Source organism: Panicum virgatum, chromosome 7N, assembly GCF_016808335.1.
Source record: "Panicum virgatum strain AP13 chromosome 7N, P.virgatum_v5, whole genome shotgun sequence".
Lineage (NCBI taxonomy): Eukaryota > Viridiplantae > Streptophyta > Magnoliopsida > Poales > Poaceae > Panicum > Panicum virgatum.
The window spans coordinates 44,250,544-44,352,402 of NC_053151.1; the positions used below are offsets into that span (position 1 = coordinate 44,250,544).

The 101,859-nt window shown below is 45.4% G+C and overlaps 13 protein-coding genes and 1 pseudogene across 34 annotated transcripts; 7 read left to right on the plus strand and 7 right to left on the minus strand.

Moving 5' to 3' along the window:
* Window positions 1-7,174: 7,174 nt before the first annotated feature.
* Window positions 7,175-8,541, minus strand: LOC120682965. Its single transcript, XM_039964974.1, has 4 exons — window positions 8,411-8,541; window positions 8,158-8,293; window positions 7,991-8,063; window positions 7,175-7,666 (listed from the first exon to the last, which is right to left on the minus strand). The coding sequence occupies exons 1-4, from the start codon at window positions 8,448-8,450 to the stop codon at window positions 7,397-7,399; spliced, it is 519 nt and encodes a 172-aa protein (XP_039820908.1). The 5' UTR covers window positions 8,451-8,541; the 3' UTR covers window positions 7,175-7,396.
* A 1,065-nt stretch (window positions 8,542-9,606) lies between these two features.
* LOC120680791 lies at window positions 9,607-12,477 on the minus strand. 2 transcript variants are annotated; one of them, XM_039962336.1, is made up of 6 exons: window positions 12,321-12,477; window positions 12,026-12,135; window positions 10,872-11,941; window positions 10,664-10,775; window positions 10,453-10,525; window positions 9,607-10,235 (listed from the first exon to the last, which is right to left on the minus strand). In XM_039962336.1, exons 3-6 carry the CDS (start codon window positions 10,921-10,923, stop codon window positions 9,957-9,959), a joined length of 516 nt encoding a protein of 171 aa, XP_039818270.1. In that variant the 5' UTR covers window positions 10,924-11,941; window positions 12,026-12,135; window positions 12,321-12,477; the 3' UTR covers window positions 9,607-9,956. The 2 variants fall into 2 exon arrangements, with proteins under 2 accessions (XP_039818270.1, XP_039818271.1); XM_039962337.1 differs by having other exon boundaries at window positions 10,872-11,952.
* Window positions 10,076-23,771, plus strand: LOC120680789. 15 transcript variants are annotated; one of them, XM_039962334.1, is made up of 14 exons: window positions 12,134-14,740; window positions 14,844-14,916; window positions 15,076-15,127; window positions 16,267-16,374; window positions 16,522-16,610; window positions 16,902-16,979; window positions 17,093-20,010; window positions 20,105-20,188; window positions 20,442-20,538; window positions 20,674-21,090; window positions 21,488-21,584; window positions 22,182-22,416; window positions 23,021-23,171; window positions 23,300-23,771. In XM_039962334.1, exons 4-7 carry the CDS (start codon window positions 16,332-16,334, stop codon window positions 19,379-19,381), a joined length of 2,499 nt encoding a protein of 832 aa, XP_039818268.1. In that variant the 5' UTR covers window positions 12,134-14,740; window positions 14,844-14,916; window positions 15,076-15,127; window positions 16,267-16,331; the 3' UTR covers window positions 19,382-20,010; window positions 20,105-20,188; window positions 20,442-20,538; window positions 20,674-21,090; window positions 21,488-21,584; window positions 22,182-22,416; window positions 23,021-23,171; window positions 23,300-23,771. The 15 variants fall into 15 exon arrangements, with proteins under 15 accessions (XP_039818266.1, XP_039818256.1, XP_039818268.1 ...); XM_039962330.1 differs by having other exon boundaries at window positions 17,093-20,188; window positions 22,158-22,416; XM_039962325.1 differs by lacking the exon at window positions 20,674-21,090 and having other exon boundaries at window positions 22,158-22,416.
* Window positions 23,772-26,382: 2,611 nt separating this feature from the next.
* Window positions 26,383-27,875, minus strand: LOC120683635 (V-type proton ATPase subunit G-like). 4 transcript variants are annotated; one of them, XM_039965722.1, is made up of 3 exons: window positions 27,698-27,875; window positions 27,376-27,473; window positions 26,383-26,807 (listed from the first exon to the last, which is right to left on the minus strand). In XM_039965722.1, the coding sequence occupies exons 2-3, from the start codon at window positions 27,461-27,463 to the stop codon at window positions 26,677-26,679; spliced, it is 219 nt and encodes a 72-aa protein (XP_039821656.1). In that variant the 5' UTR covers window positions 27,464-27,473; window positions 27,698-27,875; the 3' UTR covers window positions 26,383-26,676. The 4 variants fall into 4 exon arrangements, with proteins under 4 accessions (XP_039821656.1, XP_039821657.1, XP_039821658.1 ...); XM_039965723.1 differs by having other exon boundaries at window positions 27,376-27,470; window positions 27,698-27,871; XM_039965724.1 differs by lacking the exon at window positions 27,698-27,875 and adding an exon at window positions 27,538-27,688.
* A 192-nt stretch (window positions 27,876-28,067) lies between these two features.
* Window positions 28,068-30,219, plus strand: LOC120682478 (multiple organellar RNA editing factor 2, chloroplastic-like). The gene is made up of 4 exons (XM_039964411.1): window positions 28,068-28,505; window positions 28,612-28,709; window positions 29,073-29,138; window positions 29,758-30,219. The coding sequence occupies exons 1-4, from the start codon at window positions 28,177-28,179 to the stop codon at window positions 29,907-29,909; spliced, it is 645 nt and encodes a 214-aa protein (XP_039820345.1). The 5' UTR covers window positions 28,068-28,176; the 3' UTR covers window positions 29,910-30,219.
* A 536-nt stretch (window positions 30,220-30,755) lies between these two features.
* Window positions 30,756-33,395, plus strand: LOC120681934 (thylakoid lumenal 29 kDa protein, chloroplastic-like). Its single transcript, XM_039963623.1, has 11 exons — window positions 30,756-30,971; window positions 31,057-31,173; window positions 31,365-31,449; window positions 31,549-31,583; window positions 31,675-31,740; window positions 31,848-31,887; window positions 31,993-32,118; window positions 32,236-32,342; window positions 32,481-32,618; window positions 32,719-32,853; window positions 32,956-33,395. Exons 1-11 carry the CDS (start codon window positions 30,864-30,866, stop codon window positions 33,064-33,066), a joined length of 1,068 nt encoding a protein of 355 aa, XP_039819557.1. The 5' UTR covers window positions 30,756-30,863; the 3' UTR covers window positions 33,067-33,395.
* Window positions 33,385-39,910, minus strand: LOC120681937. Its single transcript, XM_039963627.1, has 8 exons — window positions 39,274-39,910; window positions 37,050-37,591; window positions 36,069-36,354; window positions 35,663-35,911; window positions 35,016-35,150; window positions 34,393-34,575; window positions 34,103-34,264; window positions 33,385-34,012 (listed from the first exon to the last, which is right to left on the minus strand). The coding sequence occupies exons 1-8, from the start codon at window positions 39,511-39,513 to the stop codon at window positions 33,608-33,610; spliced, it is 2,202 nt and encodes a 733-aa protein (XP_039819561.1). The 5' UTR covers window positions 39,514-39,910; the 3' UTR covers window positions 33,385-33,607.
* A 172-nt stretch (window positions 39,911-40,082) lies between these two features.
* LOC120681935 (maltose excess protein 1-like, chloroplastic) lies at window positions 40,083-43,837 on the minus strand. The gene is made up of 9 exons (XM_039963625.1): window positions 43,520-43,837; window positions 43,278-43,433; window positions 42,901-43,191; window positions 42,678-42,767; window positions 41,961-42,062; window positions 41,751-41,869; window positions 41,000-41,062; window positions 40,844-40,905; window positions 40,083-40,607 (listed from the first exon to the last, which is right to left on the minus strand). Exons 1-9 carry the CDS (start codon window positions 43,775-43,777, stop codon window positions 40,525-40,527), a joined length of 1,224 nt encoding a protein of 407 aa, XP_039819559.1. The 5' UTR covers window positions 43,778-43,837; the 3' UTR covers window positions 40,083-40,524.
* Window positions 43,838-45,359: 1,522 nt separating this feature from the next.
* On the plus strand, window positions 45,360-49,360 carry LOC120681936 (pectin acetylesterase 7-like). Its single transcript, XM_039963626.1, has 12 exons — window positions 45,360-45,827; window positions 45,915-45,997; window positions 46,089-46,215; window positions 47,024-47,103; window positions 47,180-47,269; window positions 47,555-47,679; window positions 47,863-47,923; window positions 48,133-48,186; window positions 48,264-48,341; window positions 48,444-48,549; window positions 48,662-48,807; window positions 48,979-49,360. Exons 1-12 carry the CDS (start codon window positions 45,695-45,697, stop codon window positions 49,084-49,086), a joined length of 1,191 nt encoding a protein of 396 aa, XP_039819560.1. The 5' UTR covers window positions 45,360-45,694; the 3' UTR covers window positions 49,087-49,360.
* Window positions 49,361-49,654: 294 nt separating this feature from the next.
* On the plus strand, window positions 49,655-52,617 carry LOC120681933 (pentatricopeptide repeat-containing protein At3g22150, chloroplastic-like). Its single transcript, XM_039963622.1, has one exon. It carries the CDS (start codon window positions 49,769-49,771, stop codon window positions 52,163-52,165), a length of 2,397 nt encoding a protein of 798 aa, XP_039819556.1. The 5' UTR covers window positions 49,655-49,768; the 3' UTR covers window positions 52,166-52,617.
* A 168-nt stretch (window positions 52,618-52,785) lies between these two features.
* Window positions 52,786-55,377, minus strand: LOC120680462 (annotated as a pseudogene).
* Window positions 55,378-70,794: 15,417 nt separating this feature from the next.
* On the minus strand, window positions 70,795-77,495 carry LOC120680461 (dual specificity protein kinase YAK1 homolog). Its single transcript, XM_039961956.1, has 18 exons — window positions 76,695-77,495; window positions 75,870-76,069; window positions 75,631-75,784; window positions 75,445-75,554; window positions 75,288-75,357; window positions 75,132-75,214; window positions 74,963-75,044; window positions 74,818-74,858; window positions 74,529-74,651; window positions 74,230-74,374; window positions 74,047-74,146; window positions 73,590-73,678; window positions 73,279-73,353; window positions 72,619-72,693; window positions 71,750-72,513; window positions 71,513-71,671; window positions 71,146-71,390; window positions 70,795-71,065 (listed from the first exon to the last, which is right to left on the minus strand). The coding sequence occupies exons 1-18, from the start codon at window positions 76,875-76,877 to the stop codon at window positions 70,986-70,988; spliced, it is 2,778 nt and encodes a 925-aa protein (XP_039817890.1). The 5' UTR covers window positions 76,878-77,495; the 3' UTR covers window positions 70,795-70,985.
* Window positions 77,496-79,850: 2,355 nt separating this feature from the next.
* On the plus strand, window positions 79,851-83,054 carry LOC120682740 (probable protein-S-isoprenylcysteine O-methyltransferase). The gene is made up of 5 exons (XM_039964741.1): window positions 79,851-80,263; window positions 81,253-81,496; window positions 81,625-81,753; window positions 81,935-82,043; window positions 82,720-83,054. The coding sequence occupies exons 1-4, from the start codon at window positions 80,044-80,046 to the stop codon at window positions 82,023-82,025; spliced, it is 684 nt and encodes a 227-aa protein (XP_039820675.1). The 5' UTR covers window positions 79,851-80,043; the 3' UTR covers window positions 82,026-82,043; window positions 82,720-83,054.
* Window positions 83,055-83,606: 552 nt separating this feature from the next.
* Window positions 83,607-98,157, plus strand: LOC120683920 (putative glucose-6-phosphate 1-epimerase). Of its 4 annotated transcripts, XR_005678986.1 has the most exons (7): window positions 83,607-83,796; window positions 86,253-86,365; window positions 86,727-86,783; window positions 86,869-87,029; window positions 96,325-96,852; window positions 97,138-97,391; window positions 97,869-98,157. XR_005678986.1 is itself a non-coding variant. In XM_039966014.1 (4 exons), the coding sequence occupies exons 1-4, from the start codon at window positions 83,671-83,673 to the stop codon at window positions 86,947-86,949; spliced, it is 339 nt and encodes a 112-aa protein (XP_039821948.1). In that variant the 5' UTR covers window positions 83,607-83,670; the 3' UTR covers window positions 86,950-87,148. The 4 variants fall into 4 exon arrangements, 1 of the variants encoding a protein (XP_039821948.1); XR_005678984.1 differs by lacking the exon at window positions 83,607-83,796 and having other exon boundaries at window positions 83,810-86,327; XR_005678985.1 differs by lacking the exons at window positions 83,607-83,796; window positions 96,325-96,852 and having other exon boundaries at window positions 83,810-86,327.
* Window positions 98,158-101,859: the final 3,702 nt, after the last annotated feature.

Below are 101,859 nucleotides of genomic sequence, written 5' to 3' on the forward strand. Positions count from 1 at the left end.
AACCTCTCGTGAGGCGGCACGGTGCGTGGCAGCACGGCGCATGTGCGTGGCCAATGATGCTGGAGTAGTGGAGTGGATGCATGTTAAAGTAGCGTCCAAGCGAGCCTGCCTCTTGTCTCTCTGAGCCATGCATGGCTGTACGAGAAGAACGCTCACGGCTGTGTTTAGTTTCAAAATTTCTCACTCCAAACTTCATTATTTATCTATCACATCAAATCTTTTACCTCATACATTACACGGCGAGACGAATTTTTTGAGACTAGTTAGATCATGATATGACAATAATTACCATAAATAAACAAAAAGTGTTACAGTGTCCTAAGTGTCAGATGTGATTTTTTACCACCATTTTACAGATACACAGACCACATGTCGAGAGAGCGGCACGCACAGTGCACAGCGGACGCTAATAACAGGTTGGGAATTGGGATCGGTGGCGTGCGGCAGTACGACCTCGAATCCATCATTCGATGATGCGTGACGCGTCCACTGGGCGCCAAACATAGTATTAGAACGAAGGTGGGCCCGCCATGGGCCCAGTGCTTAGTCAGTGCGATGTGAGCCCAACAAGTCTCCCCTAGCACCTAACCGGTTCGGCCCAGGCCCATCACTTTGCGACCATACCCCACGTGACGGCGCACTGTGCATATCACTGGGCACTGGCATGGCGATGTTTACTGACGTGTGGACCGAATCCGTCAGAGGCGATCTCCTGCGTTTTGCCAAAAAAAATTCCGTTAGAGGCAGCATGTAGCAGATTTGATGCGGTAGATGCGCGCAGGTGTTGCTGTGGCAGCGTAGCTCAACTGCTGAAGCAAGGATAAATTTTTTATTGGAGATTAGAAGGTCATCCAATTATCCAGTGGCCCGAACATTCATTTTGATTGACTCGAAACAGTGATGGATCAGATCATCAGAGGCCAGTTTCCATACTGATGGGGAAAGAAATGTCTCTGAATAAGAAAGCACGCTGAGTGGTGTCTGCAATTCGGGAAGCAAGAAGAGTAGCAGCACCAACAACCAACGTACACAGATGGTCAGATGCATCATCAGTCATCAGTGCCAGCCTGCTAGACATGTGGAGCAAACCCAAGTTAAGCCATGAGGCGTTGAGGAATGAGGATGGACAGCGATCAGCTCTGGCTAGATTTGCCCTTTCGAATCCCCCCCCCCCCCATTCGCTTACTGCTAGTGAAATCGAAGCAACCACCAGACCCAACATGACTCCCGACCCTTTGTCTTAACTGAAAAGCAAGGCCTTGTTTAGATATGTAAACTTTTGAATGTAAGATACTGTAGCACTTTCGTTTATATTTGGATAACTATTGTCCCGCCATGAGTTAACTAGGTTGAAAGGATTCGTCTCGCAAATTATAAACAAACTATATAATTAGTTATTTTATTTAACTATATTTAATATTTTATACATGTATTCAAAAATTCGATGTGACGAGAAATCTTATAAAGTTTTGAAATTTTGAAGACATTGTTCAAGGAAGTCTCACGCGGAGTGATCCTGAACCCAAGTCTACGGCGCGTCCCGTCAAAATGATCAGGGATGGCTCCGCAAGTCCCGTCAAATGATGGTGAAATGGGCGCCGTCAGCGCGGGGGCCACTCACGTGGATCAAACCGGAGGAGCCCGACGGCCACCATCACTTGCTGATCGGACATCGGAGTCGGAGGCGCAGCAGCGCGGCAGTTTACGCTGCCGCCGATGCGCCGACATGCCCCACTGACGCCCGGCCGGCCGGCGGCCTATCCCGCGGTAAGCTTCCACATGGCCGCATCTTCGATCACTCCGCGGTGGCTTCATGGCCCGCGTTCTCCGAGCTTCCCGATCTCGATCGCCGTTTTCCAGCTTCAACGGTTTGCTGTCAAAGAAGCTCCAAAAAATGAACTGAAGCCAAGCCAAGGAACATGGGGACAACATGGTTTGACGCCTTCCCTTCTTCTGTCTGTCTAATGATTCTTCTTCCTCAGCTGAATGGGACGGGCCGCAAGAGAAACGCAAGCAGGGGCGGAACACGAGTTAGGCTGGGCCCGAGTGGGTGGCTAAGTCAAATCTGTTTCCTGCTTGCAATCTCAACCGAGCCGAACTCACCGGCGTCCTAGAACTAGAACCCTGTTCTTCTGAGTTCCTAGTAGTTGTCTAACACAAATGTTGGTCCACAATGCGAAAATCTGACAGTTTAATAAGGAAGTGCGTGCGGCAGCGTGCGATCTTACAAACCACCAAGCGTGTGTGCTTTGCAAGGCTTCACCTTGTACCAAGGCACTTGCACATTCTCCTTCGAATCCAAATGCGAATCGTTCATGATGGACGAAAGTATGCACTGCACACTGCTTCCTCTGCCGCCTCCCGCCATGAATCTCCCCGACAGCTTCTCGTCGTCTCCACGTGAACAACGCTCCCGGATCCAGGAATCCACCACATTTCCGCTCCTTATCCAGCACCACCGCCTTCGACTTACCCTGTTCTCCATCCAAGTAGCTTCGAGCACGGCGCGACCGACGCAGACGCCGCCGCTGCATCGCGCGTCGCGCCGCATTCCGGCGTGCGTCGCGCGCTGCTGTGAGCTCACGCCGTCCGCTTCCGCCGCAGTCTCCCGGTTCCGTGGCTGGTGGGCGGTGGCGATGGACGCGGGCACTGTGGCAAGGGGTGGACGCTATTTGGTTTACCGTCCGGGGTGTGGAGGAAAAAAATTGGGTACAGCAGGGCTGTACAGTTCCATCCGTGCAGCCCTGCCCCGATAGCTGCCACGTGGAGACTGAATCATCGGATGGCACGAGTCGTGAGGGAGCGCTCGCTCGCGCCGGTGCACGCGCTCCGCTCGGCTCGTCGCTCGGCTCGTCGCTGGGCCGGCCCGTTACAAACTCTCGCCATCGTCGTCTGCTACAACTCGCCGCCGCTGCGAGTCGCCGCCGCCGGCTGCCGCAACAAGTTGCCGCGCCAACGCCGGACGCCGACGCCGCCAGTCCGTTCCGTCGATCTGGACGACGACGCACGCACCAATAAGGGCATCGGATGAGACAAGGTCACCGTGGCGGACTCATCTTCGTGCGGTCCTGCCATGGTGCGTGCGTCGTCCAGATCGACGGATTGGAGTGGCGGCGGCCAGCGGCAGCGACTCGCAACGGCGGCGAGTTGTAGCGGACGACGGACGGCAGCCTGATACTGCCGGCCCTAATATATGTGCGTGCGTCGATGGCGAGAGTTTGTAACGGGCCGGCCCAGCGACGAGCGGAGCGACGACGAGCCGAGCGGAGCGCGTGCACCGGCGCGAGCGAGCGCTCCCTCACGACCCGTTCCTTCCGATGATTCAGTCTCCACGTGGCAGCTATCGGGGCAGGGCTGCCCGGATGGAACTGTACAGCCCTGCTGTATCCAATTTTTTTCTAGGTGTGGACGGTATTTCATCTACCGTCCAACCCAAGGTATTTTGGGCCGTCCAATCCACAACACTCGGTCACGATTCGAAGCATGCCAGCCCGCCAGAGCCAGACCATTTACAGAGGAGACGAACCGTCCGTACTGCCGCGCCATGGCCGTGCACCCCCGCGCCGCCGCAGACATCGCCGAAGGAGGAGCCACAGCAGCTGGGATCGGAAGCACGGGAAACCGGCTGGCAGGCCGGTCGCGCCGTGCCATGGCATGGAAGGGTGGAACCGCCGGGCGCTGATGTAGCCGAGGGGGATGGACTCCACGCCGCCGCTGATGTCGCCGACGGAGAAGGCATTCGCCATCGCTACAGGCCCTCCCGGCCTCGCCGGAGGAACAGAGGCTCCCAGATGAGAGCTATGAATCAGGATTTGTAGGTGTCACTCCTGCGCGAGTACACCGGCAGGCGGCAGGTGCTGGGAGCCTGGGACATCGCTGACGTCGTGCTTGCCAGCCTCGCCAGGCTGCTTGCTGGTCCTGCACGAGGGCTCCTTCGTTGGCATGATGAACGAGGGCGTCTCCATGACATACACCAGGTTCGTTCAACTACTATCCGCGCTGTCCCAAGCCGGACCTCGTTGTCGTCGTCCTGAAGCCCAGCTCCGACGCCGCGATGACCACCGTCGTCCTCATCGAGGACGCCGTCAGCGGGCTCCTGGTGCAGAAGCCGAACGGCAGCGCTAGCGTCTGGTACGACGTGTCCATCGTTCCCAACACATTGCTCAACATTGGGGACGCGACAGAGGAAACTGCAGGTTACTATCGTGGTCATCCCTGTGCAACCGTGTTCTGCTCGCTTGAAGGGGCAAGCAAAAAGGGTCCAGAAAAGGGAGCAATGGATTCTTCACTAGCCCTGTGCACCGGGTGTCACTGACGATATTCAACACGCAGGACCCGGAGAAGAGGCCAATGCAGCACGGGAAACGACGACCAAGGACTACCTAGAGGGGGATGGTTGATGAAATATGATAAAAAAAGAGAGGATGGTTGATGAATGATGATGATCGATTCACTCTGCAGGGAAGCTTCTTCCATCAGTCTATTTATCAGCAAGCTTTGTGAATCAGTGGCTTCCTGAATCAGTGCTCTGCTTACCATGTATGTGTATGTCTTCTCGTTGTCTAGCCTTTGTATCATAAAAGTCTGTTCGTTTTTTTAAAGAAAAGGCTGTTGGTTAGTGCTTTTGTGTTCGAACTGTTTTTTTTACAGGTTGAAATGTGTTTGCTGTAATCAGCACCATTGTTTACTCTTTTTTCTTTTTCCCTGTGAAAATGCGACAGCACCGATAACTAGAAAGAATTCTATTGAACACAGTTGGTTGCTGCAAAAATAGAAAATCAATTTCAAACGACAGTCAAACGAAGAAATAGTGGAGTCGAAACTTGCTGGAATTAAGTTACAAATACGAAAAGGTAAAATTAACGTCCAACTTCAGATGCCAAATCCAGATCTTGAGTTGAGGTGTGAAAATCTTACTTTGGAGGATAAGGTTTTCAGGCATTGCTCACACACTGCACATGAGCAATAGCATGAGACTTTTGGTCAACTGAAACTTTTTTCCTCGAGCCACTGCATCTCTTCCCCTTCTCTCATGAAAATGGCCTGCCCTTCGTACCTAATGATCAGGCTAAACCACATTTTTCATGAATTTTACATGAGCCGATGTGAATGTTTCTCACTCACTATATAAGCTGTTAGTTTAACAGAAATTGGCCTGTGTTAGCTCCAGCCTCCAGTTCCTTTTGTGTACGTTTTACCTTGCCACCTTCAATCACCACATGTGAGAATATGAAACGTTGCACCCAGTCAACCATCTTGACCTACAATTTCACGAACAAAATTATTCATCCAATGTGACAGTTGAGATATTAGAAGAAACTGATGATAGATACTGCCAATTCCGAGGACCAAGAACAACAAAATTATCCATCAGACATTTCAGGTTCAGCCCCCTCTGATTAGCATTATCAAGCTTTCTTCAAAGCTTCTTTCTTTACGGTGTTGGTAGCATGCAGTGTGCCGCATAGGCGCATTGGTGCTCTTGTCGTCCGATGAAATCCTTATACATGGAGTTCTGCCATGTAAGATCAGAGAAGGAATTGCATGTCTGTGTTATACAAATCCATGGGTGGTAACTGGTTGGTGAATTCCTTGCTTTTATTTCTAAGTGCGGCATGTCGGTACAGCGTGCAATTTCTAAGTGGCAAAGCTCACTTTTCTTCCATAGTTTGTTGGATAGTTGAATGCCCATGCGTTGCTACGGGAGTCTATTTTTTCTTTTAACGCGAACAAAAAGGGTATATGAGACAAATCGTGATGCAAATCAAACAACCAAGCGAATATCCACATTAAAGTATTCAATGAAAATGCAACATAAGAGATTGCTATCGACATAGACATTTAGATTTGTGCTAGGCTTGCTAGGCGTTCTTGATAAACGACATGTTTGCCATGACAGACAATGATGCATCTTTCTTCAAATGACTTCCTCACTGCCTCCCACCATGTAGCACGACTGTTGAGGGAGGACATTGTACTTTCCATCCAAAAGACCTAACACAACACAAAATCCTTCGGTAGAAAAAAAAAGAAAAGAAAAAAGACACAACTTAAACAAGTTTTACATGACTGAAGCAACAAGTAAAGCAATGGTGATTTCCTGCAAACTTGAAAATAAGATCTAAAAATAACAAGTATGGTTAAGCTCAAGATAAGCAAGCACAGTTTCCAAATTGCAATTCTCATAAACAATTATGGTTTTTCTTACAAGGAAACTCTTAGTGCTCTCATTAAGCTACACATAATTACCAGGAGCACAACATTCCATAGTGTGAGATATCCACGCAAAATTGATTAATTAATTTAATGACTCAAGGGTACAAGTATGTATAGGCATAGCCAAGCAAAGCTTTATCTTATTAGATTTATGGAACAACTTAAGTGAGATCACCACAACCTGATCGCTTTATCCATAGGTGTATGTCCGTGCGTTGCTACAGAAGTTTAAAAAAAATATATACTCGTAATACTACTATTTATATAAAGTACAATGTTCGAAGCTTGCAATATCGAGATAATATTGTGGAGATCGATTAGGATTTCACCATGATAAACTTGCACGATCCGTATTCTCAACATGACGTGCCCTAATTTGCACAATTTTATCTCAATCCGGTAATGTTTAATCAAATCTCGTGTATCCAGTATCCATAGACCATAACAACCAACATATAATACACAGTATGCATCCTTTTGACAGTGCACATAGCCAATAATACATGGGGCAGCTTAAGCAGCTCCATCTCAATTGCGTCTATCAGATACACAACCCCTAGTAAGACAAAAAAAGCACATGACTGGAAGTCATGCTGTGCAAAAAGCCATATTGGAAGCAAAAGGCACACCGAATTCTGAAGCTAGGAACTGCTATCTTAGACAATGAAATCCTTACTGTCCAGCCTTACAACCATCGGACCACCAAAATTGAAAAAAAAACTGCTCAGATACACCATGGAGGAGTACAAATAGAACAAATAAAAGCTGCTAAAGAAATAGAAATACTGAACTTTCTGCTGGTTGCATTTCTGAGAATTGCAAAACCGCCGGGCGCATTCAGCTGGCCCAGTTGAACTCGGAGAACAAAGAAGGGCAGGCTCATGATTCATGAACTTCATGAAAAGAATAATCTAAAAAAAAACTTCATCAAAAGAATGACAAAAGCAGACTCACAACAAAAAAGCATAACAAGGAGTACAGCTTTATTGTTCACTTCCTAAATTGTTCATGACAAGACAATTCACAGGATCGGCACCCAGACCATAATAAATCACATCAGATGTTTGTTTGATCACAGCATCGCTCGAACAAGTCGAAAGCAGCATCTATCCTAGATACCCTGCTGCAGCTCCAGCCTATGGCAGGCACATAACGGCGCGCTGCTGCTCCGATTGGCGAGTCACTCGACGCCCTCGGAGGATTTCTGCACCAGCACGACGCCCAGGGTGATGGCCGACGCGTAGAGCGCGTTGGGCATCTTGCGCACCACCTTGCCCACGCCGGGGACGCCCTCGGTCGCCCGCTTGGTCGCCATCGCCAGCGCCGGCGCGGCCACCAGCGTGATCACGAGCTTCAGGCTGATGGAGCACAGCGAGTCCGCCGTCAGCTTCCGGATGAACTCCGCGAACTCCTCGCGGTCCAGGAGGCCGTCCAGGTTGACGTCGTACTCCTGCACATTTCAGAAACCAAGCCTGTAATAAGACTGATAACACACTCAAAACTCAAAAGCTGCCTGTAGCAACTGAAGCGATGCGGAATTTGTGCGGAAAAATTTTAAGCTTCAACTGCGAACCACTGACTTACTGGAAATTGGAAGCACTGTTGTATTATTTCTCAATTCTACGGTGTCCTAGGCTTCCTAGCAAAGCTGATGGCACTAGAATTAAGGTGACTAAAGTATACTAAACACAGGAACCAAGAACACTTTGCTTTCAGTGCAAGGAACAGCTGGAAGAAGAACACAAGGGAGGGAAGAGGAGGGGACTGTGATTACATCCATCATTGCCTTGAGCTTCTCCTTGGACGGGGGATCGTGGTGCGGCCCCGGCAAGTACTTGTTGATATCACTGCCCAACAAGAACAAAACCAATCAGAAATGGGGAAAAGCTGCATAGTACTTGTAGACGCAGAGGACCGCGATGATTCGATCGGCTGCTGTACTTGTAGACGCAGAGGACCGCGATGTAGACCTCCTCCAAGGTGAGGGCCTCCTTCTCGCGCTTCTGGGCGTCCTCCGTCAGGCGGTCGAACACCTTGTCGGTGATCTTCCGCACCTGCCGCTCCTTCCACCGCCGCCCTGCACCAATTCGATTCGTCCTTCATCTCCAAGAACTCGAGCTCACGAGTCCGGACCGATTGCTGCGATCGAATAAGATACAAACCGATCGATAGGAGGTAGAAGGGGAGAGGGTACCTTGCAGTTTATCTTGGAGAGAGCCCCAGGCTTGCCCCATGGCCGACGGCGGAGGACTTGATGGGGCTTTGGAAAAGGGGAACGGAAATAAAAGTATCTTGCTGGAGTGTGTGTGATTTTGGTTTAACAGATCCCTAATTACAAGATTTTGCTACGAGTACCCGATATTTGTACCCAGAGACATAGCCTCTGTTCACAATACTTGCACAATTTTCTTGGCAATATTGACAAATAAAGGGCGTATAATTTTTTTTCTCAACCAAGTGTTGTATTGATTTTTTTTACAATTGGTGCAGGTGCACCTATTTTTTTGAAGGTGAAAATCCAATTTTCACCCTCGAGCTATCGCAAAAGTTTGATTTTCAACCTTCAACTACAAAATCAGACAACATAGGCCATCCAATTGTCAAAATCGGGAAATTTTGGCCCTTGGGGTGGTTTTGCATTTTCTAAAAAATAAATAAATCTAATTAAATTTAAAAAATCAAAACTAATTTACTTTAAATCAGAAAAATATGAAACTAGTACTAAAATTTTTCTAAAAATATAACCTATCTATTATTGCTCCATTTGAATCTTAATTATTAAAAATAATAGGCATAGCTGCAAGTATCCAAATATTATGAACATATAAAAAATTTGATACCAATTTCATAATTTTTTGACTTAAAATGAATTACTTATAATTTTTTAGTGTAACATTGAATATTTTTAATTCTCGTAAAATGGAAAACCACCTTTAAAACCACCCTAGGGGGCCAAATTTGCTTGGTTTTGACAGTTGGATGGCCTATGTTGTCCGGTTTCGTAGTTGAAGGTTTAAAATATGACTTTTGCGATAATTGGAGGGTGTAAACCGGACTTTTTCCTTTTTTAAAATACAATATAGACGTTCGTCCCAATGGAAACACACGCACACCCTACGAAAATGGTTATCCACCTTCAAGAGACTAAGGTAGTGTATATGTGTCGCCAAAATGTGACTCATTATATTACTCCAACTGAACATACTTGATATTTTCATCAAAGATGTACTCGGATTTTAGAAATTTATCCTGTCAATAGCTTCAAATATTTAATTACAGAAACGTGAAAATCATTTGTGTTGAAAAGGACTTCCACATTTCCACACATTCGTTAGATACTCATTTGAGAAGAAATTAGTAGTCAAACGATGCTCATTAAACAAAAACACAAAATGTCAAGTACTTTTAATCTTTTAGAAGAAAAGAAAACCACATATTCGCCAGCCTTTAGTAAATCAACATGTACACTAGTATTAATTAAGAATGAACGTCACAATTATTACAGTGCTTCCCTTCCATAATTTTTGCATACGTGCCATCCAGACGCCAATTGCCGGTGAAGGCTGCAGCTTAAGTAGCAGCACATTTTGTTATCGATCAGAGACTTCCAGGTTCCAGCCTACCATCACGCACCAGCAAAGCAATGGGATGGGACCATGTCCCGTGAGGTGAGCCAGTGCCTGAAAGCGAAAGCCTTCCAGCGCTTCGTATCGATAAGCCCATCCGTCCGATTGACCTGTTCACTCCCTCTGCCTGCCCACCCGGACGTCCACGTCCTGCAGGAGCAGGAGCCCCACGGAGAAGACGGCGGCGACCAGCGGCGTCGGCACCTTGTCGACGGCGTCGCCGACCCTCGGCACCCGCCTGCCGGCGTTCTTGGCCGTCACGGCGAGCAGCGGCGCGCCCAGCACCGCGACGGCGGCCTTGTTCGCGAGCACCAGCCGCAGGTCCTTCTCCACCCACCTGAGGATCAGGTCCTTGAACTCCGTAAGAGCAATCCCTTTCTTCGCGCGGTACTCCTGCCGTTGCGTTATCAGAGCGAACAAGCAACAGGTGTTTAGTTTTTTTTTTCTTTTTTGGAGGGGAAGGTTTTCAGTTTTTGGGCTTGCGAACATTATGTATGGGCTATCTATCATGGGATTTCTTCCACCAGCAGGCCGCACCTTGGTGGGCGCCCGACAACATGCTTTTTTTTTGGGGTAAAATATGAAAAGTACTTGAGCTTCAACCGGGTACCTCCATTTTTTCAGTGACGATCTTCAAGCAGGGAGGGTCCTTGTGAGGGCCGACTAACTGCTTGTTGATTGAACTGACGAAACGCGGAACCAATCAAAACGGGGAGGCGCAGTCAGCATGGACAGATTGAAAAATTTAGCATCCAGCATCGGAACCGTTAGTGATGGGACACAGGATGAACTGGTGAAGGAAAAAGCAATGGCATCCTCACTTGTAAACCATCAGGGTGGCGACGTGGAGGGAGTTGATGTCCAGGAGCTCCGTGTCCTTGTCCGCCAGGTCGTCGAAGACCTTCTTGCAGATCCTCTCCACATCCGACTTGCCTGCAAGCAGCAGGTCAGGATCAGGATCTACCATTGGCATTCACATTCTCAGCATTAGGATTCTCGTATGCTGGGCGGGGAACCGTTGTTGTTTACCGCGAGCTCTGTTCCAGGCGCGGTTGAAGAAGTTGGACTTGGACGACGACATCGTTTGCCCTCTCCTCTGAATCGATGGCCGAAGGAGAGCGACCACACGACGAGTAGAGAAGAGAGGAGGAGATGGCGGTTTGGGTAGCCTGTCTATGTGGCATTGTGGTGGAATACCTTTTCTGGTTGCGGATGAAGAAGTTGCTTGTAGGGAAGGTCAGAATCAGCGGCAGGCTGTGATCTGGCGAACGGCAAGCGCTACGTTCCTTGCTCCTCCAGGCATTAAAAAAAAAATCTGGATTCCTTTTTATTTGAACGGGAGAAAAAACTGGATTCCTGCTTCAGGCGCAAACCTGAACCTCGTGAGCTCGTCCGTGAAGCAATCATCCTAATGACCTGGCCCATACATATTTTTGACTTCACTAGAATTAGTTTTTTTGGGCCCATGTAAGGAAGGCCTCTGGACCCTGTTAAACGGTGAACCAACTGCTGCCTACATTCATATCGGTCCAACGTATATATGCCCCTCCCCGAAACGGCCTGTCCCTTCGTACAAGACTAGTTGAATGCCAGTAAGTTGCTACGGGAGTCGAAATTTTTTAACGTGAACAAAAAAGTATTCGAGGACAAATCTTGATGCAAATCAAACAACAAAAATATATAATTTATAATTGCAAACAACAACGATCTCTCAATCTAGTAACAAAAGGAGTATATAACTCTGTTGTCCTCAACAGTAGAAATACGTTGTATCCATAAACAAGCAATCCGAAAATCTGAAATCCACCTGACACTTCACACAGACAACAAACATAATTAATGACCATGTGAAATACCATGACTCCATGAGGCAATAATGAACATGCTATATTATTACTGTGTAATAATTGTAAGAAAGAATTAGCGATTTTTGAAATTGAACAGACAGTGAGCAATGAGTTGCTGCTTTGGCTTCTACTTGGCTTGCAGGCTTGCAGCTAAGTGTACAAAAATAGAAACTTGGGCCTGCTTATTTGTGCCTGCTCACATCCAGAAAGCCCATCAGCTCCATTAATGACTCATGCCAATTTAAGTCACACCTGAGATCAATCTGGACTCAGACATGGTAGAATAAACCACTCATCAGGGCATGAATAAAAGAAGAGCAAGTAGTAGAACACTACCCCAGCCTGAATTAGGCGTAGGAAGGCTTAATGCGTGGAACCATAGTTCGAGCCCCGGTCAGCTGTAGTGCACTGAGTCCGCGCTAGCTGAGCTTAGCTTCCATCAAGAGCTGAATACAACCATCCCAAAAACAAATTGAATATTGGACACAAATAGATCGAAAATAAATGTTTCTTGATCATGAACCAGTTGTTTTTTTTAAGAACCATCATGAACCAGTTGTAAAATTGACTATTCATAGTTGACGTATTAACATATATGTAGAAATATTTCACAATACAAAACAATGGTTACCTTAGAAACTGGTATTCCTGTTTATTGATCAAATTTGAAACTTTAATTTTTGCTCCAAATCTCATAACATGTCAGAGTGCAGAGGGAATGCTTTGACGCCAACATCAGTACCCCATGATTCAAGGCACCGTCCTATGTTTGGTGGTCAAAACCAACCCAGCCCCTGCATCCACAATTACAAAATAACACCACTGATGCAGTCAGTTCCTAAGTAAGTCAGTAAATCATACAAATAAATAAATACTACAAAAGAAAAGTGGTGATTACAAAAGACAGCATCTCTTGTTTGTGAGGAAATCACACTTTCATTATGGTCCTGAACGTCTTTTACTTTTTTAAATCTGGAACTTTGCTTTCAACCTCATTTGGGATAACATAAATCATAATTGATGCTCAGCATCAACAAACACCCATGCAAGAAAAGTTGCAATTGTATTACAGCAAACAGGATGCAAAAAGGGGACACCAGTCATTTGGTTGTGATGTGATGGATCAGTCCTTGCCAAGAGCTGCAAATACCATACACCAGTTATTTCCATGGAAAACTAACATATTGTGGCATAATCAGTTCAAAGTGCCTAATAATATCAAATGCAAGGATTCGGAAAAGAACTCAGATGTGAATAAAAGAACTCGGCACAAACAACATGCGAATGGAGAAGAAAATAAACTGAGCGATATCAACAAAATACTCGAATACAGAATTGTTTGGTTATTTAAAAGAAGGTAATCCTTCCAAGTTATGCAGAATGAATATGCCGGCAAAGTTAACAGTTACTAACCTACATCTGAAAGAGATGCTACATGATGCATACCGAATTACATTTCAACGACTGAATGATGTTAACCATTAAAAGGATTTAGACAGGCAACACAGTTTCAATCAACAACAACAACACATTTTCAATGATTAAACCAAATATATTTAGAAAGTATGTACAAAAAAAATAAATTTGAATTAGCGAAGGAAGAGATATGGAATAAAATAAATCATTTAGCTTTGAACAATAATGGAAGATACTCCTACTGCTAAGAAGGAAATATCTTTGCAGACTCGTGCTTGTATAGAGCTTGTTCTGCAAAAGAACACAATGATATTATCCTCAGCAAATCAGCAAATGCATGGTGGTTGCCTAACGGCAGCAGCCCAAGAATAAATTGAGAAGTATTCTTAACACCTCCATTGTTAGACATGCACACTATTTGTTAAACATGCTTAACACCTGGAGAGTAAAGAGGGTTTTTTCTATTATTTTTTTTGGGTGCACATTTGAAGATACTGGCAACTTATGCAGTTCTGCTTCTGCTGTGATATATTCAGATTTGCATGGTAGATAACAATTGTCGTCTGAAATATCTCCCATCCCCTAAAAGCTCGCCTATACTAATGGCCATTATATTCATTTTTTCAGTGGTTATGATGTTGTTCAACCAATTTTCTACTGTAAACGAAGAACCAAATCTACCATCATAAATCAGTAATCAGTAAGGAGGGCAAGTTAGGTGAACCAAATCTACCATCATAAATAAATCAGTAATCAGTATGGTGAACCAAATTTAAGTAATCACTTGTCATCGAATCAGCAAGCTCGAACAAGGAACTGGGAAGGAGGGCAAATGTTCCTACCTGGAGTCATTTGGCGGCGACTGCGAGGGCGGAGGAGAGGCTGACGACGACCTGGAAGAATTCGAAACCGGAACTGCCAGGTGGGGGACAAATCGGCAAATCAGGGGAATGAGCGAAGCAAACGGCAAGAGGAAGACTCACCAAAAGGAACGGGCGACGGACGAGCAGCAACCGGGCGAAATCTCTCTCTCGGTTGAGGGCGAGGGCGAGGGCGCAGGGCGGCGGGGAGGAAGGCGTTCAGCCGAGCAGAGTCAGCGGCGTGCGGCGTCGCGCCGTCGAGCGCTCGAGCCGGTCCGGGCACCGGGCGAAGGGGAGGGAGGTGTCCGGCGTCGAGGACGCGGGCGGCGCAGCGCGAACGGAAGGGAGGCGCCCTGCCCCGGCGGCGGCGGCACGCCCTCGTCGGGAACGGAGGGAAGAGAACGAAGCGAAGGGAAGGGAAGCGCCGGCGGTTCGAGCGCGTTGCCGTGAAGGAGGTGGAGGCGGCGCAAGTGTGCGCCGGCCGGAGGTAGTGGTGGTGGGGGGGAGTCGTGGTGGTTGTTGACGGGCGGGCAACGGACGTCGGATACACCGGTTGGCAGAGACAACTTTCACATCCCCCAGTTTAAGTAGCAGTAGAAGGAAGAACCGCCATTGTTCCTGCGACAGCCCTCCTCTCCGCCTCGCGCCACCACACCACCGCCGCCGTCCGCCTCGCGCCGCCACCGCCGCTGCGCGGGCCGACTCCTCCACGCGGCCGTGTCGATTCCTCGCCGCACCTCCTCCACGCCGCCGTCCGCCTCGCGCCGCCTCCAAGGTCCAAGCCGCCGTCTCAAGTCCTCGCCGCAACGCAACTCCTCCACGCTGCCGTCCGTCTCGCGCTTCTGTAACCTGTTCTTAATCCAGTACTTGTCCAACAGGCAAGACGGGCGCTCTTCTCTCCGCCGCGTGAGCACCTGCACCACAGTGGGACGTATCTGCTTATGTGAGAAGGTGGGCACAGTGCCCTCTACATGTTTTTTTTTTTTTTTGCTTCTCAGGTTAGAACGATAGTAGCATCCCTATAGATTGCTGGGATTCTGTGGGTTAGCATGCCTATCTGTTAACGGAATATCTGAATCTTGATTTCATTCTTTTGCTTGCACTCACCAGGTTTAGGTTGCTTAGGAGAAGAGAAGAACACCAGCCAAGAAGCTGATCAACGGTCTGTTCTATTTCCATAGCCCTCACTTATTGCCCTTGGTTATGAAAACTTCTGGTAGTTTTCTTCTTTGTGCAATTGAGTTGTGCTCTTATGTAAATGTAATTTTCTAATACTAATCGCCTGAAATGAAATTGTTTCAATTTTCCAGCATAACAGAGCAACCAAAACGCAAGTGGATGCATATTCAGTAATCTGTGAAATTCTAGATCATGTGACCTCACAGGCGTGCTTAATTGGGGCAAACTTAAATGGTGATTGTAGAATGTGATGGTTTTTGTATGACAACACAAGTTACTCTGGGTCCCATCCTTGATTAAATGTTAGTGAATAGGAATGGACAGAAAATGTTAGTGAATAGGAACAGAGAATCATCTGCCTTGAAATAATAGATAACCAGCAACAGCAAACATAATAATGAGCAGGCATAGGATGTTGACAGATTAAGAACGCTGGATACTGATCTCCATACATTCCAGTGATTCAATTATGTTATTCAGTGTTATGTTGTGGCTGTCCTGAAATCGATTGATTAAATCCATATATTGAGAAATTGCTTGAATGTTGAGAGATTTATATTGTAATAAAGAACACATATTCTCTGTGCACAGTTAGTAGATAATGAAACCTCGAACAGATAATATTTGTCCTTTTATCTGGCCTGAGATAAGGAAATAAAATAATGGATGGGTGTTTGGGTGTTATCTGTTTTGTTGAAAGTTTTCCTATGCTTACATATATCCTTGATCCAAACTTAAATGGTTGTAAGGCTGCGCAGAATGGAATTTGTTTGATTCCAGCTGATGTCTTCTTTTCCTTACATATACAAATTTTGCTTGGATTGTTTATACTGAAAATAACAGTGCAAGCAACGGATAATAATTTTGTTGGAGGTGATGTCATCCCAAATTATTTTAGAATCATATTTTTTTGCCAAAGAATCATATCTTAGTACTTTCTGATTGTCTTTTTGTGAATGAGTGCTTAGTTTTACGTTGCCTGCATTTGTTCGTGTTTTTATCTTCGGCAAGGCATCGATTGCTTGCATGTTTATATTCATCTACTTGCACTTTGCGGGTATGCATGACTTTCTCTTATTGTGCTGAAAATTTTTGCTTTCTTATTGTGCTGAAAAATTTCAGCACCCTTGGGCACAAACCTAGTCTCTTTAGATTCCTCGATCTTGGTTTGGTGCTCCCCCAAGAAGATGGATCAAGCAACGACATCGGTTTCCTCACCTCGCAATGGCGGTTAGTCTGTGATCGGATCTTTGTTCTCTGTCGACCTTTGAGCTTTGACATCCCTACAATTTGTTTTTTTCCTCGAAAAGAGATACATGTGCGTGTTGATGGGCCTCTCTTTTCGTTTCTTATTGTAATTTTGAAACGGAATGCCAGATGAAACGGAATTGGAGCAACTTTCGTCTGATCTACAGGCGCTCAAGAGGCTGTATGGGCTGCTTCACAAGGGTCCCGCAAATGAAAATGTAAGTAACTTTTTTATGGCTTCACTGGTCACTGCTATTTCTTGTGAGACCAAGTCAAAGACAGCCTTCGTTTTCTAGTAGAAAATCGTGTTCAGATACATTTGAAAGAGAGAAGGATTGAGGAATAGGCATGATAAACCAAAGCAATCGTTCTGATTTCAAAATCTGGCTGCAGGGATGTGAGAAACCGAAGCATTTTTTATGTCAAAGTTACATTTTCTGCAGTAGCAAAATATGCTGGCAAATCTGACATATACAATCACAAGTTTAATTTGTTCTTACATTGTGCAGTTAGATGAGGCATCCAGGGCTCTGCTGATGAAGATGCTAGATGATGCTACCCAGCAGACTCTCCTGAAGCAGGCAAAGGTAATTTATTTTCATGCCAGTATGTAATTGTGAAAAGACATCATTTGCACTTCACTTTCTCATTCCTTGTGTTCTCGGCAAGTGTTGATCAGAAGTTAATCATCTGTTTTCAGATACTATCGGGTTCTCTGATGTCTCCTGCACTGGAGAAGCTCTCCATCCGATCAGATCGCCAGACACGCGATGCCGAGACACCCATGAGCCTGAGGCCACCGGCATCGCCCAGCCCCCCCAGCCTCCTGGCCGGTGAGCGACCCAGCCGGCTTAACCCGCAGTATTCAACCGTGTCAAGCCGAGCCGGCGGCCACGTCCCTGGCGGTCCCCTTGCAGCGGAAGAGCCTGCCCTTGCCCGCCTCGCCTCCTACCGCTCGTCGAGGACTACTGCATGTGCATTGCCGCCACGACACCGTCCAAGTGGAAAGCAGCAGAATTCCGGCCTCAGGCTCTACCGCTTGCCCGTAGCTGCGACGTCGCGACAGGGCACGGTGACGGGACGCATTCAGAACACCGACCAACGGGACACGTCCTGTCGCACCTCCAGGCGTGATAACCAAACGTCGCTTGAGGCCAGCAGCAGCCATGGCTCGGAGCGAGCCGGACCCGGCGTGGCTGCGACGTTGCGACATGGCACATTGACTGGAGATATGATGCGTCGCACCTTTGACTGTGGTGACCAGTTATCGCCGGAGGGCAACCGCAGCCGTCGCTCTGTTTCGCCGGAGATGTCTCTGGGTCGGGCAGGGCTGCGCGACCGCAGCACGGTTCTGCTCGTTGTGGAAGGTTTCTCCTCGGTGCGTCGTTTGGGAAGACTGGACTCCAGGCTATCCCTGGGGATGGTGTCGCGCCGTGGCTCAGAACGAGCCAGACGTGGCGTGGCAGCGACGTTGCAGCATGGCATGGTGATCGGAAGCAATCTACAAGCCGAGCAACATGACAGGACGCACCACACTTCCGGCCGTGATGACCAGTCGTCAATGGAGGGTAGCAGTAGCCATCGCTCCGTGTCGCGGGAGACGTCTCTTGGTCGGAAACGACTACAAGGCTGCAGCACAGGTCGGCGCGTGGGAGCCGAGAGCTCCTCCTCCACGCGTCCTCTCGGAAGACTGGACTCCAGGCTGTCCCTGGGCATGGTGTCGCGCCATGGCTCGGAGCGAGTTGGACGCGGCATGGCTGCAACGTCGCAGCATGGCACGGTGATTGGAAGCAATCCGCAAGCCGAGCAACGGGACAGGACGTGTTGCACCTCCGGTCGTGGTGACCAGTCGTCGCTGGAGGGCAGCAACAGGCGCTGCTCGGTGTTGCGGGAGATGTCTCTGGGTCAGAAACAGCTGCAAGGCTGCGGCACAGGTCGGCGCATGGGAGCGGAGAGCTCCTCCTCGACGCGTCGATTGGGAAGACTGGACTCCAGGCTGTCCCTGGGCACGGTGTTGCGCCGTGGCTCGGAGCGAGCCGGGCGTGGCGTGGCTACGCCGGAACAATCTTCCTCGAGTAACACGATGGTCACCATACACAGTCGCATCAGGCGGAATCGGGACCCCAAGGAGCACCGCCTGCGCCGAGCTGAAGATGATGATGAAGAGAGTACTCCTTGGCGACGGAGCACGGACGCCTCCGCTTCCAGCGCGAGCTTGTCAAGTTGCAAACCACGGCGAACACCGAAACGCGTCGACTCCGGCAGCATGTACATCAGCAGCCACAACAGTAACAGCTCATCAGGCGTCGCCATCTCGTACCATTCCACGAGCCCTACGGTGTTGCCGGAGTCGAGCGCTTCTGCTTCTTACTCACCTCCGCCAGTGTCGCGGCCGGGTATTGCACCGCCTCTGTCGTGGCGGGGTATTGCCCCGCCGATGCCGTGGCGAGGGATCGCGCCGCCGGCGCCGTGGCGAGGGATCGCGCCGCCGATGTATGCGCCTCAGGTGACGAGATCGATGAGGAGGCGCCGCCGCCAGGAAGTCCTGGCAAAGCGGGTGGAGCGGCTACGGATGCTTAAGAACAAGATCGCCACGGTGTTCCACCACCACCACCACTACGGGCACGACCAGGAGGGCCCGTCATGCCGCCGCATTCCCGGCGAACAACACCACATGTCGCCATGGAAGTATCTCGGGGGAATGCTCCACCGCGCGAAAGGCCAGGATAAGAAGTCCACAAGCTGGGCGGTGGTGAGCACGCCGGGAAAGAGGCCCGGCGGCGGGAACATGCACGCATTATTCGTCGCGTTGCGACAGCACTTGCGGGCCAAGCGGAAGGCACCGGCAAGCGTCAATATGTGGAGGAAGATTGCCAACCGGAGCCGAGTGCAGGCTAAGAAGATGCATTGGTGGCAGCAGCTCAAGCCACGGCGTGGCAAGGGAGGGGTGCTGGCAGGCAGTAAACTAAGGTGCCGTATAGGACGTTGAATGACAGTGTAGCTCTAGGGTTTATTTTCCAGTTGCCATTATGCAGGCACTACCCGTGCTGTTCGGGTGCCCATTTTCGTGATCTTGGATTAAGCTCATGTACCACATGTCCATATATGTTCAGCTTAATCAACTAATCACAGCAATATTCGGTCTTCATTTTAACCGAACAACAAAAACCAAAAGTAGCTTGTGAGTGTGTCATTGTTAGCGTGGGAGAAGGTTCAAACAAAACCTTTCAGAAAAAAAATCAACAATATTAGGTTGCAAAATGAAGCAAGCACAAGAATGACGGCCTTTGCCATTATTCTTCTCTTTTACCCCATTTCCTGACAAACTATTTCTATTGCCTCTGCATTCGATCCGTTTTGGTTTGATTTTCAAAAGATGGATCAAGCAAACTACACCGATGCCCTTGTCTTTCTGATGAACGGCTCTTCAGATTTCACCTTCTTTGCAGTTTCTTGCCTTTTTTTCCTTTGGAGGAAGGGAGAGATCTTTAACGGAAGATTTTGCTGCATCTATCATGATATTTCCATATGCCATACATTTCTGTAACTAGTTTTAGGCAAACATGTGACATGGGATGTTGTGGACATGAACAGGCCTTAAGCCGCTAAAGGATGAAGGTTAGTAGATCACTGTTTAACAAAAAGAGAGTTGATTGCCTGTATACGTTCTAAGTTTTTGTGCACTGAAGTATAACTTGTTTATTCCCATCAGCTCCAAAAGATCTCTCACAAATCTGCTTTTGTGCCTAAATTGTTGGAACGTATACTTGTTCAAGTCTTCGCTGCGCTACTCCAGGTATGTCCCCAGTCCTGTTCCTGGCCCATCAATAGAAAAGATTCGAATGCTTGTACTCACAAAGGACTGAAAGCTATGTTTGAGGATACTTTACACCTTTTGTTCTGTCCCTGCAATTAATCTCTTATTGTGCTAAGTCAGTGAAAGTCTTAGAAGTCAGCATGGCATTGGTGGTCATATTAGTTTTTTTTCGTGGTAGTGGAACTTATTCTGGTTTAACATGTTCTGCTTCATAACCTGGAAACTTATACAGGAGATCGTGTCTATCTACCCTTCACTTTCACCTCCAACACTATCACCTGGTGGCTGGTGCATCAAACCGAGTTTGCAATGCTCTTGCACTTCTGCAGGTAAGCTTTTCCAACTAAGGGGATTGTAGCTCAATTTTTTTGGTTGCTGGTTGCTGATACTGTAGAGGGAGCACATTAAAATTATGGAATACCTTTGTTGTTTAACAATTTTTCAACTTTGTTTGACTATTGCAGTGTGTCGCATCGCACGCTGAGACCAGGATCCTTTTCTTAAATGGACTGATATTGTTGTTTGAATGAACTGATAAATGATAATAATGTTGATTATTAGTCCTATCCTCTGTCTCCATATTGACAAAAATACATTCATTTCAGCTCTTATTCCGTTGTACCTAGGGATGCAAGTGGGTACCCATTGGTGTTTTTGGGTTTATCATTTTAGTTCATTTTCTCTCCCAAACTAATTACGTAGTATGTCATTCTAGTTCATTTTATCAAGTTTTGGGTCGACCCAATGACCCAAAAAAGATGAAACTTGCATCCCTAGTTGTACCTGTACCCGTTTCTGAATACTACCAGTAAAACAAGACCTTTTGAGTACTTAAGGCTTACTGGCCTGGGTGTCATTGGTGCAATGGTGTTCTTGTCAAGGTAATTTGTGCTTGGAAGTTTACCTGAACTAGCGAATCCATTATAATGCCTCTGCCTCCAGCATTAGATAGGTGCATGCTATATGATAAACAGATCTCATCAGTGAAGATTCATGTTGTTCTCTTAAGCTGTTATGTAATTAGCACACTATAATGCACAGTTTAACTTCAGGACTAACCTGAGACGAATCACAAGTACTGGCAGCTTTGTTATTTGTTGCATTGACCATTTAGGTGTTTTTGTATTGTCATCTTGTGATATATAAAACCTATATATTAGTACGTATCGGGATGTTCTCTTCATTTTGCTCAAATACATAGTTATATAGTAAATCCTTGCTTGCTCTAAAAGTAACCAATTCGTTAATGAGAATGTTCTTTTTTTTGTGATATTGCAGGTTGATGATACTGAAGTCATTAGTTTTTTTGCTGCAAACTGAAATAATTCCTCTGTGCTTACGAACCATGGAGATGGGCAGTGAGCTGTCAAAAACTGTATGTAGCTACCCAACTCATATTTTTGCACAGGACAAGGTCCAGCCCATTTTTTTTTCCACAGGGGTACCGAGCAATTTAATTGCCCCAGTAAACATTCATATACTAATATGCCTTTTTTTAAGGAGCGTGTTTGGGACATATGAAGTGAAAAAGACAGGAACCATATATCACGTTCATGTTCATTACAATATCATGACACTTTGATTCATCTTGCTTCGAAAAGATTGTAGTAATCCTCCCACCTGGATTTTAACCTTTTCAGTTTTGAACCTGGATATCATGTTTATTAAAATGTTTTGGACTGCATTTTCTTCTATTTGTTAGTGTCAGCCTCATCATCATTCTAGATTTATGATCATGTAAAAAAAACTAGTTTATGTAAAATCTGTACTCAGCTCATATCCATTTTAAAAAAATAAATTAATCAAACAGTTACTACTCAATGCAACAGAAACGGCACCACTCCTCATGCATCCATCCGCGTGGCGTGGGCCGGCCGCGTCTTTTTTATTTTTATATTTTTCAAAAATATTTTTTACAGAAATATATTTTCAATTTTACAATTTACAGTTTTATACCTCTGCTGCCCGGCAGGGGGCGACAGGGACTTATATGTAAATAAAAATAATTTTTATTTGCGCGGAGGCCCTTGGCGGGAGCCTGCCGCCCCCCTGCCGGGCGGCAGGCTCCCCCGCACTGTATAAAAGGCTTCTCCCCCCCTCCCCCTCATTTGCTTCCCACGACATCCAGAGAGGGGGAGGGAGAGAGGAGGGGTGAGGGAGGGAGTTGTAACGGCGAAGCCTTGCCGGATTTTGGATCCGAACCGCAGGTAATAAATATTTGTCAACTTTTTTAATCTAAATTTTTTGTATGTTTAATTCTATAATTAGTGTATGCAGTAGTAATGATATTTTAGCGATTTAGGTAATGTTTTTAATATAATTTAGGTAGAATTAAGATTAGTTTTTAGAAAAACCAATTAGGTTTACCAACCAATTTTGTGGTATTGATTACCAACATTCAGATAAATTGTAGCAAATGCAGAAAAATTTAGAAAATGTTAGAAAAATATATTTATAAAAATATATTGTACAAAAATTGTAGGAAATGCTAGAAAATGTTAGAAAAGTTTATGAAAATTTAAGATAAATTGTAGAAAATGCATAAAAATTGTAGAAAATGTTAGAAAAATATATTTAGAAAAATGTATTGTACAAAAATTGTAGGAAATGCTAGAAAATGCTAGAAAAGTTTATGAAAATTTCAGATAAATTGTAGAAAATACAGAAAAATTGTAGAAAATGTTAGAAAAATACATTTATAAAAATTAATTATACAAAAATTGTAGGAAATGCATGAAAATGCTAGAAAAATTATATAAAAATTTCAGTTAAATTGTAGAAAATACAGAAAACTTATATTTTTTTTGTTAGGTATGGCCGAAGATACGCCAGCTTTACTTGACGGATTCATAGACTCGTCGCACCGGTCCTTCCTTTTAGTGGTTCAGCGCGTGAAACTTAACGTGCTGCGTCCACGTCCACCAGCGGAGTTTATTCCTGTTGACCCACGATGGGTGCCCAGGTGATATGTCATCGGATTATGTTTCTAAGAATACGTTTGTTTCGTATACGTTACGTACATAATGTACTTACGTTTTGTACAAGGAAGAATCAAAGCATCTCTTGATCAGTTAATTGTGACGCTTGCAGGATTCATATCTGTTGTTGACAGGCCCATCTCGTGCAGTTGTATTTATTGATCCAGTAGCATTTGAAGTTCAACTAAAAGTGAAGGGACAAACCGAGTGTGAGGATAAAATTTTGTGCTTAGAAGTATTTCAATACTCCACAGTTTATTCCTTTGCCTGGGGCCCTTTCATGATTCGGAAATGTTTCTATAGCAAGCGTTGCACTCTTGAGGTCAAATTTGCACCACTTTCAGTATTTCAAATGTTGTTGTAAAAGATATGGCTCTATTCACACCTCTCAAGGCCAGCTTTAGCCACGGTACATGTGATCTTGGCTTCTGTAAGGTGGAAATTACTGTTGCCTGGTCTCTTCTTGCAACTTTGGCGGACATGCACTCTCTATCCATTTTTAGATCTGGCTCATGATACTTCTCCAAATGTATCTTTAATATATTTGGCTTGATATGTTCCAGCTGGTGATGTTCTCTCGGCAACCTTTGTTATCTGTTCTTTTATTGCGCACTGAAAATAACGCAATGTATCAATGCTTTTTGTCAGGTTAGCCCTACCATCGTCCTGTTTGATAGATGCTAGCTAATTGTCTCGGCAACGGTGTTATCCTGATTGTGTCCTGCACTGTATGTTGCGGAATTCCCGAAGGGTGTTGAACAAAATTATGTGTGTGCATCGTGGTGAACGACCAAACAAAACATATAGAATGACACCAAGCTGAAGATAGCAGCAACCTTTTACAGCTGGTGCATTAAAACTGCACAAAGGATACAATGTTCATTTCTTTAGATAAGGGAAGAGGGTACTGTGTCCATGGATTCCTGCGATATGAAAAGTTAAGCACGTTCGGCGTCCACGTTCACAGCATAAAGATTAAAACGAGTTAGTATCTTTAATCGCTGTCATAGCACATGGCATCAGACATGGCTCCTCTCTCCTAAGCGATGCAGTCCTTTGTCGCCTGCTTACCTCGCCTACTGTCTCCTTTTTCCAGACACCACGTACTAGTTACTTAGAATTAGTTTAGTCCAAACTAAGTTTATGCCCGTGCCTTATCATGGGAATCGAAAAAATTTCAGTGCAGTGCTTGGAACATGGAAAAACATTTGCATAAGTACCAAGGTAGTACCACCAAGCAACTTGAAGGCGGTGCGCCGCGCCTTGACTTTTCTCTCGCGGTGCTCGAAGATGCATTGGTGGCAGGAAAGGGGTGCCGGTGGGCAGTAAACTACGGCGCCGCCTAGGACGTTGAATGTAGCTGTAGGGTTACTGTAGGGCTTACTTTCCAGTTGCCACTATGCAGGCACAACCCGTGTTGTATGTCCATATATGTTCAGCTTAACTAAGTAACCAGTTTGTCTTCATTTTAACCGAACAACAATACCAAGAGTAGCTAGTGTGTCATTGTTAGCGCGGGAGAAATTACAAAATCAACAATAACCTTTGTCTTCTATTTGATTTTCAAAAGATGGATCAAGCAAACTACGCCGATGCCCTTGTCTTTCTGGCTCTTCATTCAGATTTCACCGTCTTCGCAGTTTCTGCCTTTTTGCTTTGGAGGAAGGGAGAGACCTTTAGCGGAATGATTTTTGCTTCATTTATCATTATATAATTTATTTTTAAGTGGATATGAACTTACGGATTTTACATATTCATAAATGTAAAGACTCGAACAGGTATATGTTCCAACATTTTAGGCACAAAAGCTGAGTTGTGAGAGATCTTTACAATTGTTACACAGTGATCTACTACCGTTCATTCGATGCGGCTTAAGAGCATTGCAGCTACTGCATGCAGAGGACGAAATTCAGAGTAAACAAAACATTGTAGGTGAAAAGTTCATGAGATCGCCAGTTAAAAACACCCGCTACACCACATTCACGTTTTACGGACGGGGAGAAAGCTACTCTGCCTATTGTGTCACTACGTCATCTCAAAACATTGAAAACTTTGCTCTGTGCTAAAATTATTAATACAGCTTTTGGTCTCTACAAATTTGCCAATGTGTATCCTTTTGATCTCTACGAAATCTATTAATGTTTGTTTGACAATGAATGAACTACGATATATTGATGTCCAGAGCCCAGCATGAGCTTGCAAAGAATTTAATCTTCTTTGCTTAACTCTGGAGTGTACTGGACTAGTGGAACAACAATGTATTGATGTCTTTTACCGAGACAGTACGCGCCCTACGGCAGCTATGACAACTGAATAGTATCCGGACATGATCAAGCTAAATTAGAAGACGTATGCATGGATTAAAAGTCAGTAAGGATAAGAATTTAATCCAAAATCTACAAAAAAATGTCCATGGACAAATCTGAAATAACATAAAAAATGGAAAGACGGCACACGTTGAAATACTCTTTGACCACATGAGCGATTGTATCTATAAAAAAAGAACAAATGCAGTTGGGTGGAAATGTAACTTTTCATTTTTCATAGAGAGAATAGGAAGATCTGGAGGACAAAAAGTTGGAAAAAAATAATTGCAACACGGAGATCGGAAGGCAGGACCGCAGGACTACAAGAGTCATGCTACTGCTACTAACCGGTAGGAACAATGGCATGCCAGTCGAATTGTCGCAAATTCTAAAGCCCAGACTTGAATCATACTAGGAAAGTTATTGTGTGGAAATAAGAATGGAGATGATAAACAATCAGAATTAGCCTATGTGCATCATAAGGAAGCAAACTATGTAATTAACAATTTGTTAAAAGGTACATGTAGAAAAATCAGCATGGATCAAGGCATTGTGAAGTTGGTTTTAATGGAGAGAACAGCAAAGGAAGCTCAACAAAAAAATACATAAAACAATGAGCAAGGGTAGGGAATGGAGCAGGAGCATGGAGATGGAGGCAGGGCATACCAATGGAAATCTGGAGGCAATTAATATAAGGTACTGCAGCGATCATACAGGGACAGCACAAACAATATAACAGCACAAGATTGATTAGTTTCTTCAGAAAGACACGAAAATAACATCTCCTCAAAGAAACCAGAAAACACAATATTTACTGATACCAAATGATGCACAAACAATATAACAGCACAAGATTGATTAGTTTCTTCAGAAAGACACGAAAATAACATCTCCTCAAAGAAACCAGAAAACACAATATTTACTGATACCAAATGATCACCAAGTTCTGATAGTACAAGGCAGGTTTGCTGCTAAACTGCAGCAGCTTATTCTGTGATCAATAACATGGAATTACAGCTATAAGTGACAAATCCTTTATTACCCCTCTGATATAAAGAAATTGAGAGATACAAAAGGTTGCAATCATATATTCACCGCACAGCAACGTTCAGTGGCGGATCTAGCCAAGAGACGTAAGGGGGGCTGATGTCTTCTTCTACCTCTTCCCCACCCTCTCCTCTCTCTATTTTCTTCTTCTCCCATCTTCTTCTTCCTCTGCAACCTTTCTCTGGAATTCAGCCTCCATTTGGGAACGGTATTCAGCTATTTCCCTCTCAGCTTCTTCCTTGGCTTGCCTAAGCCTTGCCGATTTGGCTGTTGAAAACAAAAAACTTTCATGTTTACATGTGGTCCATCAAAATCAGATAGTTTTGCTTTTAGTCTTGTCTTATAAAAATCGTAATTGCAGTTTTATCCATAGAAGCTCAACAGAGTTGGGTTAATCAGTCAAAGAAAAGTAATGTTTTGTATCTTTTGTTCCCCGACTTGGACTATGCAAATTTGTACAGCTAGTCAACATGAGTTTGGAGTGCTATGGTATGGCCTGACAAGTAAAAGAGCCACTAGAATAAAGCAAAATATATGCAGTATACCAAAGGCAAAACAAACTAGATGCTTTTCTCATGCTCGGAAATGAACATGCCTCTACCCACAATATGAAATATGTGCATAAAGATTAATTGATGGTTCGAAATACAATGAGGAATACTCTTGAATACTGTGCTTGATTTGTAATAATCTTTGCCAAAAATAAGATAGTACTTCCTTCATTCCAAATTGTATGTTGTTTTGGCAAATCTAGATACGTAGATGCATGGCAAAATCCATGTATCTAGATTTGCCAAAACGACCTACAATTTGGAACGGAGGGAGTGCGTATTACCTGCCCTAGCTGCATTTACAATCCGCTGAGCCTCTTGCTCTGCAGCCAACAACTGCTGAATTCCACTCTGGCGTCTGTTCGCATCCATCTTTCAGCTGCTGCATGAAGAGGACGAAATTCAGAATCAACAAAACATTGTAGGTGAAACGGTCATGAGATCACCAGTTAAAAACACCCGCTATGGCACAACTTCACGTTGAACGCCATCGTAACCAATCGAGGATGGATCTCCAACCCGCGCAAGTCCAGACTCCAGAGAGTGATGAGAACGATGAGTACGTATACGGGAGAAGGAAGAGGTGAAGCTGCTGCGGAACGATACCTGGATCTGGATCGAGGCGTGGAGGTGCTGGAGATCCTGCAAGCTGCAAGGCAGGGGGAGGAACGATGCAAAAGGAATTCGTGCTAGGAACTGCCCAGAGAAACCAAACGGGGCCCAGATGTCCTCCGAACTCTTTTCAAGATGGCTTTCAAGATCTGGATATCCGAATCATTGGATCAAGTTATTAATTTTTGAAAGCAATAGGAAAAAATAAAAAAGGTTGGGAAACAAAATCAACGGGCCGGGAGTTTTCTTTGGGCTGTTCTTGTGGGCCTCCAGTCTGAGAGCACGCCGGCTAACGGACGGCCCATCGCCCCATTGGAGTCTCAATCCGCAGCAAATATCTCATCGTCCCCTTCCCTCATGAAAACCCCATCCAATTCCAAACCCCCTCGCCTCGCCATTTCACCTTCACCTCCGCTTCCCTCCGCCCCTTCCCTTCGCGGCCAACCAACCAACCGCCTCATCCCTCGCCGGACATGGCCACCGCAGCGCGCGCCGTCGCCGCCGCCCGCCCTGCGCGGTCTCTCCTCCCGTCTCGGCGCCTCCCGTCCTTTTCCTCCGCCCGCGCCCCGCTTCAGCGCGGCGGCGTCGGGTCCGTCCGCTGCATGGCGCGGCGGCCGGACTCCTACTCGCCGCTGCGGTCGGGTCAGGGCGGTGACCGAGCGCCGATGGAGATGGCGCCGCTGTTCCCCGGGTGCGACTACGAGCACTGGCTCATCGTCATGGACAAGCCCGGTGGGGAGGGCGCCACCAAGCAGCAGATGATCGATTGCTACATCCAGACCCTGGCCCAGGTCGTGGGGAGGTAATTTTCACTCCTATGGTTCGATCAAATATCTACATAGGCTTGGAATTTGGGTGCTTCGTGGGACGAGAATTGATTTTGGATAATTTGCTGTCTGGTGCTGCAGTGAGGAGGAGGCGAAGAAGAGGATATACAACGTGTCGTGCGAGCGTTATTTCGGATTCGGATGCGAGATTGATGAGGAAACATCCAACAAGCTCGAAGGTATCTTGTTTGTTTCCTTGCTCAAGGCATGCGTTGTGATAGCATCTTTGTCACTTTGTGCTACACAGATTGGTAGTTGCTTAGCGTGATAACATGGAAAATTAAGATATCTGTTCGCGAAGAATGCCAAGTTGTAATTACGTCTGTAGTCTGTAACACATCGCATTGTCTGATCTTAGGCACTATTCTATTGTGTTCATTGGTTTATAGCAGGAAAAATGATGTGTTGATATCTAGAAACATACTATGTGTAGGTGTGGTTCTATAAAAGCATTTGGGATATAAATCTGCTGAAATTTCAGTATCCTACATGCATGGCTAGTTTAGTGGCACTAACTGTGGTTTGTTTTTTCCATAAAACAGGCCTTCCAGGTGTTCTTTTTGTGCTTCCTGACTCTTATGTTGATGCTGAGAACAAGGATTATGGTGGTAAGTTTATTGCTTGAGTGTCCTGTATGTTTTTGTCAAGTACGGTTCATTTCATGCTAGCTGTTAATAGATCTTTGAATCAAAACTGTCATGGAAGAAAAGCTCACTTTGTGATGTATGGTTTACAGTTATTTATTGTTTTTCCACAACAGTTCATTCCCAGTTAGTTTGTCGAAGTTGTGCTTTCTGGATTCCTTCTAGTTTTAGTCTAGAAATTATGTTGAGCCGCGTTGCTCGTTGTTCTAACAGTAGAAATGTTGTTCCAAAGAAATTTAAACCATTGCGAATAATGTTTAGCTTTTCTGAAATTTCCTTATAGTAGTTTTTTCTACCTTGCTGTGTGACATGAAATTTCACTTGTACAAAGAGCCAATTGGTCTTTCATTTTCTTCCACTTGTGTTGGAAGCCTAACATTGAACTTGTTTTATTTATGGACTACAGTTTATTGCTTTTCTGTCCAATGTCTTGTCTCCTCTCAAATGCAAAAGTGTGCTGACTGCTGAAATTTACATTTAACCCCTTCGGGTTCAGACTGTTGTTGAAATTTCTTTTCGTTCACAATATTTTCTTTCTTAATCCAAGAATATCTGAGGTTTTCATGAAGCTGTCTCTTTTCAGCGGAGTTATTTGTGAATGGGGAAATTGTTCGGCGATCACCAGAAAGGCAGAGGAGGGTGGAGCCAGTACCTCAGAGAGCCCAAGATAGGCCCCGGTACAGTGACCGGACTCGCTATGTTAAGCGCAGGGAGAACCAGTCTTACCAGCGATGATGTTGCCATCTTTGGAGATAGAAGATGTCGTCATTTCCACAAAGTGTCTAAATGCAATATTGAAGGAACCGCAGTCGCTCCCACAAGGCCACAACCCACATGACAATTTACAATCTCTCCATTGTATTGGCTGGGCCTGTAACCTCGCGTGCTTATGCATTTGGACCTGTATCCGTAGTCTTCATGAAGAACTTGTGAATGTTTTAACCTCTGTCTCTGCCTCCTAGTCACCCTCCCTTTTGTGTACTTGTACCCCTAGTCTGTATGGCAAGTTTGGTAATGATCAGACATTTAGATGACATGCTTTCGACACTGAGCTCAAACAAACACATGCCGTGACATCATCAGGTTTCACAAACTGCTCCACCCGTTTATTTCTGTTCTGCAGGAGCTCCCCATTAGGGGTGGAATCGAGCCGAGCCTCGACTTTTTTCGAGCTTTCTTCGAAATTAATATATTCGTATTTATTATAGTCTCCCGTGTTGTTTGATATGCAACTTCAAATCGAGCGTAACGAGCCGAGCCTGCCAAAATTGATTTTTGTTCCAAATCAACTAATTTTTATTTTAAAAAAAAACGAACGTAATCAGAGCAATTTTGAAACGAGCCCCCGAGCCAGCTTAACAAGCTTTTTTTTTCCAACCCTACTCCCCATGATCAATTGATGATGCCACATTGCCACTGACAGTCAGATGCATCCTCGCGTCACCATCGAATGCTTCTAGGCAGGTCCAGCGTGGAAGCAGCCGGACAGCGTGGAAGCAATCGGGACGCGGAGGATGCAGCCGCGATATGCGACGTGTGGCGCAGGCAGGTAACCTACGATTTCGCTGCCTTATCCTCGCGCGCCACTGCGACACCCACCGCCACACCAGCCAGCCGCCCGACAGAGCGCTGAACCAGCCGAAGCATCACTGCATCAGCCGCGCGCGAAGGGGCGAGCAGCTGAAAAAAATGGCGGGGGCGACCTTCCTCCCGACCGTGCAGGCTCCCGCGCTGCTCGGCGCCCGCGGCGTCGCTGCCTCGCCGTCCGTCTCGTCTCCGGCGCGGAGGCACCCGCACGTGCGCTCCTGAACTCGGCCAAATTTTTGCTGATACAAGCTGAGCGTCCGCGTGGTTCTTAGTTTGTTTTCCCCTTTGTACTTAGATTCAAGTCTGCTGCAAGGGCAATGTTGAGGGCATTGAGGCTGCTGGTCATGAAGAGCGTCTGCGATTCCGGAGAAGGGACTTCATCGGCGGCTGCGTCGGGACGGCCATTGGTTTGGTACGTGCTCGAGCTACCTGCTTGGTTTGTCAGTGATCAATGCAGCTCGGCGTTAGCGCAACAGAAGTGATCAAATGTAGCATAATAATGGGAAAGCTCAAGTTGATGCCGCAGCATACTTTTATATCGTTATTGCAGTTAGTTTTGTTAGGTAATATACTGAACTTGGTTTTATTTATGCCTTGGATTAGGAATTGATTGAGGGCTCCACAAAATTCACAGGAGTGGCTACTGCTGCTGATCTCATTGAGCGTAGACAACGCTCTGAGTTTCAATGTACGTCACCTAACATTGCTCTTTTCCTTCAAACAATATGCTATGCTATGCTTCTTTAAAACCTGGAAAAAAATTTGAAGTATTTGAGTCTCTCTTCAGCAAGCATCAAGGATACCCTCTATACAGCTATAAAGGTGAGACTTCTTAGCTCGTTATACTGGTATTTCTGATTCACCTATCAATCATTCCTGTTGGCTGAAATAGTGAAACTGAAAATCCTCGAAGGCTAAGCCAGAGCTCGTTCCATCTTTGTTGACCTTGGTCCTGAATGATGCAATCACATATGATAAGGTCTTGTCTCTGAATGGCTCTGTCATTAGCATTTGGCCCCTCTGTACGTGGCACACTTGGAAAAGTTGGAAATAACCTGTGCCACCTGGCTGTTTAATTCTCTGCAGGCCACAAAAACTGGAGGTGCAAATGGATCTATCAGGCTAGGTAGCATTTCTTCCTTGTCACTCTTCTTCTGTTCATCTTTTTTTTTTTGGTTTCTCGACCTTGTTACTCCATCATTTGATACTTAATTTTTCAAATAAAGCCCAGAAATAAGCAGACATGAAAACAGTGGGCTCTCTGCTGCGTTGGATCTGCTGATTGAAGCCAAAAAGGAGATAGATTCCAAATCCAAGGGAGGTCCAATTTCATTTGCAGATCTGATCCAGTTTGCAGGTCTGAAAATTTCCAGTGTAACTCTACTAGTGTTACTGAACTTGTTGACCTTTACAGGCGAGCTCTGCTGTAGTTCTGCTAGTGTTAAACTAAGAATTGTGTTTTTATTTGAAACAGCACAATCAGCACTGAAGAGATCATTTCTGGATGCGGCCATTGCCAAATGTGGTGGAAATGAAGAGAAGGGAAGAACCCTATACTCCGCATATGGTTCAAACGGGCAGGTATTCGCTTCACCACATTGCTCCTCATGCCACATGATACTACATATGTTCAGTCTATCCTCTGTACAACCGCTCCTACTTTAATGCATCAATTTCTACTTATTTCTCATTATGTGTTGTAACTATTTACCACTGCAGTGGGGTCTGTTCGACAAAACATTCGGGAGAACAGATGCACAAGAAGCTGACCCAGAGGGAAGGGTACCTGATTGGAGCAAAGCTTCTGTTCATGAGATGAAGGATAGGTTCGTTGCTGTTGGGTTGGGTCCTCGCCAGGTCACCACTAACTCCTTCACAGAGATCACATTTTTCCTTGAAAGATTGCAAAAACTTCCCTCCAGTGTCATGTTTAACAGATAAGTCCCTTTTTTTGCAGCTTGCTGTGATGTCAGCCTTCCTTGGACCTGACCAGGCTGCTACGGAGGAACAACTGATTGCTGATGCAGATTGCCGTCCATGGGTCGAGAAGTACCAGCGGAGTCGTGAGACAGTCTCCCGGACAGACTATGAAGTAAGATATTGCTTTCCCGTTTTTGCACGAACTGCCAATGTCTCAGGGTTGAAGTCACTTTCTGATTGATGCTAACTAGTGCCTCTGTGTTCTGCACGACAGGTTGACCTGATAACCACACTCACAAAGCTGAGCTCCCTTGGCCAGAAGATAAATTACGAAGCCTACACATACCCTAAGCCAAAGATTGACCTGGGCAAATTGAAACTGTGAGAGATGCTGCCGGGCATCTACATCGGCCATGTTCAGGAACCAGAAGCTTGTGTACTAGTGGGCTCCGGCTGCTCAGGAGTGATTTGATTCGGTGACGTTCATGTAATGGCTGCTCATCGGCTGTCAGACTTTTTTTTTCCATGGCAATTAGGATGGTACGTATAGATATTAGATTTCATTGTCTGGTTTCGTTTTTCGTGAACTTGAAAGTGCCAGACATGATTGGAAGAGGCGAGGTGTTCTGTAAATTCTCTTCTTGTGCACTCTACTTGTGATTATGTGACCACCGAATCACAAATTGAAATAAAGTGCAAGGTATATCTGAAGCACTGAACGTTTCTGATCAGAAGCAGGGCATAAGGCGCCCTTCAGCCTGCCGTTCCTGGCTCGGCATCAGTTTGTTCGGCACAATCTCGATATAAGAGCTATAACGCCCGCCTCTCAGACGACTGCTCAGCGTCAATGACCCAACACAAAATTTGACAACGACAAACGCTACAACAGGGGAAAAAACAACTTGGCCAAGTTCAGTACACGCGCTCTAAAATCTTGATTTCAGGTCCAATACACTTGATATCTTTTGCAACACAGTCCCGAACAGACCAGGCCGTGGTCTCTGCATCCTCGACACCAGCCACTGGTAATCCTCCAGCGCCTTGCCGGACAGGGGTTCCAAGAACTCGCATTTCTCGAGGATCTCAGGCGGAGGCACTCCCCTGACGAGGTTCGTGTCCAGCTTTGGCTTCCTCTTGTTCTTATCTTGAGGGACCTCCGGCACAGGGTTCTCCAGGTGCAGTGGTGACGCTCCTGGGATGACATCTCGCCGGAAGGGTAGGCTCCTAGCGCTTTGTAGGCAGAAGTCGAACCATTGGTGGATGAGTGGGGATGGGCCTCTGGTTCTGCCGCCGATTTGGTCGGTCTGAAATCTTGTTGCACATGGTATCACCTACAATGCAAAAAACAACACAACCAGTGAGACAGACAGTTTGGTAGTACAAATTCACAAAGCATTGTTCATGAGGCAACCATATCATACCCATAGATCAGCCCATAGGCTGCTGCCTGACTTGGGAACAACCACCGCAACATTAGACATTCGCTTTGCAGCAGGAACCACATCACTGCTCCAGCCCACTGCAACCCATACATCTCCAACACTAAATGACTTCAGATAGTTCATGCTGTCAAATAGTTGGACCTGCCAAAGGGAACCAAAATCAAATCAAGCTCAACAAATAATAATTCGGAATTTCGGATGGTCAACTACCAATCTACCATATATACACAAGAAACAGCCAAAGGGGGTGAGTGACATCTGGGGCATACCTGCTTTTGTAGTTGTGTAAAGCTTTCCAAGACTGCTTCTCTACCACCACTGACATCTGTTTCCATGTCAACTGTGTTATATGATGACCCCAGATGCTTCAGAACTGCACCAATAACCTCTCTCGGAGAATCAACCATTGAAATCTTCCCGGCAAGTTCAGGCCTCCACAAATCCTCCCAATCCTACAGGTAATAACAAATCTATATATTCAACACCTACTAGGTTCATCAGTGATATGTATTAACACAGTACGCCACAGCACAAGAAAAAGGCACGTTCAGTACTATAAAAAAAGAGCGTACCCAGTGCCATAGGCGCCCCGCACTGCGCGGGGTCTGGGGAAGGGTTATTTTAAGCACTAACTTCCCGCACAAATATGTAGAGGCTGGGGCTCAAACTCGGGACCTTCCGGTCACAGACGGTAGGCTCTACCGCTGCACCAGGCCCGCCCTTCACACATTCAGTACTATGCTTTCACATTTTTATTTCGCACAAGAAAAGGGGAGTCTTATGTTCCCAACATAATTCAATTTACGAGTCTTATGTTCCCAACATAATTCAATTTACAGATACTTGTAACTTTAGGGTAACATTGCACATTTACTCAAGAAAAAATGTTCACCTGTATTGGTTTCAAATTATGCCTTTTGAACTTGTTTTTCTTGTACGCGATGACCATGGTACCCCATCTGTATGGAACTCCCCATACTGAGCCATTAGGATCTGCCTCTCCATTCTGGTTCCTGCACAAATGAACCTGATAGACTATAATGAAAATGCAAACTACATAGCGGGACATCTTCACAGCCAAGTTACAAAATATCTTAAGAAATTGGATGCTGTCTACTGCCTAACTGAGTAACTGGTGACTACTAACCATGCCGAAAACCAAAAGTGGAAATTCTATCATGTAGTCCTACGCCTAGCTAACTTCTCAATGTTTGTATGCTAACAACTCAATAGATAACTTTGCTATTGACTGCATTTAAGAACAGAAGGCTAAATGTCGGGGGAACGGTCAAGATCATAATTCTCACAAACAATTCTAAAATGACATAAACAAAATTGGGGCTATTTAGAAGAACAGAAAAGCATCAAGTAGAGAATAAAAACCTACAAAGATCTTTAGTTTGACATGGTATAATGTTCTTTTTCAAATATAACCTAATCTAATTCAACAATCAAATTATTTTCCAAGGCAATGCAACATTATGAGCACCCGTCAATAGTCAGTCATCATCAGGAGAAACTAAAGGTTTCACTTCTCACCTTCCATCTATCACTCAGGCTATGAAACCAATCCTGCTCTTCAGCGTTCTTAACAGGTTCTAACAATCCCTTACGTATGACATAGCCGAGCCAAGAGTCCCCGATTGACACAATATCAGCTGCCATTGCGGACTTTGGCTGAATCTGACCCTTGTCCATACACTGGGACATATCAGAGAAGATCCCATCAAAATTAGCACGGAGCTCGGGGCTGAATTTGAGCCTCTTCCCCTGAGATTCAACGAAATCCTACAAGCACCAAGGAATACATCAGAAAATCTGATCCATACACCATACCATGCTTCCTTGCTCCCATAAACGTATGTAATCAAGCTACGCTATATTTTTCTAATGCGGCAACTGGGATGGTTTTTTTTTTTTTGGTGGTGGATGAGGAAGACCGGACCTTAATCCACAAGGGAGGGAAGGAGCCGCGGAGCGCGACGATCCTGAGGGGCACCGAGAGCGCGTACGTCTTGGTCTTCCACTTCTGCAGCGCAGCCTCCCACTCCTGGTCCTCCTCCTCCTGCGCTGCCTCAATGGCCGCGGCGGCGCCGGCAGGGGGCGGGAGCGCGAGAGCTCGGGCGCGAGAAGGGAAGAGAAACAGGAGCGAGCACACGGCCAGCTGGAGCACCAGCGCCGCCGCGGCGTTCGCACACTCCAAGCCGGCGCGGCCGGGCGCGTCGGCCTGGCTGCCGTGTGGACGCCGCGAAGGCACCGCGGCGAGCCGCGAAGGCCTGCGACCGCGGACGCGGACTCGGAGGCGGGGGCTGGGCAGGCAGTAGGTAGGGTGATCGGGGAGGAGCCCGGGGAGGCGAGGGTGGTGGGGTTGGGCGAGGACAAGGTGGAGCGGCTGCACCTCCATCGCCGCTGCTCGGTTCCCTCTTCGCTCTGGCTCCCTTATCCAGTTCTCGCGCAAGCCCCGGCTGCTAGTTGAAAGCACTTGAGCCGAAACACAGGATTGATCTCTAGACATATTCGCTTACAGATTACATGATCATTTTTCTTTCTTTTTAAAGACCACAGATTACATGAAACTATTTTTGAAGAAACAGATTACATGAATTTTGTCCATTGCTGACTGGGAGCCAATTATCTCTCGAGCATATTAGCATTGATCTGGAGACCTACCTGACAACATGTCAATAAGGTACTGTACTTACATCAACAATTATACATAAATAACATTACTGCACTAAACAACTGGGAAAGAACCCTAGGAACCTAATAAAAATGCTACAAAGAACAAATTTTCTTTTGAACATGTCAACATGTGCAGTAACTACAAAGAATCCATGAGACATGGTGAGAGAACAATGCCCCCTCCTGTTGAAAACCAGCTTCCCTAGTTTCCTGCTACAAGTCTTCTTGGAGGAGTTTGTTCAACAGCCTGGTCAGGAGAGCGTCCCTTTTCTCAGCTCGTGCTTCTTCTCTCATCCTTCTTTGTTCCTCACGTTGCATCCACGAGTGTTCCAGCATCAACCTTTCCTGCTCCAGGTTCTGCATCGTCTGCCTCCATTCTTGTTCAAAAACAATCCGCTCCTGGGCACGCCTTTCCACTGTCTCCTGCCATTGGATGTCAATACGCTGCTGCTGTGCCAGGAAATCCTGCAGCAGTTCATGGATGCTTGAAACGCCTGTTCTTGACTTCTCTGGCATTCTTTGGGATTGCTGCTTCTTGTCATCAGCTTTCCTCTTTCTGCTGTGCATCGGTTCCTCATCTTGGCTTTCTACACCACCATCCTCACCGTCAGACTCCCCAGATGACCGGTCACCACTAGGTCGCTTCAGTTTCCTTTTAACAGAAGCTCCAGGTTCAGACTCAAGGAGTTGGCGCTGCATATTTCTAGCACGTTCTGTGAAGACCGCGTGCAGCTCCGGGAAGAAGGGACACTGTCTGCCATTTTCTGGATCAGAAGTTTCTTTCCCCTGTTGAAATTATGTGAAAGTTATGAGCCTGTGCCGCATAAACTAAAAAATGAAGGTACTACCTAACATTGTTGAAGTATGAAAGTAAACTTATAACAAAGGTGCACAAACCAGGTGGACCGACCACACAACAAAGATAGACAGTCCAGACAATAAACAATGAGCCACTGCCTCGTAAATTGGAAGTGCATTTTCTTAAGCATAGAGAAAAGCTTCTAACAGAAAGTTTGAAATTGGGCCCACCACCCAACAAACCCAACAATAGAGTCAATCTCAACCTAACATGAAACTTCCAATTTTTCAACCCCTGGTGGAAAAAAAAAACATAATTGGTCTGCTTCGGTGCTTCCTGACATGGCAACATGATCAGAAAATACAAAATCCTTCATAACTATTGCAGCCAGCAGGAGCATCACAAATAATACAGGTTTTGTGCTTCTCACCCTCAAAATCCAGAATTAATGCATTCATGTTCTCACATACCCAACTGATACTATCCTAATTTTACCCCCTTCCTTTGGCACCCATAATTCACTCTAATTAATTTCGATAGTCAAGCAGAGCAAATGTCACATCCTGAGCCAGTCAAAAGTGCAACTTCTCAGACAAAGGACCCAATGTGAAGGTAAAGAAAATGGTAGCATACATAAATCTGCTTAGTGCTCACAATGATTCTGTGCCCTAAAAAACGAGAACTGAAAGTCTGAAACTTTGATTGGGACTCCAATTTTGGATGATTTGACACTCAATTTCCCTAAGCCCTTGACATTCCACCACGACTTTTCATGCATCATTGTCAACAAAGATAATATCATATTTATTCCTCTTTCTATCACCAGTAACAATCCATTGTAGATACCACTATTTAGTTATCCTAGATTCCAAAAAGTAATTGTGGCATCCTTTAATCTTGTAATGCACTTTTGTTTAAGACAAATGTAATACACATTTTTGCTTGCTAAAATTAGAGAAAAATATAGTTCTCACTTCTATGTAATTCTGTGAAGAAGATTTGGAGACACAAAAAGCAATATCAGAGGGTTTCTTTACATTATGCCTACATGTAGGTCTGAGTATTACTATTGAGTAAAGACCGCCAACTACTTCGGAATTCACAATTGAAGGCATTACTTTCAAAATCATGTGTAGCAAAGCACGGCATAACATGGCAGTGGCGTAGGTGCAATAATCCATGTTAACTAAAATGAAGCCTGGGGCAAATACTACACAGCTTAGAATTATGAAATAGATGAACACTTGCTAAACAGTAACAATAGAAGACAACAGAATGTTGGGAAATAATTATCTCTTCTTTTTTGTAACGAAGGCATGAATTTGGTCACTCATAGAAAGAGAACGAATAAACTTCATTCCGTTCAACATGAAAGATTTCTCAGTGTCCTTACTTGATGGAAGCGCTAGTGCAAATGCAGTGACGGTGAACGTACGAACACATTTCTAACAATCCCAGATGAAGCTACGAGATAGAGGGCCAATTTGGGGATGCTGAGCCTGATGGTAGCATACTTGATATCAATGCACATCAATCAACAAAGGAACAGTACATGTACATAGAGACTCGTTGGCACTGGTCCAGCACAGAACGGTCAATCTAGCCGCGCCTTGGACTATACTAGAAAGTTCGCTGAAGAAGCCTGATGAGGGATTGTCGATCGTGTTACCTTGTAGCGGTTTACGAGGTTCTTCCACTTGCACTTGCACTGGTCGGCGGTGCGTCGGTACCCGCGCTCCCTGAGACGCGCGGCGACGGCCTCCCACATCGACTTGGCGCTGCGGCGCGCGGCGTTGGCCTCCCGCTCCACCTCCCCGCGCGCCACGATGAGCTCCCGCGTCTCCTGCGCGCCCCACGGCGGCACTCTCTCATCCCTCCCTCCCGCTCCCCCTCCGCCGGCCTCCATCATTCCGCCGCCGCCGCCTCCGAGGCGCGACGCGCCCGACGGCAGCAATCCCTAACGACAGGCGGTGACCCGCGGCGCGGCGCGACGGCGGCGTGGGGCTGCTGGACGCAGGCTCTGCCCTTCCCCCGCTTTCTTGCCTCGATTTGCTTGCTGGCCTCGCTTTTCTTCTTGCTTCTCGCCGCTGCCTGCCTCTCTGCCCATCGAGGCCCCCTGCCCCATTCACACTGCTCGGTCTCGGAGCGGGGGCCCTGCCTCGTTCACACTAGCTGTCTCCCTGCACCTCGTTTCCGTTTCTTCTTTTTCTATTCTTTTTTTTAGACATAATGGAAATTAATGTTACCAGTGGGCTTCAAGCTGGACTGGACCGGCCCGGACCGGGCCCGGTGCCGCCCACCCATTGTTTTTTTAGAGGATTCCACCGTTTGACCCAGAGCTTATAATATTATCCTTTTTTAAAATCATATATCAAAACAATAGTTCAGTGCTAATACCCTTATATCTTTCGAAAGGTGCTAATACGCCTACGAAGAAACAGCTGTGCACAAAATATGATGGTCCAGAACAGCAGTAGCTGTTGCAACAGAAAGGGTTGAAATCTTATTCATTTGAAGAAAAGGAACTGAAATCTTTTTGAAGACAAGAAGGGATGGACATTATAATCTTTTTCTTGGATCTACTAGTGCTAGCTTGCGACTGTACCCACCCTGCCGGATGTACAAGCTGGTCACTCGGTAGCTTCTGTAGAGGCACATGGCGCTTTCTGCAGGCTGGAGAAGTTGGGGCTCCATTTCAGTATTTCACAGCCGCCATTGCAATGTTTATAGCCTCAGCTGACCAGTGTTCTTCATGGTTTCACCTCAAAATGCCAAGACTGAACCACCGTCCTTTAGACCAAAGGAGGGTAACTGAACCAAGGTTCTTGACAGTCGCCCCATGAATTATTGCAAGAGAGCTTCCATCCCGGGAACAGTTAGCTGCTTCAAGGGCAAGATAAATGAAGTTGCTGACGCTTTATCACTTCCCGATAATCAGCTCCTTCAAAGAAGTCAAGGGTGAGTTGTTGCCATAGGCAATGGTATCTCTCCAGAAAGTGAATCCTGGCAAAGCAACAAAAAAAAAAGCGATGTGCATGGTCAGAAAGAAAATCCGGAAGGCTGACAGCGCAACAAACAATTCAGTTCTATATTAGTCTGAAATGTTGCTCTCTTCATATAAATTCTGAAACTTTGAAACGCATGTATTCCTCATAAAAATACCAAAAGTCTGGAAATGCTTCTGATAAAGACATTTATATTGGGAAAGAAACAAAGTAGATATTGGAAGGAGAGAACACCTAGCCATAGAAAGAGCCCAGAAGTTGTTGCAAAGAAAAATTCTCTGCTGATGCTATTGAAGCTGAATCAGACAATTCAAAGGGTTAACCATCTTGCATGAGCTATACAAGATAAATCCATGGAAGCAAGGGCTGTCACAGCTGAGAGATACATACCAGTACATGCATACCAAGTTACCCCAACCCTGTAGGACAGATGCCCAAATAGAACCTGTGAACCTAGATTGATGAAAATAATTATGATTACGGGCTGATACAGGAATTATAATACAGTAGACAAGAATGGCACTGGTTTGACTGTGTCAGAAAATATCAATAGATACAACTCTTATCATGCGACAAAAATAAATTCAAACTTCCATGAAAAATAAGATATTCGATCAGAAATAATTGGGCATCTTATTCTGTTTGTCATACCCTTTCATGATTAATATAATGAACATGGATACATGATATAGAAGGATGTTTTCTGTAAAAAGCTTTATGCACAGAAATACTTTTTTTTAAATAACTATGCACAGAAATACTAAGTGCAGTGATCTTGCCCTATGACCTCAGCTCATCTACACAAGGCATTTCCCATAGGAATTAGATACTCATATAGCATAATTTCAGAACTCTATGGCTTCCAAAGTAGCAACAAAAGATAATTACTAGAGATTGTTCCACTGAGGCAACCGTTAAGCATGTTTGCCATTCAACATCTGGTTAATTATAGGATGTGAGTCTTTTCATGTGTACTAACTCCTAAAACTTCATAAGTTATTGATATTTATGTTCCCAAATTAGAAAAGAATGTTGTATGCGTTAATCTTTCATACAAAAAGCACCTTCCTTTCTAATTTCTCAGAGAGTTGGTCTTGAATCACAAAAAAGAATAAGGCGAGATGGAATAAAACTACAATACCACATCAAATCACGGATGAATACAGCACGAGGAATCATAAGTCCATTTCCAAGCATTGCAAGCAACATGCTGAAAGCTGACAACCCTTTGATGTTACTTGGGTTGAGGTAATTTGTCCACTGCAGAACCAACAAAATAAGTTGAATGTTAGTGTATCAGCATTATGTGATCATAATTTTCCCAGTACTACAAGTGTGAAAGTTTGGATACCATCTGTGCCACTGGCATCCACATGAATAGAAGTGTGGCTGTCCAACCAGACAATGACCCAACAAACTTAGTCCCTGCGTCAGAAAGCTTGCCCATCCTTGCCTGAAACCAAAAGGGGAAAGGTAATTAAGAGCTAACATAAACTAGGAAGGAGGACATTAAAACAGGGCACCATGTGAATGCAACCTACTTTTAGCCCTAGATTGTTCAGTTCATTAAAACGCCACAAAATAGAAATATATGAGCACAGATGGAAAAGATAAAGTAGAGTAGACACATCTTGTGTTTTAATCCACAATATTTTTTAGCATAGCATGTTTTACTGTACAAGTTTCCTTTTGAAGCAACTAGAGCCGCTTATGATGTGGGAAAATCAACCAAACAGCTTGAAATACAAAATAAAGAATCATGCTACATAAAACTAAATCCAGCTGAACAACCGGGAAATGTGAGGTGGAGTACAGTCCATCTATTATTTTGTTTTCATTTCAGCTTCTTCAGTCTTTTTCCATTCCATTTTCAGTTCTTGTTGCAAAGCTCTGACTAATAGCCAGAGTTCCCTACTTGTACATAAACTCTCTTCTCTATAATGAAAAGGCAGGGTGCCTGCCATTTTATATAGAAATTAGAGCTACTCTTTCTAGTTTTCCAGTTTTACTGAAGGCATTCAGGAGGTATGAGACACTGCTTAATGCAAGAGAATAGAATGTGTCGTACCATTGTAACAGCTGTAAGAGCCAACGAACCAGAGATTATGCCAGGCAGTACGCTATTGGGGATGAAGGGAACAAATGTTGACCACATGACCTGCAATTTCAGTTCACCAATCAGAGAAGGCCAGAAGCACAATACACATCAACAGTCCTGTCAGTTGAACACTGGACAGCAGTACAGAATTAGGTGGATCCGTAAGATGGCACAGCAAGACAGTCATTGTCACCTGAGGGAGCACGGCAAGGCCACCGACTGTGATGAAATCCTCCCACAGCAGCCAGAGGGTTCCAGGGAGCCACCCTAAGTAATTGAGGAAGTTAAGGATGAGCCCTGCGGCCACGACGACTGAAGTGGCCACGAACTGCGGCACCGGCATGGACTCCGCCATGGCAAGCTGCACGAGGACCGCATAGGTGGAGATAACGCCCAGAGTCTGCACGATGGCAGCCTCCGTCTCCTTCTTCTTGGCGAAATATGAGAGCAGGGAGAGATTCCCGAGCAGACCAGTGAGCATCCCCTGAAGCGCGCAATATAAAATCGATCAACATGAGTGTCGCAAAAATAAAGGAGGTGAAATCCGAGGCCGCGGATTGGGAGGCGTACGAGCCACGGGACGGCGAAGAGGGCGGTCTTGTTGCCGGCGAGGAGGTTGCGGGCGTTGAGGACGATCTGCGGGAGCTGGAGCAGGAGGAAGGGGACGTTGGCCGCGCCGGCGAACTTGGCGGTGACGGAGTCCCACTCCTGGTACTTCTTCGGGTCCTGTGCGGCAACCCATTCCGAGGCAATCGATCGATCAATCACCCGACATTCGGCGCCAATGCAGGGGACAGACGAGGGGAGCGTACCTTGAGGACCGGCTTGAAGGTGGCGGTCGCGGCGATCGCTGGCGGCCCATGCCGGCGCTGCTGGTGGAGGAGGAGCGCGGGCTGGCGGCGGTACGGCGCCGCGGCGAGGGGTTTAAGGAGCAGCGCGGCGCGTGGCGACGGCGAGGGCGCGACGGAGGAGCCCGCCGCCGCCGCCGAGGTGGGTGCGCGAGCGCGGGGGAGAGGCGCCGGGCGGAGCGGGAGGCGGATGCAGGGCGACGGCGACGGCGACGGCGACATGGCCGGTGTCTGTCGGAGGGCGGAGGCGCGGGGGGGGGGGGGGAATGGGGGTGGGTGGTGGATCGTGTCGGGGCGGCGAGACGCTTCACGAGGGAGCGCAGTGAAGTAGCGGGTGGATGTGAGGACGGGAGGGGCGCAGGGGGCGCGCCACCTGCGGTGGGGGCACGCGCGCGCTCGGGATCCGATGGACCCGGGACACGCCCCCCCCCCCCCCCCCCCGCCCGCGGGGGTGCCGTCACCGTAACGTTGACGGCTCCCCGTTGTCCTTTTCAAGTGCTCCTCCCCCACGCCTTCCGATCCGTGTGCCTCGGTTCGTGGAATTGGTCGTGGGCCGAGCCGGGTTTGTCGTTCCTGCGCCTTTGGTGGGTTCTGGTTGGCATCAGCTTTTTGGCCCATCTGTGTCGTGCCCTGGGCCCCGTGGTATGTTGTGTTGGCGTAGGGTATCCAACCACGGCCCACGGGTGCCGCACATTGGAGTCGTCAGCAGGATGCCAGAATAAGAGTTGAGCCCTCACTTGTGATTGCCACAATCCCTATCTTCCTCTCCAATAATTGTGATTGCCGGCACCTTGTTCACCTTTTGTGTATTTTTAGATAAGGAAATATATTAAGTATATTCCAGCCTCTATGTCGATTGATACATATAGCTGTTCGAAAACACAATCACACCGCACAAAGCGTCTGAACAAAAACGAAATAGAGTAGAAAAACAAGAGAGATTAAAACGTGCTTAAACATAAGCAATCCGATTATTAAATGGCCATCCATTTGACGCGAATACTTCCATGGCAAAGCACTCAAGTGCGCGGCACCCCTCTAACACCGGCGGCCTTTCCTCTTCTTTTTGCAGCAGCGCCCAAAACCGGATCTAATATGTTCCTCTAAACAACACTTGTAGAGACGAAGAAACTCGCGCACGGTTAAAGGTAATATCGTTTCGAGTTAGCCAAACCTTTTTTGTATGCCCAGCACTGGGAAAAAAAAGATAATGCATTGCATTTGAACTGGAGTACTGGACCATGTTGCCTGATCAACCCAGCCGCTCGAAGTGTTTCTTCGTCAACACCACCGGAGACTACCACGGGGATCATGGCGAGCGGCAGAACTGCCAGACTAACAGTGAGACGCGCATGTTGGTCGGCGAAGAAGACAACTACGTTTGGATGCTACCTCGCCAGACGACACGATCGAGCGGCTGGGGGTCTTCACGTGTGCGTGCAACAACTCTCTTTTCTCTCACTACACTGACTTCACTCCATCGTGCATCCATCCGCTCTTCAGATACCAAGCGCAAGCAGTGCTCGCACAGTCGCATTCGCATCCGAAGCAGGGCGGCACCGAAAGCGGCCCAAGCGGAGGTGCTACACCGCAGTGGCGCGCTCACTGACAGCAGATGCATTGCTGTTGGTGCGTGACGAAATCTGCAGTTGTGCTGTGCATTGCTCCGACTGCATCGTCGTCCTGCGGTGATCTGGACCTGACGCCCAAGGAATCTGCGCACCATGCAAGCCTGCACAGGTTGGTACCGTGGATCGGAAGCAGCTGGGAAGCATTAAAGCGGGAGGATGACGACGACGCCTCCCTGCAAATCTCGCAGATTGCTGCTGCTGCTGCTGCTGCGCGGCTTTCCATCCACACCGCATATGCCTTGCTTGGCGCCAGGCCACCGGCATTGTCGGCGCCCTCCCGGCCTCCCCTCCCTCCCCCCTCCCTCGGTTCCTTCCCTCCCTCCCTCATCCTCACGCTCACGCGGGATGCCGCTGCTATTTATGCCGCCCCTGGACGCGGTGAAAGCTCCCTGAGGCCGCGCGCAGCCAGCCGGTGCTTGCTTCTCTGTCGCCACCACTTCCGTTCCATCCCTGCTCCGTTTCTCGCGCGCCCAGGGGAGAAAGGAGGATCCTGCTCTCGTCTCGCGGAATGGCAGCGTCCCGGGCACGGCTCAGCCGTGCGGCGGCGGTGCTGAGCTTCCTCCTGCTGGCGGCGGCAGCTGAGGCCGGGCCGGCGGATGTGGAGATGGTGTTCCTGAAGAACGCGGTGGCCAAAGGAGCAGGTGCGTGCTCCCTCTCCCCACTCTGCATTGCAGCTTCTGTTCCCGGTGATTGTCCATTGGCTGACGCTGTGATTTGTCATGGCGCAGTGTGCTTGGATGGGAGCCCCCCGGTCTACCACTTCTCGCCCGGCTCTGGCTCTGGCGCCAACAACTGGGTGGTTCACATGGAGGTACGACGTGTGCGATCAATCTAATGTTGCCGATCCAACGTTTTCGGGAGGAATGAATCGACCCAATTTTATTTGTTTCTCTCTTTGGAAGGGAGGAGGGTGGTGCAGGAATCCTGATGAGTGTGCTGTCAGGAAGGGCAACTTCAGGGGCTCCTCGAAGTTCATGAGGCCGCTCTCGTTTTCAGGGATATTAGGCGGCAGCCAGAAATCCAACCCTGGTATGTCATTCGCCGTTTGCCACTTGCACCATTCCTCAAACTTGGATCAAGAAAAAAGAATGAAGCGACATCTACATTTGAAAAAAAGAGAGAGATAAATGTAGGGATTTCAATATTGTTTTTCCTGCTGAAAGAGTGCAATAAATAATGCTAGCTCTGATGGTCCTTTGAAACTGAAGACAAGTATCAGTGCAAGTTTAGTTAAAAAAAAAGAACTGGCACTCTTGTCGCTAATGTTGTTGTGATTGTACTAGTTGTGATCATAGTCACAAAGTTCCTAGGTCGACCGGGTCGAGGAACGGGGTCGAGGGTCGACGGTCGTCACTTTATAAAATTGTGGTACGAAGAGGGTATACCTCTATGGAACGATAAATTATTATGTGGAAAACGACTCTGATTCATTCGGGTCGATATCTTCGGGTCGATGCGTCTTTAAAAAAACAAAAACTATATATATATGTGCTACTAATGAAGAAACTAATCTGCACAAACATATAAGAAACATATAAAATAGTACATCTAGATCATACTACACGTACTCAGCTTATTATCTAACAAAAACCACATCAATCCGCTATCAATAAACTTCTTATCCCAATTAAATCTGCTAGCAATGGGGCTACGACCCCTCTCAAACCGGGACGCGATCCAACCTTGAATGGGACACTGACCCTCTTTGACCCCGACCCTCGAATCGGAACGGCGTTCCCGGGTCGTGGGACGAGGCATCGACCCCGAATTCTGTGACTATGGTTGTGATTATACTGTAGTACCTATATGAATGAGAGATATCTTGTGATGCTTGCAGATTTCTACAATTGGAATAGAGTGAAGGTCAGATACTGCGATGGTTCATCATTTACTGGTGACGTTGAGGCTGTGGAATCCGTATGTCTTGGACTTGTGGATTGAACGATCAGTTCTGCAGGGAAAAAATGCTATTAACACCGTGTTTTCAATTTAGGGGAAAAACCTCTATTACAGAGGTTTCAGAGTTTGGCGCGCCATCATGGATGATCTACTTACTGTGAGAGGGATGAACAAGGCACAAAATGTATGTTCGGTGCTGGATGCTAGCATTCAGTTGCATTAAAAAAAAGTATGGTTATGGATGCCCAATATTTAATTCACCACAACAGCAGGAGTAAATTTCTAATTATGGGAGTATCTATAAGTGGCATCATGATGTTTTTTGTCGAATGATTTAGAAGTTCATTCCAACTATTAGGAACATAAATTGAACCAACACATGATTTTCACCCAGTTAAATGTTTCCTTACTCCCTTAACAGCTCTTACTGATCCTAGAAAGATGAGACATTGCATCATACATATTACAGGTCCTTCTTTCTGGATGTTCAGCCGGAGGTCTAGCAGCAATACTACACTGTGACAGATTCCATGATCTGTTTCCAGCGACGACAAAGGTCAAGTGCTTTTCTGATGCTGGATATTTTCTCGACGGGTAAGTTCTGCGCTCTTGGTGTCAATTGGCGAACTTTCAGTACAGATCGTGCTATGTAACATGTTATATTTTCTCTTGGTTGTTTAATAACTTATGATTTGCACCTACATAATCAGTCTAACACATCAATATCTTAACAGAGCAACATTTTCAGTACAATGAGAACATTTTCTGTAATTGCAGGAAGGATATCTCCGGCAACAATTATGCCAGATCAATATATAAGAATGTCGTGACTCTACATGTACGTTTCTTTCTTATCATAGATTGGTTCTAATCCAAAAAAAAATCTAATGTTTAAGCTTGCAACTATCAATGCTTATAATTAAGTATTTTCCAAAAAGAATTAGTAGAAAGTGAAAGAAATCTTTGTCAACCGGTTATGCAAAGTGATCAAGTGAAAATTTTCTTTCATACAAATTTCAAGTCTAATAATCTGTCAATATCTTTCAGGGATCAGCCAAAAATTTACCAGCTTCATGTACCTCAAAGCAACCACCTGAGCTGGTCAGTTTTGTTCCGTTACCTCATCTGGATAAACACTCCTCCGTAGTATTCAAAACTAACTTTCAAAACAAATGCAGTGTATGTTCCCGCAGTATGTAGTGCCAACATTGCGCACACCACTGTTTATACTTAATGCAGCCTATGATTCATGGCAGGTATTTTTCATATCTTCTACATTGCATACTGTTTAAGATAAACTGTGTCAACCAACAACTTAATGAACAAAACTAACCAGTTTGGGCCTGCATTGCCTACAGATCAAGAACGTCCTAGCACCTAGTCCAGCTGATCCGAAGAAGACCTGGGCCCAATGCAAACTTGATATTAAGAGCTGCTCCGCCAGCCAACTCACAACCTTGCAAAGTTAGTATTTTTGGTTTCAGTTTGCATTCAGCTTCTTGGATTAGTCGTCAGGAACCTGCAGTGAATTTAGTAACTTTGCCTATATCTGATTCGCTTGATTCTTTTGGAACAGATTTCAGGACAGACTTTCTGGCAGCACTTCCTAAACCAGGGCAGTCTCCATCTCTAGGCATGTTCATCGACTCATGCAATGCTCACTGCCAATCCGGGGCCCAAGATACATGGTTGGCCGATGGCTCTCCCTTAGTTAATAAGACGGTAAGTCTAATCCTGCGTCAGTAAAGCGTGATACTGAACAGTCTTATTTTTTTTTCTCTCTCTCAGATTTCAGACATGTGTTAATATGTAGTACTAGTCGAGAAATTCAGAAATAACGAAACCAGTTCAGATGTAGTAGCTTACTTGTGATGTGTTTCTGTCTCACTGCAGCAAATTGGCAAAGCAGTGGGTGACTGGTACAACGATAGGGAGGTCTCTCAGAAGATCGATTGCCCGTATCCCTGCAACCCAACTTGCAAGAACCGTGAGGATGATTGATATCTTTTTTCTAATTATAATGAGGGTGATTGATAGTACGTTGTTAAGTAGATAAGTTAATAATGCTGTGTCATGCAAGTGAAACAATAAGGGATCACATCACGCCCATAGTAATAGGTGATTCTCTATAGCCGATTTCTTACCCAGTATGGCTTTATGTGAGTTTGTGGACGATGAATGTAAACGCAAACGAAAGGGTTCATCAATGGCCTGTTTGCCTCTTCTTCTGAGGATAAATAAAGAGAGGAAAAAAAAAAGGTTCTGTAACATACTAGTAGTAGTACTACAATTCGCGTATATTTTTTTTGATGAAAACAATTCGTGTATATTGATTGATGTACCAAATGTTGACTATGTGGCCTCACTTCTTGGTGGCACGACAGGTCGGATGCAAGTAGTTCATTTTTATTTTCATTTCCCTGCTTTGAAATTCAGATGAGTTCATTTTAATGACTTTTGGGTTAACCTAATCACCCACCAAAAGCCAAGATCATCGCCAGACGCCAGGCAAAGCTTCCCAAATAAGGAAACGTATTTGGCAAAGACGCTTGTAGAGCCTATTCGTCAGTGGCTCAATCGCTGCTCGGCCGGGCCCGGCACGAAGCAGCAGAAGGGGATGAGGCGATGAGCTGGGAGCTGCTGCCACTGCGAGGGGAGACTCACCGCGACGCGACACCGTCCCATGTCTCCTCCTCCCCGCTGCGCCGTCTCGCTCCCTCTCGCCCCCACCAATGCCTCCGCCACCAGCACCGGCGGCGGCGGGGGAGGGAAGAAGGCGCAGCCGCACCCGACGGCCTCGCAGGTGCGGCGGTTGTGCAAGCAAGGCCAGCTCGACCGTGCGCGGCTGCTGCTGCTGGACGCGCTTCCGCGCCCGCCGCCGACGCTGCTCTGCAACGCCGTCCTCATCGCCTACGTGGCCCGCGCGCTCCCGGACCACGCGCTGCGCCTTTACGCGCTTCTCAACCACGCCGCGCGCCCCGCGCCGCGCTCCGACCACTACACCTACTCCTGCGCGCTCACCGCCTGCGCGCGCACCCGCCGCCTCCGCCTAGGGAAATCCGTCCACGCGCACCTCCTCCGCCGCGCGCGCGCGCTTCCCGACACCGCGGTGCTCCGCAATTCGCTCCTCAACCTCTACGCCTCCTGCGTGCGGTACCGCGGCGACGGCGGCGTCGACGTCGTCCGCAGGCTGTTCGACGCGATGCCCAAGCGGAACGCCGTCTCGTGGAACACCCTGTTCGGTTGGTACGTCAAGACCGGGCGTCCCCAGGAAGCCTTGGAGCTGTTCGCGCGTATGCTGGAGGATGGCGTCAGGCCCACGCCGGTAAGCTTCGTCAATGTCTTCCCCGCAGCAGCCAGCGATGATCCCAGTTGGTCGTTTGCTCTCTATGGCCTGCTTCTGAAGCATGGGTTGGAATATCTCAGTGATCTATTCGTTGTCAGTTCGGCTATCGTGATGTTTTCTGAGCTCAGGGATGTGCAATCAGCTTGGAGGGTATTTGAGCACACTGCCAAGAAGAACACTGAGGTTTGGAACACGATGATCACTGGATATGTGCAGAATGGGAAGTTTACTGAAGCCATGGATCTCTTTATCCGGTTACTAGGATCTAAAGAGGTTCCACTGGATGTTGTGACCTTCTTGACAGCTCTCACTGCAGCATCACAGTCCCAGGATGGCAGGCTGGGTCAGCAGCTGCATGGTTACTTGATCAAAGGAATGCGTGGTGCATTGCCAGTGATACTTGGTAATGCACTTGTTGTGATGTACTCGAGATGTGGCAATGTCCAAACTGCATTTGAGCTTTTTGACCGCTTACCAGAGAAGGACGTCGTTTCTTGGAACACCATGGTAACTGCTTTTGTGCAGAATGATTTTGACTTGGAAGGCCTGTTGCTTGTGTATGAGATGCAAAAATCAGGTTTTGCTGCTGATTCAGTGACATTGACAGCAGTTCTATCTGCTGCGTCAAATACAGGAGACCTTCAGATCGGCAAACAAACCCATGGTTATCTCATAAGGCATGGAATTGAGGGCGAGGGCTTGGAGAGCTATCTGATAGACATGTATGCCAAGTCCGGTCGCATAGAAATAGCTCAGAAAGTGTTTGATGTCTATGGTGATTTCAAAAGAGATGAAGTCACCTGGAATGCCATGATAGCAGGATACACACAAAGTGGGCAGCCAGAACAAGCGATCTTGGCATTCCGGGCAATGCTTGAGGCAGGCCTTGAACCTAATTCAGTGACACTTGCCTCGGTGCTCCCTGCATGTGATCCTCTTGGAGGCGGCGTCAGTGGAGGGAAGCAGATCCATTGTTTTTCTGTGCGCCGGTGTTTGGACTCCAATGTCTTTGTAGGTACAGCTCTTGTTGACATGTACTCCAAGTGTGGCGAGATTTCCACTGCAGAACATGTCTTTGCTAGCATGACTGAGAAGAGCACTGTCTCCTATACAACAATGATTTCTGGTCTTGGTCAGCATGGTTTTGGCGAAAGAGCAGTGTCCCTTTTCTACTCGATGCGAGAGAAGGGGTTAAAACCTGATGCTGTGACTTTCTTGGCAGTGATTTCAGCATGTAATTACTCTGGACTGGTCGAGGAAGGACTTGCTCTGTACAGGTCAATGGAAGCATTTGGGGTTGCACCTACTCCTCAGCATCATTGCTGTGTTGTAGATTTGTTAGCTAAAGCAGGCAGAGTGGACGAAGCTTATGAGTTTGTGGAGGGGTTGGGGGAGGAGGGCAACTTCATCTCCATTTGGGGATCACTGCTTGCATCCTGCAAAGCGCAGGGCAAGCAGGAGCTGGCAAATTTGGTGACAAAGAGACTGCTCCGTGTTGAGAAGAAGTATGGTCATGCTGGCTACAATGTTCTGCTGTCACACATTTTTGCTGCTGAGAGTAACTGGAGTAGTGCTGATAGCCTGAGGAAGGAGATGAGGTTGAGAGGGTTGAGAAAACTGGCAGGTTCTAGTTGGATTAAAGTCCAGGACGCAACATTGCAAAATTACCCCAAAAATGACCATGTATACTCGATGCTGCAAGGTGTTGATTTCGATAGGGATGAAGTCATCTAAACGTTTCAGTACCTGTGGCAGTGGTGAGCTTGCTGATCTGATGCTTGGTCATGTTCTGTGACGTGATGAGCACTCAGGTTATGTGCAGCACCAACATGTTGGCCAAATTGACGCATTTGGGGGCATTTGAATATGCCCCCCTCGCATATGAACTCCAGACCACGGCTGAACGGTGAAAATGCCCTGGATGCAACCATGCTGGAAGGATATGTGTAAGTTGGATGCAGCCGTGTTGCAAGCCGCGGTGACGCCGGTGAGCAGCCAGTGTTTGCGGACTACTTAGTACTCATGCAATGAACAGCAAGGTAGTGTTGCTCGTCGTTCATATGGATTTTGTCCCAGACACCTGACATGCATGGTGAAGTGTATAGCAATTTGTTCATATCTAACGATGGGCACAGAAAGAGTTCCTGTAATTACTCAATGAAGATGAATATCATCAGTTTTTTTTTGCTGGGTGTTTGCATCTCCGTGCGTGCATCTATTAGACTTGAACACAGCATTTCTCTTTCAAAGGTCAATACCTAAGTTCCTCATCCAGAAAAGTTTCCTGATGATGAGACTAACCAAATAACGAAACTCGATTAACATAAAAAAGTTTCCTGATAGCCAAAGACGAATTCGATGAAGTTCAACAGTAACATAAACAATAGTCATATAAATTATTTTTTGTCATTACATATCAGGCAAGTCATACAACTCAACCTCAAACTGAGCCTACTACAAGGTCCCCACGTCACAAGCCAATGATTCGCTGCATAAGTTCTCTATCTGTTGGTTTTCTCAAACACCTATTGCTTTATATGGCTTCGATCCGTGGGCAAGCTTACCGTTTTGAGTGTGTCAAAAAGTCAGACAACATACACCAGTCTATATTGCGACTTCCCAATAGTTGTAGCAGCAAGTAGGTTTAAATCTGTTAAGCCTTTCCAGATTAACATCTCTTGCTATGAGAATCACAAAATTGCTTGTATTCACAGTCACAAGGACCCATCCTCACCTGTAATTGACACCCAGAAGGCCATAATATACCAAATGAGTAGCCAGAAGGAGCATTGAGGCACTTATGAATAAAAAGCTAGAAGGCTGGTAGCAAACCCAAAATCCAATAATGAAGAAACTGGATAGCATGCCACACTATTCGCAAACTGTTCAGCTATCAAGGGTGCTGTGAAATGAGCAAAGCAGGGCAAACCTTACGAAAAGTAAAAGAAACTCGCCTTGAATTCCTTTTGATGACTTGACCACCCACATCATCAATCTAAAAGAAAAACAGGGCACAAACATTAGTTTACTCTGTGGCATGATTATTTAACAGTTGGAATTAGTGCATTGTGAATAATATAGAGCTGAAGCAAAACAATGCAAAGGGAACCTTACATACTTTATGATGCGGTATATAGTGATGCCAAGCATATCGGCCTTCTCCTGACATCAGCAACATGGACCGAGGAGGTAGGAAAATTGCTTTCCTTATGCACTCTGGCTCTTGATTGGTATGTTCATCAGCTCCATTGACCATGCTTGGAGCACACCAACTACCTTTAGGATATTTCCTGAACTCCATGATGCAAGGTCCAGCCAAAGAAAGGCTAAAAATCATTTCCTCAAATGCTGAGTGTGTATCTATATGTGGAGACAAACCTACACCACAAGGATATTCGTTTACCTGTAAACATATGAACAATTTAATGCATTATTTTATTTTAAAAGTTAATGTTGCTACCAATAGAAAGCTAAGGGATCAAATCTAAATTACATCATGGAGCAAGGCAAGAATAATAATTCTATATGCCACCTTCAGCAAAGGAAACAATAGAGAGAACAGTAGGCATAAAGACACTTACTGTTAATTGATCAACTAATCTGGTAGTACACTTCTTCAAACCAGGAAAGGAAGCGATCTTCTCAAGGACTATTGATATAAAAGCCGGTAATTCACCCAAGAATTGCTTCGAATCAACATTCCTTGTCTGTAGATATCAAGAATTCAAGACTATTTTCAACATAAAATTTAGGTTGTCTTTACTCTTTAGCTGCAGATATAATGATTAAAGGAAAGTGTGCGGTAGAAGTTACAAGTTACTGAAGTTTGTTTATACTACACAAACCTTTGTCAACTGTTATCTATGTACCGCAGAAGTGAAATCAAACTGCATTTTATTACACAGTGAAACTTTAGGACTTGATTAGGTCCGAGAATGGTGAAAATGAGGCAAACAGTATGAGGATCATAAACTCAACATTACACAGCATAAAAACTACAAAACAATGCATCTCACACTTTTATTAACTTTTTGTTTCCTGGCAGCATAAATGAAGACACACTCTCTTAAAAAAAACATCAGCACTTCTGGTCTTGAGTAGTCCCATTCAATTATCAATGTGAGAACACAAGATAATCAAATGGAGCAGAAAATTTTGCATCATCCTGAGATACTTACAAGATCAAACTTACTTCATACAGAAACTCATAACCGTAATGCTGAACTCACCTCTTCGCCAGACTTCTCCACGGCCTGCTGTCCACAGCTGCAAGTAGTTCCTGAAAAAGAAGCAAAAGATATAATACCGCTCAGCACAAAGATAGCAGGGCTAGGAGACCCTCAAAATTCGACAAAAAAACAGGGGCGGCTCATAATTGGCTGACCTGTTCCTCAGCGGCAGTCACGAACTCCTCAACCATGTAAATCCCGGGGATCCCGAGCTCCGATGCCGCGAGAGCCACCGGCAGCGAGCCTCCAGGGAGAGCCTTCGGCTTCACGGGCACCGAGTACCTTATGTGTAGCACGCGCCCCGCAAGGCCGTCGCAGGGACGCCCGTGGAGCGCGGCAATGGCGGCCTCCGCGGCGGCGGGCTCTTGGAAACGGACGATGACGCGGGCGCCGCTGTTGTCGGCGGCCTGGACCCCGGCGACCTCCCCGAAGGCACCGAACACAGCGCAGACGTCGGCGTCGGTAACCCCGACCGCGGGTCCGCAGTTGGCCACGTACAGGACGGCGCTAGGAGGCGGAGGAGCGGCGTCATCGGCGAGCGGGCGCGGGCGTGTGTACCCGGAATTCGCCGCCATCTCTAAACTTGCGGCGAGGGGACGCACGAGGATCGCGGGACCAACTGCGGCGATCGCTGGCCGGTGGCCGCCGCCGGGAGAGGGGTGAAGCGAGTCGGCTGTGGTGCTGCCCGGCGCTCCCTGGCTCCCTGCTGGGCTTGAAGCCTTGGAACCATGTGCGACTTGTGGGCTCGTGGCCGCGTCCTTTTCTTTTTTATATTTAAAAATAAAAATTTCAAAAATATATGTCCGTTTTGAAAAATTTCGAAAATAGCCCCCGGTCGTCCACCCAGAGGCGACAGGGGCCTGTCGCCCAAGCAACGGGCGACAGTATCTTAATGTAATTTTTTTGAATTTGCAAAGAGGTCCCTGGCCGGGGGTGTGTGTGGAGGGAGGGCCTGTCGCCCCCCCCCCCACACGGGCGACAGGGCTGCCCCAGGCGACAGGGACTCTCCCACCCTATATAAGCCCTGGCCTCCATTCCTTTCTCATTTGAGCACAAAAATTGCACAAAAAATTCAGAAAAAAAGAGAGGGGTGAGGAGAAGAAAAGCAGCGAAGCTCTGCCGAATTGCGCACTTGTGATGTACCGGTAACTTCCGTATGAATCCATTGATATTGTATAATAATTTAATTTAATTAGCGGATTAGCTGAATTAGATTTGGTGCTTTAGAACACTCGTTTAGTATTACAATTTCAGTACTAAAACAGACTTGTTTTTAAATTAATTATGAATTAGAATAGAATTATGATATAACCTTATTGATATTGCAGCATAAGGCAATGACTGCCTCCAATTGTAGAGAATTTTCATGGACCGAAGAAAAATCTAATATAATACTTAATATCATGACACATCTTGTTATCAGTAAGAAGTTGGATCCGTTAGCGGATGGTACGATAGAGATGGTGTTGTCCAAAGTAGTAGAGTTTAAAGATTTCACATTATTTCGAGGTATTACAACGCAAGATGTAAAGGGACACCTACTAGAACGTCGGAATATATACATGAGAGTATGTGAACTAGCGAATCATCCTAATATCATTGGATTCTTACAAAGTTCTTGTAAGACATGGATGCGGTCAGAGGTGTATGAGATGCACATTAAGGTAACTCTCATTCAATTCTAATCCCGTCCGTCATTTGGAATCCATATGTATGAAACAGTAACATTGTTGTTTAATTATATGCTAGGATTACCCGAGGACACAGAGTTGATTAACAAATCGATACCAAATTTCCGTAAATTAGTATGTATCTTCGGTGGACTTATACCGCAAACTAGGCGAAGGAGGTGGAGAAGATCTTCGGGTGATAGTACTTGGCCTCCACAAGAACAGATGACCGGAGGTTCGTCAAGTCATGCTGCAGCACCTCAAGCACCAAGTTGTGTTAACTTGGATGACGACATAGATGACTTCATGCCCCCAAACCATGGCCTCCAACACATGATGTTCTTTCCCCTGTACATGAACCTAGATCCAGAAAAGAGAGAAAGAGAAAGGGAAGAGGTTCGTCAAGTCATGCTGCAACACCTCAAGCACCAACTTGTGTTAACTGGGATGACGACATGGATGACTTTATGCCTCCCAAACCATGGCCTCCAACACATGATGTTCCTCCCCCTGTACATGAACGTAGATCCAGAAAAGAGATAAAGGGAAAGGCAAGAGGTTCGTCGAGCCATACTACACCACCTGCAGCACCACCATCTGTCAACTGGGATGACGACCTAGATGATTTCATGCCATGATCTATAACATATGATGTTTATCGGTTTAAGATGTATTCGCATTTAGTATTGTTAATGTTGTATTATGCTTGTATGTATGTCTCGTACGTAACTTGCATTCACTGGACATGTACATAATGTCGAGTTTGAATCGTAGTTAGTCCTAATGGAGTATCGAAGCATAAACATACCATCTATTGTATATCGTATGTAATGGAAAATACGAGAGTGATCAGAGGCGAACGTTGAAGTGTACAAATAAGCGGTCCACAGCTATTTCATTACAAATAAACATCAGAGACACAAACATCAGATATATCTAACCACTCCTAGGGCGTCGGACCCTCTTAGCCCTCTACTAGGCACGGACATGGCCCTCAGAGTAGGTGTGACGATCCGGAGACCTCACCTGTCGCTCAGAACGCAAAAGGGGCCGCAGTGTCTGTTGCTGAGAGATCCCAAGTGGTGCTCCTCCTAGCTGTGAATACCCCAAGACATCGGGGTCACCGTGCGCGCCAGGTGACTCTGGAGTCAAGCTGTCGAGTTCGTCTAAGGTGACGCCCTCGTTATCTGGAACGAACGTACTCGAAACAAACCCTGCGTAACATATAAACGTAAACCAACATATGTTGCGTGGTAAATTAGTGAGTGTATTGAGAGAGTGTTTTGTACCAGGTTGAAAGGAGGAAGAAGGTCCGGTGCCCGCATCGGGGTAGAATCCTACGCATAAAATGCGGATGTTAGCGTACGCTCGTGTCTTTCGTCATGACATGTAGAAACCGAAATACGAAACATAAACTAACCTGTGTAGGCCGGTATCTGTGGCCCCGGTACTATCCCTGGATACGGTCCGCCAACTGGTGGTGCCCCTCTAAACATTCCAGTATGGCCGAACGCAGTAGCTGAATCGTATCCTATTTGTGATATTAGTAAATATGTAGCAACACTTGATCTAATTTTAAAGAGATATCTATGTTACCTGCAGTTGTGTAGTACTGAGACGTCGGCCTGTGCACGGTCGCCGGACACGGGAACGACTACGAGGCCTGGGACGACCCGTGGCTGTCTTCATACTGCACACGGCTTCCCAAGTTGTGCAGTACTGAACGCAACTGGTCACGCTGTCTTGACCATGCCTCTGTCTGCTCAAACTGGGTCATTGGGGATCCGGCACATACCCTCGTCAGGTAAGTCGAGTAGTCCGTCTCCATCATGTTGCAAAGGCGAAACTGCATCCATTGAGTAAAGGAACAGTTAGTAACACATGAATTATCTTTTGAATATATATATATATATATATATATATATATATATATATATATATATATATGCAAATATGATCAACAGACTCACCATGCCAGCTAGTGCCTCCACGTGGTGCCGGGCATAGCCATCCTGAGGCCTCGCCTGGTGTGGCTGCGGGTGAGTGTCAACATAAACCATACGAGCCCGAGTCCGGGGTAAGTACCAGGTGAGGTAAGCCCTAAAGGAGCTGTCTGTGTGTGGTCCTGTTGGATGGACCAAGTGCTCGTCTGCCTGTTCCCATTGGTCCACCCACGACTGCATCTTGGTGAGCCAATCATCAGAGCACGGCAAGCCACTCCTTGACAACCTACAAAAGTGGACCACGAAGAATCGTTAGATTCGACATGAATGCATGAGCCAAGTTCATTCATAATTACTTGTGGTCCTGGTGACTGACACGCTCCAACGCGGTGGGCGCCGGAAACTCCTGGCGCTGCCCAAACTGTCTCCTGACTCTCCAAGGGCAATATGCCTCAACCGCGATGTCGTAAACAAGGACGGCTGTAGTAAGCCATAGGCTCGCATTCGCGGAGCAGTGCGAAGACAGGCCTGCTGGTGCACGGGTAGCCACAGCCTCTGGGCTGTAAGGCTCCCAGACAACGTCCTCGGGCGTCAGCATGTCGAGCTCCGAAACAAACTCAGGATATGAGCGTCTAACCTGTGCATGCGCCCAGGACCTCTGCAGTCCAAATAAGTAAAATTAAAAGTGCGCTAATGCATCGTGTAACAATGAATAACAAAATTAGATTTGTTGCGAACGTACCTGACGCCGGATTCAGAGAGTTCCCATAGTGGGCCTGTCGTCCTTCTCGTTGCCGTACATGGCCTCGTGGTAAGGCTCGTGGCTGACGATGGGCCGACCAATGGCTAGCCTCTCGTACGACCAAAGTTGCAGCAGTAGTGGGAACCCCGCCAGGATAGCGTTCCCATGTGTCTTCCTGCAGCCGTCGCAGAGTCCACGGTAAGTGGCTGCAAGTACCACCTCACCCCAGCTGTAGGGCAGTACGTCCTCGTCCCCATCCGCAATCTCCCGTGCATACGGAAGGAGAATCCTATCGACCAAGTTGCCATGAGTGTTGTTGAACATGATGTAACCAAACAACCAAAGCAGGTACGCCTCCAGTGATCTGGTCACACTGTACTCGTCGGCATCCGCAGCCAACAGGGTAGGTTGCATGAACAATTAAGATTAATGGTTTCAACTAACAATGCAACATGTGAATTTTAACAATTAAACTTAAATATGCAATGAATACGTATTGTAAACTGTAGGAACCAGGTCTTCGAAGGACCTGCTGCTCGCGGGTGCGGGTTGATTGGACCTGCTTCTTCCACGCGGTCAACCAGGGCAAAACGGGCCTCCAGGTCATCCTTCCACGAGGCCACCACCACACGCAGACCTACAGCCTCCTCGACGATAGGGAGGCCGAGGAGGTAGGCCACGTCCTGCAGCGCAGGAGTCATCTCCCCACACGGGAGGTGGAACGTGTGTGTCTCCGGCCTCCATCTGTCAACGAGCGCCGTCAGGAGGGATCGGTTGAGCTGAATTGTCCCACCCTCGACAAGACGGCCCAGAGTCAATAGACCGGACTCACGTAACCTGCAATAAACAAAATTGTCGAAACAAAGGAATACCGACGGATACATAAGTGATAAACAATAATATTTCATTACATACCTGTCAACCCAATCGTGGTGTATAGAGATCGCCTCCCCGGGTGGATGAGGACGTAGCACCTCTAGGGCTCGGTGCTCAACTGCTGCAAAGAAAGACTTGTGGCTCGAGTCGATAACTGGGTCTAGCAAGGAGTCCATCTCCATACCTGCATTCAAAAATATATGAGAACATATAGGTACATATATGTTCCATACAAACTGGACGCACGATATTTATACATTACAGATAGGTTCGATACAAACTGGACGCACGATTACTACATATTATAGATAGGTTCGATACAAACTGGACGCACGATATTTATACATTATAGATATGTTCCATACAAACTGGACGCACGATTACTATATATTACAGATATATTCGATAACATACGAGGTAGGTTATCATATGATGCCTCGTATGTGCCGAACCGCATCTCGAACACCCTTTGTTTAGCCCGCCATGCCTTCAAATAACTAATGGTGTACTGGTAAGTCTGCTCAATATGTCGAACAATCATTTTTGCCTCATAATTTATGTTGTCCATAATCAACCCATATATTTGCTTTGCAACAAAATCGCATGATATATTGCGATGCGAGGGAAGAACTTCTGACAGCAAACAAGTGTGCTCTGTCACAATGGAACATTTCCAGTTCGACTTCCGTTTTTTCTTGAATGCATGTACTCGCCATGGACATCCATTATTCAGACACTTCACCTCATATTCTTTACTGCCGGACTTTATGACTCTAAATTCTCGTTTCAATGATATTGTCCATAGTCTCATAGCATCTTTTACGACTTCAATGTTTGGATATGTTGCACCTTCCACTACCTCATTCCATCTGTACTCCCACTCCTGATTTCGTACGTCTTCTACGACATGATTGCCAAAAACATGCTCCTTCCACTCTTGTGGCAATGAGTACTGTTTGTCATCAGATGAGCTCTCATAATCTTCCATCTCCATTGCGGTTTGGTTTTCTGCCTCCATCTCGTCCACAATGCTATGTATCCTCTCTCCCTCATCAGCAAGGCCCTCTGGTCCGATGTTTTGGTTCTCTATCTCTTCTGACTCATCTTGCTCAACATAGTTGGTCTCTCTTCGAATACTCGGAGTTGCTTGATCTGCACCATGTTGGATTTCATTTTGTGTCTTCTCCCGGGTTTGAACAAGAATGGCCAGAGGCCATCCACGCTCTAGAGCTGATTGCATGTACTTCTGCCAATCATCAATGCTGTGTATCATTATCAATTCCCATAAATCACTTTCTACCTCCCAATTAACAAGAGACTGGACGGTCATCACATGTGTCTCCGGATCAACACAGAACCCACGCTGCAGCCACTTATATATGGAACCAAAACTCCTCTCCAGAGGTTTATCTATGGCGCTAGACGTGCACTTAAAGGCAGAAAGGTCTACTCCATTTGGCCCATACAAAACATTGTAGTCACCAAAAAATACTTGAAACTGCATCTTGCTCGACATATCTGTATATCACAGAATACTTATCGAGTTATACTCTTTACTTCACTACCTTATTCAATAATCCGTAAAAACTAAGTATGGATTTCAACTACAACATATAAGTATTCATAACTACGTGATGACACTCAAATTCTATACTCCATATGCGAAATTCTATTCTAAATCGTAATTAATTTATAAACACGTCTCTAATAGTACTGCAATTGTAATAATAAACGCGTAGTACTAATTTTCTAAACTAATTTACTACTACGTAACTAAAGTATCATTAAACTCCTACTTAAATGGTTCTACTATAGCACTAATTAAATTAAATTACTCTACAATATCAATGGAAAAATACATAAGTTAAATGTACTTACCTGCAGATCACAAGTGCGCAATCCGGCAGGGCTTCGCCGTTTCCCTTCTCCTCACCCAACTCTTTTTTTCTGGATTTTTGGTGGAATTTTTGAGCTCAAATGAGGAGGGAATGGGGTCAAGGGCTTTATAGGGGGGAGAGCCTGTCGCCCGAGGGGGGCGACAGGCCCCCCGTGTCGCCTGTGGGTGGGGCCCCCTAGTCGCCCGAGGGGGGGGGGGCGACAGGCCCCCCTTGCCCCCACGCGCCCCCTGTCAGGGATCTCTTTGCAAATTAGAAGAAAAAAATTACAAACAGGTCCTGTCGCCCCTTGGGCGGGCGACCGGGGTATATTTTCGAATTTTTTCGAAACGGACATATATTTTTAAATTTTGATTTTTTTAATATAAAAAAGAAAAAATCGCCTCGTGGCCTACGACAAAGCCCAATAAGTGAGCGAATTACTATTTGTGGGCTTGTGCCCAGGTTTGTGGCGGTTTTTTAATTTTTTTATTTTCGTTTTTTACAAAAATATATTTTCATTTTCAAAATTTACAGGAATATACCCCGGCCGCCCCGCTGCCGGGCGGCCGGGACCTGGTCGCCCCGCTGCGGGGCGGCTGTGGCAGCACCGCCCAAATTAATTCGGCTCAAGTGCCCTAACCATCACCCTAAAGGTAATCCCGGCTAACACGCACTTCAAACGGAGTAATCCGGCATGGCTGTCGGGTAAAGTCCCGAAGAATCCACCTGAGCGTCGATCGAACCCAAAACTTACATGCAACCCACACGAAGGTGAGTCCAGAGAGTACAACATTTCACAAATATATTACATTACAGAGTCTTAACTTAATTATTACAAACCAAGTTCAAAATCTCAGAAAGGTACTTGAAGTTCAAATTTAAAGTAGTTCAGAGTTCAACTGCAGCGGAAATGAAGCGAGTTCTAAACGACGATACACGATGTCATGATGAAGCCCGTACATGACATCACTCGGCATTGTCATCGTTGGCCGGAGTCGTATCCCACTCCACCGACCAACCAGGGGGTAAAGTACACGGCCACGTCAAGCTAGCTATCTGATCTTCAAACACATCACCTGAAACAAAGTTGAGCCACAAGCAAGGCTGAGTATACTAATACTCGGCAAGGCTTACCCGACTAGGATATATTTAACCCTCTAACTAGACATGCAAGGCTTTTGGCTTGATGGGTTTGTTTTTGCCGAAAAGCAATAAAGAGTAAGTCCTTATTTTCAGATTTTAGCTTTCAAGTTCTAGTTCGATTAACCATTCTACATTAGCATCTATCCAATAGCATACATGGTGAAAAACAATTATTTTTCATCATTCAACCATATTTTTCATCATCATTGTTCCACTTCTTACTCTATGTGGCAAAAGGGTTAAGCAGTCCCAATATCCGTGAGAGGCGGACGATTCGAATCGAATTTGTTAACCTGGCCAAGCAGACCTAAACACACGCATGGGAACCGAGTTCCCACGCAACATTTCCCCTTTCTTTCCGGCTTGTGGATCAGGGTCACCCCCTTCGACTACAAGAGCCCCACACCAAAGTCGACGCCGGGTCGTGACCACGCTTGCACCCGCATGTGGCCGCATGAGAAACAACGTTCCAAGAGGGTGAGGGAAAAGTCCACTCCCCGGTCCGATCAGGTACTTAAGCTTACCGATTACCATATTTCTCGGCATATGGTTAGTACGTTCAAATGCTTAACCACCACTACCACGCACCGCGGCCTTATTCATTTTCGCTAAACAGACAGGGTATCACAAGTACAACAACCCCGCCCATAAACCTTATATTGCAGTGTGTAGTAAACATCCAACTCCTATAATTCTCGCGAGTGACAGGAAATCACTTGACTTCTACCGAATCATTAGCATAGCCAACTAGCGACCTACACATACTAGTGTTCAAGCATAGGTACCTAGGATCATGCAACTAAGGTTCCAAACAATTCCTACAAACTTAAATGCACAAATAAATAGGAATATAAGAAGTTGCATAAATTTAAATTAGGTAGGACATGCTCCGGGGCTTGCCTTCCTGAGCGGAGCTAGCCTTGGGCTCTTCTGAACTTTGGTTCAGGTCTTCAGTGATTTTAGTTAGATTAACTTGAGCTTCACGCTGCTCACTCTCGGACTCCGGCACCAGCTCGTACGTACCGTCGGCGAGAGTAGTCAAATCTACACGAATGCATATGCGTGAGTTGTGGTGATGGTAACAATCTTAATTTAATTCACTATAGAGTTGTAAAATATTTTCCTTACATTTCCTTGGGCAATCATTTATAGAGTATTATCTAGATTAATTATTTTCTTATTAAGTAAGTGGGGGGTTTTGTTATTTTTAGAAAAGTTATTTTCAAGTGCAAGCATGGAATATTTAAAACAGCTGATGGGTATAGCTTCTGAGGATGAAATTTTTATGGAGAGTCAATTACTTAATTACAAACTTGCTATAAAATTTTCAGCTATTTTCACTGAGCATATTAAATATTAAAAACGCATTAAACAACCACTGCTAGGGTTAAGATTCATTTATACAGAACAAACCCTACAAGTAAAGATGCTAAAATTTTTACTTAGTGTTCCTAAACTTATGTTACATCTACTATAAAAATTTCAGATTTAACTAAGCATTACACAGGGCATGAAAAATAGCACAATGCATAGCTGCATGGATCAAAACTAAATTACACAGACTGTTATAGCAAGTTCCAGAGCCTAATATTTAACCAGATTATATACTCAAAGTTAACCCCTAGAAAAATTATCAGAATTTTGCATGTGCAGGAACTATTTTTCATGATTTAATGTATCTATCCTCACCAAAAATCATTTGGTCCAGTTGGATTTAACTAAAAATTCTCAAACTTTTTCTGTAGACTCTGGGAACGAAAATACAAGTACTGTAAAAGTTTGAACCCATGAAACATATCATAACAACTTGGATAAATAAAACTATCTATCCTAGGCATACATCAAGATTTAATTAAACTGATAGCTAGGCATGTAAACTGTCCACGGAACTTTTACACAAGGCCATTCATCTAACATGTAACCCACTGACCAAAAATGGCTAACAGCTCATGCTTGTAACTTGAGATCTAATTAAAGGTATATTTTCTTTGTATTTTAAATGAAGCAAAAACTATTGAGCAAATGAAAAAGTGCCTGTAGCAAAAGTTGTAGATCTCTTTGCAAAGATTCCATAACAGTTGAGTTGCATTTTTCTGATTTTTCTACGATTTTTAAACAAATTTACAAGTTTGCTGTTTTTCAAAACAAAAGAAAAAGGAAACGGAAACTTGCATCTAGGTCCCTAGAATAATTTGGGGGCTCGCACATAAGCCCCTGGCCGGTGCTGAAACAGAGGCGGCGGCGGCGGCGTTTCCCGGCGAGGGAGCTCGCCGGCGGCGAGGGGAAGTGGGGGAAGGGCAAGAGGGAGGCGAGAGCTACGCGTAGGGGGTCATGTCGAGGTCGGGGGCGGCCGGGAGCGGGGCGGGCGGCGGAGCAGTGGCTCACCGGCGGTGGCGAACTACGGCGGTGGCGCTCCGGCACGGGAGGGAGGGCGACGACCTGCCGGGGAGCTTCACGGCGCCACGAGGAAGCTAGTCCAGGGGTTGAATTGAGTCGGGGAGGGGCGGAGCAGGGAGTTCCGCGGCGGGCGGCAGCGGCTCTGCCCGCGACGGCGGCGCTCCGGCGGCTTTTGGCGGTGGAGGTTGGGTTGTAGACCACCGGTGGGAGGTGAGGGAGCTCGTGGGCGAGTCGGTTTGGGTCGAGGAGTGGCGGGAGGGATAGCTCCGCGGCGAGCTAGGTGGGGGCGGTGGCCATGGCGGGGCGGCGACGCCGTTCTGGCACCGGGGCGGGTCGGCTCGGCTTGGTGAGAGAAGTGGAGTGGAGCGGGAGGGTGGAACGCCCCTTGGCGAAGCAAACGGGGAGGGGGAGCTCGACAGGAAGGGGAGGGGGTAGAAGAGAGCGAGCTCGGCGCGTGCGCGGCCTCGCGGTGGCGTGCTCGCTGCGCAGGACTAAAGGCCGGGTCAGGGCCGCAGCGGGGAGGGTTGGGGGCGTCGCAGCGTGGGGCAGCAGTAGCGCGACGATGGCGAGGCGATGATGGCGGGGTGGCGTGCGGATGGGCGGCGAGGCAGCAGCAGCGCGGCGTCACGGGCGCGGCGTCGAGCGCTCGTCGCTTGCGGCGTGCTCGTTGACGGGGCAGCGCACTGCAGGCTCGACGGGAGGGGGAGGGTCAGCGGCGCGGGCGTGCAGGCGAGCGGTCATGGCCAGGCAGCGAGCATGGCAGGGCAGCGGCGCAGCGAGCGCACACGCGGGCGCGCTCGAGTGCCTGCGCGCTCAGGAAAGGGGAGGGTCAGCGAGGGAGAGAGAAATAGAGTAGAGAGAGAAAGAGAGCGGTCAACGTGTTGACTCGGGATTTTCTCAAATTTTTACGTGGAAACTCAAAAAAGTTTGAACACGAAAGTTGTTCAAAATTCAATTTCCTATAACTTTCCTTTCAGCCCAAAATTCGTTTGAGCAATGATTTGAATGTTAAAAATTTGAAATCAAGTTTAAATGAAAACCCCATAAACCTACTGTTTTTCGGTTTTTTCTCAAAATTTCATGTTGTAACTTGAAAAACTTTGAATACGAAAGTTGTTTGTCTTGTAAAACTCTAGAACTTTTGTTTTGGGAAAAAATTAATTTAAGCTATGGTTTGCACTTTGTATTTTCGGATCTTTTCAGTATTTCCTGAAATTAATTATGGGAGAAAATGTAATGTGGATCGACTTATCATTTCATGTGCAAAAACTCACTTTCTTCCCATGGCTTCAACTAGACCTTAGTTTATTATGATTTTAGTGAGGTGCCTATGAAATTTCATAAGCAAACTTGCATTAGTTTAAAAACTATTTAAAGTTTTCGACCTATGCACATATACACATAGACATACATACACATCTATTTCAACGCTTCTTGGTTAAGGATGCATGATTTGGTGCTAACGGCTCTGGTTTAGCTAATTAAACACCTGGGGTGTCACAGCGGCAGGGGCTTTTCTGCAAAAATTTATGCGGAGAATTTGCACTGAAGCCCCTGGAGGACCGGTCGCCCGACAGCGGGGCGGCCAGCCCCTCAGGCCGCCCGGCAGCGGGGCGACCGCCTCCCCCAGCCCTATATAAGGGGTTGGCTGCCCCCACCCCCTCATTTGCCTCACTAAAAATCCAGAAAAAAGGAAAGAGAGGGAGGGAGGGAGAGGCAAAGCGGCGAAGCCCTGTCGAATTTTCAAGTCGGCGACTGCAAGTAACCAAAATTTTCTACACTTTACAAATAGATTATGTTGTAATTATTTTTGTTGACACAGTAGATTAGTAATCAGTTACTATAGTGAGTAAGGTCAAAACCAGATTTCTAGTTTAGGTGTAGTTACTTGTAGTGATTAGCGTTGACATAGTAGATTAGCAATTATTTTAATTAATGTTAGTAGTGATTAGTGTTAGATTAAGGATTTAGGTTTGGTTATGTATGGATATGTATTTGAACCAGATGGTAATATGTAACAATATAATTTTAATATGTATGTATGTGTAGTTGAACCAGATGGTAGCATGTAACAATATAATTTCGTTATGTATGGACATATAGTGTTGTACGATGGTACTATTTAATTTAGATGTGTGTGATTGTATTGCATTGTTTTGATCTTACGTGGTAGGTATGGCCAGGGTTACTCCTGCGTTGCTGGACCCAACAATGGACTCGGGTCACCGGTCCTTTCTTACTGTGGTTCAGCACCAACAACTCAACGTGCTGCGTCCACGTCCACCTGCAGAGTTGGTTCCTGTAGACCCACGATGGGTGCCCAGGTGATATGTCGTCTATTTTCTGTTTTCGTCCGTTATACATTTCGTTATATAATGTACTAACGTTTGTGCACTATATGTTGCAGGCTGAGCGAGGCAGGTCTTCTTACTGTGGCTCGTCTTGTTGAGAGTGCCTTGATGAAGTTAGACAGGTCTCTACTTTCAGCTATCGTTGACAGATGGAGACCTGAGACACACACGTTCCACCTCCCTTGTGGGGAGATGGCACCGACCCAGCAGGACGTTGCGATGCTGCTTGGCCTTCCTATCACCGGGGACGCTGTCGGGCCCCGCGTGGTACCTTCTACGTGGCTGGAGGACCTTGAGCAACGTTTTGCAGGTGTTGCCACCATGATTGATCCTGAAGACTTCAATGAGCACCCACAGTCGAAAGGCCCTTCGAAGTCATGGTCATGGCTCCTACAGTTCCAGGTACAACTTCCAACAAAACGATGTGTTGATGCATTTTATAGCTTTGAAATACCTCATGTGTTTCTTATTCTCAATGTTCGTACTTCATTGCAGCCGGACCTGTTGGCAGCCGATGCTGATGACTACAGCGTGACTAGATCACTCGAGACATACCTGTTGTGGTTGTTTGGGTACATCATGTTCAACAACTCACACGGCCACTGTGTCGATAGGGTGCTTGTGCCCTACGCACAGGAAATCGCCGATGCAGATGAGGATGTCATACCCTTATATAGTTGGGGTTCAGCGCTTCTTGCATGCACATATCGTGGACTCTGCAAGGCATCACGGCAGAATGATCACAATGATGTCCTAACGGGGTGCCCAATTCTACTACAGCTTTGGTATTACGAGAGGATTGCTATCGGTCGTCCCATGATTGACCAGTCACCATACAAGCCGGATATGTACGGTAACACGGAGGACGACAGGCCCACCATGGGGACTCTCTGGTACTCTCGACAGGTATGGACCTGATAAAAGTTTGTATTCTATGCATACTATGGTCATACATTGTTCTCTCAATACATTCGTTATGGACACATAATTTTTATTTTTGCAGAAAACATGGGCACATGTACAGACCCGGCGGTTTTATCCTGAGTTTGTTGCGGCATTTGATCGATTGACCCCAGAAGATATTGTGTGGGAGCCATACAGACCTTCGGCTATAGCCACACGTGCACCGCTTGGGATATCTTCGGTTTGCACACAGGACCAGGGCCTATGCATGACTACTGCAGCTTTGGTGTACGACGTTGCAGTTGAGGCCCACTGTCCGGACAGAGTCATGAGGCAGTTTGGTCAACGCCAGTCTTTCCCTATGCGTTCAGCGTTGGATCGTGTTCAGCGCCACGATCATAGGTAATAAAAACATATAAATCCCCATGTATTAATAACGTGTCACTAATTTCTATTTAACGTGCAGTTTGTCAAGAGCTGGACATCCTTTCTCCACCATGTGGGTCACTAGGTTACAACCGTGGGTGGCTGCGTGGGATAATGCAGACGAGCAGTTGGTTGAGGACACCGGTCCACACACTGAGGCTTTGTTTAGGGCGTACCTGACCTGGTACGAATCTAAGACTCGTTGCCGCTTGACGTATGCTGACATGCATCCACAGCCGCATGTTGCGACTTCGCAGGATGGCTATGCACGACACATGGATGATACATTAGCTGGGGCGGTGAGTAAATATTGACGGCATTTTCAATCTTTTAAGATTTGTGGACTAAATTTTCTTGGTTGCAGTTCGAAATGTGTAGGTTGCTTGAATTAGATTGCTCACTGAATGTAATGAGGATTCATGGCGGGTCTACGATGAGCATGCCGGCGCAACTCGAGGCCTGGACCACTCAACGTGATAGAGCCCGAGGCATCTTTTAGGCCTTTGGTATGCGGACGGTGTACGAGGATTTCTACGGATCGTCGCAAGCGTCCACGTCGGTTCCTTGTGGTGCCGCAGTGCAGCAGCCTCCCCCATACCACCCACAGTACGAAGGTATGGCGTGATATTTACCGATCCGTATGTTTGTAGGCAATATTTAAGTACAACTCCACACAGGGTACGTGTACCCCGGTTCTCAGCCCTATGGGGGTCAGGTGCCTCGCAAGGGGCTCCGTTTCAAGGAACCCAGTTTACCTCTATGACACCAGCTGCAGGGACTTTAGATAAATATGTGGTGCATAATTTTATTTGCTTATATTTTATGGTCGAAGGCTCATACATTACTATTTACACTCAGGATCACAACAGTTCACCGGAGCGGGGTCTTCTTTGTATCACTCTATGCCGCCACCAGGAGGATATCAAGGAGTTTATTCCTATTACCACCACCACCTCCAACACAGGGTACATACAATCATTTGTACGGAATTGCATTCACCTATTTAACATTGCTTAAAAAAAAGATTTTTTGTGATCCGTAGGGTGATCTCAAGACAATGACGAGGCCTCCTTCGACGACTTTACACGGTTGTTTACTACGCCTGCCCAGGACAATGATCCCAGCTTGCATACACCTCTGGCTCAGTTACGCCATCCTGCCAGAGACGTGAGGCCACCGGACCGTCATAGCTACCCTACAGATCACGTACACGCACAATGTAAGAGAGGTCGGCACGGTAGGGGTGGTTAGTTGTTGCCACTTGTTTTTCTATTGTTATTATGGACATGTCGTCTTGGTTTTCATATTTTGTACTCAAACTTCGTTTATGCTACCTTGCAATGCAAGCACACTTTTGCAGTACCAATGAACTATTAGACCATTATATGTTATATGAATAGTATTACGACAAACCGAGAATTTTTTCTGAATTTTTGGTGAAGCAAACAAGGGCTGGCGGCCTCTGGGAGGCGGTCGCCCCGCTGCCAGGCGGCCGGGGCCGGCCGCTCCGCTGTCGGGCGGCCGGCCGCTCCGCTGTCGGGCGGCCTGGGGCCTCAGCGAAAATTCTCAGCGAAAATTTTTGCAGAAAAAACAGCCGCGGTATATTTCTATAAATTTTGAAAACGAAAATGTATTTTTGTAAAAAACGAAAATAAAAAATAAAAAAATAAAAAAATCGCCAGGTTTGTGGCCTGTCCCTCACGAATTACAGTTTGCACCGTATTGAACCCAGGGACGTCGTTCATCCCACATTCCACACAACTTTAAGTTTCACTACGATGATGAAAATAGAGCGATCAGAACGCGCAAAGAATGCTGTAATCATCGATCATATATTGTATATATATGGAGTCTTGTCTTAGCAAAGGGGACCAAATGGAGGAATGGAACGCAACAACATCAGGAAACAACCAACAGCTTGAAACATCCCAACTCCAATCTCGCAAGTACAAACAATTTAAGCCTGCAATGAATCAATGCCATTCCTCCGGTCCGCGCTAAAAGATGCTCCCATAATCCTTTCTTGCATGAGATGACGGCAGTCCGCTTGCTGTAAATGAGTGCCCTCCTGTTCCTCCTGCAGATTCAATGTCACTGTTAATGTTCTTGAAGGAAATAATTCCCTACTCGCTTAAGAGAACGAAGTGGATACATTACCCCAGGGCACTCCATCACCCATGCCATAAGTACTAGACCACACATGCTGCCCACTGTGATGGCTCCCAGTCGGCCGCATAGGACCAGAAGTAGCCTGGTTGTATCGGTGCTGAATAATTGGCTGTCCAGGACGAGGCCGAAGATTTTGCTGAAGATAACTTGGAGGATTGTAACCACCATAGTTGGTGGGAACACTAGAATGAGAACTCCCTCCTTGATAAGAGGCATGAAATAATTGATCTCCTCTGTAAACAAAAATGGTTGCACAAATTGGCAGTCTAACAAAGAAAAGCAAATAGGGAGGCAAGCTCATAATTTTCTGACTGGTGAGGAAAACAAGGCGTACGCAATAGTTAGGTAGCAATACCTTTGGTTTGTTGGTACACGGTTAGATGTCGCAAAGACTTGGCCTTGGAAATTTGCTGATCTGACAGATCCACCCGCTTGACGAGTTGCATCTCCAAGGTGGAGACTGCTACTTAAATCAGCTGACAATGAATTATCTTCTTGCAATAGTGACTCATCACTACGAATGGAACAGTGGATATATTAATATTATGTTTTGCAAATTTAAAAGAATCAACTTGAGTATGCTTTTCCGCACCTATAATTAGGGTCCCAATCAGCAGGATCAAGTGCTGATGGAGCTGATGTATTTGGTGAGAAGTCAAATGAGTGTGAAGGAGCCTGGGAATGAAGAGCCTGCGAATGCCCATGACTAGACGAGGCCTCCAAGGGAAAACCACTTCTTGAACCTATTTGTGGTCTCCAACTAGAATGACCAGAACTAGGTCCTGCATTCTGAGAGTGGCCTGGATGTCCTCGAACATAACCATCAGAATGACTAAAACTGACACCATCTCCATAACGCCCTTGTCCATGCTGAGATACATAATCATGTGGCGGCATTGGCACGTTCCTCATGTTATATGGGCCTGCCACCGCACCTTTTCCCAATGGAGAACCATGAATGCCTCCACTTGCAGGAGAACCAGAACCATGCTTCCCAGCAGAATTAACTGGGATTTGCATCTGATAGTTTGGTGGCGTAAACTGCGATGGACTGGCTCCCAGAGACATTGGCCCTAGACTGCCAGGGCTTAATCTAATACCTCTATCATGTGGGAGACGGGGTCTTAGTCTAATATCTGGACTAGTGCCAATTTGAGTAAATCCAGAAGAACCTAAGGGTGAGTAATACATATTGCTCGTATTAACATCACCAATGCTTCCATAGCTGTTAGCAAAACTAGCATTACCAGTATAGCTACCATGGCTACCGAAGCTTCCATAACTACTCCCATAAGAAAAGGGCATCTTTGGAGGATAGGCACTATTCAGAGGTACGCATCTGTTCACACTTCCAACCTAGAAAAGTTTCAAATATAGGGCATACTGGTTTAGGAGAGACTCCACATAATAATTGTTTCTAAAGCTCAACTCAGAAGCAGGAAAAGGGAGAATAGCTGTCACCTGCGGGGAAAGACCTGAATGTAGCCAGTGGCCGCCTCCAGGATTGTGATCAATTGCTGCAGCACGAGCAACAGGCTAAAATACAAATGCAAGACACAAAATATTAGGGACAGGAACTGGAGATGATGTATGGATGAACATGCTTGAAAAGAAAATAGTTTTTCAGATAATATTTTTTAGACAGTGTAATGGGCCTGCCATGCAGGCCAAATAATCATGTGCATAATTATAGATAAACCGCTGACATATTTTATTTGTTTCTTAATAGTACACGAATGTGATTAATAGGAACTTCAAATCAAGGGTGACTGATCAACCTTGATGGGAGAAACCACAATTTCTTCATCAGAAATTTCAAGAAACAGTGCCTATACTTCATATTATTTATAATGGGCCTGCCATGCAGGCCAAATAATCATGTGCATAATTATAGATAAAATGCTGACATATTTTATTTGTTTCTTAATAGTACACGAATGTGATTAATAGGAACTTCAAATCAAGGGTGACTGATCGACCTTGATGGGAGAAACCACAATTCTTCATCAGAAAGTATTTTCAAGAAACAGTGCCTATAGTCCCTATTATTAATTTATTACCAGGTTTCCAAGACAGAACTTTTTGAAAAAAAAATAAACATGAAAATAGGGCCATACTCACAATTCTTGCAGTCTCAGGTACAGGCTCATATGGACTGGTGAACGGTTCGCCTGTTATGAAAGGATGAAATAGAGCCTGAAATAAGTTACAGTAACAATCAAGTTAATTCCAGATGACATAAAAAAGTTATTCCGGATATGAATTACTTCATAAAGAAAAACTTGTGATTGTGTAGAAAGTGTAATGCGTGCAAAATCAATATAAATTTATAACACCGCTTGGTCAATAGGATAAATAGTCTTGACAAGCCCTAACATGAGAATGTACATAGTATGATGGAAATGAAATTGTGCCAGTAGCAGTAGCCATACCTGCACCGGTGACCATCGCTTATTTGGATCAAATTCAAGAAGCCCCTTCAAGAAATCAACTAATGCCAAACGATCTGTTTCTTCTGTCTCTGAATCAAAATGCAAGACCTGAGAACATGATATCAAACTTGCAAGCTTTACTGTAAGAACTCTCATTTGTATATTCAGGAGACCAGCTCAAAAATGTCAAGCATGAATTCAAGCATTTTTTTCTAACTATAAACTATACTATCTACAAATGAAAGACATGAAAGCAAAAACAATGCTTTTAACACTGGGAGGAGGTATAAAACTTAAGAAGACACCAACACCATGTTCACTAAATAATAGAAGAAACAGGAATACAGAAAAGATCTAAAATTACAGTGACCTGACTGAACTAACAAAGAGTAAACATGCTATGCCAAAGCAGCAAGGCGCCAAATTACATTTAGAGACTGAAAAGAAATAAACAAACCTGTCAGTTCTGAATTGTTCCAAGGGTAGTTATATATGAGTCTGTCAAGCTTTAGGCGTGGGAAGTACCACTTCCCTACCTTTGGCCTCTTGGATTCTCTCTGTATTTGTACAGACAGTAAGGCAGACCAAATATAAAATAAAAAGATCCAGGGCTACTTGGGTGAAATCAAGAGAAACTTACCGTTTCAATCTCTTCTTCACTTAAAAATCTGTATGCACTAGGAATACCATCAGGTGCCTCACTGCCAGGAAAAATACTTCCAACATGTTTAAAAAATCTTCCAGTATCTTTAGCTTCCCTTAGCAGGTCATCTGGTGGTTGCCCCCTATAAATATGCCGGCAGGTGAGTTAAATTCTTAGCGGAATAATGGAGTTAAATAATGACATTTGCCTACATGAGACTCAATAAAACTTTAGCATGAAGCCATTTTGCGCACAAAATGCAGAGTTAGGAGAGAAAATTAGGTAAAGAAACTTGCCCAAGAATCGTCATCATTCGCTGAAGCACATCATATTCTGACGCTCCAGGAAATAATGGCAAACCTATAAATAGTTCAGCAACTATGCAACCGAAAGACCACATGTCAATCGCAGTTGTATATCTGTTAAGTGTTAAGGTTCAGCCAAACTACTTGAAAGTGAACCTAAGAACATGCCTTAAAGGAAGAAGCATTTCATGGAAAAATATATATTAATAATTAACAAAAACCATCAAGAAAAAGCTTAAAGTGAATGAAATGAAACAACTTCCCTTGCTATATAGGATACGGATAGCCAAGGAGAACCTCCGGAGACCTGTAATAGCGGCTCTAAAAAATGGAAGAAAAGAACCAATGTCTTATTTTTTCAATCAACCAACTTTACTTAAATAAGAAATTAAGAAATGAGGTCTCCGAAGTTCCAAAAATTTCACCTGGATGTATGAGTAAACCGTTTTACCCTCCAGGCATGCTGATCCGAAATCAATAACTTTCACTGCTGCAGCTGTTGCGACACTGTAGATTCATCTCAGACTGTCAAGCTAAACATTATTTAAAATAGTGGGCCAAAACTTAATGATGGAAAATCCAATGCTACCTCACCTGGGAGCCAAGAGGATATTTTCTGGTTTCAGATCACAATGAATTATGCCAGCATCTCGCATCACAACCATGGCATCCAATATCTAAAAACAAACACAATTTGGTAACAAAGAATACTAGATTGGAATTCATACAATACACCAACAGATATATCACCTGCTTTGAGAAGGCCCGCACATATTTCACTTTCAGACCTCTTAACTGGTTTCTTTTCAGTAGTTCATACCTGAAATGGGAGTTTATAGTAAGTTTGAGCAAAAATTAGTTAATGGGCAGAGCAATTGGGCAAAAACTTTTTTGGAAATCAGCTTACAGGTTTTGCCCAAGCATTTCAAAGGCTATACACAGGTGATTTTGAAATGAGAGATAATCAAGCATACGGACAATGTTATGCTTATCGTCAGGATCAAATTTCTGGTTTAACTGCAAATACATCCACAATTGTAATGGTGAGTCGCCACAATACTGAGTGAAATTAAGTTTCAATGGGCTATCATACCGTTCTTAATAGTGAAACTTCCATGATAGCTTGATGGTAAAATGCAGGCTGGTTTTTTATCACCTTCACAGCAACATAGTCATTAGTTTCTGTGTCCCAGCATTTGACAACTTGACCAAATGTTCCCTGGCCAAGCATATCCTTGACTATAAACCTGAGTGCCAAAATAACAAGGTACATCTCAATACAATTAAATAAGCAAATATGGCACATTGAATACCAAGCTGTAGAAGAGTAACCTTCGGTTTGACATCTTATTAACCAATTCTAGGTTGACATACAATATGAGGTCCCAATTTGCATTGTCAAGTCCATCATTATGGGCTGGGATGGAGGGACTGGTGAGAAAGCGTTTGGGGTTGTTCTCATCTGAGTACTTAAAATTAGGATCACACTGTTGATACGTCTGAATGATGCCTGCTGTTAATCTTGCAACAAACTGCATGTATAAAGAGTCGGTATCATACAGAAAGAGGCAACAAGAGGGCAGAACATCATTGTACACATAATAATAAGGAAGAAAACTCATCAAACATTGTTTCGTGGAGTATGATATTGCATTGGTCTCCCTCAAATGCTCATCAAATTAGGATAGAGCAGAACAACCCAAAACATTCCTGAGCTAAACAGCAGCAAGGTAATATGCTAAAGCAACTAGAGGCAGGTACTATGTGTCAAAGCGATACACTAGTTTGAGCTACCTAAGCATTGAACTTCTTTTGCTCTCAACAGCACCAACAAACCAGAAAACACTACCGTCTTACATGAAATGCTCAGTCTAAAGTATAAACCAGCTGTCTCCTTTAGTAGACGAGGAAAAGGAATGCTATGCAAAAGGCACCCAGGCAAGCAACAAACAGACCAGCAACAATTTCGAAGCACCAACAGGCAGAGGACCAAAGCCTACAGTCAACAGCTGGCCACCAGCAGCACGAGGAAGAAGGAATTCAGCTACTATATTTTTGAAAAGAGAATTCAGCTACTATAGCAGTCTACTTCCTCGCAATTCCCATGAATTCAATAGCCGAAGCAACAGAGCAAGGGGGGAGGAGATCAAGCCATACCGGTTTCCGCCTGACGCCGTGAAGGCTGCTGACGCGGGAAGCAGCCCCATTGCCAGAGGCCGACGGGGCCGCCTCCGGCGGCCGCCCAGAAGCGGTGGCCGCCGCAAAACGGCGGAACGCCGTGGCCTCGCCGGGCACCCACGGCGGCGCCGCGTCCTCCTGCCTGCCTCCACTCTCCTCCATAACCGACCAGCTACTCCGCAGCTCTCACTGACGCTCGGGGAGATCTCCGGCCTGCCGCGCAGTGCCCCGCCCACCCCCACCTCCGCCTCCGCCTCCAATCGCCACGATCACAGCTTCCGCGGGAGCAGCCGAGCAGCCGCCGGAGGAATCCAGCTCCATCCTATGCTGCTGCTGCGGCGGCGGCGGCCATCCCAATGCTCCCCGATCCAACTCCTCCCCTCTTCTCCGGTGGGTGGGTCAATCGGAATTGGGGACGGCCAAGCCGGCGGGGCGGATAACGACTACAGGTTGGACTGGGACTGGACGCCGGATTCGGGATCCCTCTTGGCTCTTGCAGGATTAGGGATTGGGGATTGGGGCCGACCGGAAGGGAGGAACGCGGCGCTGGGGAGGGGGGGCGAGCGAATCAACCACAATCGCAGAGGCCAATCCAATCCCCTCTCCTCGATTTCTTCGGTTTCTTCCTTGCTCGCCTCTCTCTCCGCCCGTATTTTCTCCCCCTCTTTCCTTGCGGGAAAGATATACTTCCGGGCTTAATTAGCTGCGGATCGGATTGTTAAATGATTAATGAGCTGATAAGCGCCTAAAATACCTGGGAAACGCTTTATTTTATTCCTGCTGACCGCGCCGTTCTCTCGCCTCGCCTGTAGCTGTAGGGTGCACTACCCCTGTGCCGTGCCGAGGTGTCCCTCCCTCTCCGCGGGTGGGCCCGGGAGAATCCGCGATCGAGGGGAGGAGAGGTGGGGACCGAGCCCGTGGGCGATCCAACGGCGAGGGGGCCGCGCGAGCTTGGAAACGGCGGGGACTGGTGGGCCCGGCGCGTCACGGCGTCAGGGACGTGGAGCTCACGTGACGGGAGGCGTGGGTGGCGCCCGAGGGCCACGTAGAGCTGCGTGGAGCCCACGTGGCATTGACGTGCGCGGTTGGGGATGCCACCGCGAGCGCCGGCCTGCGCTGTTGCGGGGAACGAAAAGGTGTCCAGGTGCGGTGCACCGGCAAAACGTGTCTTGGGGAAGCTCTCCTCCCGGCGGAGTCTATCCATCCATTCGTCTGATATTTCAGCACATGCCAATGATGAGTGACGCAACGCGACACGCTAAAAACAGAGAGAGCAACTGAGCAAGTGAAGTGACCAACTGGTTCTTGGTGTAAACGTGAAGAGAGCAACTGGTTCCTGGTGTGCTCGACCAAACCGTGAAGTGCATTCATGCGAGCAGAGCAGAGCAGAGTTGCGAGAGGGCTGCTGCGGCCGGCAGATGACACGTGTGCATGTGCACACTGCACTGCACAACGTGCCACAAACAACAATTCGAGGAGCTATTTTTTTTGGCGAAGAACTCGAGGACTAATTCGGCGGTCGAACAATTCGTCGATTTTCCGCGCTTCATAGAATCACGTGCGTATGGGCTTGACACACAAAATTGAGATTGAGTGACATTCCATGGTGACATTCTCAATGACATTGAGTCACTGACGTGTGGAATGTAGATCCCACATGTCAGTGACTCAATATCACCGAGAATGTTACCGTAGGATGTCACCAAATCTGCGTCCTAACACACACTGCACAGTGTAGCCATACTATGATTTCTCATGTATGTTTGCCCTAAAACAAACAGTGGCATTAGTAGTATTTATCAGTTGTCACAGCAAAAGTATATATATTATCAGGAGAAAGTATACCTGTTTTTTTTAAAGTGATTATTCATTGATTCACTTTGCTTGGCAGGGTATTGCCCCGGAAATGATCCTCAAGCTCTGGCATCCATTGCCTTCAGTCGTCAAAGGGTACCAAAATGAACCAAACCCAAACATCATGAATTTACGACTCCATGGAGTACTTGGTATGGGAATATAAAATTTCGTTTGTAATCTCTTTCACATGAAAAAAGGCTCAATTCCTTTGTGTTTTTTTTCTACCGGATATATACCGTTTTTGTTTCGTAATATTGGCCTTCAATTTCTTCTCATCGCCCTATAAGTGAATAGCAGTCAAATTGTTCCAATTGCTATAGGATGATTTCGGCTTATCTGCTTTTGGTTTATTTCAGCTTATTATTTCTTACAGAACACTATTGGATTAGCTAAAATCAGACTGCTTTTTGCCCATTGAAATTATCCATAGATGAGTTGTTATTTGGTGAACTATTATTATGCGGTTATGCCTTTTATTTCTTGCAACTTAGACTACCATCTCTGGACTTTTTAACCGTTTAGCTTAGGGCATGTTTGGATAAACTAAAGTTAAGTGCTAAAATTTAGCACCTATTAAAAATCATACCTTTGCTAAACTTTTAAGTCTTAGCTAAAATTTAGAACATCTATTAGCACTTCTGCATGAATTATTACTAAAGTTTAGTACTTTTAACAATTAGCACTTGAATTCAAATGGGCACGTGAAATTTTCCATTTAAGTGTCGCCCAGAAACAGAAATTCCCCTCACAGGCACGATTTTCTAGCGACTGTTAAAGCAGGCCGGAGGGAGTATGATGCATGAGATCCGGTCCACCAGCCGCGCCCAAGGCCCAACTGGGCTGGCCCCGGCGGCACGGCCTCCCAGAGCCCACTCCTCCATTGCAGTGGGCCCAACTCACGCCGTGTTTAGTTCGGGAGGGTGTAAATGCAAAAAAATTTTGCGTTCCGAATCTTTCCAATTTAAAGCACTAAATGAAGTCTATTTATAAAAATTTTTGTACAGATGAGTTATAAATCGCGAGACGAATCTAATGATGCTAATTAATCCATGATTAATCAATAATTAGTTGATGGTTATTGTAGCATTACTGTTGTAAATCATGAATTAGGTAGACTCATTAGATTCGTCTCGCGATTTACAACCTATCCATGTAAAAAGTTTTATAAATAGACTTCATTTAGTACTTTAAATTAGAAAGATTTCTTTTCACTTTAATGCGTTTATGACTTTTTTGCGTTTACGGGTGAAACTAAACACACACCCTCAGCAGCGCCGCCAACCCCTCGCCTTCGCCGACGCCGCCGTCTCCCAGCAGGCCAGCAGCATCGCAACGCGGCGGCGCTCCCCCGTGCGGCACGCCGCCGCCGCCGTGGCACGAGAAGCACAGACGCTGGCACCGGCTTTGTTTTTCCCGTGCAGGCGCGACGCAAAAAGCTCCCCCGCGTGCCTTTTGTCTGAAAAGCCTCCGTATGCGGCATCCCCTCCTCGCCACATCTCTCAGCGAAGCATCTCCTCCTAGAGCTAGAGCACCCCATAGCCCTAGCGCAAGCCTCGGGCTCCAGATCCCCGCTGTGCCCATGTCGGCCAGGAGACAGGCGTGGCAGTTCGCGGCCGCGCTGGTCTTCTTCCACGGCTCCGAGTACGTCCTCGCCGCCGCTTTCCACGGCCGTCGGAACGTCACCGCCACCTGTGAGTGCGCCATAACTCCATCTCTCTTGCGATTCGAGCGTGATTTGGACTGTGCTCGTGAAATTTACTAGAATTGAAAGTGGATTGAGTGAATCCTAAAATGCAACTCAGTTTCGTTACTAGATTGAGCCTAGCGATCCACTGCGTTGAAGCAAATTCTCCGTGAGTAAAGATGCTCAGATTGAACTGTACTCGTGAAATTTACAAGAATTTTGAAGTACACAATGAGCGATTCCTAAATTGCAACTCAGTTTTGTAACTAGATTCAAGCTATCCACTGAGTAGTTGAAGCAAATCCCTGTGCCAGTATGCAACTCATACTTTTGTTGTATGTATTCTATAAACTGCTTTTGCTGTCCAGTCTATACAACTTTAGAAATTATCTGTTTAAGTTGACAAATAAAAAAGCCCCCAAGTTTTATACCCAAATGAATTCAGAAAATAAGGAACGGTTCGCAGCGGGCCAGTACTTTTGAGTTAAAGCACCCAAAATGGAAAGTATGATCTAAATGCATCAATTGCATAGGTTTTGACAAATGAAACCTGAGTTATCTAATGAATTATCATTAATCTTAGATGTGTTTTATTGTATGAATTGAATAGTTAATGTTAACTAGGCTTCTGCAGCTTGCATTCGTCCAGCTCATGTAGTAGTATGAGATCACACCCTGGTTTCCTGCCAAAACAGGGAGTATGAAGATGATGCTTTTTCTTTAAACTGTCCATTCTTTAAATTCTTGTTCCTTTGGCGATGATGAATATAGGAAGAGTTCTCAAAGGTCTTTTGTGGACAAAGTGATTTTCTAAAACCTTAGGATGAACTGATATATTTAAATTATTCAAATAACACAGCCAAATCCTCTCATGCCTATGTTGATACTGGTAATTGTTAGTTTTTGTCCTTAATTCTTACAATTTAGATAGGACTTGGCGTTGTCCTAACTTTATTTTTGGCAGTGTTGTTAGTAATAAAGTTGCTTCTCACGCAGCACTTCTTATTAGCAAGCAATATGTATTGGCAATGAGTTTTGCGATGCTGGAACACCTGACAGAAATACTGATCTTCCCAGAAGTAAAAGAGTACTGGTTTATCAGTAATATTGGCCTTCTAATGGTGCTTATCAGTGAAATTATCCGTAAACTTGCTGTTGTGACAGCTGGGCGAGCCTTCACTCATGTTATCAGAATTTATCATGAAGATCAGCATCAGTTGATTACCCATGGGGTATATAGGTAAAAGATTTGTACTTTTTGCAGGAGTTCCAACTTCCAACCCTATTGAGTTGCTACTCTACATTTGCATTACCACTATTCAACAGTTGAACAGTTTCAATTGCTAAATATTCTGCTTAATTATACAGGTTTATGCGCCATCCTGGATATTCTGGTTTTCTTATATGGGCAGTAGGAACCCAGGTTATGCTGTGTAATCCAGTATCAACAGTTGCATTCACATATGTCTTGTGGCGATTCTTTTCAAAACGGATACCGTATCCTGCTGAAAGAACATCTTATTTTCCCTCTTTGATGTCATTCTAGGCTTTCTGTCTCTATTGTTGACCTTTCCAAAGCATACCTCTTTAAGTATTTCATCACGCGCTGAATATGAACATCTTCGTGAAAACAGTAGAAGTATTTTTCCTTTTCTTGTGATTCCTTCACCCCAAGCAGGTATGAAGAATTTTTCTTGAGGCAGTTCTTTGGCTCTGAATATGAAGAATACGCACAGAGAGTGCACTCTGGATTACCATTTATTAAGTGAAATTATCACACCTGCAAAGTATGTCTGCCAATCCTCCATGTTTAAGTTTTCATTTGATACCATGCTATTCATATTTACGATTTAAATAACTGCTGTATCAAGTTTTCTTTAAGTATCAAACCTTGAGGTAGGGCGTATAACAATGGTGGATTCATGCTTTTTTTTATAGCAAGAAAGAAAAGTTGAACAATAAAAAAAATCTCATAGCTCACTTTTTTTAAAAAAAACAACACGAGCAAATTTTTGTCATTTGAACATTTGTTTCCTTACCCCGAATCATAGCTGTGTTTGTGCACCATAACTTTTCAAAACTATTTTTTATAATTAAAGTGTTTTTGGCTCTGTTTTAGAAAGCATATGTGGTTCGTGACCAAACCTCCTAGACCTGTGGACCGACATTTCACACTTTCAGTATCTTGCACTTGGCCTCCTTAGCAGAACTGGCTCATAATTTTTACTGCATTTATGGTTATTACTTTGTGAAGAAAAATAAATTTTTTTAGGATCTAAAGTTAGATTTTAGATCTAATAATTTTGAAATGAGTGTAATGTGAATCGTGATCAGCACTTTAGTAAACATGTATTACGGCCTGTGTGTGGTGATCACTAGCAAAATAGAATTTTCTTGTTCTTCTTTGAATGGATGCAAATCTGGAAGCGTGATATTGATATGTATGCTTGATTTTTGTTATAGGTATGCTTGCCTCTTGCTGTTGTCACCATTGATGTGTCAAAGTAAAGCACCCAACAATATGAAGAAAAGGGATAACAAAGAAAGGAGCCATCAGATGGACCGCATACAATACAAGACACATCAGAAATCTATAGTAGTCAGTAGTCAAACAGATGAGTCATTCATCAGCTCATAGATCCTGTGCAGATGTGACCTGTAGCTCAAGCTTTTTTCACCTTCATTGTGATGTTCACCCACAGCTATAACTTGTGGAAACGTTCCCTTAATTGGATTTGTGCTGAATAGTGCAAGATAATGTTTACAATTTGTTGAGGTTCCCAGTGGTCTTAACACAACCTGTCTTGTGCGTGAAGCATATATACTTCGAATCTGCTGCTTACTTTTGGACGAACATGCATGTTGAAGAAACTTCCGTAGAACATAAGAATGTTGCAGTGTTTTCCCTATGGTACACAACTAAATGCTAACAATGGAATCATACAATGAATGCCTTAGTCTGTGAACAATCTGGAAAAGTGCCTTATTCAGCCAATAGAAAATCGTGGAAGTTGCCTGACTGTTGGATGAATCCTATACTCCTATTCTATGAAGACGGTTACAGGAAGTCAACAGCAGGAGCCTGCAAGGCTTGCTTTGGTCGGAAAGCACTCGTGCAATGTGCATCGATCTTACCAGTCCATTCCACACTGAAGTTTACAGCCATAATGCTCGTGCTGGTCCAAGTTTGTGTTAAGAGAGCTCGAATGATCTATTCTACTAATGCTTCAGTCTGTATAACTCCAACTAAATTATATGAGAGTTGCGACAAATGCCCGTGAAAAGCATGCCATTCCTCGTTTATAAGTAGCTCTCCCTGTCTGGCAGTCTCCCACCTTCCCTCTCTTCACCCCTCCACTCCCCGCGAGTCCACTCTCGCGCTCGCCGCAGTCTTAGAAGGAACCAGCAGGGGACATGGCCGCCGCGTCGTCGTCGCCGTCGTCTCCGCCAATGCCGCAGCCGCCGTCCGTGGAGCGCACGAAGGGGCCCACCGGCCTCGAGAAGCTCGTGCTTCGCGAAGCGCGCGGCTGGACCGCGGAGGTAACCAACTCGATTACCGCCTCCCGCTTTCTACTTTTCCGGCTCGATCATGGTTCATGGAGGCTCTGGTGCCATCTGCGTAGGGAGTGTGGAGCCTGCCGAGGGGTTTGAGCTTTCGGGGTTCGCTGGTTTGGCGCGTACGGCCTGGCGCATTGCGCGATCGAATTCGCCGGTCCGGTTAATCTGGGGCGCGCCAGCGTCTCTTGTTTCAACGTTTTAGCCTTTTGCTTGAAGAAGCAATCGCTGCTTCGTTTTCTAGTTGGCTATTTGTTGTTTTATTGTTTGTTTTAAACAGATGAATTAGCAGTGCCGTCATCGGATCATTCGTAAGTGTTTTTATGGTTGATTTTTGCAATCTACTCCACCGAGAAAAAGGATGGTAGATGTAGCTTTGTTCATGCGGCGCTATAACATTTACAACTCGATATAGGTGGACTATGAAAAAGTGACGGTGAGAGACTTCAAACAATATGCAGCTCGAAAGGGAAAAGGGCCTAGGTTATGCTGCCCTTTCGCTTTCAAGATGGATGATCCTCATCAGGTTGTTGGAATTTCGTCCGGTACACATTTGATGGCATGTAGGACAGGAGGTGCTAGACACCTTGAGGGCGGAGGATAGGATAGCAACTTTCATTCCCCCCCTCTGATAGGACGATGGAAGAACCACCGTGAATTTGTGTTTCTAGTTCTAGCATGTTTGGCCGCGCCCATATTTATTTGTTATGCTTGTATTGGTTAAGTTGCCCAACACCAAATGCATGTCACATCAAAAGCTCATAACAGAACTTTTTTGTGATCTGTGGATCTGGCATCGCAGAGGAGCTTAAGGCCATGACGAGAAGGTTAGCCTTAAGTGTTATCCAGCTGTTTAGATAAATCATTTTTTTCTAAGTCTTTACACACTAGTTAGTTAACTCTTCTAGTATAAGGAGGCTCCAAACTTCTGTCAGTGGGTATCAGATCTCAGATTTCGTTCTAGCTGCTGTTTTCTTCTCCACCTTACTCCTTTTTTTTTTCCTAATCCAGGTCTTTAAGGGCATGTACAACGGTCAGCCAAGGCCGTCGTTTTGCCTCGATCCCATCTAAATAGTCTTTCCATCGGCAATTAAACGAAGAGAGAGAATAGAGCCGTCGACTATTTCGTCTACGACGCGAGTACGTGCTCCAAGACGAGGGGACGGCGCAGCCACGCGTTGTACAGGCCGACGCTGCTCGTCAACGACTTGGAGGATCCCGTGCGGGGCGCGCCATTTTCCCCACCCCCATCCCCTTTCTTCTCCAGCAACTTGAGCACGAGCACCACGGGGAAGAAGGAAAGGAGAACCGAGCATGAGCACTATGGGGAAGGAGGAGAACTGAGCATAAACACCATGGGGAAGGAGGAGAACCGAGCACGAGCATCATGGCGACCGGTCACCACGTCCATGTCCCTCGCTCCCTCGGTCCATCCCTGCGCCTTCTGCTTCGAAACGCGATCGGAAGATGAGAAACAAGAGAGCGAGGGAAGATGAACAGTACAAGCTAGCAAGCCAGGGATGTTTAGTAATACTTATGTGTTCATGATTTTGTGAAATTCATAGTAAAAATAAATATAGGTCCAAATAATCTCAAACTTGTTTTGTTGAATCTGTCTTGTGATGCTTTACATTTAAAAAATATGAATACACATGCTACGGTCATGTGTTTTTATCTATAGATTTATTTGTGCTAGGGTATTTAAATGCATATTAAATTATGTATTGGTCCAACAAAATGTGAAACAAAGTTTGTTAGACTTCTTTTTAGATTTGCATTTCAAAATTATAACCTTTACTCTTGAGAAGTGTTTATTTTCTGCTTTTTTAAAGGTATTTCTTACTTACTGCTTGAGAACTGAGGAATGTCTAGTAAATTATAAAAAATAATAAAATGGCAAAAACCATTTTTTCATCTTTTTTCTTTGTTTAGAATATGAGAAAAATAAGTTTGCTATGTTTCCTGTGAGTTTATATGCCTTTTGTGATTTATTGTGTTATAGGTGGCTTAAAATTTGCTACAAAGAGCCATATGAATTAATGTTTATATACGTTTATGATTTAATATGTTATAGATATAAGATTTATGCGAATTATTTGAATGTATTATGCATTCTCTCGTGTATGCAACAAAATGGCTAAAAAGATCAATTATGCACTAGATAATCATGAGTTTGTGTGTCAAAGGATGAATTAATCACCCTGCAGACAGCCAAACAGACAGCCCATTGTACAAGCTATCTGTTCAACTGTCTGTTTATGATAAAAAGACAGCAGCTGTCTGCACTGTTGTATTTGCCCTAAGTGTACCCATGTACTAAAAGGCAAATCCTTACGGGATGCATGTTCTAGCTTCATGAAATTTATAATTGTATTTCTTGTGTTAGATTAGGCTTTAACTCCAGTAGGCTGTAGCTAATCAATTATGTTGTCTTTTGCAAGGTCCACCTATATGGAGGTCAAGTAACTTCTTGGAAGAATGGCCATGGAGATGAGTTACTTTTTGTCAGCAGCAAGGTGCCGAAGCATTCAAGATGTCATGGATGACCACATTGGTTAACTTCTATAATATTAGTATATACTGTAGATGCAAAAGAACTTGCATGAGAAGCATGAGAGCTGCATCCCTATCATCCTTGTCCATTCCAAATAATTTTGTTAATTATTATTAATTAGATCTGATCCAAACATATTACCACCATATTTTTCTCATTTTCTCATGAGTCATTTTGAAATAGCTACAAAGTGTTGCTTCATTTTCTCATGTATTTGTGATCCTCTTACTTTCTAATTATTTCTTTTGCACGAATGAATGGTTAATAAGTATGAGACCCTAGGCTGTTATAAGCAACTTTGTTTAATTCTTTGTGTTTTCCATGTGTTTCTGCATTAATCGTAGCATCTCTTCCTTTTCAGGCCATTTTCAAGCCTCCAAAAGCAATCCGTGGTGGAATACCTATTTGCTTTCCCCAAGTATGGCAAGTTCATTTATATTCAGAAATCTATGCTAAAGCTGACTGCTTGGATTTTAAAAATTAAATGAACCATATATATACAGTTTGGAACACAAGGAAATCTTGAGAAACATGGATTTGCAAGGAACCGTTTATGGGTCATTGATGATAATCCTCCACCTTAGCCAGTAAACACTGCTATAAAAACTTTTACTGATCTCATCCTGAAGCCTTCTGAAGAAGATCTCAAGATTTGGCCTCACAGGTTCGTGTTAGACCATCCCGCGCTCATGTTCGCACCTTTTTTTCTTTTTCTTTTATGTAGTACATTTATGATTCTGCTCCTCATCTATCCTTGAATAAATTATGACTTACAGCTTTGAATTTTGATTGAGAGTTGCTCTAGCATCTGGAGGATGTTGGAAATATGCATTTAAAGATACCAGATTTCAATTTGAGGCAATAAAGTAAAAAACAATGCTACTGCTATCTCAAGCATAATTGTAAACTGATTGAGCAAAACAAACCGACACATACTCATGTTAAATTCGATTACTCTTACCGATCAGCGCTCCGTCCTCGTGAAGAGACGATGCAGTGCAGATTGTAGCAGCGCAGAACATAGTCGAACAGGCTCGAGCGTTCGCGCTGTTGCGCTGCCCAGAAACCTTATTGTCGGCCCTTGTGCAGACTTCACGACGGCAAGGGTTCGGAGATACCGCTCACCCTTCTCCTCAGTGCACGCCAAGGAAAGGGCCGGCGAGATCTAGCAGCTCGACGACATAGCACAACAGGAAGTGAAAAATGGTAGGGAAAATTGAGTGTATGTCACCTGAATGTTTCCGGTCCACTCATATAGGCGTGGCTGCCCACAAAGAGCTGTTATCACTTTGATTACGCCCATAAACGACATTAAAACACATTCAGGATGATCATGACAATTTACTAGGAATTATAGCATTAACCGGGCATTGATTAGCACCTAATCAGTGCACAACAGTTCATATGTGAGAGACACGTCTCGGCCGAGGAGATCTCGAGCCGCTCGAGGGTAGGTCGCTACCCTCAAGCGAGGCGGGGATTAAGCGCGCTGCTGGAGGCCTCGGCTCGAGCCGCTCGAGGGTAAATCGCTACCCTCGAGCGAGGCGGAGATTGAGCTCGCTGCTGGAGGCCTCGGCTCGAGCCGCTCGAGGGTAGGTCGCTACCCTCGAGCAAGGCGGAAATCGCTCCGCGGGTTTGAGGAGGCCTCGGTTGCTCCGTACCGCGCGTGTGCTTTGGAATTCTCCTGAATGGTCCATAAATGGACCAAATTCCAACAATCCCCACCAATTCCAAAGTAAGAAATGAAGGACAAAAGGATCACTATGTTGTATCATCGTTAATATTTCAGTCTTTCAGTATGAGTCCCGTACGGGTTGAACTAATATCTAGAATAACCAGATTCATCTTCCCACAACTGAAGAATGGACTAGGCCTTGAATTCTTAGTCATACGTGGTCAGACTTCACCTGAAATCACAACTGATACTAGGCTTGCAAAACAACCTCGCCTAACCCGGAGCGTTAATGGTCTGCTCCCATATCTTTTAGTGAGTTTTCAATGAGAGCGCCCTGTCTCAAGAGCTGCGACCTATAGTTAGACTCACGTAGGTGTTCCCCTTCAAGAATATCCTGCTGGCTGATATTTTTTCAATGGGGAACATTAAGGCTTAATGCCATCCTTCCAAGCAGTAAAGAGTACTATAGTTGTCATTTGGACATGGGTACATTTTTATTATTTTTAATGCACTCTTTGAGTTACACCATCAACTTGTTTTCCCTATTCTCTACTTCACGGGATCTCCGATCACATAGGATATGTTACCATTGTGGTGTAACATACTCAAATGGGCCTCATACCCATGTCCTTAGACATCACAGAAATCATATTCCATGATAATCCCTTTGTGAAAGGGTCTGCCAGATTATTTTCAGTTTTCACATAGCTCACAGCTATAACTCTGGAGTTTCTCATTTTCTGACAGTTTTAAGCCTCCGCTTAATATGCTTGTTGGACTTGAAATTATCCTTTGTATTCATAACCTGAGCTGGCATTGATTAGTTATCGCAATACATTAGGATGGGTGGTACCGGCTTCTCAAGCAAAGGCAAGTCCATAAGCAGCTCTCTAAGCCATTCAGCCTCACTAGTGGCAGTCTCCAGTGCTATAAGTTCTGCTTCAGCCATTGATTTTGTTAAGACTGTTTGTTTGCAGGACCTCCACGCAACTGCAGCACCCGCTAGAGTGAATACATAGCCACTAGTAGCTTTGATCTCGTCCGCATCTGAGATCCAATTGGAATCACTATACCCCTCTAACACAGGTGGGTATCCCGAGTAGTGAATTCCATAATCTGAAGTACCTCTCAGATAATGACACACCCGCCTAAGTGCTTTCCAATGATCATCTCCTGGGTTTGATGTGAACCGACTCAATTTACTCACAGCATAGGAGATGTCTGGTCTGGTCGCACCAGCCAAGTACATAAGGGATCCAATTATTTGAGAATATATCAATTGATCTCTTCCATGTCCTTCGAATTTTCGAAGTTTTACACTTGCGTCATAGGGAGTTGGAGCGATGTTACAGTCTGCAAAGCCAAAGCGGCTAAGGACCTTCTCCGTATAATGGGCTTGACTCAGTGTAATCCCATTCTAATTTTTTGCCAATTTAATATTCATAATTACATCTGCTGGACCTAAGTCTTTCATATCAAAACACCGAGATAGAAAAGATTTGATCTCATCAATCACAACAGTGCTGGTCCAAAATATAAGTATGTCATCGACATACAAACACAATATAACACCTTAACCCCCACCATAACGATAGTACACACACTTATCTGCCTCGTTCACGCTGAATCCTGCAGATGTCAAAGTGGTGTCGAATTTTTCGTGCCACTGTTTAGGTGCTTGTTTTAGGCCATATAAGGATTTTATTAATCTGCACACTTTGTTCTCCTCTCCAAGGACAACAAAGCCATCCGATTGCTCCGTATATATTTCTCCCTCCAACTCTCCATAAAGAAAAGCTATTTTTACATCCATTTGATGGACATGTAAACCATAGGAAGCTGCTAACGCAAGCAGTACTCTAATTGTTGCAATCCGGGCTACTGGAGAGTAAGTATCAAAGAAATCCTCTCCTTCCTTTTGTGTATAATCCTTGGCCACAAGCCTTGCCTTGTACTTTTCAATAGTACCATCAGGATTTATTTCCTTTTTAAAGATCCACTTGCATCCAACTGGTTTGCACCCGCTTGGACAATCAGTGATCTCCCAAGTCCCATTGGACATAATGGAGTCCATCTCGCTATGGACTGCCTCTTTCCAATACTCTGCGTCAGGAGATGCATAATCCTCTGGAAGTGTTTTTGGCACGTCATCCACAAGATAAACAATAAAGTCATCACCAAAGGATTTCGCAATCCTTTGCCTCTTACTTCTGCGTGGAGCATCATCGACTTTATCATTATCTTCGTCGGATGAAACTGGTTCACTATTTGGTTCAGGTGGAGCAATTGTTTTAGATTAATTGTAAATCTGAGTTTCACTATTGCTTGCTGATCTCATGGGATAAACTTTCTCAAAGAATGAAGCATCCCATGACTCCATGATGGTGTATACGCTCACATCAGGAGAATCTGATTTCACAACTAAAAATCTGTAAGTCGTGTTGTTTTGTGCGTAACCCAAAAACACACAATCAACCGTCTTGGGTCCAAGCTTTCTCTTTTTTGGTGCTGGTATATTGACTTTCGCCAAACAACCCCACGTGCGCAGAAAATTGACATTAGGCTTTTGCCCTTTCCATCCCTCATAAGGAGTGATATCTTTGTTCTTTATCACAACTCGATTAAGGACAAAGTTTGCTGTCAAAATAACTTCCCCCCCACCATTCATAGGACATATCGGAACTCTCTAACATGGCATTTACCAAGTTTGTAAGTGTCCGATTTTTCCTCTCAGCCACCCCATTTGATTGAGGTGAATATGGTCGTGTGACCTCATGGATTATACCATGTCCAGCACAGAATTGAGAGAACTCATTGGAGATGTATTCTCCTCCACGATCATCACGTAAACGCTTGATCTTTCTCTCAATTTGGTTCTCAACCTCAGCCTTAAAAAATTTAAAGTAGTGAAATGCTTCATCTTTTGTTTTCAGCAAGTAAACATAGCAGTAACATGTCACATCATCTATTAAGGTCATGAAATATCTCTTGCCTCCTCTAGTCAACAATTTATTTATCTCGCATAGATTTGAATGAATAAGATCTAATGGTGCCAAGTCTCTCTTCTCCTCTAAACCCTTGAAAGGTTTTCGAGGTTGTTTTGCTTGCACACATGATCGGCATTTTGATCCTTTGACTACTTCCAATTTCGGAATTAACTCTAATCTGGACATTCTAGCAATGGTGTCAAAACTGATATGACAGAAACGAGAGTGCCACACATTGGACTCACAAATTTTATTCATGGATGCAATATTCAAATGGAAATTTGGATCAACAGTATTTAAGCGAAACAAGTCTCCGCTCTCATAGCCTTTACCAACAAAGTTCCCGAATTTAGAAATTACAACTTTATTGGATTCAAACACTAACTTAAAACCATCTCGACATAACAAGGATCCTCTAATGAGATTCCTATTTATTGATGACGCATGCTGCATGTTCTTCAAGTGGACAATCTTTCCTAAACTTAACTTCAGTTCGACCGTACCAACACCAAGAACAGGCACAGCAGATCCGTTTCCCATCAAGACGGAGGAAGACCGCTCTCCTTGGTAAGAAGTAAACTAGGATATGCCATAGCATACATGTATATTCACACCAGTATCAACCCACCAATCTGTAGATTGAATTGCCGAAAATAAAACTGGAAAATTACCATACCGAGATCCACCGGCCTCATCGCCGTTGCCTATGGTGACATTCACCTTCTTGTTAGGCTTGCCATCATCTCGGTCCTTGCGGTAGCAGCAATTCTTCGCAAGATGCCCTTCTTTGCCACACACAAAACATGCTCTGATTTTATCTTCCTTCTCAGGTTTCTTCTTGAAGTTAGTGGTTTTCTTAGGCTTCCCACCATAGTTCATCTTACCCTTTACCTTACCCTTGTAGGTGGGTTTGTTCACTATGATGTTTGCACTTGCAACTTGAGCGGATGTTCCTGGAGCATCCTTTGCCCTTGCCTTCTCTTCCACATCGAGAGCTATAATCAAATTCTCGGTGGAGATATCCTCTCGTTTGTGTTTCAAGGTTGTGGCAAAATACCTCCAAGAAGCAAGGAGTTTGGCAATAATGCCCACTGCCACAAACCTATCCGGCAAAGGATAGCCCAAACTTGCAATCTCCCCTACCAGTAGCAGCATCTCATGTGCCTGCGCAACTATCGACTTTGCAGCATCAATGCTGAAGTCATAGAACTGCTCACAGGTATAGAGTAAGCGACCACCTTTTGAGACTGCATATTTGCGCTCAAGTGCATCCCACAACTCTGTGGGGTTGGTGTAATCCATGTATAGATCATACAACTGATCTGACAAAAGGGATAAGACACATCCAAGCGCCTTATCACTATCACCCGCAAACGCCGTGGTCTTCTCAACCATGAATGGCATCACTGGATGGATCACCCACCACAGTTCCATGGACATGAGCCAAAATTTGACTCTAGTCTGCCATCTCCGGATGTTACCACCGGCAAACCTCTCAGGTTTCATTGCATCCGAACGACCAGCCATTGCTGAATTACAATAAACGCATAGATAAGGTTTCTGGATTGTTGGAAATATGCGTTTAAAGATACCAGATTTCAATTTGAGGCAATAAAGTAAAAACAATGCTACTGCTATCTCAAGCATAATTGTAAACTGATTGAGCAAAACGAACCGACATATACTCATGTTAAATTCGATTACTCTTACCGATCAGCGCTCCGTCCTCGTGAAGAGACGATGGAGTGCAGATTGTAGCAGCGCAGAACGTAGTCGAACAGGCTCGAGCGGTCCGGCAGTTGCGCTGCCCAGAAACCTTATTGTCGACCCTCGTGCAGGCTTCACGACGGCAAGGGTTCGGAGATACCGCTCACCCTTCTCCTCAGTGCACGCCATGGGAAGGGCCGGGGAGATCTAGCAGCTCGACGACACAGCACAACAGGAAGTAAAAAATGGTAGGAAAAATTGAGTGTATGTCACCTGAATGTTTCCGGTCCACTCATATAGGTGCGGCCGCCCACAAAGAGCCGTTATCACTTTGATTACGCCCATAAATGACATTAAAACACATTCAGGATACAACAACAACAACATAGCATTTTTTCCTAAGCAAGTTGGGGTAGGCTAGAGATGAAACCCAAAAGAAATAAAGGTCATGGTTCAGGCACATTGATAGCTAGTCTCCAAGCGCTCCTATCCAAAGCTATCTCTTTAGAGATATTCCAATCCTTAAGGTCTCTCTTAACCGACTCATCCTAAGTCAGTTTAGGTCTACCTCTACCCCTCTTTACATTATCGACCCATTCAAGAACCCCACTACGCACCGGCGCCTCAGGAGGCCTCCGTTGGACATGTCCAAACCATCTCAGCCGATGTTGGGTAAGTTTCACCACAATTGGTGCCACCCCGACCCTATCTCGAATAGCTTCGTTTCGGACTCTATCCCTCCTTGTGTGCCCGCAAAACCACCGCAACATCCGCATCTCTGCTACACTCAGTTGCTGGACATGTCGCCTTTTTGTAGGCCAATATTCAACACCGTATAACATCGCCAGGTGAATTGCTGTCCTATAGAACTTGCCTTTTAGCTTTTGTGGCACCCTTTTGTCACAAAGGATGCCAGAAGCTTGACGCCATTTCAACCAGCCAGTTGAAATTCTATGCCTAACATCTTCATCAATGTCGCCATCCTTTTGTAGCACCGATCCTAAATACCGAAAAGTATCCTTCTGGGCCACCACTTGCCCATCTAGACTAACGTCTCCCCCCTCATGCCTAGTCGCGCTGAAATCACACATCATGTACTCGGTCTTGGTCCTACTAAGTCTAAACCCTTTCAACTCTAACGTGCGTCTCCACAGCTCTAACTTCCTATTAACCCTTGCCCTACTCTCGTCAACTGGCACCACATCATCAGCAAAGAGCATACACCAAGGGATCTCACCTTGTATATTCCTTGTGACCTCATCCATCACTAAAGCAAATAAATAAGGGTTCAAAGCTGACCCCTGGTGTAGGCCTATGTTAATAGGAAAGTCAGTGGTGTCGCCATCACATGTACGGACAAACGTCATCGCATCCCTGTACATATCCTTGATGAGGGTAATGTACTTAGTTGGGACTTTATGCTTCTCCAAGGCCCACCACATGATATTTTTCGGTACTTTGTCATACGCCTTCTCGAGGTCAATAAAGACCATGTGCAAGTCCTTCTTCTGCTCCCTATATCTCTCCATCAATTGTCGTATTAAGAAAATCGCCTCCATGGTTGACCTTCCAGGCATGAACCCAAACTGGTTTTGGGTCACACTTGTCACTCTTCTTAGGCGATGCTCGATAACCCTCTCCCAGAGCTTCATCGTATGGCTCATCAGCTTAATCCCACGGTAGTTAGTACAACTTTGAACATCGCCCTTATTTTTGAAGATAGATACTAATATACTTCTTCTCCATTCTTCCGGCATCTTGTTTGACCGAAAAATGAGGTTAAAAAGCTTAGTTAACCATACTATTGCTCTATCACCTAGGCATCTCCACACCTCAATGGGGATACCATCAGGGCCCATCGCTTTACCTCCCTTCATCCTCTTCAAAGCATCCCCGATCTCTACCTCCTGAATTCTCCTCACAAAGTGTCTGTTGGTATCGTCAAAAGAGTCATCTAATTCAAAGGTAGGGCCCTCACTCTCCCCATTAAACAACTTGTCGAAGTACTATCTCCATCTATCACTGATCTCCTCATCCTTCACTAGCAGTCGATCTGTCCCATCCTTGATGCATTTGATTTGGTTGATGTCCCTTGTCTTCCGCTCGCGGATCCTAACCATCCTATAAATATCATTTTCCCATTCTTTCGTGCCTAACCGCTGATACAGGTCATCATACGCCTTACCCTTTGCTACACTCACAGCTCGCTTTGCAACCCTCTTCGCTAATTTATAGCCCTCGATGTTGGTTGCACTCTTGTCAAGGTGGAGGCGCTTGAAACACTCCTTCTCCTTAATAGCCCTTTGCACCTCGTTGTTCCACCACCAGGTGTCTTTCCCCTCCTGTTTGCCTCCCCTACTCACGCCAAACACCTCTGAGGCCACCTTCCGAACACATGTTGCCATCTTTAGCCACATGTCATCTGCATCTTCTCCTTCTTCCCAAGGCCCGTCACCTAGCATTCTCTCCTTAAACGCTTGTGCTGCTTCCCCTATAAGCTTCCACCACTTTGTTCTCGCAATCTTTGCACGTTTGTCCCGGTGGACACATACGCGAAGACGAAAGTCCGCCACCACAAGCTTGTGTTGAGGGACAACACACTCCCCAGGTATCACCTTACAATCTAAGCAATCACGTCTATCCTCCCTCCTAGCAAGGATAAAGTCGATCTGGCTCGAGTGTTGTCCACTACGAAATGTCACAAGATGGGATTTCCTCTTCTTGAAAACGGTATTCGCTATCAACAAGTCGTAGGCCAACGCGAAGTTCAACACATCCTCCCCCTCTTGACTCCTGCTACCATACCCAAAACCCCCGTGCACTCGCTCGAACCCTACATTAGTCGCACCCACATGGCCATTGAGATCTCCTCCTATGAAGAGTTTCTCGCTGGTAGGCACGGTACTAACCATGCTATCTAGATCTTCCCAGAACTACATCTTGGTGCTCTCACTAAGGCCTACCTGAGGGGCATAGGCACTGATCACATTCAAAGCCGAATCTCCAACAACCATCCGGATTAGGATAATTCGGTCGCCTTGCCTTCTAACCTCTACGACAATTTACTAAGAATTATAGCATTAACCAGGCATTGATTAGCACCTAATCAGTGCACAACGGTTCATATGTGAGAGACACATCTCAGCCGAGGAGGTCTTGAGCCGCTCGAGGGTAGGTCGCTACCCACGAGCGAGGTGGAGATTAAGCGCGCTGCTGGAGGCCTCGGCTCGAGCCGCTCGAGGGTAAATCGCTACCCTCGAGCGAGGCGGAGATTGAGCTCGCTGCTAGAGGCCTCGGCTCGAGCCGCTCAAGGGTAGGTCGCTACCCTCGAGCGAGGCAAAAATCGCTCCGCGGGTTTGAGGAGGCCTCGGTTGCTCCGTATCGCACGTGTGCTTTGGAATTCTCCTGAATGGTCCATAAATGGACCAAATTCCAACAGAGGAGATTTGACTCTCACTTCTCGAATCAGAAATACCAATATTGATAGAAGAACTTTCTCATTTCAATTTTCCTATCATACATACTTGTCTGTATCAGACATAAGGTATGAACCCCTTTTTAATCAATTTGTTCCCCCTTTGCTTTCTCAGGTTTCCATTCATATATTGTCAACTGAAACTTCTCCAAGAATCTGGAACTGGAATTGTGGACCTTTCTTGCATGATTTTCCAATGATGTGTTCAATTTACTTGTAAATGCTTTTGATAGTCTCATATGTATTATGCTTGTGTCATTAATATTGAAGCGAACTTGGATAAAGCAAAACCTTTCTAGAAGCAGCTCGGCTGCTGACGAACATGCTGGTTTTATACTATAGTTTTAGTGTAGGCACACACCGAAGTTTTAGACCACATGAGACAGGTCATGTACTTTAGTTGTATAGGTAAGGAGGGAGCTGAAGTTGGAGAAAATAGGTGTTAACAGACATTCAGTATCATGTACCTTATGTCAATTCAAGCACATACCCATTCAAACTGTTGAGAAGGCACGGATGATGGCAAAAGTCATGCGGATGGGAAGGAAGGCAGGGGCAAGGAAGAAGGCAAGCGGGAAGATGACGGGGAGAGTGGCAAGCACAGGAAAAATGATAAGTCATCAGGGAAGGGGTATAAGACGAGGTAGCTCATCGAAAAGTGCCTATTCTTCAAGTTCATGTGCATTTTAGCATGTTGTATACCTCAGAATAATATAGGAAAATAATAAATAAGCATATGCACAGATCTGTTTTCCGGCTGTTGTGTTTTCAAATATATAATTTGAGTTAAGTTGTTGTAATGTTATGAAAACTCTAGCTGCTTGGTTGTTTTTGGATATCAAATCTTATCTTCTAATTAACTAGTCATTGACAATTTTTTCTTCTTATCAACTGAGACAACTTATGAATTGATTTTTTTTTCCTTCAGGGCTGATGATGAAACAGATAAGACTCGTAAAGTGAAAGGCAAAGCATAGAGGCCAGAAAGCATGTATATTGATGTCCATGACATTCCTACTAAAGGAAGTGATAGTGATAACTCTAAGACATTATCAGAGCTTGAGGATTCTATTTTCCATAACAGCAGAGTGGTAAACACAAAGTTGAGGTTGGCAGATGATCTGGTACTGGTAGTGAAAGAGAACCAACATAAGAGGCGACGCCACTATTCAAATCCCTGATGTAAGTTCATTATGAAACAGCCTATTTTCTTTTCTTTTCATCCATGCAAGTTTTTTGTACCTTAAAAAAGATGCTAATAACTTTTAGGTCATATTATACCTTTTAGTATTCTTTTGGTATTGAACAGTAAAGCACAACTATTTGTTATCATCTACTGTATCATGCATGCTATTTGTATAGCAAGACCACCAGTATGCATTTGTCACCTCATGGACATATGCTTGCATTTCTAATGTGTTTGTACGGATGTGCTAATTATTTAAATAATAGTCTGTCTACTCTAGTTTGAAAAGTTCACAAACCATACATAGGTATTTTTTAGGTCACTATTTTATTCATTCAACAACCAGGACAAAAGCATTTTAGCTTTTAATCCCAAGCAAGTTGGGGTAGGCTCTCACTCGCGTTTTGTCTCCATATGAGTGACTTGATTTTTACAATGATTTGACAAACCTGTTACAACCCTCCTCATTTCAGGGAAGGACCTCTTTTCTTGACCCTGGCTTGGTACCACTACTGCATTAATCGGGCAAAATCAATTTTCTGAGGCGGGCACAAGAAACGCCTCAGACCTAAGGTCACAGGAAATGAGCATTTTCTGAGGCGGTTTGGTGCTAGCCTCAGTTAATCAAATAAAAAAAGAAAACCCACGACAGGCCCGCCGAGCCCATCACAGGCCCGTCAAGCCCATCTGAGCTAGGTGCGGGTCGCCGTCGCCCCTCCGCCGCCCGCCCGCCGCGCGCTCGGGGCCGCGTAGCGCCGCTGCCGCTCTGGCCCGCGGCCACTCGCGGGCCGTGCCGCCCCGCCGCTTCGGGACGCGCTGCCGCCTCTGGTCCGTCCCCCAGATCCGGCCACGCGCCGCTGCAGCGATGGCCACAGCCCGCTAGCGCCTACGGCCACCGTCCATGCGTGGCCGCTGGATCCGGCCGCCCCTCCAACAGCGTCGTGAGGGAGAGGGCACGCACAGCCGAGGCCGCGGACCAGCAGATCTGGCCGCCGGTGGGCCATGTCATCGATCTGCATGCGCAGGAGGGGATGGAGAGAGGAGAGAGAACTGCGCGGGAGGGGAGAGGGAGAGAGAAAGAGTGATGGGAGAGAAAGAGTTAGGGTTTGCTGAACCGGGCTCCTTTGGATTTTTATTGGGCCCGACCTATTAACTGAGGCGGAGATGTATAATGTAACCGCCTCAGAAAATATAGGTATTTACTGAGGCGGACATGTATAACATAACCACCTCTGTTAATCGATTTTCTGAGGCGGTTTTCGTAACCGCCTCTGTTAATAGGAAACGACCGCCTCTGTTAATGCTGAGCATTAACAGATGCGGTTATTTTTTATGCCCGCCTCAGAGCTCTTTTAAAGTGCCTCGCAAAATATAGAATTGTAGTAGTGTACCCCTATTTTGGAACAACACAGGTGGAGTTTATTTTACATGTAGATAATTTTGATGATATGTTGACCCGAAGGTCTTGGTTAGGGTTCCGTGGTTTTCGATTGAATTCAAGTATGCGCCACCGTATTTCCTGTGCACATTCGTCTGTGCTCCCTATATAGTGTTTTCATTAGATTCATAGTTCCATACCATGATTTTGTAATTTACGGTTCATTCCTCTAGTATTTTTGTGGGTGGGTGGTGGTTTTTGCTCAAGATGAGAATGGGCTGGGTTGACCCATTGGGTCACTGGCTCGACCCACAATAGCAAGGCCAATGAGCCACCGGGTCGGCCTCAAATGAGAAACGGTCCATTTAGAGCCGAAACATGTTGACCCGATGGGTCAATAGGGTCGACCCGCGTGACAATTCCCCCCCCCACGACCCCATCCAAGTGCGCCGCCAGGCTCCTCCACCCGGCAGGCGAGTGAGCAGGCGGCAGCGGGCATGCCGTCCTCCCCTCGGCAGCGGCAACCCGGCATCAGTTTAGGCATGTGAAGAGAAGTAAGACTGTCCATAAATGTTTATCTGGTTTGTGAATCATCAATTTTTGTTGACTTCCTTGCCCCATGGGTTTTTAGTGTGAAGTTTAGACATCAGTTTGTAGAGCATAACATAAATGTCAATAGCCCTTTGTTTGGATCGAATTTTGCTTCTATACATAGAGCCTTCATTGTGAGATTGTAGCTTGCAGTAAAGTGTTCTTCGTTCTATAGACCAGCCAATCAGGTAAAGCTGCATTTGTTGAAATGCTTCAACTTTTAGGACATTGTGTGATTGTGTTGGCATAGTTCAACATATATGCATATGTGTCGGCAAAGTTTCCTATATGACTCTGTGCTGGTAGAGTTCACTTTCCCTATTTGATTCTCCAATAGTCTTTCTGTGTTGCAACTGATCTGTTCATGATTCAAATTAGGGATCAATTGGCCTCGCAGAATGATTTGAAGATGAGTTTCACAGAAGATTAGTGTTTTATGTATCCTTGTGATTGTTTCCTATCTTTAACACATATTTTGTAATGTCACCTGGCCGCCTGGAGCTAGTCACAAAATTAAAGGCCAGACAGACATGGTACCATAGTTGTGTAAGCTCTTTTATTGATGTTACGATATTCGATGTTCATTTCGGTTCATCATTTTCACTAATACTGTTTTTGTAGACTCTCGAGTTGTTTGCGAAGCCCATTTTGCAAGACATAAAGGAATCCTATTGATGGTATATAAGTGCAGTTAGAATCATGTAATGTTAGGAGCTGTGTCAGAACTTTTTTTGAACGGAACTTTGGCTGTGCTACCAAGGGAGTGCCTATCTTATCTGAAATTTTTGATGTGGGGTGTCTTGGTGCTCTGCACACATGATCTCTGATGCACGCACACGCGGTGATGTTGCTTGAAATAATAATGCACAGTGATGTCTTGTCTGAAAATTTAAACAAGTATAATCTATTGCATAATGATACCTAAAATGATTGCATTGGGCCAACCCGTGATGCCCATTGAGCCATTAAGGCCATAGACAAAATGTTGGTTTGGGTCGGCCCATGGCCTTAGAAGTTAGCCTCGAGGCCATGGGGGCCAAGTCCAAGGCCAGGTCCGGGCCAGCCCATTCTCATCCTAAGTTATTGCAACAAATCAAGGAGGAGGAAGAGAGATTTTTTCCCCTACATTACAAACTGTTTCGGTAGTTGTTCTCCATTCATTTGCAATTGCGAGTAGGTTTACATGCAGAAAATGAGGTAGGCAAATAGCAGGAGGGAGAGGCTCGAGGATGATTGCTACTTATGATTGTAAATCATGATTTTCAGTAGAATTGTTGATTTGATAGCACACTATATGTTATATGTTAAAAGAATGCAAGGCGACCTAAGGCGACCTTATAGAGTATTCTCCACAAGGCAATAAGAAGATATTTTTCGTGGAGTACTCTAGAATTAGTAATAAATAAATTAGAAAATCTTGTAATATTTAGGAATTCTCTAGAAGGGGGGACACATGTCACCACCCTATGATCCGCCTTAGACCCCCCTTCTTGTCATGTCATCTATCTAAGCATGGTATATGAGAAGGGTGAGTGCTAGAATAGCTACAAAGAGAGAGTGTATTGCGTACTCTTGTGTAATACTATTGTATTGTAATAAAGTAAGTATTTTGTAAGTGTTAGTCTCCTAATTTTTAAGTACTTAGTGTATAAGTTGTAATCTATTAATGGGCTGGTTCTGCCACCCGGGATCAGAAAGACTCTGCCTCCCGGAGCCAGCTTCATCTGTTGGTAGACTCTGCCACCCGGAAGCGAGAAAGCGGTTCTGCCGTTAAAAGGACCTTATACACTAAGTTGCTAGAAATTGAAAAAGCTAACCGACTGAGTGAGTTGGTGTGTCTTAGGGGTAGGTCCTCAGCTTAGTGGGTATTAGGGTCACCTCGATTTCCAACAATGATATCAGAGCTTGACGGTCTTGGACAATCTAGAGGACGTCTGGAGAAGGCTTCAGTGAGCACAAGGGCGAGATAATGGTAAATATGTATTTTAGAATGTAAATATTTAATAGTTGAAAGAGGGGCGAGATAGATAATTATAATCATTAGCTATGAACTTTAATGTTAATTATATTAGTCCGTGCGGGAGCACGAGTTGATAGGCTAGTACGATGAATCAGAATATAAGCTAGCCCGGCCCGAGTCGGAAAAACTTCAAAGTTTTTACCAAAATACACACTTGCAACCCGGATCGGATTCCGCAATGCGAATAAAGAAATGGTATGAAAGAAATCAATCCAAAGGAACAGATCGAGAATGGAAAACTCACGTGAGATTACGGAGAATGTTGTGCTAGAGAAGGAGGTTCAACGCGGGGTGGGTGGACGCTGGACGGCTGCCGACAGCGCTGTGCTGCTGCGTGTCGAGTCCACGCTCATCCCTTCCGGTGCCTCGTTGAGGATAGGCGGTGTTCGTACGTGCCGCGACGATGTCGTAGCTCCTCCTAGTCGCTGGCGACTGTGCAGGCAGACGCCGGGCGGCGGCTAAGCTTGTGTTGTGT

Coding starts and splice junctions, on each gene's coding strand:
- LOC120681935 (XM_039963625.1), bottom strand. CDS start 43,777: ATGTCGCCGTCGCCGTCGCCGTCGCCCTGCATCCGCCTCCCGCTCCGC. Junction 43,192..43,277: donor TCTTCGCCGTCCCGTGGCTC/GTACGCCTCCCA, acceptor TGCGCGCTTCAG/GGGATGCTCACTGGTCTGCT. Junction 40,906..40,999: donor AACTTGGTATGCATGTACTG/GTATGTATCTCT, acceptor TGTCTGATTCAG/CTTCAATAGCATCAGCAGAG.
- LOC120680461 (XM_039961956.1), bottom strand. CDS start 76,877: ATGGAGGAGAGTGGAGGCAGGCAGGAGGACGCGGCGCCGCCGTGGGTG. Junction 75,785..75,869: donor AATAAGATGTCAAACCGAAG/GTTACTCTTCTA, acceptor TTTGGCACTCAG/GTTTATAGTCAAGGATATGC. Junction 73,354..73,589: donor AGCGATGGTCACCGGTGCAG/GTATGGCTACTG, acceptor AACTTATTTCAG/GCTCTATTTCATCCTTTCAT.
- LOC120681933 (XM_039963622.1), top strand. CDS start 49,769: ATGTCTCCTCCTCCCCGCTGCGCCGTCTCGCTCCCTCTCGCCCCCACC.
- LOC120683920 (XM_039966014.1), top strand. CDS start 83,671: ATGGCCGCCGCGTCGTCGTCGCCGTCGTCTCCGCCAATGCCGCAGCCG. Junction 83,797..86,252: donor CGCGCGGCTGGACCGCGGAG/GTAACCAACTCG, acceptor GTCTTTTGCAAG/GTCCACCTATATGGAGGTCA. Junction 86,328..86,726: donor TACTTTTTGTCAGCAGCAAG/GTGCCGAAGCAT, acceptor CTTCCTTTTCAG/GCCATTTTCAAGCCTCCAAA.
- LOC120683635 (XM_039965722.1), bottom strand. CDS start 27,463: ATGGATGCGAACAGACGCCAGAGTGGAATTCAGCAGTTGTTGGCTGCA. Junction 26,808..27,375: donor TGTAAATGCAGCTAGGGCAG/GTAATACGCACT, acceptor TGTTTTCAACAG/CCAAATCGGCAAGGCTTAGG.
- LOC120682740 (XM_039964741.1), top strand. CDS start 80,044: ATGCGGCATCCCCTCCTCGCCACATCTCTCAGCGAAGCATCTCCTCCT. Junction 80,264..81,252: donor TCGGAACGTCACCGCCACCT/GTGAGTGCGCCA, acceptor CTTCTCACGCAG/CACTTCTTATTAGCAAGCAA. Junction 81,754..81,934: donor TTCTTTTCAAAACGGATACC/GTATCCTGCTGA, acceptor CACCCCAAGCAG/GTATGAAGAATTTTTCTTGA.
- LOC120681934 (XM_039963623.1), top strand. CDS start 30,864: ATGGCGGGGGCGACCTTCCTCCCGACCGTGCAGGCTCCCGCGCTGCTC. Junction 31,888..31,992: donor AAATGGATCTATCAGGCTAG/GTAGCATTTCTT, acceptor AATAAAGCCCAG/AAATAAGCAGACATGAAAAC. Junction 32,119..32,235: donor AGATCTGATCCAGTTTGCAG/GTCTGAAAATTT, acceptor TATTTGAAACAG/CACAATCAGCACTGAAGAGA.
- LOC120682965 (XM_039964974.1), bottom strand. CDS start 8,450: ATGGGGCAAGCCTGGGGCTCTCTCCAAGATAAACTGCAAG. Junction 8,294..8,410: donor TCTCCAAGATAAACTGCAAG/GTACCCTCTCCC, acceptor GAATTGGTGCAG/GGCGGCGGTGGAAGGAGCGG. Junction 7,667..7,990: donor AGCTCAAGGCAATGATGGAT/GTAATCACAGTC, acceptor TGAAATGTGCAG/GAGTACGACGTCAACCTGGA.
- LOC120680789 (XM_039962332.1), top strand. CDS start 16,332: ATGGATCAAGCAACGACATCGGTTTCCTCACCTCGCAATGGCG. Junction 16,375..16,521: donor TTCCTCACCTCGCAATGGCG/GTTAGTCTGTGA, acceptor ACGGAATGCCAG/ATGAAACGGAATTGGAGCAA. Junction 16,980..17,092: donor CTCTCCTGAAGCAGGCAAAG/GTAATTTATTTT, acceptor ATCTGTTTTCAG/ATACTATCGGGTTCTCTGAT.
- LOC120682478 (XM_039964411.1), top strand. CDS start 28,177: ATGGCCACCGCAGCGCGCGCCGTCGCCGCCGCCCGCCCTGCGCGGTCT. Junction 28,710..29,072: donor AACATCCAACAAGCTCGAAG/GTATCTTGTTTG, acceptor TCCATAAAACAG/GCCTTCCAGGTGTTCTTTTT. Junction 29,139..29,757: donor TGAGAACAAGGATTATGGTG/GTAAGTTTATTG, acceptor GTCTCTTTTCAG/CGGAGTTATTTGTGAATGGG.
- LOC120680791 (XM_039962336.1), bottom strand. CDS start 10,923: ATGTCGTCGTCCAAGTCCAACTTCTTCAACCGCGCCTGGAACAGAGCT. Junction 10,526..10,663: donor GCCACCCTGATGGTTTACAA/GTGAGGATGCCA, acceptor GCGTTTCGTCAG/TTCAATCAACAAGCAGTTAG. Junction 10,236..10,452: donor TCGTCACTGAAAAAATGGAG/GTACCCGGTTGA, acceptor ACGCAACGGCAG/GAGTACCGCGCGAAGAAAGG.
- LOC120681937 (XM_039963627.1), bottom strand. CDS start 39,513: ATGATGGAGGCCGGCGGAGGGGGAGCGGGAGGGAGGGATGAGAGAGTG. Junction 35,912..36,068: donor TCCCTCCCTTGTGGATTAAG/GTCCGGTCTTCC, acceptor TGGTGCTTGTAG/GATTTCGTTGAATCTCAGGG. Junction 34,265..34,392: donor TTACACAACTACAAAAGCAG/GTATGCCCCAGA, acceptor TCCCTTTGGCAG/GTCCAACTATTTGACAGCAT.
- LOC120681936 (XM_039963626.1), top strand. CDS start 45,695: ATGGCAGCGTCCCGGGCACGGCTCAGCCGTGCGGCGGCGGTGCTGAGC. Junction 47,104..47,179: donor ACGTTGAGGCTGTGGAATCC/GTATGTCTTGGA, acceptor TTTTCAATTTAG/GGGAAAAACCTCTATTACAG. Junction 48,342..48,443: donor CAGCCTATGATTCATGGCAG/GTATTTTTCATA, acceptor CATTGCCTACAG/ATCAAGAACGTCCTAGCACC.